This window comes from Python bivittatus, unplaced genomic scaffold (assembly GCF_059951505.1).
Source record: "Python bivittatus isolate LINGU-HERP-01145 unplaced genomic scaffold, Pbiv_v1 ctg000020_np1212, whole genome shotgun sequence".
In the NCBI taxonomy this organism is placed as follows: Eukaryota; Metazoa; Chordata; class Lepidosauria; order Squamata; family Pythonidae; genus Python; species Python bivittatus.
This window is the reverse complement of record NW_028277030.1, coordinates 63,612,090-63,756,268: the sequence shown is the minus strand read 5'-3', so window position 1 is coordinate 63,756,268 and position 144,179 is coordinate 63,612,090. Positions and strand designations below refer to the sequence as shown.

The window sequence follows — 144,179 nt, the reverse complement described above, 5'->3', positions numbered from 1 at the left end:
TAAAAGAGAGATAATTAGTGAGGAACTAAATTCAAAGGCCAGCTGGAGGAAATCTAAGGCTCAGTCATGGGTCCAGACATGTTAAAGAAGTCCAACTCTCTGAGCTATGAGTGAAAATGTCCTAAATGCCTCAAAACTTGCTGATTCTATTCCTTAGTGTTCTTGAATAATGCTGAATGGCTTAATAAGAAATGTTAATTTGTATGTAATCAAGCTTACTGTTTATTTCCTTATCTCTTTGGATATAGGAAGCAGTGTTCTTCTCCTGCACTTTTTCTTCTGACTAAAATACATACTCAACTCCATCCATTTCTCCCAAGGACTTCAAGTCAAATCATTGATCATCCTTTTGTTCTTTTTCAATTGTTTCTAATTCATCAGTTCTTTTATACTGTAGCTGTTGTAACTGTACACAGTATTCTTTGTGATAGGACTTCTAAATATACAGCCATCATCATATTTAAAAAAAACAACACACAAGACAATGTCTTGTGTTTCACTGTCTCATTGGAATGCATGATATAATGCCAGATGAAGCAGAATGTTCACAAAGGCAATTACCGTTATTCCAAAATACAATTTTCATTGTACTGAGCGGGAGTGGAGGGGAAAGCTAACTTCTTTATGAAAATAACATTCTAAATCACAGGATAAATCAGTAAAGCTCTGTGTACACCCTTTACATTTCTTATGTGATATTTGGATTTAAATGAGATGATCTTGCATTAGGACATCCACTAGAATGATTGTTCACAATATAAAAGTCTATGGACCATTTATTTTGTTAATTAAGGGTAATAATCCAAAGTATTTTTTTTATTTTATTTCCTGCATTGAAATATTGAGCAAAGCTGGTTGTGAGATGCTACTACTTAGAGGCTTTTAGATAAGCTGGCATGAAAAGCTTCACACAGGGAAAAAGCATTCTTGTTTTTAATTAGTGGTTACACAAAATCTCTTCTTTGTTTAGCTGCTGGGCCTGATATGAAACTGCTCAAAGACAGAATGTTCAGGTTATTGTTCCTTCATCATATGCTTACACATGGTAGATCTAAGCCTGCCTTGACTTCAGTTCAATGTCACCTTGCATCAATAGTGTAGCAATATATCTGGAAGGGCAAGAGCTTGTCCTGATAGCCTGCCTAGTCCTATTCCAAGAAGCTAACATAATCATGTCCCAACAGGTCTTTCTATTCACACAGCATTACTTGAGATGAAAAGCCTAACTTAATTAGGCTTCATGACAATAAGAATAGAGAGCTGGAAAAAGAGTGGTATAGGTAGTCCCCAATTTAAGAACGAGTTCCATTCCCAAGATCTGCCCTTAAGTCAAATTTGTACATAAGCCGGAACAGTATTATTGTATAATACTTTATCAGTAGTATTGTGTAATGAACTCGATCCATTGTGTATTTAAGTCAAATCATTGTGTATTTAACTTGATTTCTGCTATAATAGGCTCCGTTCTTAACTATGGGTCATCTGTAACCCAGGTGTTCTTAACCCAGGGACTACCTGTATTGCAGTTAGCTCACTGGACTTTGGGAATTTAAAGATCTGAATTTGCATGGCTATGAATGAGCTTGAGTAAATCATTTGAGCTACTGTACCTCACAGGGTTACTATGAGGAGAACGTGAGGTGGTCTGTTGGGTGTTGCTTTCTAACGTGTCTTTGAAATAAAAATTCTGCATGTTTGGATCTTTCCAAATAATGCAGGAAATAGTTTTGTCAGGTAAATTAACTACACTGGCATTTCAGCAGTTAATGCCTTTCTTCTTCTTCTTTAAAAGCCTCTGAGTGATTCTCCATCATCTTTCTCCTTCCTGCATTGCCAATTGCATAGGGTCAATAACCATATTTTGTTTAACACATACACAATTGGAGCTTTCTTTATTCAGTGGGTTGCTGCTTTAGCCTAATTAAGTCTTTGCAACTGGTTGTGAGACTGTCATGTCTGCTTATATTTTTCAGCTACAATCTTCTAATCAATCCAAGGATGTATTCTGAAAGTCCAACACTTTGCTGGTTCAGCTAAGGATAAATAACTTCAAGTCAAATATTCCTATTGCTGGATACATCATTCCCATCCACCAAATTGTTTCCTTCATGGTGCAAAATAGAAAAGGATCAGGTAGTGTCCAACTTACATCTTATTCTGCTGCTATGATGTACATAAAAAGGTTTAAAACCAGAATAACATGGAATTGTCCATGTTAATTACCTACAGTATTGTTTCCAGTGGCTCTGGAAAGCTCTGTGACTTTTGATAGGTATTGATAATGGAATCCTTGCCTGTTCACAACCCACGCCCAAGGCTCTATGGCTAAAGAAGTTTCCTGCTTTTGATTGTTGAATTCCAGGATACATAATCTATGGGCACATGGGGGATGGCTCCTAAGGCCCCTCCAAATGTTGTTGCTGAATTGTACTTTTTAAAGTGACAGAAGGATTAAATTTTTCAATCCATTGGGAATAATCATATTAATTGTACTTAATAAACTAAGGCTAAATGAACTGAATATTAACCTAATTTCATGTTTGTTCTGGTTCTGCATATTTCTAAATCTTGGTTGTCAGAGTATTTTGTTTTACAATACAGTGGTACCTCGGGATACGAACGCCTCTACTAATGAACTTTTCGGGTTATGACCAGCTCCGGCCGCAAAAATTTACCTCAATGTGTGAACTCCGCCTTGGGGTACGGTCATTTTTCTGCCCTGACACGTGGTCCGTGGCCATTTTTCCGCCCCTGACACGTGGTCCGCGGCCGTTCTCCCGCCGCAGCGCCCAGCCGTTCTCCTGCTGCACCACGCCGTGCCCAGCCGTTCTCCCGCTGCACCGCGCCGTGCCCGGCCGTTCTCCCGCTGCGCCGCGCCACATCGCACCGCGCCCGGCCGTTCTCCCGCCACGCCACACCGCGCCGCGCCGTGCCCAGCCGTTCTCCCGCCGCGCCACACCCGGCCGTTCTCGCGCCGCGCCGTACCGTGCCGTGCCTGGCCGTTCTCCCACTGCACCGCGCCCGGCCCTTCCCCGCTGCGCTGCGCCCGGCCGTTTTCCCGATGCGACGCGCCGTACCTGGCCGTTCTCCCACCCCTGACGCGTGGTCCACGGACACCAGAACGGATTAACGGTAATTACATTGAATCTTATGGGAAAATTTGCTTTGGGGTGCGACCAAATTCGGAGGGCGGAACGGATTAACCGGATTTACATTGAACCCTATGGGGAAATTTGCGTCGGGTTACGACCAACTCAGGGTATGCCCAGAGTCACGGAATGGATTAAGTTCGTATCCCGAGGTACCACTGTATTTGTAAACCACTCAAATCAACTAGAACTCTGGGTGGTATCCAAGTGAAAAAGACTTAAGTAACATAACAAAAATGTGTACAGTAATACTATAACAGGGGTTGCCCACAGTCAGTCAATGTCAAAGGCATCCTAGAATAAGGTGGTGTACTTGTGTACGGCAAGGAGGGGTGGGGCTAAAGTTACCTCTGAGAAAAGCATATTCCAAAGCTGCCTGATCCACACCCCATGTATGTGTCTCAGTAGAGACTCCACAGTAGACCCTCCCTAGATGTTTGAACCAGATGGGCAGAATCACTTCTGGCCAGGCAGTTCCTGATAGATCCTGGTACTGTGCCTAGTCATCTCCAAAGGCAGCTCCATGTAGAGTGGGCTGCAGTAATCCAGCTGAGTGCTAGTCAGAGCATGAGTTCAAAGGCAGGTTCAGGTCTCTGTCCAAAAAAGTTGGGCCCTCCTGTTCTAATCTTATAAACAATTAAACTAATATTTTTGCTCCTCCACCATGAATTATCTATATATGTAGGTTTCAAAAGTTTCTTGAACATTAAAGGGAGATAAATAAGTGCACTAAAGTCCAGAACTGTGAAATAAAGCATGGGAGTACCCTCATACTGATAAATCAGTGGTTAAAGGACTTAATGAATATTGTATGTTTCTTGTGATCTTAAGATGGGACTGTAGTCAAGATGCCTTGACTATAGGGATTCATGCCCTTTTCACATTGCCCTACATGTTCTACATGTTCTACATGGGGCTGCCTTCAGAAGCTTCAATTGGTCCAAAGTGCAGTGGATTGTCTGCTAATGGGAGGTAGAGATTTAGCCGTATGACACCTATGTAATGGTCACCACTCTGGCTACTAATCTTTCCAAGTCCAATTCAAAGTGCTGATTGTCATCCTTACAGCACTATATGGCTTGGACCCTGGATACTTACAAGACCATCTCTTTAGGCTGTCCCCTATGTTCATGCAGGAAAGGATTACTGACATTCCTGCTCCACATGAAGTAAAGGCAGTGGGGGCCCAATAATATGCCTTCTTTGTAGCTGCCCCCACACAGTGGAACACTTTGCTTCCCAAGATACAAAGTACCATGAACCTCCTCATCTTTCAAAAAGTGCTTAAAACCTGACTGTTCTGCCAAGTATTTGGTGCCTGATATTGTAGTGTGTAGGCTGCATATTGGATAGTTTTTATACTGTATGCTTCTCATTTCATTGTATGTATTTTGTGTTTCTGTAAACTACCTTTGAAAATGGGCCGTATATAACATTTTGTAATAAATGCATAAATCAGCAAAATGCTTTTTCATGTTGATTGGATACCTGAGACAGTGTTTTAAAGAGGTTGGTTGTTAAAATCTTTATGCTGGAAAAGTAAATTAGCAGAGAAGACACTTTTGCTTATGATATGGGTTTGTCCTGCTATGGTCCCATTTTGATTTAGTATTCATGTATTTGTTAATAAGGATGTGCATGTGATTTTGAATTATATAGCCAACATGTGAAATCTATCATTATCTAAAGAACTATGGATTTACTGAGCTTGGGGTGTAGCAAGAAATATTCTCGTACAAAGAAAAGACTGATATGTGTTCACTCTCCAATTTTGAATTGGCTCAATATTGATGACATAGGAGGAGTGCTCAATACTATTCCATGTAGTCAAGGGTTAATGTTGTATTTAAATCTTGAGCTGTTTGCCCTTATCTCACTTTCTTCTGCTGCAGCTTGTTAAAGAGTTACAATTATTGGATTGGATACTTGGCCTCCTAGAATGTAAAATACTTTCCACTGCACAGGAGGATTATGCTATGGGACACCCGTAAATATACTACTCCCTGTCAGGAAATCTACCAACAGTTTATCTCCCAAACCTTGCCTCTTATCCTACCATCCCAGCAAATTGCATAATCCATTCCATGATTCACTCTAGAGTTTTGACAGAGAGCTAATGTCCTTCTTCTCACCATCAAAATTTCATGGAGCAGAACCAAAAAGAGAGGACTGCTAATTTACCTGAATGTCATGGGAAACTATATATTTAGTCATGGAACCTCAATTCACAAAATGGGAAGAAAGAAAGAAAGAAAGAAAGAAAGAAAGAAAGAAAGAAAGAAAGAAAGAAAGAAAGAAAGAAAGAAAGAAAGAAAGAAAGAAAGAAAGAAAGGAGAGAGAGAGAGAGAGAGAGAGAGAGAAAAGAAGGAGAAGGAGAAGGAGAAGGAGAAGGAGAAGGAGAAGAAGGAGGAGGAGAAGGAGAAGGAGAAGAAGGAGGAGGAGAAGAAGAAGAAATAATAATCATGGGCTGCCTAGTAAGGGTTCTTGTCCCATGTCCTTTTTGTATTCTTTTACATAAGTGCCAGCAGGGTACATTGGAAAAAATCCTAATTATATGAGGCAATATAAGAAAACAAGTACTCCTTGTTCTCTGCAACAGGCCTTCCTCTCATACTATAGCACAGAATATATAAGAACAGTACATAAAATATGACATTGAAATCTATCAAATAGGAGACCAGATAATTATATTTTCTCTCTTTTTCTGCTGGTAATGCAAATATTAAAGATAATGTCTTGGTATTAGCTTTTGCAATATTATAAAGCACACAATAGCATTACACAATGATTTGGATATTTTGCTCTGCAAGTGCATGAGCATGTTTGCATTCACACACCCGCACACACATTCCAGCAATATATTTCATGCCTCATCTGCTGGACAACTCATTACATTAGTGCAACACCAAAATGTTAATGCACGAGGTTAAAATTCCCTACCCCGTTCTTTCAAATCTTCCTCCCCCCTCCCCCACTAAGTTAAACTTTATTGTTTTCATGCATTCTTCAGTTAATCAATGGCAAACCTTGACCCTTATGTTTGCTCACTTCTCATTTATGTGCCATTTGGTGGCAATCTTGAGCTGGAGGGAATGGGAGGAGCTGTAAAACTAAACTGTGCTCCTGGGAGTAGGAGATGAAGTCCCCCTCTGTACAGTCTATATTTACAGGATATAATCTCCATATCTTTTAAATTCAATGGAAATTGCCTTTGACCCACATACAGATGATGCAATTGTTTTCTGAACTTTCAGCAAGTGAGGTCCAAGATTTGCTAAGCTAAAGCAAACAGTTTAAGTAATTGATGGTACTGGAGGAAAAAAACCACAAACAAACTAAATAGCTGAATCCAAGCATAATTTTAATCATTCGCTCCTTGAAAAAAAAATATTATCCATTGTTGAACCAAGAGCCAGTTTAGTACAATGGTTAAGACACCAGGCTAGAAACCAGGAGGACATGCATTCTAGTCCTGCCTTAGGCACAACATCAACTGGATGACTTTGGGCCAGTCACTCGCTCTCAGACATAGGAAGAGGGAGGCAACCTTCCACTTCCAAAAAACCTTGCCAAGAAAACTGCAGGGACTTGTCCAGGTAATTGCCAGGAGCCAAAAACTGACTCAAAGGCACATAATAATAATTGTTGAACCAACACTGAAGCTCTAAGTCAAAGGTTCCCATCCTGGGCACCCTCCAGGTATGCAGACTTCAATTCTTACAATTTTCAGCAATGGCAATTGCTGGCTGGGATATTTGGGAAGTTGACATCCACACATCCGAAGAATTGGGAAAGCTGTTCCAGGAGACTAGTTTTAAGTTTATAAAAGCTTTAATCTCAGGACAACCAGATGATCAAATGTTTAAAAAGAGATTAGTAATTTTGCCCTGTGATTTCCATTTTGTCCTATGGGGCAGAACTTGGAAAACTTAGATCATAACTAAATCCTACTATCAGTGAGTTAACTAACTTTGCTATAGTTAACTCCTATTCCATTATCTCTATTTGCATAACACAGTGAATAAAAAACTAGCCAATCAATTTTTAGTCTAGTCCGTTGTGATAATCTTTATAATGTGTTCAGATTAGGATTCAATCTTAATATTTTGTAATGCCCACAATTGAATTAACTGAGTTAATCATGGATAAGTGCACTGTACAAAAATAAGCTTTACTTTCCATAGAATTTAGAATTGTACTCATTTTATTATTTTTATATAATACATTACACTTTGCCACCATTATTCAAGTTGTCTAAATTCATTCTGCAAGGACAGAAGCAGGTAACCAGATGTTTTATACATATACCCATTTAGTTCAGTAAGACTTTGAGTACAAGATTCTATTACATCAACCCAGTTCAAAGTAGAAGTGTAGCCAGTGAGTTTAGGATTGCAGTTGATGCCTCTTAACTAGCTAGGCCTTTAAAATGGTTTTATCTAACTGTATATCTTGTCAGCAATATTAAAGCTGGGTGGGTAGGTGGGTGAGGGAGTAGAGAGAAAAAATGTCTGTCTAAGCACTCCTATTTTCACTATCCACTACCAAAACGGATATCAAGTGATTTCTCCTTATGTCTTCAATTCTCTGAATAAAGCAGCCAGGATCAAATGTTCTTTTTATTACTGAAAGGGAATTCTTTACAAACAAGTCCCCCCGGTCAGGCTTAACTCCCAAAACCACTGCATTTCTCAAGAGTTTCAATTTAACTTTAGTCAAATTGCATTATTTACAACAGATTCCTGAATTTGTGACATTAAGGTAATGAGAAAAATCAATCCTATTTTTAATCATTTTATTTTTATGTATTTGAAACTCTAGGGGGTCAAAGAACCACAAAGTTTGAGCATCCTTGTCTTATTGGTATAGCTGTGAATCACTATTTCTCATCTTTGTTAAAATAACACAGCTTTTTAAAGACACACTGATATGTCCTATTGATTAACTACTTTGATATTTCTCATTTTGAAGGACTAACATCATAAATTATTGTTGGAACTGATTGTTGCCTAATTTAGATAATACACTAAGGAATGCTGATTATGTCACTTAGCACCAAGCAGAAACACATAAAGCAAAGTATTCACTAAGCTATGGGAAAGGTGGGAAAAATAAGTGCTGAATTTAAACTGCAAAGGATTGTGCTGTCATACGAGCAGTGGGCAAACAACTGCTTCAGATGGTTTCATTCTAGCATGCAATAAAGAAATTAGTTGTGCCATGCTGAGTATTTGGAAAGCTTCTGCTGAGTTCAAGCCAAGGAGCCTGTGTCTGGTGCCATCCTAAGAGAACCTATGATAGGCAATGTAACTCCTTAATAACAGACATGATATATCATCTATGGCAGATTCACTTTCTTGAGTTATGTATTTTTAGTTGTTTCTCTGGGCTTACATCTAGACTCTGATAAATGAACAGTATAAACATAAGGTTGTGCATCAGAACTAAAGCAAACTCCAAAAAGATTTGGGTCAGAGATTTCTGTATCTCCCCCAAAATAATTTTAAAAATATTAAAACAAGTGAAATAATCAAATCTCACAAGGTTTTGCCAGAAACAGACTGAGATCTTGTGCAATTTCACATAAGAATTTGTAAATTTCTGGCCATTTTTTAAAGCAAATAATAATAATTTGGGGTTCCTTTCCATCAATGCCACTGAGGGTATCAGGGGTGCTTTTGTGCCACAGGTAGAATGCTAACAAAATTTCATTTAGGTTTTGAACAAACTGAAGCAGAAGTTTTCCAAAGCAGTGTGCGCGCATGCACACACACGCACACACACACACACACACACAAAGCCATGGGAAAAGCAAGTTCCTTCCAAACATTAAAAAACTTTTCTTCCATAAAATCCCTTGTACCTATCCATCTGAAAAATGTCAGGTTATTTACCTTCAGGAACTTCTGTGATAAATGATATTTTCTAAAATGACAGACATTGGAGTATATGAAAATATGGTAGTTGTACTGCTCAATTTCCCTAGGCCTTACATGGATTTATTCTGCTGCATTTTCTATTGCACTAGTGAAAGTTGTAGCAGATATGTGGTTTTCCTAACCTCTGCTCTACCACTTATTATTACTAAGTATAGGGTTGGAGCTCTCAATCAGCCATCTTCCCTGCAGAATTCGTGTGAAAGATCGTTAAAAACAAACAAACAAAAAAAAAACTCCCATTGCTTCCAATGAAAGAAAAACTCACAGGACCAATTCTCTAAATCAGTCTCTAGATTTCTGATTCTATAGGAAAAAAACATGCTGTGTTTTTCTCCCACCCCAAATAATATAAACAGATTAAAAAAAAAAAAAAGCATTAAGGGTTTGTTCCTTCTGCTGTAAATGCCAAGTATAGAAAGAGAAGAGAGGCAGTTTGGTATAGTGGCTAAGGTGCTGGGCTGGAAACCAGGAGACTGTGAGTTTGCACACAGAGCCTAACTGGGTGACTTTTGGACCAGTTGCTCTCTCAGCCCAACCCACTTCAGAGTTGCTCTTGTGGGGAAAATAGGAGGTGCAAACATTAGGTATACATGCTCCCTTGAGTTGACCAAAAACAAAGGCAGAAAAAGAAAGAAAGAAAGAAAGAAAGAAAGAAAGAAAGAAAGAAAGAAAGAAAGAAAGAAAGAAAGAAAGAAAGAAAGAAAGAAAGAAAGAAAGAAAGAAAAGGTTTCCTCCTGCTTTTAGCCTTGTGTAGATGAAGAAACTTCCTCAGGAATAGCTTGAATGGCTCGCTGCTAGAGCTGTGTGAAGCTCTGAAGGGGTGTTTTCATTTGACAAAAAAATTCAGTCTCCAGGATGATTCCAGGTAGCAAATCAAATCAGGACTTTCCAGATCTCTTCAGAGAGTTTTGAAGATGATTCAGTTGGATGTTTAGTGCTTCAGGCTTTGCAAAGTCTGAAATATTATTACAGATTTTCCTCTATGTATGGAAAAAACTGAGGTGAGGTGAGTGTGAATGATGGGATGTCTACTCATTTACTTAGACATTAGTATCTGGCCAATGATTTTTATTGTCTGCAAATCTGTAAGAGTCTTTGGGGAGGAGTTGTTTCTTACTCTTCTGTTAGAATTTATTTAACCAGGTTTACCTGAAGAGGGATTCAGATTTGTTCTGCTGTGCTTTTTTGATCTGGTTTGCTCTTTCTTGTGTGACCTTCACCCTTCCCCAAATATAGACCCTTTCATCTTCTTTTTATATTCTCAATCTATTTGTCTGCAATATAATAGACCCTCTTATGGACTTTTTAATATTGTGTTTTAAACATTATTTGAAAGTTGTTTTTAAGTCACTTTGATTGAGAACTTCTCTAATGGCTATTTACTGGATAAATTGGAGGCTGCTATGTTCTCCTTTCCTCAACTTAAAAAAAAAAAGTGCAGTAAAGAATCTTTTAAAAAATTTTTGCAGTAAAATCCGTGAAGCTATCTGGCTGAAACTTTGCAAGATTAATTTCCTTTAAAGGGCCTATTATTCCTGTAATTTGAATCCCATTCTGCAAAAAAAGAAAAGAAAATGCTGCAGATGTGTTGATACTTCCCCATTATAGCCAAAAATTCATTGGCATTAACAGTTCTTCCTTCTTCTCCTCATCTTCATAGCCAATGATTGATTCTTTTATTAAATCAAATATCAAATAAAACTGAATCTTGCTGTTTTCATTTCTTAAATTGGAATTGAATCAAATCTTGATTGATTTGCATACCTCTACTAGCTCTACCTACTGAAATTAACTCCGTTACTCAGTGACTGGAATTGAAGGAGCCTTATCCTTTTAAGCAACTAGCAATGCTCTGAAGAAGACTCTAACTGGCCACATCCCTAGAGCCCAGTGAGACTCAGGGACATTGCTTGAGCCTTCTGAGCAATGCCCCTGACAAGGTAGAGGGTTCCTAGGCAAGGGAATTCCCACACAAGGACACTCATCTGGAATTCAACATGCATGCTTTTTGTAGTTATGACTTGCTGCTTATTAGGGATTCTGATAAACACATGCCTTTTGAAGGTCTACGACACTTGATCTATTAGTTGCTGTAATAACAGAGAGGATGATGTAAGTTCCTTCTGGTTCCCCCATGTGGTACCTGAACCAAAGGAGGAAGGCTATTTCCAATCAAAAGATTGGTGAGAGCATACCAGAATAAATAGGACCACTCTGCTAACCATCCCGGTTTGGAGAAGATGGAAGGAGAAACTGTCCTACATATACAATGAAAGGGGCAGAACTGTATTTTTGTTGAATTTTCATTATTTTTATGTGGATGATGATGAATTTAGACATTGTCTAGGCTCTGGGATCTGGCTCTATGCCTAGCAGCAGCACCACTGCCTCTGAAATATATCACCTGTACTTCCACACATTTATTACTGAAAACACACCACCTTTGTTTTCTCAGGAAGCAATTTGCAGTATGAGCCCAAATTGAACAGCCATCAAAAAGAGAATGAAAATGCACTCATAACACTTGTTTCAGAAAAATACAGACAGAAAAGCTCAGTAAATCATATGAGGTAACTAGCACTGCTGGCACAGAGAATATATATTTCTAGAATTTTCAGAAACAGAATGTTATAAAATTAAAGGTATGACACACTTCAACAAATGTGTTATATAATGCCTTTCAAAATTCATTCATTGGAATTAAAGTAATGGAAGAATGGAACTGCAGGGGAATTTCAACATATCACACCAGATCTGATCTAAGAAATAATTCATAGAGGAATGGTGTGATCTAATAGAGGCAGCTTGATTTTAGCCACAGCTTCACCAGAAGCCTCATTTCTCTCTTGATAAAACACTATGGTGATATTGTTGATGCTGTTGTTATAGCTATAATTATTTAAACATAATTATTTTTAAAGACCCCCAAGCTTGACTACAACAATTACAAATAATAAAAAACTTGGACTCCATGCTGGGGCAGACTATAGTGACATAATTAACAATTACTTGTCCTATTCTTTTTGATTCTTTTCAATTGGTAGATCACAAAAATGAGGAAAGTATTTTTGGAAAGGCGATGGCTACTACATCTTTATTTAATATTTGTTTTCCCTGCACATGCCTAGAATAGTTACTCAGAGCATGCCCAGACATGTAACAAACCTCCTCTTTCAAGACGTGTTTTGTGCATGTCTGCAGCCATTGTAAGAATGTGCCTCCATTCAGTTGCAGATCTGTTGTTAAAGGGTCCTTAACTTGACAACACACAGCTTAAAGTTTTTTACCAGATTTTATTTTCCTTCAGGAAACTCAAAATACAGTTTGATCATTAAGTTCATTTTTTCACTGCTTGCTGGAGGGCTGAAGGGGTATATACATGAGTGTGTTTCCAGTGAAACTTTGCAAACTATATGTAAAAAAGCAGGCTCTGCCTTGGAAAGTTCATATTTCCTGCTTTTAAGGAAGTGCGTGTGTTTCCACTTAACCTTTGCATATATGTATGTATGTATGTATGTATGTATTTATATTTACTTAGAAAAAAGCAGGCTATAGCTTAAAAAGTTTTTTTCCTGCATTTAAGATTTTAAAAACTCAACAAAAATAAAACTTTATTAGGGCTTTATTTATTTATTTGAACAGCTGTCAAAATAATATTCACTTCAAAATATAGGCTTTCAGTACCACCAAACCCTAGAGTTATCCAAGGTAAATGAGTATTAGAAGGACCAGGGTCTATTACGAACATATTCGAACATTAAGATTGGCAACAGGGACCTTCCTCGTAATCTCTGTTTTTTTAGATTCAGTATTAGAGATTGGGTACAACATATCTGGAAAGCAACATATTGAAAAAAACCTGTTGTTTGTATTTAACACATAAAAGCAAAACCATATGACTAACAAAAAAGGAGTCATTAAACTGACAACCAGAATCCAAAGGAATCAGTGTGCAAATATGGGGATCCAACTGTGTAGTAGAGCCTGTCAATGGCTTTACTGAATGTTCATGAATGTTTCTGTAACTCGGCTACTAATTATGTTTTATGAGTTTTTTAATATAATTTTTAACATGGTCTTTATATGTTTTTATCTATTTTTATATTGTATTTTGTTTACTGTTGTTGGTTGTATTTTAACCATTGTGAATCACCCAGAGTCATATATTGGAGATGGGCAGCTATACAAATTGAAATATATATAAATAAATACACACAGGTTTTGCCAGTTCTACTTTTTGGCAGCTGACTATAATATCTTATGAATGGTATAATATCATCTGAATGGTCCCCAGGTTTTTTAGATAACTTAGAAAGGCATTCAGTAGAACAGCAGAAGGTAGAAAAACTAAAAGGCCTGCATGTATATCCAACATATTGTGTCCGACATGTTCGATTCCTGCTAAACTTTCTTAACTGCTCAGATTTAAAAGTCTGCTTTGATATTGCCTATGCAGAATACTGGGAAACTCAAGATATGTATATGTGTGTCTGTGTGTGTGTGTATGTAGAGAGTAAATTTTTAAAGGATAGAAATTGAATTTCTAGAATATAATGTGAACTTGAAATAATGTATGGGGAATGTATCTATCAGAAACAGTAATCATGATTGCAATAAAGGCATTTAAAAGGAATCTATTATCTCTCCAGGGGAAAAAATACAGAACGGTATTATATATCAATATGAAATAAGGAAGGACAGTGTTGAAGAAACAGCATCAAATTTGGACTAAGTTCACCTTGCATAACGATGATAATCAAAATACTATTGGGACAAAATATAAAGGGTCTGCTATAGATTCTCTTGGTTTAATCAGTCTTTTTATGTAAGATAATGGGTATCTCAGCAGAAGACATGCTATGGATCAGTCTATCTGGATTTCACTGCACTATCTGATACAAGGCCACATGGGAAATTAATAGTTATGCTGGTGAAGATGGAGATTAATACAGGTATGCAAGATAAGCAAGTGAATAAAGGTAAGAAGATAATACTGGCCTGGAAAGCAAATGTTCATTTTAAGAAGATACTAACTCAGTGATAAAAGACCAACTTAGTATTTCCATCATTTTGTATGCTTTATTTAACATAAGAAACATATTAATAGCATTTGCTGAACCGCAAGATGTGGAACTGCACATCATTAGTGCAACTGAGAATGGTAAAGTGTCTGAAAATGGAACAGAATACAAGTTGCAAGGTTAAGCACTAAAAAGTAAACATTATTAAATGCTTTACTCTGTGTCATTTGGTATGTGTTAAGTTAATGTGGAAAGGACAAAGGCACATTTAGTAAAACCCCAAAACAATAGAAAGTGAAACAAACAATGAAATTACATGAAATATGTAGCAGAAAAAAGATAGGCATTATTAAAAGTGGCAAAGTTAAGACAATGGTATTGTGCCTTAATGTGACTGTGAGAACAAAGACAACTTCCAAGTTGAAAATTAACACAAAGCAACAACAGCATAATAGATCAGGAGTACTTAGTGAATTTTTTCTACAACAATTAATATCTGAAATCTTAATATTTAACCTAAATATATTTTGGTGTCGTGGATGGTGAGATAATTTCAGTAAGAAGCTTAGTTATCAGTGAGGAAGAAGCTAGAGACCTTTGATTTGAAGTAGACTTTTGGGGAGCTAAACAAGAGAGGATGGAGGGCAGGGGGGAGGAATAAAGAAAAAAATAGAAACATTGGCTGCATAATGGAAATGTACAATTTTATTACGAGAGGGTGTTCTTTAATTAACTTGCCTTTTCCTCTTGCTTTTTAAAAAAATTATATTACATTGTAACCTTTCCAGAGTTAGTCACAATAGTCATTCTAGTGCTGTTCTGATAAATACTTGTTCAAAAGTCAATTTTTCATCATTTTGATAGATTTATTCTAGAAGATTTCATATTATTTAGAAAGGATTATGGCAATGGCCTCAAAACATACGATTGAAAAGAGAGGATAAAAAGGGGCACTTTTAAAAAGTGTTTATTACTTTATGCGCATGGATGGAAGTTTAGAAATATTTATAAAATACAGAGAAATACATCCCTAGACATAGAGAAGCCTGTGAGAAGTGTCCTGTAAACTTGCTTACAGTGTTATCAAAATGCTACTTATTGATGAAGAATTCGAATTTTCTACTCTTCCATCTTAAGGGCTGCAGAACAAATTTCAACTGAATTATCTTTCAAATAAAGGTGGTCATTTTTCCTGTGGCCAATAGCAGCCATTTTTAATTTTTTAACTTTAGTTTTTTTGTTATAGAAAGCCTCAAGCCACAGGATGTAAGTCCAAAGTTTTTTGGGCCTTTATTGGAGAATTGGGGGTTTGCAATGCCTTAATCAGAGTGGGCAATGCCTTAATTTAGTGATCAAGAACTATATTTAACATTTGGGGAGGGGCCCATTATATAAACAGTGAGAATTGGATTGTTCAGTTCTTTCAGAGGAACTAGAAGGGACTCTCTTTTTTTATTTGAGATGTCTATTTTAAGATATACATGAGGGTATCCAACTTTCCCCACATCAAAATAGCAGGAAACAGTGCCAATAGCAATTTCAACCAGACGGGGTCAAAAACAAAATGGGAACTTGGGGCTACAGGTTGCCCAGCTTTGCCTTAAACCTTGCAGAGATTTAAAGCACCCAGCTCTCCCCTTAACTGCCCCTTGGTAACTCAGAGGACTTGGAGATTATAGGCATGCACCTTACCCCTTCAAATGGCAAAACATCTCATGGCCAAAGAACCTTGGGCCTAAGGTGCACACTCTGGGGTTTGCAAAAGCGGTTTTTACAATCACCTGCCGCTCCTAAAATAGAAGTCTGTGTTCTCTAAAATAAGTTGCATGACCATCTACTGTTCCATAATAGAACTTGAGGAAATTATCAGTGGCAGTTAAAGGGATATTGAAATTAAACATACATTTTATACATGGTTTTAATAGAGATAAATGCAGACATTCTGAAAGAAGCACAACAAAGATGCCTCTGACAGATACTTGCTTTCTCTTTAAAACATCACATAACTAATTTTTAGCCACATACTGTGATATGCACAACATAATTTTAAATTGAAAATGAAAGCTTTTTTTCTCAGAATCTGGGAAATTGTCACTGAGATAGACTGGAGTTAACGTGAGGCATTCATCAACATTAAATTTGTGAATCTATCAAGATAAAACAGTTTTAAATATTTCAAGACCATGCCATCCAAGTTTGCATTGAAATTTTAATTACCAGGAAAATGGCCAAGGAATTATATCTCTTTCTCCCTACTCATTTGACAACTTCCCCAAGTTCAAAGGAAAAAGCTCATTTAATTGTCTTCTGAAATAGCACTCTTAGAAGAGGAAAATTAGTATTTACTCAGAATAACAAATATCTACATTTCAACAAACTTGTATGCACACTCAGACTAATCTAAATAGCAGAAGTTAACCCCACAGTCATTCCATAATGAAAGAGAAAGAAATTGTATGACATTAAATAATATGGTTTTTCAAAATACAACAAGCATATCATCTACCAGAGATTAGCAACAGTATTCTGCTATTTTTAAAAATCTACAGCAGTTTGTTTGTTTGTTTGTTTATCAAATTTGTTTAGCTACCCATCTCACAGAAAAGTGACTCAGAAAAGGTTATGTAGCTTGCTTTCTTTTAAATTAAAGAAGATAAAGGCTGCTCTTAGGGGTATGCATAAAGAGGGTCAAAAAAGTCAAGTTGGTATCCATGACTGTGTTATTGAAGCCCTGCCCCTCTTTTACAACAGTCACCACCACTATCTTGACTTTTTGACACACACCTCCTTGAAGAGAACTTGAAAACTACAGTAAGTACAAAATGCAGCAGACTGAATGCTAGCTGATGACAGACACTCCAGCAACATTACTTTGTGTCACTTTGTGTGAGATGGGCAGCTATATAGAAATGATAGATATAGAGAACCTATGTTATGGATGCTGCAAAGGTTGGCAATAGGTTTCCAACTCAATTTAATATTACAACCCATAAAACAATCCTATATGGCTTAAGCCCAGGTTACCTATGGAAACAACTATCCTGTTCAAGTATGCTGGAATGAGTGTGAAGCCTCAGATTCCTTCTCTGTGAAAATAGGGTGGTAACACAAGGCAGTCCTTCTTGGTGGTGACCCCATCACTTGGAAATATACCACTCCCAAAACCTGGAAGGCCTCTGTTCTACTAATTGTTCATAAAGCCATTAAAATGTGGCTTTTCTGGTGGACATTTAGGGTGTGAGATCTTATAAATGCACTGCTGGGTTTGGTTTTGATTATGATGATTATGTGCCATCAAATTGGAATTGACTCTTTGCAGCCACATAGATAGAGTTTCTCCATTATGATCTGTCCCTAATCCTTCAGGTCTTCCAACAGTGCATCCATCACTACTGTAATTGTGCCCATCCAACCTTGCTGCTGGTTGTCTTCTTCTTTTCTTTCCTTCTGCCTTTCCCAGCATTAGAGCCTTAGAAGAGAATATATATATAGCTCAGGGTTGAACTGTGGAGTCCTTGGGGTTCTCTGAGCTTGGTTGTTTTCTTGCAAATGTTTTGTTACCCGGCTAGCTAACATCTTCAGTGCTAGAATGGAGTGGGGTTTGCTCTCTCTTTATATACAGGTAGCTTGCCCTGCCAGTGTTGCTGGGGGTATGGGTTTGTTTTTTGGTAGTTCCTTGATTAGGGTATTGTTTACTGCTTGATTCCTATACCTTTGTTATAATAACAAAAGAACAACTAAAGAAGGCACATGGAACTATCAACATCTTCAAAGGAATAAAATTCACCAGAGAGGAAGAAAACAACAACACGCTACCCTTCCTGGATATCCTCATCAGCAGAGGAAACAACAGCAAATTAGAAACTCAAGTCTATCAGAAAACAGCCCACACTAACCAAGTACTCCATTACCAAAGTAACAACCCAACCTCCCACAAAAGGAGCTATGTAAGAGCATTATTCAAATGAGTGCAAATGCACTGCAGCATCCCAGAACAACAGAAAAAGGAAACAGACCACCTATACAATATCTTCCAACAAAATGGATATCCATGCAACTTTATCAAAAAGTGCCTGACCACTCAACCTACTACAACACAAACAACACAAACTATGAAAAGGATCACACTTCCATACATCAGAAACGTCTCAGAAACCACCAACAGACTATTACAACCACATGGCATCTCCGAGGCACAGAAACCAACTAAAGCCCTCCAAAACATCTTAAGCAAACCAAAAGACCCAGTAGGCCAGGAAGAAAAAACAGGAGTCATCTACAACATACAGTGTAAGGACTGTAACAACCACTATGTAGGACAGATAGGCAGAAGGCTCGCAGAGGGCATCCATGAACACCAACTAGCAGTCAGAAGACACAATGAAAACCCCTTAATCTCACAACACATGGACAGACTTAACCATAGTTTCAACTGGGAAACTGTCAGCATCTTAGACCAAGCTAAATCCAAAAATGCGAGGGAATTCCTGGAAGCTTGGTATTCAGACAAGGCAGCCATCAACAGGCACATAGAGATAAACAACATCTACACACTATTCAAAAGAGGCAATAAAAAGGAAACAAAAGACCAGAATATCTCCTCACCAGCAATCATCTTCCAGGTAAGCAGAGATTAAAACCAAGATTATCACCACAAAGACAATCAAGCAGTAAACAATACCCTAATCAAAGAATTACCAGGAGAGAAAACACACACACACACACACACACACACACACACACACTGGCAGGGCAAGCCACTGTGTATAAACAGAGAACAAACCCCACTCCATTCTACCACTGAAGATGTTACCTAGCTGGGTAATGAAATGTTTGCAAGAAAACAACCAAGCTCAGAGAACCCCAAGGACTCCACATTAGAACCTTCTCCAAAGAGGTCTTTGCATAATGTGTGTCCAAAGTAGGATAATTTGAGCCTAATCATTTGTGCCTCAAGTGAGAACTCTGGATTGATTTGTCTGGTGATCCATTTGTTTGTTTTCTTGACTGTCCATGGTATTCTCAGGATTCTTCTCCAACACGAAAGTTCAGAAACATCAGTACTCTTTCTATCCTGCTTCTTCAAAGTCTAATTTTCACTTCCATAGAGTGTCACAGCATGATTCTGATCTTTGTAGATATAAACACATGACTTGTATATAGTTTTCACATGAGGACAATGAAATGTCTGGGATCCCCATTTTCTAAGCACATTCCACAGCTTGACATGATCAACACACACAAATGCCTTACTATAATCAACGCAGTACATACTGACTTCTTTTTTATATGCATCAGCAATAATGGCTCATCTCATCAGCTTTTTCTAAAGTCAGCTTGAACATCTGGCATCTCTTTTAAGGCTCTAATCTGCATTGGATTTTGCTAGTTTGTGAAATTAAGTATATTGTATGATAGTTTCCAAACTCTTTTAAGTGGCTTTTTTTTTTTTTTTTGGTATTGGAATGTAGGTTGAGTCTTCCAATCTGTTGGCTACTGTGTCGTTCTCCACATTTGCTGGCATAGCTTGATTAGTACTTTAGTAGTTTTTTTCTATTGCTTGCCATATATCAGTGGTATTCCATCAGTTCCTATAGCCCTCTGACTTCATGATGACCAGAGTGCTGATCTAACATCATCTTCTAGTACTAGAGGTTCTTGTAAGTAGGGAATATCTTCTAAAGAATCTTGGATGTTGACATATCTACTGTACAATATTTCATTATACACCTTCCATCTTTCTTTGATCTCCTTTGAATCAGTTACTATCTGTCCACTGGCATCCTTTAGCATACCAAATCAAGGTTGGAACTTCCTTTTCAATTCAGAGATCTTTTTAAAGACTTTCCTTGTTTTTCCATGCCTGTTTCTATCTTCAGTGTCTTTATATATGTTGTAATATTGCTTTTTGTCTCTTTGAACAGTTCTCTGAAACTCTTTGTTAAGTTCCTTCCTGAGACTTTTGTCTTTCTTGGTGTTGGCTTTTTTTCTCTTCTTGGCAATTTCCAGAGTTTGTTCTGACATCCAGTTTGGTTTCTTTTGTTTCTTCATCTTCAGCAGTCTCTTTTCACATTTATCCTTAACAACTTCTTTAAGTTCATTCCACAGTTTATCTGGTTTTCTATCAATGAGGTTCAGGACTTCAAAGCAATTTCTGATGTTCTCCTTGAAAATGGTGGGTATATGCTCAAGATCATAGTGTGGAAACTGGTTGGCTTTCTTCTTCTTTAGCTTAGCTTGGAAGTTGAACATGAACAGTGCATGATTTGTTCCAGTCAGTACCTGGCCATCTCTTTGATGCTATAATTGAGCTCCTCCACCTCCTTTTGGCAATAATGTACTCAGTTTGATTTCTATGTACTCAATTTGGTGATGTCCATGTATACAGGTGTTGTTTTAGTTGTTAGAAGGCTTTGTTTGGATGGGCAGGAATCAATAAGTCCTTCTCCTACTTCATTTCAGTTTCCTAAGCCTTACAATCCAACAACATTTACCTCCTTAATATTTCCAACTTTGGCATGCTTGTTAACTGCCAGAGTCATTGGGAGTCAAGCAGTATACACATTTAATAAATAAATAAATAAATTCCAGTCTCCAATCATAAGGGTTGCTTGCAAGTTCTTACAGTTTCAAACTGAACTTGATCATAAAACTCATCAATCTTTTCTTCTGCATAGAGGAACCTGCATAGGTTGGAGCATAAACTTGGATAATTGTCATATTAAAGGGTTGTCTGTGAAGCCTAATTGAAATTGTTGATTTTAGTTTTATTCCTTTTTCTATAGTTCCATTTTCATTTTTCTTCTTTACATTATTGATGGTTTAAATTTTATTATGCTGCTCATTGTTGTTAGATGCCCAGAGTATTGTTTAAATGGATGGGATAGAAATTCTGTAAATAAATAAACAAAAGGCCTCTTTCATACCTGGAGACCACCAGTGTAGTCTCAATGTGCAAGTCAACAGCTGCCTGAAAGTGGAATATGAATTAAGTCCCTCATGCCTATGGAAATAAAAATTGAGGTACTGTATATTTATGAGACACACTAAGAGAAGTGCACAGTGCTATTATGAATAAGGAATATATGGATAAGTTTAGCTTTTGTATAATATGGCTGATAGTTTGGTGTTTTTAAAGCATTTGAAAATAGCTATGGAGTGATTAACAAAAGACCAATAAATACTCAGCAAACCAGCTGGCTATTTCCTTTAGTGCTGCTCAAGAGAATATCTTGTTGATAAAGATGCATGTGAAAAGCTCTGTCTTCCAATTACCTTCTACTCTTCCATGCCTTTTAAATGCTTGTTCATAGCTAATATTTTCCCCAGGTTGTAGCTACTTTGGCACAAATGACTGGTGTGTTGTAACATTTTGATTAGACTTTCAGACATAATATGGAACTGAGACCGCTCTGGTTGCCTCAATGGAGGACCTAAACTGGGAACTAAATGGGGGCAGTATAGCCCTTTTACTTCCCTTGAACTTCTCAGTGGTTTCATAACATTAATCATGGTATCTTTCTGGCCTGCTTGACAGGGCTGGGACTTGGAAGCCTTACAGTGAATCCTTTCTGCAATGTAATGTCCAGAAAGTGCTGCAGAGAACAATAATTCACAATTATGCTGAAAGACATAGAGTACTATCTTGTCCCCTATGTTATTAGTATCCCAGCCACTGGGATATATCATCTGGAGCACTGGGGTGAGGTACCATCAACAAGTGATTACAAAATGTCCTTTGTCATCATACTCTGAGGAAACAATCAATGCTTTTGTTAATTGATTACATTTAGTAACAGGAAAGATGAGGGTGAACAAGCTGAGATAAAATCTCGACCAGCCTTCTGAATCCAAACATCATCTAGTTATGGAGACTTCATTTTCTAGGTTGTTCAGCAATTTTCATTTGAGATAGAGAATCTTGGAAACTGAAATCCATCTCTGAAAGACTGAAAAAGGCTATTCATTTTTTTTCCATAATTTTTATTGAAAGTTTTTATTACAATAGTAAAAACAAATACAAACTAAACTCAGGGAAAGAAAGAAATAGAGAGTAAGAATAAAGAGTACAAAGAAAGAAAAGAAAAAAGAAAAAAAAGAAGATAGAGAAAAGAAATATATGAAGAAGTGACTTCTGATATTCATCACAAGTATAAACAAATTTGATAACTCTTCACCTTCCATAAGGTTACAAAGAAATATTTCTTCTTCCCATAACCCATCTCTTATCTATATGCAAATCCATAAATCATCTTTTCAGTCCTGGTGTCAACAAAACATCTGGAAAGAGTTACCAGAGCTTTATAGAAACATGTCTTATTTTAACCTTGGTCAAATAAACCAAGTTTATATTCCTTCCTTTTACTTCTAACAATTTTGATCTTTAATTCATTCAGATGTTAGTATAGGATTTGGTCTCTCTTCAATTTTTCTTTCTCCCAACCCAAGGGCTTCTTTGAGGCTTTACCAAATCTCTTTTGTAAATACAGTAAAAAGTCATTATCCAGGTCATTCTCTTGGTTTATCATTTGTAATTCCACTTTGATTTTCCAACTTCTTTTGTACATTCAGTAGAAAATCCTTATCAGGGTCATTCTCTTGGCTTGTCATTTGTATTTCCACTTTAGCTGCCTTCTCTAACTTGTAATTTTTTGTAATCCAATATTTCTAGTTCTATGATTCCTGCATCAGGTAAAATTTGTTTCGCATCTGTCATTCCTTCATTAGAATCTTTTGGACATAGTCTATCCATGGAAGCAGACATCATTGTTGATATTGCTGACATTGTAGCTACTAATTTCTAGCCCCATTCTTCAAAAATCTCCTGAAGTATTTCAAATGTTATAGCATTTTGTGTCATTTTGTAAATTCCCATACTAACCGAAAACCAAAAGCAAGTTTATGCTTTTTTTTTTTAATCTTTTCCTCTTCTGCCTGGAATCTTTAGTCCCCTCTAGTGTCCAGTTTCTGAAATCATAAAGTTTCAGATTTCTGTTATGACTTAAGATAGACAAAACAACTTGGTTCCCACAAAAAGCTGCTTATTTTAATTATTTCCAAAATCTTAAAGTAAAAGTATCAATATTTCAAATTTGTTTGGATCCTTAATTTGTTTATAACTTTCTTAGATCAAAATCTTATTTAGCTTTTTGCCATTTACTTCCAATTCTTTAAGTTCTTAACTTATGGTTAATTTTTCTTTTGTCCAAGAAGTAAACTAACCAGGTGGCTTTTCAAACTTGTCATTCCAATGATCTCTATAGCCTTAGAACAGTTAAACAAGCAATTTCCAAAAGTGATTGGAAAGTGAGGTTAGTGCATTCAGTGTCCTTTAAAAGGCTCTGCCGCTGTTCTGAGCATGATGGCTGATTCCTACATCTCCCAACACTCAAACCATGTAAGTTCTGAGTAATTTCCCATCCTCTCCTTGTACAGAGAGGTTCCAAAGAAACAGTCTACTCGCCAGTTCTTTGGTCTTTGCCATGGCCATCGTCTCCACTCTTTCAGAGATGTGTTTAGTATGCCATGCCTCCCCCAGAAGTCTGAAAAAGGCTATTCAGAGGCTATTCATCAGTAGAAAGTTTGACTCAGAGATTGGGGATTTAAGATTTTTGTTTTGGATTACACAAAACTTGACAGATCACATGTTTAGTTGAAACTCTTTGATCTGCATTGTTCCTTGATTTTCAGCGAATGTATGCAAGCAGCTATACCTACCATATACAGTAGCTGTGAGTATAACCTTTCCAGAATCAGTTTGATTTGGCATATTTTATACATGCCTTAGTTATATCATGTTTAGACATTCAACCTACCTTACATAAAATTACTGTAGAGTATCCAGAAGCTTTAATTAAAACAAAATGTGGCAGGTAGACTAACAGGGCTGTAATTCTGTGGTCACTGAATTGTGGCATGTTACTAACTATTTTAATACTGGGGAATGAAAGCCCAGATTTGTATGCCATGTTGCTAGTATTATTCTTCATCAATACTGCATGACAAGAAATTCACCGTGACTCAGTTGTATACAAACACAAAATGATAAAGATTGATGATCATGATCATGATGATCATGATCATGATCATGATGCCTCTCCCATAAACAATATGGTGAGACAAAATTTACAGAAACCTATACCGGATCGGTCATTGCCCATATCAACAAGGAGTACATTAGGTGTTCTATTTTCTGGACATCTCATGACAAATGGGCCACAGGACTCAGGAGTGTTGGCTGAGCAACCAGGGCCAGCAGCTGTATGACTACTGGAATAAAAATTGTTTACCCATCACAAATATACAAAGACTGAAAACAAAGAAATAATGATCTGCTATTACAAATCAATTCTAACAGGAAGAGGATATCTGAAAAGAATGGACCAGTACTGGAAAGAAAAACATCCAGAATCAGAAATAACAGAACAGAGGCTAACAGATTAACACTGATTTATAATATGAAATAAAGTAATGACAGAAGTAGAATTGGAAGAACTGCAAAGGTCTACTCAGGGCAAAGAAACCTAAGTCTTGCCAGAAGTAGCTCAGACTGTAGAGGCAAACCAGGGGGAGTCATCAATAGAAGAAGCCAGCATAGCTATTGAATCATTTTCATTCCCAAACCAGCACCCTCTCCTCTGCCTTCTCCTCAAAAAAAACAAAGCCCTCTAACTAAAACAAGAGAAATTGCAACAGAGAATAACTGAACATCTAGAGCAGCACAAAAACAACAGAATACAGTTGCTTGCATTGACGCTTGTTACAAAGAAACAGCTAGCACAAATATTAAAGATGCTAATACTGTAATATCAAATATAAGCACCAGCTCACTGAAAGAAATATACCAACTAATGTACAGCACAGCTGCAGTTATAATTGAAGACCCTGGATGTCAAATCAACAAACAAGAAAAAAACAGCGCACCACCAAGATCAGATACAAGCAAGATAGAACAGATGAAAGGAAAGAAGGTGAAGAACAAGAAGACCAAGGAATATCGGATCAAGAAATATCACCTAGAAACAAGGAAGTTCAAGGAAGAAAGAAATAATAAAGCAGCAAATAACAGCCACAGCCAAGAAGATCAGCAGATATGAAGCTCGAACTGCACACTATATGCAGAATCTCCAATTTCAGTTGAATCAGAAACATTTCTACCAATCCATCAATGGAGAGACTGCAATGAACCAGTCAACACCTGACAAAGAAGAAACAGTGTAGTTCTGGCCGCAGCTACAGGACAACCCAAAGAAGTACAACAAGAGTGCAACTTGGATAAAGGAAGTGGATAAGAATAAAAAAGGAGCTGAAATGAAAGAACTTGTAATAACAGTGGAAATGGTGGAGAAAAGGAAGATCAAGAATTGGTCAGCACCAGGTGAAGATGAACTGCATGGTTTTTGGTTGAAGCATCTGATTGGTCTGCACCCATTCACTGCCAAGCAGTTTAACAACATACTGCAAGAAGGTGAAATTGAAGATTGGTTAACATTTGGCAAAACCTATCTGATAATGAAAGATCCAACAAAAGAGGCAGCACCAGGCAACCACAGGCCAATTACTTGCCTGGCTTACCAACAACTTTCAAATTGCTAACTGGTGTTGTAGCTGATGCAGTCCAACAGCATCTAGCTGAAAACAAGCTTTCTACCTGAGCAGAAAGGAAACTGCCCACACAGCAGAGGAACAAAAGATCAGCTCCTAATTGTCAAGATGATTTGGGAAAACTGCAAGAGAGGGAATACCAACTTGAATGTAGCTTGGATTGATTACAAGAAGGCATTCGACTCCCTGCCACATGATTAGATAATTAAGTGCCAAGAAATAACAGGAGTCAGTAGAAACATCAGAAGCTTTGTGCAAAGATCAATGGCACAATGGAAAACACAGTTGCTGGTCAATGGTGATAAACTGGGAGAGGTTAATATCAAAAGAGGAATCTTTCAAGGAGACTCACTATCACCACTACTGTTTGTCATTGCATTGATTCCTCTGTCAACAATATTGAACAGGTCAGGCCATGGCTATCAAACATCAAAAACATTTGCCAGGCTATCCTACCTCCTTTACATGGACAATCTGAAGCTGTATGGAAAAACACCATTTGAAATAGAATTGTTCCTCAACACTATCTGAATATACAGCCAAGATATTGCAATAGAGCTTGGACTGGACAAATGTACCACCTTCACCTGCAACAGGGGGAAAATAGTGAAAACTGAAGGAATCAAGATACCCTAGGGAAATAACATCAAGAGTCAGGATGAAGAAGATCACTACAAACACTTCAAGTTGACAACATCAAGCACACTGAAGTCAAGAAGAAGGTTAGTAGTGAATACATCATGAGACTGAAGATCTTAAAGTCCAAATTCAGTGGAGGAAATACCATCAAGGAAATTTACACCTGGGCAATTTCAGTTGTTAGATACACAGCTGGAATAGTGGACTGGACTCAAGCAGAACTAGAAGCCCTGGATAGGAAGACCAGAAAAATAATGACAATGAATCATGCCCTTCATCCATGCAGTGATGTTGACGGACTCTACTTACCAAGGAGCATTGGTGGGCGTGGAATGTTACAAGTACACCAGACAGTTGAAGAAGAAAAAAGGGCATTAGAAGAATATCTGAAGGACAGTGAAGAAGAGGCACTGAAGCTAGTACACCATGAAGGCTTACTGAATACTGAAGAGACCAAACTGGCCTACGAGAAAGACCAAATGAAGAATAGAAAAGAGACATGGCAAGTCAAAGTATTACATGGCCAATACATTAAAAAAAAAAAAACAACTAACAGGCAAAGCAGATAACAAGAAGAGCTAGCAATGGCTAAGAGCAGGAAAGTTGAAGAAAGAGACAGAGGGGCTAATTCTGGCTGCACAAGACCAAGCCTTAAAAACAAATGCATACAAAGCCAGAATCAAGAAGACAGCAACAGACAGCAAATGACACCTCTGCAAAGAAGCTGAAGAAACAGTGGACCAACCACCTAGTTAGCTGCTGCAAGAAGATCACACAGACTGACTACAAACAACAGCATGACAATGTAGCAACAGTGGTGTACTGGAATATCTGCAAGAAATACCATTTGCCTGCAAGCAAGAACTGGTGGGACCACAAAACAGACAAAGTAATAGAAAATCAAGAAGCTAAAGTTCTCTGGAATTTTAGAATTCAAACAGACAAGCACCTGCCACATAACACCCCAGACTTAACAACTGGAGAAAATCACAAAATACAAAGACCTGCAAATAGAAATAGAATAACTGTGAGAAAAGAAAGCAAAGGTAATACCAATAGTAATAGGCACCTTGGATGCAATCCCAAAACATCTGGAGTACCACTTGAACACCATCAGCATTCACAAAATCACCATCAGTCAATTGCAAAAGGCAGCTTTACTTGGAACAGCTTACATCCTGTGACAATACCTTTAACACCATCAAACAACATCTGCCTATCCCAGGTCCTTGAGAAGGACTCAATAGGTGGATAAAAATGCCAAAACCAATCTAAACATCTGGCTGACTGTGTGACCAACAACAACAACAATAATAAATTATTAAACAGTAGAAGAATGGCCATACAAATTCATCTCAGCACCAGTAAAAATTTATAATGTACTCATTTTGGACATAATAAATGACACATCTCAAGTTTAAAACCATTAGTCCTTTTCTGACAGATGTATCAGTATTTTATTTAAAAGGATATCTACCAGAAGACTGATAACCCTGTGTGTCTAAATAGCCCATGTGATGCCTAACTAGATCTTTCCAAAGCACTGGTTAAATATTATACAGCCAGATGCCATTGTGCAAACCATGTGTCCAATCTCTTTTGACCCCAGCCAAAATAGCCCTAGAAAGCAATCCCCAGTGAGAGGATTGTGAGGGGAGATGGGGCATGCCCACAGCAGCCCTAAGTGCCCAATATAACCCTGGCAGATCCCAGCTCTGTCTACATCAGCACCTTCACATGCTGCAAGATTCATGTTGGGAAAAGAGGAAAAACATCACTTTAGCCAAGGAACTATAGCACCATATCCAAAATTTGGATTTCTCTTAACATAAAGTATTTAATTGCTCAGACAGAAATTACTGTAATGCTTAATCTCATTCTATGATTTACACCATACTGACTATTGCATACATTACTTGCATTTTAAAAATGATTTGTGGTTTTTAAATCAATATAAAGGTGGTCCTTGTTTAACAACCATGTTTAGCAACTGTTCAAACTTGTGACAGCACTGAAAAGTGGTAGTTATGACTAGTCCTCAAAGTTTCGGCCATCACAGCACCCCTGAGATCCGGTGATCACAATCTGGGCACTTGGCAACCAGCCTGGATTTCCGACTGTCTCAGTGTCCCGCAGTCACATGATCATGATTTGCAACCTTCTCTGCCAGCTTCCCACAAGTAGATCAGTGCAGAAGCCAGCAGGAAGTTGTGATCACATGAGGTCTTGGCTTAACGACCCACAAGGTCCTCACTTAATGACAGTAACCAGGGACTGCCAGAACTGCTGTTGCTAAGCAGCGCAATCATGTCACATCACACTTTACTACTGCATTGCTTAGTTCAGAAATTCCAATCCCAATTACCGTTGTTAAGTGAGGACTACCTGTAGTATATTCCGTTACTTAAAACTGATCAGTGAAATATTGGAAACTTTAATCTAATTCTATGATGCTTGTAGATTCCTTGTTTATTCACTTTGTGCTTTATTTTAGCTTTTTTTCTCTTTGTGTGTCTGTGTGTTTCTTCTTTCTTTTCCTTTTTCTTGAGAATGTTCAATAAAAATATATATTTAAAAAAATTAAAAACAAAGGAGCTGAAGGTTTCCTCTATGACCGAGATAGAGGTGACATCACAAAGATATGTTCTTTAAAAATGGTTATCAAAGCAACTTCATGCCACTATAAGTAGAACATGATGAGGCTGTGGAAAAAGGACCCAGAATATCACATGTGTATGTAAGCCGGAAAGAGGAGGGTACAGAAAAGAAACAGAGAAAGTTGAGGTGTCAGAGAAAAGTATTTTATTTGCTCAAATTGAAAATAAAGGTAGAAAAGATGTACACCTTTTATCCTGAGTCCCAAGGGTTATTGTTCTGGAACTGGTTATCTAATATCTAAAATACCAAACTGAAAGATTTCATTTAATTCAGAATGGTCAAGAGAATACATATAACAGTGAGTAAATTAATGGCCATGATATATTCTGCCCTGTCTCTCCGTTTGTATTTATTTTTTTATTTGAATTTATTAGCACCTAACTCCAATGGACTCCAATGGATTATGCCACGGGCATCGGTACCAAGGGAAGCAATATTCTTCAAAGTTTTGCTAGTAGCAGGAAAGGGCATAAAGAGTCACTGCTCCATTGCCCAGGCCACTCTCTCTTGACTTTTAGGACTGAGGAGGGAATGGGAGAAGAGGCTGAGAAACATAATGCCCTGGGCTGCCTGCCAGCGCCATTCCTGGGGTTTGGGATGGTGAGGGCCAGCAGCATGCCAGGTATTCCCTTCTTTCCATCCCATTTGCTGTCTGCCAAGCCTGGGGAATCCTATGAAGGACTCCCCACAATCGAACCTTAAGGTGATTGAAGCTAACAAGCAGAGGTCAACCAAGAACCAAAGGTAAGATTATTGAAGCTAGGCTGAATATTTGACAGTGGAAATTAGGATAAATGGAGCTAAGGAACCATGACTCCTTTGCCTCATCAACAGCTTTGCCTTTTCTTTTCCCTAAGAAGTTGCCCTCTCTTATGAACAACCCCAGGTTCTCTTAAAGGAGGTTGGCAAATAGTGATGAGATTAAAAGCTTCAATAAAATTATATTTTAAAAAAAAAGACTAATAGCATCTAAAAACTGGGTACAAATATACAGTAATTGTCTTCATGAAACATGTTTACCATTTTTGCTCAATTTCCATATTCTTTGCTTTGCTATTAAGGCTGCCAGTTTTCTTCAAGGAGGGACAGTTCCTTTGAACTTGACAGGAAATCAAATTCAGACTATTTAAGATTTCTAAGTATTTTGCAGCAGTAAATGTCACCAGGTTTTTGAGCCATCAAGGAAGACACAAATATGCATCTGAAGAAAAAAAAAATGAAAGCCCTTGCTATTGGGTTACTGCCAAGATGAGGGGCATAGCATTTTCCCTTCCTAAATTCTCCTCAATCCGTTTTTGACATCTACTTGTCTATTTATTGTTGTTCTCCCTCAGTGAGACATTAAATTAATAAACATTTACATTCTTTGTGGGAAATAACCAACTTCTATCTACTCGCAGCTGCTAGATTATTAATATTCTGACAATAGCCTTTAGAAACTCTCATTATTATACAAATTAATAATAATAGGCGAGGTAATTAGATTTAGAAAATGAACTTTAAGAGGATAGTTTCACATAAGACTATCCAGAGATGCTGTTAGTGAAGGTCAGGGAACTGGGTCCATGTAAGCAGAAAAAGAAAAAGACTTTTTAATTTACTTCAGATATGTGTTTTCTTCCATATCCCCATCCTCATATCCGCTAGATATTGGCATGAGACTTTTTCCAGCACATTTAGAGAAATGGGGATGGAAAAGAAGAAGAAAAGTGCAGGTATAGAGTTTAGGATTTCAAGGGTTACTTTCAGAGGTTGTTTTTTCCTATTAGTAATTAGTAATTAGCATAGTTGCTTGTCACCATGATGGGGAAATCTTCTTCTGCCAGGAATCATTTTGCCTTACAATGCAGCTTTTCAGAAGCATTATGAGGATGAATGGCCCTCAGCAGCTGAGGATTGGGGAGGGACCACAGGAAAGTAGGAGCAAACATTGTTTAAAAGAAAGAAGAAACTTAAAGAAGCTCCTGACTTTGCTGTTTTCTCCCACAGCTGAAACTGAAAGAGCCCACACATGAATCACCTTGAATGGAAGAACATGGTTGCTACAAGCAAGAAACAGCAGTAAAAAAGGAACAGAAATGAAAGGAACAGCATTAGCACTATGACTTTCTTTCAACCAGTGAAATGTATGATTTCTGTCTCAGTCATCTGAACTTCTCAGATCGGTCTCAAAGATATCCTTCTCTTTGTCTTCTAGGCTAAGAATGCTTACGAGAAAGCGAAGAGGCACTTTATGACCACCCATGCTTTTTTTCCTTCAAATCTTTGCTTCTCCTCAAAGATGTCTTGTCTCTACAATCTTTTTTGCCAAATGACCTGACTCGTTTACAAATGGCAGCAACATTTATCATAATCAGCCTCATGCTTTTGCCTGCTTTCTTTTTCCAGCTTTCGTTCTGCCTCTGCCTTTCAGCCCCTCTGGGATGATTGAGGATAGTGAGGAAAAGGTTTTCCAGACCAAAGTTTGGATCCCAACTCACAAATCTGACACTGACGTTTTTTTGGAAAACAACATGGCAAAGTGGTTTTGGTCTACTATTTTTATATGTCACATTCATATCCTGCCCTTCCTTCTGGAGCTCAAAGCGGCATATTTCCTCCTCCATTTTTTCCTTATAACAGCAACCTGTGAGGTCCATTGGACTAATAGGCAATGGCTGCTTCAAAGTCACCCAGTGAGCATCCATGGCTGAGTGGGGACTCGAATATGGGTCTTCCCAGCCCAAGTCCTATGCAGCACATAAACCGTTATATCACACTGGCTCTCACTTTTAAAAGTGTCCTAAATGTTAAGATCAAAGATTATTGAACCATAGCTTATTTAACCAAGGTTTTGAACAAACAACTGGCTAGGTTCACATAACATACTAAGCCATAAACCATGGTTTACAAATGATAAGAATTGCATTCATACACTAACTCAGAACTCAACAAATCATAATTAGCATATTGTATGTAACAGATTATTGTCAATGTAATATTTTCTGTTATTTTTTTGTCCATTGAACCCAATAGCTCAGTGAAAAGGAGTATGCAGGAGAGCTTAAAATAGTTAAAAACTGGGAATGATATTTTAGGAGATTGAATGACTGACTTAAATGAATAATTCCAAGTTCTGCCATTTCAGTTTGGTATTTGGTCATGAAAATACCACTACAATTCTTCTGGAGCCACAACTATGGAAGCTGGAAACATTAAACAGAAACATCAAATGATTTTCTTAATATCATGTCACTACAGGCAGGCAGTGGCAGATTTCTAGCAACACATTATCCCACCCTCAATAATGGCTATTATTTTTAGCCTTGGTTGCAGATGTCAGCTTGTCTCTGTTGTAGAGTATAATAACTGCATCAAGACTGTAATGGACTGATTTATCACTGTCATGCTTTTTATTATTATTATTCTACTTCAAATGGCTATCATTATTAAGGTACTTTTAGCGATTACATACATATTTATAAGTATACTTTATGTGGTCTCATAAGGAACCACTATTAGGGTCATGGAGTTTTTAGAGACTATTTGGTCTTTGTTAAGTAGTATGGAGTTTCCCATTCCCCATCAATGGTAATTGTTGCCTGTAACTGAGAGCATCCGCTGTGTTTACTGCATTGCTTTCATGTGGATTTGGCATTTTCTTTGGGCCAAAAGCAGATGTTTATCTTGGTGACCGGCAACCTCTATGTTTATTCTAATGTATCATAGCAAAGCAGGCTGCCATGATTCCCTGCGTTTTCTATCAATTCAAGGAATGATATGGGGGGGGAAAATCACTTGCTTTGCTTATTCATACAAACTGCACTTCTACAAATATAATTTAATGATTAAACATGTATTCACTGGGAAAAAGTATCCCTTTCTATTTTTGCAGACTTAAAAAAATGAAGTGATACAAGGATTGGATGCATAAAAATTACATTACAAAATTATAGAAAACAGAGTTGTTCATCTCTCTCCACATTTACTTCACTGATCTCAAGCTATTCAGTGTTATTATTTAGGTCAATATTTCTTAAATTTTTTTTCCCCAAGGATCCTTTTCCACTGTTAAAAATTATGGAGGACCCCAAAAGAGCCTTTGTGTGGGTTATATTTATCAATATTTTCCATATTAAAAATTAAAATTGGCACATTCACAGAATATTTATTTAGAAACTTTTGTATTACAGTGGTGTAATATGGGTAAATGTGAAATGCTCGTAACTGTGCCCCCTCCTCACATCCTCTCTCTCCCATCCCCAAGCTAAAGGAGCCCATCCTACTCAAAATAAACAACAGGGGATGGATTAGGCCCCAACCAGGCTACCACCGCTTCTGAAACCACTCAGCACCTAACCTGAGCAGTGCCTTTCACCCCTCACCCACACTATTAAATCCACTCAATCCTCCCCTTAGCCCACCCCTTAGCCACTAGTCAACTGCACCAGAAACAGGCAATCCACTGCCCTGCCAGGCTCCACCACCAGCCCGCCATACCATTCCACACTATTCCATGCTCCTGATGTTAAGCTATGTCATCTGCAGCCAGATCATCAGTCCACCTCCACTGTTCCTCCATCACTGCCACTGCCACTTCTCAAATTGTTTGATGGGATTTTAATATGTATTATTTTTCAACATAGGCTGGTTTTGTGGACCCCTGAGTTGGCCTTTGGAGAACCCCAGGGGTCCCTGGACCACACTTTAAGAAACACTGATCTAGATAATACTGTCATGTCTGGCTTCCATGCAACTGAGGGAGAGGTGAAAGTAATCTCTATTCAGGGAAAGCTGGTCTTTTACTGAGGACTGGCCAGGAACAATTAAGGAATCTGCTAGCAGTGAACCTTTTACTTCTGTTTCTATGTGATACTCTTGCCTTAGCCTTAGCCCTGCTGCATGCTTACCAAAGTCTTCATCAAACAGTCCTCAAAAAGGACAATGACAAGGTCCTCAGCATCATTGTTACCCCAGGCTGCATACATTCTTTGGACAGCTCAACTACTGTTTGCTTTGACCAATGTATGTCTTCTGATCCAGAACCTTTATAGGAACCACCAAGGAAAATCACCAAGTATACTCCAGAGCAGTGTTTCCCTACATCGGCAACTTTAAGATGTGTGGACTTCAACTCCTAGAATTCCCCAGCCAGTATGCTGAGGTTGGGAAACATTGCTGTAGATTATTGGGAAGGGCCCTTAACAGCTGAGAGCTGAATGGCAGGACACTAGCATGCTCTACTTCTAAGGACTGCACTCCTCAGATTTCCTCTAGGGATTATGTTTCCACTGTCTAATCTAATTATGAAAACAAAACAGGTTGCAATCCACTGGCTTCTGAGACAGAGAAGAATGTTCAGATTTTCTCAAAGTGGAAATTCAACATCAGAATTTTCCTCCTCCTGCTTGTCTTGGAAGCTGGCTCAATGGTTGAGAACTCTCATTTTCAAAAAGGTCCAGTGAATTTTGGATTAAAAATCCAAAGCCTTCTCTGCCCTCTGACCAAAAGTAAACTAGCACTACATTTACTGCATTTACTGGAAGTAGCTTTTATCTTAACTAATTTAACATCAGAAAGCCATCTCAAATTTCCTAAGATATAACACTTGAAGAGTTTTTTTGCCTGATCTTCCTTGGGGTGGAGTCTCAAGTTCAGTCATCTTTCTTTTAGGTAAATACAATACTCTTTCCCACTGCTCCCTGCATTATCATCCTGTTGCAATGAGCACACCAGGATGTTGGATTTATCAGATGTTTTTACATTTTAATCTTTCAAATAACTCAGTGGGATTCCTCCATTCAGAGGTGTATTGTACAGTAAATGATTGCCTAATTTGTTCTGTTATTTGAAATTACAACTGAATGATGCTGAAATTACTTCATTTTTATATAGGCATGCTCAGTGTTCCAAAACTGCTTCTCTCTTTTCATTTTTCCCATTCTTTGTTAAAAGAAATCATTTATTTATTTAAACTTTTCTCCACAATACCCTTCAGAAGTCAAATCTGATTGGTTGTGATGGCATCCTGTTTCTTACTGACAGGAAGAGAATCCATGTGTAATTCAGGAGACAGAAGACAACAAGGGGAAACTGTAACACTGAAGACAATAGAAAATACATAATTTTCAAGAGAAATGTCAACTTCACAACTGCTAGTTTTAACTTGAAAAACCAAAGTAGAAAATCAAGCTCAAAAGGGGTTATGTGCTTCTCCCCTATTTTGTCACCCAATCCTGTGAGGTAGATCACCCAGTGAGTTTCATGTCTTTGTGGGTATCTGAAACCAGATTTCTCAAATGCTAATCCAATATATTTTACTTTAGCAACTTCATTATTCAACTGCTCTGACTATATTGACAGCTATTACTACTGTTAATATTACTGATCAATCTGAAAATTTTCCTAGCACAAGCAGAATTACAGTAGTACCTTAACAGATCATGTTCCTACCTATATATATTATATTTAAGATTCAACCATTCAGACATGTTGTGGTACTTAATTCTGTAATTAATTGTTAATTATGCATATTAATTTGCAAAAGCACTCAAGCATAAAGCTTTGAGGGCCAATGTTTTCACAGAAGGAATGAATACCTCAATTTTACATCCATTGTTATATTTTGCATATTTTGAACTGTCTAAAAACAGGGATTTACTACTGAATGAATAGTCAAGAGAGAACCTCAGCTAGGTAAGAGTTTTATCTAATACAGGTTTTCTACCTTTGCAAGTTAAGGCATTCGATTTTGTGGATCTCAAACCTCCAGAATAGCATAAGATTCTTATAAAGAGGATTGCAGTTGTCTGATACTGGTCAGTAAGTTAAAAAGGACTTTTCATTTATTTGCTTCAACAGACTAACACAAGCTACTTTTTTGAAAATGAAAACTTGGTGCCAGACTTTCAGTAGCCCAAAGCCACCATCAGTGTGTCTGCTTATAATGGACATGTTTGTAACACAAATTGGTCTCCTTTGTTTCTTTTTCAAAAGTATATCCAAAACAATCTAAGGATACCTTACCAGGCGCAGGGGAGACGACTAGCACATGAATCCCCTTTTAGAAATCATATACACTGTTGCTGTAGCTTCACACATGATGGGTATCATTCATATATCCATTTCTAAATCTCACTTCCAATGAGTCCATCCCAGAACTCTCCCACTGAACATAAAAGGGTTATCTGAATTATAACCTGTATAGAGTTCTTGGTGTTCTCTGAGCTTGGTTGTTTGCTTGCTGATGTTTCATTACCCAACTAGACACTGATGTTACCTAGTTGGTAATGAATGTCTGCAACCAAGCAACCAAGCTCAGAGACCACCAAAAACTCCACAGTTCAACCCTGAGCTATAGATATTTTCTTCTATAACCTGTATGTTCAATAATGTAATGTGATATGACAAACTCAAGTTTCCAACTGTGTATATGTCCAAAGTATGTACCCCATGAACATATGGAGCAAAGTCACTGCCATACATTGCAGGTGAAAACACAACTTCTTGGCAAAAAGTCTACATAAAAATTTATATTTGTGTGAGACATCCACAGAAGAGACAGGCTGTCCTGATCACTAACCCTGATGCCATCTTTTGATAATGATGTTCAATATTTATTCTTCTCTTGCACCTCACTGCTTTGGCTAAGCTTCAGCAGCAAATATTTGGCCCTCGTCTGCAACTTCTTATGTATATATATAAATATTGTTGGGGGTTTACTTTATAAATGCATAAGTACTAACTGAATCGCACTTATTCTCCTTATTGTATTTGGTTCTCTGTCCCCAGCTGTATTTAAAAACAGTAAAAGTTAAGTGGGAGTTGTTACTAAATAAAAAAAAAAATTAAACTCAGAATATCTGACTCTTAATATAAAAATAGGAAGCAAATATCACAATATGGTAACCATTCTTTAAATAGCTTTCAGAACAAAATATTTGAAAAACATTTTAGTAAAATTGAGCTTAACTTGAGAATAAGTAAAAGTACAACAATTTGACATCAATTTAGGAGAACAGTTTCTTAGTGAAATTTGTAAGACTACAGTTAGCAAAAGTTTTGCAGCTGTTCCACTCACAACTCTGTTATAATATTAATGAGCATACTAATGGGAAACTTGTTAAATTTCAAATTCTTTTATCTGTTACACATTGTTAATTAGAAAAAAAATATATTAGAGCTGCCATTATTGTGGCTGAATCTTCAGATTAAGGAAATCTTGGGGTCTGAAAGTTAGAAAAAGAAGAGGCAAACTAGGATACAATTTGCATTTTATTTTTAAATAGCAAAGTTATCTATATTTGGCTATTAAATGAATATACTGGGTGGGCAAACTGCAGTCCTAAGGCCGAGTTTCCTGTGGCCTTCAGCCTACTGTGAAAATCTTCTACAGGCAAACAATTTAGACATTTGGAAAGAGTAACCTGTCTTTTTCCTAGCACATCACTGGCCACAGAGATAGGGAAAGGAATTCGAGAATGTGAACAGAATGGGTGAAATCTGGCACCATTCCACAGATCAAAAGAAAGATGGCCTCAATAGCAAAAAGATGGCAGCAGCCAATTTATATCTTGAAGCTGGGATGAGCAATCTGTGGCCCTAGAGCCACATATAGCCTTCAACCTAATTAAACACAGCCCTTGATCCCACTTTAAAAGCCCACATAAGCAATCAGTTCAGTTCTGAATCCTATCTTCCAGGATATCCTGATCCTAGGGAGAGAAAAAAGGGTGAATAAGAAAAAAAGAGAGCGAGAGAGAGAGAAAGGGTAGTTCCACTCACTTTGAATTCAGGCTTCATCCTCACTGTATTTGGCCCCACAGATTGCCCTTAAGGAAATTCAGACTTCTGCACAAGTTTGCCCTCTCATGGTTTATATGTTCCAAACCTTAGATAAATTAGTTCACAGCAGGCCTGGGGAAAAGATGTTTACTTCCTATGTAATTCTGAATCTGCCCTCAAGCATCAGCATTGAACTGTCATGTTCTGTATTGGGTCCTGTGATGCTGATGATTAACATGAAATATTGTCCAAACCATCATTTGCATTGGCTGGTTCTTTCCATAATGGCACATTCTTTTTACATAATGGCTTTTATTTCTGTATGTCATCTAGAAGTGTGCCCATTCAACCACCTGAAGGGATGAAGATTAGACATATAGAATTTCTTTGCTTCTTAAGCTCAGCCAATAAAATGTTGATTAATATTGAATGTCTAATTTAGAGCAATGCACAATACAATTTATGTTTTCCTTATACAGGTGACTTTAATCGTTTTTTTAACATTAGGTGTACTCCGAAAGTATTGTAGGTAGGTGCTTTACAGAGTTTTACTGCAAGCCAATTTATATATTAAAGCAGCCACATGAAGTAAGGATGTACTACATTAATATACTACATTAGTCCTTCCTAAGGCTATTTGCAACCCACTGTGCAGAGAAGTGGAGAATGTAAGATAAAGCAACAGCAAAAAGAGTGAAGATGCTTACTCATTTTCACATGGCCTTTACCTATATATCATTAGCATATGCCTCCAACAAATTACCCCAAGAGAATGAGCCCTGAAACAACACAACAACAAAAAGGATCTCAATCTCTGACATACAAATTTTAAGCAGGAGAGTGAATGCACATACACACACACGTGTGTGTACTATCTTTGGATTACAATCATATATGATTAGAAACCAGGATTTCTTTTAGCTCCTTGCTGGATGAACAAACAATATGAAACAAGCATTTGCTGCTGTATAATATGTAGGGTAGACACTAGGCAGATTGTTTTTCATTCATGGACTAAGGTGAAATGAGATGAAAGCAGACATCCAAATGTTAGAATATATGAGATTATACACTTGAACAAACTAAACATTCATGATGGTGAAGTAATCAATTGGCACTCAACCACCAAAATCCTTTTCCAAAATCCTTTAATAAATACAGCAAGGCAAATCTCATATGGAGTGATGATTCATCTTTGTTCAGGCAACTACTTGAAAAACAGTGGTGTGATGAGCCTGATTTCCCTCTTAGGTCTTGCTGGTTCTTCACATATCCATGCAGACATCCAAACAAAAAGATCTGAAATCACTTCGCTGATAAGAAGCTGAGAGTAGGGGGTAGTTTAGATTCTCATAGGAAAGCTCTCATAGAAGAAAATGGGACTGCGGGTGGCCTAGTACAGTACATGTATCAGATACCACATTGGCATAAAAGGGAGGTTTAAACACCATCAGAAAGGACTCTGGGAAGGAGAAACTTGGAAGAAAAGGTTGGAAATGGAGATAATGGCCGGTAACTAAAATGGCTGAAATGGACTTAAATAGCAACTGATCGTTGAGTCAAGTTACTGGTTTTAGTAAAACCCTGTATGGGTTGGTAAACCTGAGTTGGATTAATTCATGGACAAATGGAAAGTTTGCCAAAAAGAATTGTTAGGGCACTACACTGAAAAGCACACTGAAGAGAAGATGCCATGGGACCTTTCTACTCAATAGAGCTGAAAATGATGGAAGATCAAAAATTTACCTGCTAGAGAAAGGTCAGCTGACAATCTGATAGACGGAGGGATGCCAGCCAATATAACCTTAAGCCATTCCTTAACTCTGGGTAGAAAGTTTTATATTATTTAGCAACATAGAGAGATACATACATTAGGTACACATATTACTTAAATTCATATAATAATTTGCTAAGAGAATCATGCTTATAACAAGCTTGAGCTTGATATAGAATGAAGGGGGAAAATATTTCCTACACTTTTACAACAGAATAGAAAACAATTAGCCAAAGAAGGAAAACTGTCTGATTATTCTGATTAAGTTTGGCTGAACTTCTTTTTGTCTCAAATGAATATTTAAAAAAAAAAACCATGAAAAGCTGCATGGTTTTGCCTCTTTCAAGATTCTTTGAATCCTTAAATGCACTTCACTGTTATACAAGTGAAGCCACTGGCATGAACAGACTCTGGCAGAGCTAGAAGGATTCTAACAAGATACAAAATACCAGAGTTTCAAAGGTTTCATAAAGGTGGGAGTTAAAAGAAATGCATAAACCACACTTCACTCAAATGGTTTGTAATACTGCATTTGAAATAGTCACTGATCTAGTGATTGTGTATCACTGAATTGTGCAATTGGAAGGGATCACAAAATTCATCTAGTCCAATTCTCTGCAATGTGTAAAAAATCCAAACCATCTTTGAAAGATGGCTGTCCAGACTCTTAAAAACTTCCAAAGATGAAGTACCACAACTTATGTACGTAGACTATTCCATTGTTGTACAGGTCTTACCATCAGGGGTTTCCCCCTTATATTTAAGTGAAATAGAGGTAGCTGCTACTTCTACCTATTATTTCTAACCTAGTTTTCCTGGCAATAGAAAATAGCTCTTGACCATATTCCCGAACACTGATATCATATTTCCCCTCAGTCTTTTCTCTAGCATCCTATGAGCTGAACATCCTATGTTCCTTCAACCTATCTTCATAATGCATGTCCTCAATTTCTTGAATCATCTTTGTCATCCTCCTCTGAACCCGTCAATGTCCTTGTGGTGCCCAGAACTGTAGAAAGAACTATACAGTGGTCTTGCCAGTGAAGCATAGAAGGAAATAAGGACTTCACATGCCTTTGATATAATGCGTATTCTAATGCGGCCCAGAATGGTGTAAAATTAAATTGCAGTTGTATTCTACCATCCTCGGTGTTGGTTAGACCTCCAACTTTTGAGTCATCTAAAAATATGACAAGCAGCACTGGCTGCTACTGTCCAACTCAACACAGAAAATACTTCAGTTCTGATTGTCTGAGCACGCTTAGCCAGCCAATTGTAGACCCACTTTACTATAATGTCATGCAAGTCATCAAGAACTTCATCAAAAAACTTTGCTTAAATTAAAATAGATAATATCCACAGCATTTCCCTTGTCCAGTAAAGTAGATACCTTTTCAAAGGAGATTTGTCTCACATGACTTGTTTTTGACATTGCTGACACCATTCTAACATCTTTTCAGACATTAATGTTAGGCTCACTGATGAATAATTGCTGGATCTTCCTCTTTTTCTTGCTTGAAGGGGGAGACTGTATTTGCTCTTCTCCAGTCTTCTGGCACTTCTCCAGTTCTCTAGGACCCCTCAAAGATAATTGGCAGAGGTCCTGATAATTCTTCAGCCTGCTCTTTTCAGGACTCTAGAGTGTATTTCATTGGGGCCTGAGGACTTCAAGGCCACTTTAATATCTTCAATCAACTACTATTAATAAGAGCCAAATAAAAGGAGTAGAATCCTTAACGCTTACCTCAAATCTTTTGAAAGAAAAAATTATCACAAACTCATCAAGAATTTATCTGACATCTTGAAACCGGAAGAGTTAGTCTTTCAAGCATCTGGGTAGTCGAAATATTCCATCACAAGCACTTCATGAGATTTTTTTTTGTTTTTGAAGTTTCAGTATCTGCTTTAATAAATCTTCATTTACCTTTTCTAACTGATTTGGCAGTATGTAGCAGGCTCCAAGAAAATATTCATTCTGTTAGCTTGCCCTTTTATCGTAATTCAGATTATTTCAAAATTTATAGTCATCAGTCCAGGGGATGTACGTACAGATAAGTTTATTCCTGACATACAAGGCTACACCACCTCTTCTCTCATGTTGCCTGTTCCTCTGAAAAAATGTACACCCAGGGCCATCCATAGGGGGTTCAAAATCTGCAAGTGGGTGTAGCATTGCAACTGAAGCCCCACCTCTTTGGTGCATGGGTGTAAAACACACACACACACATAGGTCTTTCATTACCAATCTGTGCCATCTTGCAGATTTTGACACACAAATCCCTGTGTACACCTATTAAGCCCTATGTTTCATGGGTGGGATTCATTCCACTATGTTTCTGTACTCCCTATTGTAACATACTTGCCGTTGTGCCTTATGATATTGTGATGGGATGTACAGTGGGGCAAAAAAGTATTTAGTCAGCCACCAATTGTGCAGGTTCTCCCACTTAAAAAGATGAGAGAGGCCTGTAATTTTCATCATAGGTATACCTCAACTATGAGAGACAAAATGGGGAAAAAAATCCAGAAAATCACATTGTCTGATTTTTAAAGAATTTATTTGCAAATCATGGTGGAAAATAAGTATTTGGTCAATATCCAAAGTTCATCTCAATACTTTGTTATATATCCTTTGTTGGCAATGACAGAGGTCAAACTTTTCTGTAAGTCTTCACAAGGTTTTCACACACTGTTGCTGGTATTTTGGCCCATTCCTCCATGCAGATCTCCTCTAGAGCAGTGATCTTTTGGGGCTGTTGCTGGGCAACACGGACTTTCAACTCCCTCCAAAGGTTTTCCATGGGGTTGAGATCTGGAGACTGGCTAGGCCACTCCAGGACCTTGAAATGCTTCTCACGAAGCCACTCCTCCGTTGCCTGGGCAGTGTGTTTGGGATCATTGTCATGCTGAAAGACCCAGCCACGTTTCATCTTCAATGCCCTTGCAGATGGAAGGAGGTGTTCACTCAAAATCTCACGATACATGGCCCCATTCATTCTTTCCTTTACACGGATCAGTCATCCTGCTCCCTTTGCAGAAAAACAGCCCCAAAGCATGATGTTTCCACCCCCATGCTTCACAGTAGGTATGGTGTTCTTTGGATGCAACTCAGCATTCTCTCTCCTCCAAACACGACGAGTTGAGTTTAGACCAAAACGTTCTACTTTGGTTTCATCTGACCATATGACATTCTCCCAATCCTCTTCTGGATCATCCAAATGCTCTCTAGCAAACTTCAGACGGGCCCGGACATGCACTGGCTTAAGCAGGGGGACATGTCTGGCACTGCAGGATTTGAGTCCCTGGCAGCATAGCGTGTTACTGATAGTAGCCTTTGTTACTTTGGTCCCAGCTCTCTGCAGGTCATTCACTAGGCCCCCCCATGTGGTTCTGGGATTTTTGCTCACCATTCTTGTGATCATTTTGACCCCACAGGGTGAGATCTTGCATGGAGCCCCAGATCGAGGGAGATTATCAGTGGTCTTGTATGTCTTCCATTTTCTAATTATTGCTCCCACAGTTGATTTCTTCACACCAAGCTGCTTGCCTATTGCAGATTCAGTCTTCCCAGCCTGGTACAGGTCTACAATTTTGTTTCTGGTGTCCTTTGACAGCTCTTTGGTCTTGGGCATAGTAGAGTTTGGAGTGTGACTGTTTGAGGTTGTGGACAGGTGTCTTTTATACTGATAACAAGGTCAAACAGGTGCCATTACTACAGGTAACGAGTGGAGGACAGAGGAGCCTCTTAAAGAAGTAGTTACAAGTCTGTGAGAGCCAGACATCTTGCTTGTTTGTAGGTGACCAAATACTTATTTTCCACCATGATTTGCAAATAAATTCTTTAAAAATCAGACAATGTGATTTTCTGGATTTTTTTTCTCATTTTGTCTCTCATAGTTGAGGTATACCTATGATGAAAATTACAGGCCTCTCTCATCTTTTTAAGTGGGAGAACTTGCACAATTGGTGGCTGACTAAATACTTTTTTGCCCCACTGTATCTACAAGGAGATGTAGGATATCAAGGCTATCAGGAAGGAGGGGGTGCATTCCAGCAGGGGAAAGGAGACAAAAGGCAACACAGTCCACAGGGGGAGCATGAGAAGACTAAGAGATTAGTCTTAAGAGATAAGTCAGTCTTAGTCTGACTATAAGGTGTAAGCAAATAAAGGAACTGTACTCAACTGGACTGTTTCACTATTGTTCTCAGGCTGGGCCTGACAGATATCCATCTTATCTTGCCTGTTACCCATACTTCATGCATAAGTATAAAGATATATAATGGATTAGATTTCCTGTGTCCAGTCTCTCCTTTCCTTTATGCCTGCAGTTCCATTATTTCTTTGTTAAATTACCAGATTCCAAAACACTTTTCTTTGCTGCTGTATTTAATTCATTACATGCAAATTGATTCCTCACTAATGGTCTTATGACTCCTGCTCTTGTATTTTGGCATAAAGTACTCCTGATCAAGTCAACTAGCTATTGCTCAAAGATGTACTTTTCCTCAGTGTGATGAATTCCATCTCTGCAAAACAGTCCTTCATCCCTGAAGTTTGCACCACTGACGAAAAATCCAAATTCTTTCACTTATACCAATCTTGCAATCAGTTCATCGAAAAATATAATTTCCTCTTGTAGAATTTTTGCCTTCAACATGAAGTACTGATGAAAACACCATCTAGCTCCGAAGATCCTTCACCCTCCTCCCCAAAGCCAAGAAATTGCTCTTGATTTGCTGGAAGTCTTGTCTTGCAGTTTCATTAGTGTCCACATGGACAGGTCTAAGTTCAGCGGGTGTCATGAGCCGTGTCAGTCTCTGTCACATCTCAGATTTGCCTCCAAGGACACAGCATGCATGTCAAGATGAAAAATCTGGATGACAAATGGGAGCTTCTATACTTCTTAAGAGGCATCACCTACAGTCACTTCTAGAGACCTTTTGTAACTCCCACATGTTTGTAGAAACCTGAGAATAGCTGGAATCAGTTGCCATGGTCCAAGGGAATAATCATTCTCATCCTTTTGGTGAAGCTGTAAGCTTCACACTACAGGTAGACCTCACTTTACTGCCTTGGGCAGCAACTCTTCGAAGTTACAACAGTGCTAAAAAAATAACTTTGCAACTAAGGCACACATTTATGACCTTTCAGCATCTCTCTCTGAGACACGTGTTTGTCATCAGAGTCAGTTACTACACATCCTGTGCCTGACCTGTTTTTTTTCCCCCCTCCCTCACAGAATGGAGAGATTGCTTAAACAAGCCATCTCTTCCTAAGCTGCTTTCTCAGTGCAGGCTACCCCAAAAAGTTCTAGCCACAAGTTAACAAGCTCAGCTCTGTGACCTTAATTAGCTATCTCACAGCTGCTGCCTGTATCTGACAAGACTTTGATCACTTTCACACCTTCGCTTTTGTTTGCCTCCTAAACAGCTCAGCAATTGAGCCACAAGCATACTAGGCAAATAGCTGGCACTAGCACATTCCTTTCAATGTGTATTCCCCACTGTGTGCCTTATTCTCTTGTAATCCCTTCCTCTCCAATGAATGTAAATACAAACATTAATTCCCTTCTTGCTAATTATCCCAGGACCAGGGTGAGCATTCCAAAGAGTAGGGGAATGGGAAAAAAGGGAAGCTGAAGTAAAATTGCAAGCATAGTCACGGCCATGTGATTTTCCACTTAATGACTGTGTCACTTAGCAACCAAATTGCCAGTCCCAATTGTGATTGTTAAACAAGGGCTACCTGTACTTTCCTGTTTCTATTCACCCTACTATTCAAGAAGTGTATGGCGATTACCTTGAAGGAGGAATTCAGCAATGGTTATGAAAGCATCAGCTTAACCTGGATAGAAAGGAGGGGGTAAGGATAAAACTCAAGATTGCCCTGCTTTGATTTTCTTTAAGAGGGGTGAGATAAAATCTCTGTCAGACTTTCCAGATTCTATTATTATACCCTGTAACAATAAAGTATCAGTAGTTCTTGTAGTATCTGTTTCCTGATCTGGTCTACCTCAAAAGGCTGACAAGAAGTATTTATTTTAACTGAATGACATGTAGGAATGATGTCTTGGCCTCCCGTTCGCTGATCTTTGACTGCCAAACTTCCAGCAGCTGACACTTTATCAAGGTGAAGTCTGCTTTATCTTCTGAAAGAAGGACAAACATGGCACATTGATTGCAGGTGACTGCCAGGATCCTATCTCCTATATGCTGTACAGGAAGGGGGAAAAAACAGGTAGATTTGTCAAGTTTCACATGCCATCTATGATAGAATGTCAGACCCTGGGAACAAGGAGGATGGAGCAGGACCATTACAGAAAAGATTCTTTGGTCCAGGAGAAGGGAAAAACATGTTAAACACTCTCAGATTCCTCCTTAATTATGTTGGTTATAAGTTGATCTGCAGAACTGTTTTGGCAGGCTTTCAAGATTCTGTTTACTACCCTACTAGCAATAAAGATCATTCCAAAAATCCAAGTGGTTCTTGTTTCCTGAGTTTGCAAGCTTCAAATAGCTTAATGTCATCAGGCATGTGGGCTGCTGGCTTGAAATGGTCAGAAGTCTAGTTCCTCCAGTGCTTGCAATGACTTCCACTCCCTTCCCCAAATACGCCAGAATCCCCTTGTGAGTATATCATCTTATATATCAGTTGGTCCTCAGATCCTAGTTTTAAAAAAAGACAGAAGTCATGGCATACATACAAACGTGTTAGTGGGTATGTAGAAGAAAAAGACATTTTGCATCTGATGAATGCAGTGTGGTTCCAACCTGTATCATAAATATTTAGTGGCTACTTTTATATTATAGCCAAGGCTATGTGGTTTTCCAGTACAGAATTTAATGTGCACCTTTGAAAAAGCTCTTAGGGTCAACAAATTACAATTTACTATGCCTTGAAAATGCCAAGCATATCCCATATTAATGTAACTGGACAAGAAAGCTTAACCTTGGAAAGGGATTAAGAGCAGTGAAGGAGGCCAGCAGAATTTAGAGATTTCTAAGCTAGATTTCCCTTGTCTGTATTTCAAAAACTACTCAGTAAATAAGAAATGCCACAGATAAGAAAACATGCAGATGCCAAACCATCCAAACCAGAGAGGTTTATTGGGAGATTGGGAAGTTGAAGACTAAATGCTGAAGGAGGGCAGACTGTCTGACTATGTGAGCATAATTCATGAAGGATACTGAAGCCAAGGTGCTGAATAGTAAATCCAATCATTAAAATTGGAGCTAAGTTGTAAAGTTAGTGATTATATTTATATCCTGTCCCTTTTTCTAGAAATTCAAAATGCTACATATGAGGATATCTCCTTATTTTAGCCTCAAAACAAACCTGTAAAAGAGAGAGTAGTGACCTAAAGGCACCAAGTGAACTTGACAATTAAGTGGAATTTGAACCTGGGTCCCCAGTCTAACATTTTAACTACACTGGCTTTTTTGAAAAAAGAAGCTTCAAGTAGCAACTAAGGATTTTTCCCAGCCTTATGGTCTCATCCTTCTGAGCATACTTTAGTAGAATATTTTAGGGGCATGTTTGGACCAGGACACATTACACTGAAGCACAAATTGGTTTACTGACAGTGCTGGAGACAAAGACAGGCCTAAAGAGAAGTGGTGTTATAGTCCTTCTTTATAAACCTATTCAAATTAGAATATACATGTGATTAGACAGAACTAGGCATTTCATTGGATATAACACATCATGTACCTTGTGAAGTCAATGAGGCCATTAGGGTGTAACTACAGGTAGTTCTTGCTTAACAATGGTAATTGGGACCAGAATTTCTGTCGCTAAACAATGCACTCATAAAGCGCGATGTCACACGACCACATCGCTTAGCAACAGCAATCCCCACTGCTATCATTAAGCAAGGATCACGGGTCATTAAGCAAGGATCTCACGTGACTGTGAATTATGACTTCCTGCTGGTTTCCCACAAGCAAAGTCAATGGGGAAGCCAGCAGGAAGTTGCAAGTCCCAGGCGATTCGCAAGTAGGCCAGAGGGTTAGTGAGGCCTATGGAGTGAGGTGGGGGGGAGCTGCAGTGAGTGCAGGCAGGCTGGGGAGGAGCTGCTGCAGAGCCACATGAGCGCATGCAGGCTGGGGAGGGGGTGCTGCAGCACAATTGCGCACTACTAAGGACAAAATCCCTGGGTTCTCATACTCCATAGCAGGTTTTCTTGGGAGAACAAGTTGTGAGAGCAACTTGCAACCCTTCCTGCCAGCTTCCCCATTGCTTGTGGTAAGCTGGCAGGGAAGGTTGCAAATGGTGATCACATGACTGCGGGACGCTGCAACCATCCTAAGTGTAAGTTGGTTGCCAAGCATCAAATCGCAATCACGTGACCACTGGGGTGCTGCAACGGCCGGAACATCAGGGACCAGTCGTAAGTACCACTTGTACAGTGCCACTACAACTCTGAATGGTCATTGAACAAGTGGTTGTTAACTGAGGACTATCTGTATGAGCTAATGGGGCAGGGTTTCAAAGAGAACAGGGTTTTGAAAGAACAAAGAGGCAGTATTTCATGAACATTGTTTCTTTCTAGGGAAATAGTTTCTTCTGCTGCCCCAGAGCTCCACTTGTCCCCAGTATCTTTTCCCAGATTATCAGCATTCCTTGGCCTTCTAAATGTTTTATGGCTAAGCTAAAAGTTTTAGTTTACCTGAGAAGATGTATTTAGGTTAGGGGCTTTTAATTTGGCTTAACTTCTTATACATTTTCTTACACATTCCCTTTGAAACTTGTCAAATAATGTAAAAATGTTTTTGAAATAAGGGCAAAAGTAAAGACGAAAATAGGGTTGAGTACAGAAAAAGCCAAGGTGTTTTGTAGTAATGACTATGTTACAAATCTCTTAATAAATCTGTTTAAAAAAACCCTGACAACAGTAACATAATTACCTCCCTAAAGCAGAGTGAGATAGAAACAAATAATATCATTTTTGAGCTCTTCAGAACTTGATATGGACTATCAGTTTTGTTCTCAAAATGCCAGGCATACTGATCACACAGCAGGAAATATATTGTTTTATTTTATGGTAATGAACATACTTCGATTAATTGTTTAGCTGAAATTGTCTATTAAGATTCCTTCCATGTTTATTTAAAAAACAAAATATTGCCTGTGAATAAATGAAGTCCTTTATGCGATTGGCTTATCTGCACAGAAATAAAACTAGTATCAGCCTGATAGTCAGCAGGCTTGATCCCCATAAAGAGGCAATTATGTAAGTAAATGTCATGTTTGTTCAAAACAAAAAGCTATAGGCACCCTCAAAAAGGGAGAGCAGGATCAGTCTACCTTAAATACTTCTTCACCTTTTCCTCTGAGTTTGGTCTGATTCCATCCCATCAAAACGGTGAAAACATTAACTTCATTTAAGAGTTTTCCATGCTAATCAATAGCAGGCACAATTAGACAACTTTTGATTTGATCCAAATAATTTTTTCATAAGTGCTAAATAAAGCCCAAACTTGTGGCAGATGTATAAACTTACTCCCTTGTATTTTATGAGAGGGAAAAAAAAGCTGAAACCTAAAAAAGCATTTTTTTCCTTCATAGATATTCACATTTGGGACTAAGAAATCAGCTCTGAAAATAAGATTTATCCTCCAGCTTTTGCACGTTTCTATGCAAACCTTCCCAAAAGGGAGTTGCATAGTGATCAATGAACTAAGTGTGAGGTAAGGCCACCCAATAATTGCTTTGGCATAGATTCAATGTTCATTGTACCACACAACCTGCAATTCTAAAAAGGTCATAAATCAGATCAAATATTTTTTTTCCTTGGGACAGTTCAATCATCAAGATAAACTGTAAGCTCATGTTATGTTCTCTCCTCCTCCAGTGCAACCAGAAAAGAGCAGAAGTTTTCAATTTTTTTGAACCAACACATTTTAGTCTTATGTCCAAACATTAAATGCTGGCCAATTATAGTTTTTGAAATATACTACACTATAGAGAAGCTGCTGGTACAATGACAAGTTGCATGGTCATGTTAACTAACCAAAGTAATTTAACATCTTATGCAAACACAAATGTTTGAGAGTTTTGAACAAGCCAAATTTAGCTTTTTCAAATTTAAAAAACAGAAACCCATGTTATATTTGATTATAGCTTGTCTTCAGGCAAAATGATAAGCTATGGTTTATCTAAAAAAAGAAGTGAAATGTTCCCATCTCCTCCTTGTTGCCAAGACCTCTGATATGTATTCTTATACACATACAGCAAACTTCATCAAATAGGAAAGGTTTGCCCATGGTGGACTCCTAGTATAAAGTACCATCACCTTAAGTTTGTTGAAAGCTGAGCACAGCATTTTTCTTAGTCTTCCCCTTTCTCCCCTTTTTTTGGGGGGGGGGGATATTAAATATTTATTTTTCAATTTATTAAATACAAAATAAATTTATTTTTTAAAAATAGAAATTCTAAACTGCAAAATATTCACAACTTCCCAACTGTTGATTGGGAAAATGAAGATCAAACCAAAATATAACTGTTTTATACAGGATTAAAAAAGTGCATAGGAAGGGTAATGAACAAGATGCTATTTCTGTGTAACTAATGTGAACTACAATATAAACAAGATAGCAGAATAGATAGTTTTGCTCACATCCCATATTTATGAAATAGTATATGAAAAAAGAACTGGATACAATACCATTTGTGTTAATATTCCCTTGGAATTTTAACTGATTGCCAGTGTATTCACTATTGGCATAGTTCACACATAACATCAATCTATAATATACTACATTCAATTTTGGGTTAGTGTGATAAGTGATTTCGCTCTTTATATAATAGCGATATGTGCAAATAAGATGGCTGTATTCCTGGAATGGCCTAGAAATTAAATGTTATTTTTTAACAGACATGTCTAGGGTTAAATACAATATTTGCTAGTCCTATTAACTAACCAGACTACAGCTCAGAGTAGATTAAAGGTGGAGAGAAAGCAGATGGGAATCTACTGATAGATATCTGGAAGGATTTCCACACTAGCAATTTATAATGTCACCCAAGCATCTCCATGATAATAAATCACTAATGCAGACAGGCTTTATATCACCATAGTGATGGTGAGGTGATGCTATAAATCACAAGTCAGGAAACAGTCTTAGTAATCTGAAGCAGATCAACAAGGATGTCTCACTCCCAATTGTTTAACATTAGCAAAGACAGAATTACTACTTTCTAAATATCTACACTGAAGAAAGCTTGTAGAATCAAAGTTTCTGTAGAACCATGATCTAGTTACACATCTGCATTTTAAAATGATTGAAAAACTGGTATTTTATTTTTTAAGAATGTTGATGTGCTGGATGATCTAAGTAGAATCTCCCACCATAGTATCATTTATTTGCTTGAAATACATTTATATTTTTTTCAAAATAGAGTTACAATTAAAATCTATTTTTGGCTGTGTTGATAAAAATGATACATTGTGGTCTACCATATAACTTAAGGTAATGTTCTCTTTTCTGTCTAAAAGAACAGAGATTCCAAATGTAATGAAGGAAACACAAAATTAAAGATTTGAAGTTCATATCTTATATAACAGTGTTTTCAGGAATGGCTATACATTTAAAATGGGACAAAAGTAAGGCAGCATAAATTTAAAAAGATAAAATATAAGAGCACAGTAATGGCAACAGTTCTCAAAAATAAATGATTTCTGTTTCAGTTCATTTTTAATAACTTGTGTATGCCAATGTCTGGGTGTATAACATTTGTATCTCCATTTTTACATTTCTGTTTTTGAAAAGAAACTATTTTAGCTTGAAAAAAATACAGATGCTATGCTCTTAAGCCTTAAGTCTAAAATCACTTATACTGTACTGTCATCCAATGTGCAGCTCAAACTCATGCCTTGTAAGTAATGCTTTAAAATGCTTCTTGTTCATTGTTCATTGATTTATCACTGAAGAGACAAGTGTTTAAAATATGTGAAAATGGCTGAAAAGTGCCACAAAAGAAATAGCTATTAAGTCATGTTTGTCTCGAAAAATGTGCTTGTTTAGCTTGTATATTTGGGTTTATCCACATTTTCAGGGTTCTTATAAATATACTGGACTTGTTCAGATGTAACATTACACCACTGTTCAATCATGTTTTATTAAAAAAGCCAGGATCTGGTTTTCAAATGCTAAAGCTCTCATATGTGAAATAATTTGTTTTACATCACGTTGATGTAACCTTCACACTCTCTCATTGCGTTTTCGGTAAGTACAAACCTTTAGCAATAGCCAGGGAGTTGCCACTTTGAATACCAAAGAAATTATTGCCATCTGGGTCCGAAAGTATGAGGTCCCTACCAGTACAAAGCAAAGAAATATAAGTTAACACATAGTCTTTCAAGTGTTGCTGATAAATGCTGGCTCTGTGAAAGCTGAATATTCAGGGACCACAAAATACATAATGGGGATAGTTCATGCATTCAGAATCTTGGTGCTAACCCAAGGTTGATCATTATTAATTATATGTGTATTATACTATAGCACCTTATAAAAGGAAGTAAAGAAATTGAGGTATAAACTATTTTTTCTTCCTTCCATGGAAGCAAGCATCACATCTGTCCCATACCTAGAGAGTAAAATAAGAGGATGTTCAAGAATAATGCCAGAGAAAAGAATTTCTGTGTGCAGTTGTTCAGAAAAAAATGTTTAAGAACATTTCATTTATGGAACAGATTACCTTTATTTTTTCAAGGTCAGTATCTACATGGGCTATCTGCCAAGTAATTGTCAGTCATTTATGTTGAAAAGAACTAGGGTCATTTTAAAGATCAATAGAGAACACAGACATTTTGTGTTTTCTGCTTTTTGTCTGGTGCTATTACAGAATTGTTACTTTGACAAAACACATCAGGAAAGTGTACTATGCTGTCATTTTAACCACTAAAGGAACTTAACAGATGGCAAAAATTATGTGGTTAGCAGTAGATTTCTGCCATTGGTGGGGAAAAAGTTGAATTCTTCTATTGCTATAAAAACAAGTCTGGGCTCTCAATTTGAAATAGCTTAAGACAAAAATGTACACAAAGTCAGGAGGGGTTAGGTGAGAAAACTGCAGAGATGTCAGTTCTGAGTGACTTATTCAAGGTAAATAAATCATAGGCAACTTACTTAGAATTAGTTGTAACTACTTGTGATACAGATTATATTTTTGACTGAGCCCTTCACTCATCCTGGCATTGCCTATTCTAGTTTCCTCTGTTGTTCCTGTTAGAAAAAACTTCAGGAAAAGGTTATAAAAGAAATCACAGCCCTTCCTAAAAAGGTTGCCAATGTAATTTACAAATATGACAAATATCAGAAGGAGTCTGGTAGCACCTTTTCAGACTAACAAAAGTTATTAGAAGGCATAGCTTTTGTAAGCTATAGCTCACTTCATCTGATACACTCTCATCACACCATGAATCTATACCTTTTGATAAAATTTGTCAGTCTGGAAAGGTGCTACAAGACTTCTATTTTTGTGACTACAAAATTGCCTAAGATATATAAAGGTAATTCTAATTTCTGTTGGAAATATGAAAAGCACAAAGGGACATTTTACCGTGCACGGTGGACTTGTGAAAAATCGGGGAAAAAAACTGGATACAAATATATAAGATGATGAAGAGAATCTTAAATTTAATATTCAGTTGAAACCAGATCTTTTTTTTACTAGGACTTATGGACAGCCAACTAGAAAAGATTCATGGACGATTGGTTTTATGTATGGTAACTGCAGCAAGGCTACTATATGCCCAAAGATAGAAAAATACAGAAATACCCACAATAAAGGAGTAGGCTGTAAAGATGGTAGAACCTGAGGAAATGGCTAAACCGACCTGTCTAATTAGTGAAGGAACATCTACCAAGTGCATATTCTGAATTCTAAATATCTTTCTGCCTAGGAAAAAGACTAAACTGCACATGAGGACATTTGCCAAAAGTTTCCACCCATTTCTGAAGAAATTATCTGGAGCTTCCTATACAGAAATTTTACCTGAATGGAGAATATGTAACGCTAGTATTCCCTCTGGAGTATTAAAACATATAGCTTCACAATTTCCATTCATCAACATATATCTACATATTAAATAGGATGCAGGAATAACCAGTGTTTTCTTTAACATCCTGTAATAATGCATTTTGTTTGTTGGTTTTCTGGTCAATTTCACTCCATTCTTACTCCCCCCCCCCAAAAAAAAATAAAGTAAACAGTCTCAGGCTAACATCAGTCCATAGATGCAAAGTATTCCTTGTTTGCTTGTTAATTTTGATCTGAAGCAGTACATCTGTGGAAAAAAAAAGTTCTTCCACATTATAAACATTATTCTGACAGTTATTTCACTCACTGGTTCTTTTTCAGATCCCTGTTAGGCAACCCTCCAAAATCATTGTGTTCATATTGATTTATTCTGTTTTTCTATTTATCATGTCCAGCTTGTTAAAATCAGAGAGAAATGTACTATGCAATCAATGGATCTGGTTGCAATTATTCATGCCCTGGTAACATCTAAACTATACTACTGCAATGCACTCTATGTAGAAGCTGCCTTTTAAAAACATCTCAGAAGCTTCTACTAGTACAAAATGCATCAGTCTGGATCCTTGTAGGAGTCCATTCTGTATAAGCCACACATTATCAGTTTGTCTTTATTCTCAGTAGAAAGAGTTGAAAGTGTCAAGGTTTGAGTTCAGGTTACCCAAAAGGTTATGTATACCCATATGAACCTACTCAGGTGTTAAATTCAGCTAAAGTGACCCTGGAGAGCCACTTTGGTATAGTGGTTAAGGCATCAGACTAGAAAACAGGAGACCTTGAGTTCTAGTTCCGTTTTAGGCACAAAGCCAGCTGGGTGACCTTGGGCCAGTCATTCTCTAGTCTCAGCCCTAGGAAGAAGGCAAACCACTTCCAAAATCTTGCCAAGGTTTCATCAGGAGTCAACACTGACTCAAAGGTACACACATACATTTTCCATTAGGATAAATTATATTACTAGTCACAAGAGGAAACCTTTTCAGTGATGGTCCATTGTTTTTTATTTTATTTATTGATTTCAATGCCTTTTTTGTACTGAACTAACAAACTGGATTTTCTATCATTTCTGGCTGCTTTTCATGGTAATATAATTTTCATGATCTGCATGATATGATGTGGTTCTACTTCAAAATGTGTTTTATGATATTGGATCTGGATGGGGTAGTATAACCTTCCTTGTCCTTTTAAACCTCTCAGCAGCTTTTGATACTATCAACCATGTAAACCATGTATACCCAATGTATCCTACTAGACCATCTGCAGAGATTGGGGAAACTATTTTGCAGAGATCCCATTCTTTTCACTGTGGATAGTTTCCGTCTGTTGTAGTGGGGGAGGTCAACCCAGTGTTAACTAGCTCTGATGTTGGGAGCATATTATATCTATATTACAGGCCCTTACCACCTTACAAGTTAAAGTGCTGGTGTTGCCCTATAAAGCCCTTCATGGCTTGGCACCTGGGTACCTACAGAACTGCCTCCTCTAACTGGATTCGGCCTAGCCTGTTGTTATCATGTAGGAAGGGGCTCCTTGTTATCCCACATTTCTGGGATGTCAGCAGAACCAAATCTAGATGGCACTGCTTCTCGGCAACAGTGCCAACACTATGGAATGGCTCCTCACTGTGATCAGACTGCCTCCCTCCCTAATAATTATTATTAATTATTCCTAATAATTAGAAAATTATTAAAAATGGAGCTTTTTCAAAGAATCTTTCACCTGCAACCACTGTTATTATTTTCTCTCCTACTTTGGTTCTGCTTTTGCGAGCTGGATTACACATTGTTCTAATTCTGTTGTTGTTTTTATTATTATTTTTCCTATAGAATTCAGATCTAGGTGCCTCTTTCTCCAGGACCCCCACTAATTATCTTAAGAAAATTTGGTTTTGAAAGATGGCATCAAAATTCTCAAATAAATGCTCTATTCTTTCTCAATATCTATATATTCCACAGTGCAGCTCATTTATTTTTTCAATCATCTGATGGATTTAAATGTGTTTAACTGTAACAGATTGATAAGGTGCTGGTGTTCCTTTCTAGAAATGGAAACAAAAAGGAAAGGAACATGTAGAAAAACAGAATATTTGAAGATGGAATAGGAAATGTTTAGGACAAACTACAAATGCTGCATCCCATTCTCTTGCCAGAGTTAAAAATAAGCATTTTCATAAAACCTTTATCTTTATAAACTCTCCCCAAAACAGCATCCAGCCTTCAGCCAAATGATAAGACAGCAAAATCTGACAGATTCCTATTCATATGCACCATAAAAAAATGGATTTATTATTCCAGTCAGACAGCAAGAAAAATAATAAATACCATATGGCCACTCACTAATAAAGAGACTGCAAAAGAGAAACGACATAAGAGTACAAAGTATGCAAGTTCCTTTTATACTCAGGGGATACTTCCTCCACAAAGAAACAGAACCCATATAACATAGATGACAAGGGAGATTTAGGATTTAATGAGTACCTTCATTCAAAATAACAGCTTATTCCCTAATTCTATTCCAAATAAATTTTCAAGTGAGGCCCACATTCAAAAATGATTCATCTACAATTATTTATGGTTAACTAAACATTATCACCTATTAATATATATCTTCAGCATCACTAACTTATTGAGGCTAGCAAGATGACCCATCTTTCATTTATTAGACAGAAAAAGGCAGCAACACCACTAATGAAACAAGGATTTGAACAAAATATAGTTAGAATCTAATATTACACTGAAGGAAACAAGATTCACATTGCTATTTAGTTATATGCACGCTGAACAAGCCACTATATTTAAGCCTGAACTAGCTCATAAGATTATGACTAGGGTATACTGCTATTCTGCAGTCTAAATCAAATATAAATAACTATAACCTTTATTTTAATCACCTAACTTCTAGGGCTGCATGTTTTAAAAATAATTTGGAAGAAGTGCTTTGGACCTTGTTCAATTGTGGTATCTCTTTGCCATTCATTAAAGCAACCTGAAAAAAAAAAGATGTAATGCCGCTTTAAGAAATTAAATTATTAAAGTTAATATAACTCTTAAAACAGTGTCTGGTTTAACAGTGGTTAAAACAGGTAAAATTTGAGAAGAAGCCTGAAAAGGAAAAATGCAGCTCTTGCACACTTTCTGAAGAACTTCTTCTGAATCATTTTCAAAGTATCTACTGCCCTAATTAACTTCAGCTCTAATGAATTAATGGTTTATCATTCCAACACAGTCCATAACTTTTCCATGACTGAGTTCACACAATATCCCAAAACCAAACCAAGCAGTACCTAGCACAATGTATGAATTCAGTCAGTACTAGTGATGGGCACACTGCACTGAGTTTGACTGAAACAATTTCAATATCAATGAGAGACTTCCCTAAAATATAATTATTTTTGTCCATAATGTGGATCCCATCACACTACAATGATGTAAATGGGAATACAATATGCCCATATATGCCTTGAAACATCCTATGAAGTTTTCCATTGTGGCCCCATATTCCTTCTTACTTTCTTTCTTTTCAGGAGACAGAAATGACACCAATAAAAGGAAGATTTCTCTGGCATGCCTGCTTGACTAAATTAAAAGTCCTTGAAAACCACCGGTTTTGCAGTGAAGACAAGAAAGAGTACTGGAAGCCCTGCAAAAGACACTGCTTGTTGTCACAGCTGCCACCAAGTAGGTTTTGGAAGCAAGAATGGTGGCAAACACAATGTTGTGGATGTGATGGTACAAAGTCTTGAACTAGGCCAGAACTTCACTGGGGTTTGCTCAGCACATAATGAGTTTAGGTGAGTTCTTACACCAAATGTGTTAAGTCTGCTCCAATTCTGATCTTCAACTGAATTACTGTCACTTCAGTATAGTTTATAACAGAGCTGAAGACTCAGTGGGATTATTTCCACAGCAGTATATTCCCACAAATGATTACTACTCCCATCCTGTCACTAACAAGTGCTTTACATTGTAATAGCTGAGTGCCTAAAAATGTCTGTGATTCAAGTAATTCCCATACATGGTTCCTTTAAGGCAGGACTTGGGATCTATTGCCCTTATGTGGCTGAACTATAATTCCCAACAGACGGAGTCTCACAGCTAGTTCTAAGTTAACAACTGGCAGCAAGTCTTCCAGCTTTTTCTTAATGCCTCCTCTCTACCTCAAAAAAAAAAAAAAATCAGAATAGCCAGACACAACTTTTTATGTAATATTGATTTTTAAAATTTCTTAGTGCAAACCATTCAATATTCTATAAAAATACTATATTCCATAACAATCTGTATATTATTATATGTCATTAAGTCAGTGTCAACTCTTAGTGACCAAAGAGAGAGATTTTCTCCAGGAGGCTCTGTCCCCAACCTGTTCCTTTAGGGCTTACAAAGGAGCACCTATCATCACTATAATTGAGTCCATCCTGCTAATCATCCTCTTCTTCTCTTTCCTTCTGCCTTTCCCAGCATTAGAGTCTTCTCCAGAGAGCAAGGTCTTTGTATAATGTGTCCAAAATAGGATAATTTGAGTCTGGTCATGTGTGCCTTGAGTGACAACACTGGATTGATTACTTCTATGATCCATTTGTTTCTTTTCTTGGGTAGCCATGGTATTCTCAACATCAAAGTTCAAAAGTGTCAATACTTTTTCTGTCTTGCTTCTTCAAAGTTCAACCTTTGTTTCCATAAAGTACTGCAGGGAAAACCATTGCCTGCACAATTTTGATCTTTGTATATATAATCAAGTCATGGCATCTGAATATTTTTTCCAAGGTCTTCATCACTCACCTACCAAGCACAAGTCTGTGGCACATATATTTGACTTTTACTGTTGATAGTCAATCCTAAAAGGCATAAGCTATCCACCACTTTAATATCTTCGTTGTTTCTAAGGTTGGTTCCAGTACTTATTGTCATTAATTTGGTGTACTTATATTTAGCCTTAGTCCCGTTTCTTCACTGTGCTCCTTAACTTTAATTACTACAGCTTGCAGATCATTTGCATTTTCAGCTATCAGAGTAGTGTCATCAACATAACACAGGTTATTGATATTTTTTTCCTCCAGTTTTAAAACCATGCTCATCTTCTAATGCAGCCTCCCTCAATATATATTCAGCATATAGGATGAATAAATAAGGAGAGAATATGCAGTTCCTTTGTCTCATTCCTTTGTCCACTTGAGGCCAGTCTGTTTTGCCATGTTCTATCCTTACTGTGGCTTTCTTATCTGTATATACAGTAGGTTTTCTATGAGGACAATGAGATGTTCTGGAATTCTCATTTTTCTAAACACATTCCACAACTTGACATAGTAAACACAATCAAAGGCTTTTCTATATTCAATGAAGCACATGTTGACTTCTTTTTGTTATTCTTTGGCTTTCTCAATTATCCAGTGTGCATCAGCAATAATGTCTCTTTTTCCTGGACTTTTTCTAAAACCAGCTTGAACATTTGGCATCTCCCTTTATGTCTAGGGCTTTAATCTGAATTAGATGATACTAAGCATTATTTTGCTAGCATATGAAATTAAGGATATTGTATATAGTTTGCACAATCTGTTCGTTCATATTGGTATGTTAATTGACCTCTTCCAATCTGTTGGCCACTGTGCCATTCTCCAGATTTGCTGGCATAGTTTGGTTAGAACCTTTATGGATTCTTCTTCTGTTGCATGCCATATATTCCTGTAGTCCTCTGACTTGGAAATGGTTTCATCTTCTAGTATTAGAGATTCTTGTAGATACGGAATATCTTCAGTATTCAGATATTGTGGATATTAACAACACTAGATAGAATTTCAGTATATTCCTTCCATCTTTGTTTGATCTTCTTTGAATCTGTTACCAACTCTCTATTAGTATCCTTTAGCATATCAAAGCTGGGACTTCCTTCTGAGTTTGGAGATCTTCTGGAAAACTTCTGTGTTTTTCTGTTCCTGTTTCCATCTTCAATCTCTTTACAGATGTCCTGAGTAGTAAACAGTATGATGTTCTGACTGCTGGGAGTACATACTCTTAGCATACATTGCCAGCATTCTTCATTCATCTCTCTCAGAAACACCCCTTCCCTCACCACAATGAGGCAGCATAGTATCAACCTGTATATACTTCTATATTTCTCATTTTCTATTTGTACTGATTTTTGACTATAATTATATATTTTGTTTTCATTGCAATCATGTTCCAAAAGAATTGCTCTACTGGTGTATATTATAACAATTGGGGATGAGTACACTGACAATTTTATCTTTATATTTTTCAATATAAAAAATAACCCTTGGTTCCTGCAATAATTTTGGAAAATAATAACATTGCTTTTTTTTCCAAGTTACTTTAAAAATTCCCACTAATATGTGTTCCAAATGGGAAATATAGTTGAAGGTTTTCTTAGCAGAAGAACTGACTTCAGAAGAACCTAGTTCAGTTTTATGTGAAATAAGCATGTGTGTGTTTTTTTAAGGCAGAATCTATGGATTCAAAGAAATATGTTGTCTTCTCATTTTCATTAATTTGTTCTTCTTTTAAAATGTATTCTATTACAACTCTGTGACCCAAAATAGCCATTTTGCAATGGCTCACACAACATTTTCTCAACTATCCAAACATGTCCTCAGCCTCAAAAATGTTGAAGTTTCCTGACACAAATTATCCAAAGGAATAAAATAATATGTGCTCTTCATCTCTCATATTATATGATATTTTGCCCCTCCATTAAAAAAAAAAAATCCTCTGTACTCCACTTACATTCACACTCAGATAATCATGCATCTGATAATTGGACTCTGGGTATAGATGGAGGAAAAGTGCAATTTAATTTGCACTTCCCAAATGAATGCATGAATCAGGCTACAGTTCTCCTTTAGACGGTATCCATCTAAGAATTTTGCAATATAGTTCTTGACACAAAAACCAATAGATTCTTGACATCCCTTCCTAACTCTGCCTCAAAAAACTTGTATCACTTTAAATTAGTTTTATTCATTTTTCCTAAATTTACCAAGAATTTTTTCTTAGTTTTATTGTTGGAGATTAACATGTCTACTGTTCTCATCAAAGATACTAAACAACTTTGGATTCAGCAAAATCAGAAAAGGAAAAAATATATGAGGCTGGATTTTTGTTCCTTATATTTAATAGTCTTCCCCAGATAAAAAGTAAGCCAACAATGTAAATTGTTTGGGGGGGGGGAAACCAAGGCTAGAAAAGTATGTCTAGAAAGTGGAGTAAAAGTCCTTGATTTCACTTGGAAAGACACAAGTATTCATAATGCTGTAGCCTGATCACAGATATCCCAGCTGCATTAATCAACCAGTGGCAGTCTACCCCCTGAGAACTACCATCTCATGAGTGATTGCACTACCCAAATTTCACAGGGCCACTAGACTGAAAATGGCAGAACTGACTGACCTGAGCATCAAAATAATGTTCTAACTTTCCAAAAGAAAAAGTTAAATGCATACAAATGATAATCTTAGCAGCAATAGCAGGCACACAGTGTAAGTTTTGCAGAAGTACAGTGGGGCAAACAAGTATTTAGTCAGCCACCAATTGTGCAAGTTCTCCCACTTAAAAAGATGAGAGAGGCCTGTAATTTTCATCATAGGTGTACCTCATCTATGAGAGACAAAATGGGGGAAAAAATCCAGAAAATCACATTGTCTGATTTTTAAAGAATTTATTTGCAAATCATGGTGGAAAATAAGTATTTGGTCAATATCAAAAGTTCATCTCAATACTTTGTTATATATCCTTTGTTGGCAATGACAGAGGTCAAACGTTTTCTGTTAGTCTTCACAAGGTTTTCACACACTGTTGCTGGTATTTTGGCCCATTCCTCCATGCAGATCTCCTCTAGAGCAGTGATGTTTTGGGGCTGTCGCTGGGCAACATGGACTTTCAACTCCCTCCAAAGGTTTTCCATGGGGTTGAGATCTGGAGACTGGCTGGGCCACTCCAGGACCTTGAAATGCTTCTTACGAAGCCACTCCTTCATTGCCCGGGTGGTGTGTTTGGGATCATTGTCATGCTGAAAGACCCAGCCACGTTTTATCTTCAATGCCCTTGCTGATGGAAGGAGGTGTTCACTCAAAGTCTCACAATACATGGACCCATTCATTCTTTCCTTTACACGGATCAGTCATCCTGCTCCCTTTGCAGAAAAACAGCCCCAAAGCATGATGTTTCCACCTCCATGCTTCACAGTAGGTGTGGTGTTCTTTGGATGCAACTCAGCATTCTCTCTCCTCCAAACACGACGAGTTGTGTTTAGACCAAAACGTTCTACTTTGGTTTCATCTGACCATATGACATTCTCCCAGTCCTCTTCTGGATCATCCAAATGCTCTCTGGCAAACTTCAGACGGGCCCAGACATGTACTGGCTTAAGCAGGGGGTCACATCTGGCGCTGCAGGATTTGAGTCCCTGGCGGTGTAGTGTGTTACTGATGGTAGCCTTTGTTACTTTGGTCCCAGCTCTCTGCAGGTCATTCACTAGGTCCCCCCGTGTGGTTCTGGGATTTTTGCTCACCGTTCTTGTGATCATTTTGACCCCACAGGGTGAGATCTTGCATGGAGCCCCAGATCAGGGGAGATTATCAGTGGTCTTGTATGTCTTCCATTTTCTAATTATTGCTCCCACAGTTGATTTCTTCACACCAAGCTGCTTGCCTATTGCAGATTCAGTCTTCTCAGCCTGCGGCAGGTATACAATTTTGTTTCTGGTGTCCTTCAACAACTCTTTGGTCTTGGCCATAGTGGAGTTTGGAGTGTGACTGTTTGAGGTTGTGGACAGGTGTCTTTTATACTGATAACAAGGTCAAACAGGTGCCATTACTACAGGTAACAAGTGGAGGAGAGAGGAGCCTCTTAAAGAAGTCGTTACAGGTCTGTGAGAGCCAGACATCTTGCTTGTTTGTAGGTGACCAAATACTTATTTTCCACCATGATTTGCAAATAAATTCTTTAAAAATCAGACAATGTGATTTTCTGGATTTTTCCCCCCATTTTGTCTCTCATAGTTGAGGTATACCTATGATGAAAATTACAGGCCTCTCTCATCTTTTTAAGTGGGAGAACTTGCACAATTGGTAGCTGACTAAATACTTTTTTGCCCCACTGTACGTGGCTCTAGTCTCTACTATCATTCTTGTTGCCCATAAGATACATGAGATAAAAGTGAAAAAAGAGATACAGATAGAGGTGTCTCTCCCTCATGAAAAAACATTTAAGGAAACAGAGATTAATCCTCAGCTTATTCTAGAATATTGTTGGACTCATGTACTTCACTTCCCTAACTTGGAGAATAGAATATTCTAGCCTGTTACGGGGGGAAAAAAAGAGTTACTCATACTTAATCATAGAGGTGGGTTAGGTAGCTTTCATTTTCATACAGCTAAGAAAAAAGTGGCTCGGTCCTAGGTTGTGCTAAGGGATAGTTAGCTGAACTGAAGTTGGCAGGATTTACATGACATACTGTATTAATCCATAAAGCACGGTTTGAAAAAAACACAATAGATGAGGTTAGAAAACAAGTTGAGCCAAACCCCAATAAACCATATTATAGTTTAGTGCATAATGCAAAACCAGACAGTGAGTTATGGTATGCTCAATGCAAATCTGATGAAAGCTTAAATTCAATAAAACATACTCCCAGGAATGCAGTCACAGGGTCTCTGAGATAGAAACTGCAGGAGTGTTAAGACATATGGGACAGCTTTGGTTGAAAACTGTCAGGTACATTGGTGCCAAATCATGAAAACATCAAAAGCATTTCATATTGGGCCCAAATACAGAATGGAAACCAGCACAGTCTGGGTTCTCATACTATACTAAGACATAATGGAGTTTGTTTTAATTTTATTTAATGTATTATATGCAATTACCCATTGCATTTTAATCAAGAAACCATGGTTAAACAACAGTTTAGCACAATGTATACCCTAGGCCACAGCATTTACATAAAGGATTTACATGCTTTCAGAACAGCCTGGTTGCAAAGCTGCAGCACTATGGAGGTAAATGGGTAGAGGAATCTGAACGAGATGGCTGGAATTCATTTCCTCATGCCTATCCCACTATCTATATATCATATATATTTATTCATTTCAAAAAATTACATTCCGTATTTCACAGAAAAATGCCCAGGGTAGTTTACAGCATTTAAACAAAAATAACAATATATAATAAAAACAATAAAGGAAAGAAGCTTCCATCCACCCCATACAGGATTATTCCCAAACCTAACAAGTCACACTAAAAAAATGCTTGAATAACATTTTTTTAAGCATTAATAAATGGCAGAAGAAAAGCAAAGAAAGAGTATAATGGATTTCTTTTAGAAGAGCTTCATAGTTTATATGCAGCCACTGGAAAGGATCTCTCAAGTATACTGGCTCAGCCATAGTCTGGAAGAATCCCTCACAGATCAATCAATATTTATTTATTTATTTACTCACTCAAGAAAAATCAAGAAAAAAGGCAGAAAAAAAAGTAAAAGAAGAAAAGAAGACATTTACAAAGTATAAGATTGAATAAAAGTTTCAAAGTGACATTAATTTAATGCTGCATATTAAAGCATCTTGTATCAATTTAAGACTTTAAAAACCATTATTATTATTAACATCAATTCAATACTTAGTAATTGACTAAAGCAGTCAGTATAATATGAATCATAAGAATAAAGAATTAACAAAACTTTCAATCTTAATCTAAAAATTCTATCCTTATTTAACAAATCAAATTAAAGCAAATATATTAAGACCTTGTGTTAAGAGAAATGTAATATCCACAGAGCTTAATTAAGAAGCCATACTGGAAACTATCTGGAAAGAAAAATAGGCAAAACTTATACATTCAAGGAATTTTATGGCTAAGTGAAAGAGAGAAATGGGGCATAATAGCAAAATAAAAAATTGAAAAACTTGGAAGACATGGATATAAAATTATATAGATACAACTTTTTACAAGGCATAGAAGAACATGAAGAGATCTAGAATTCCTAAGCATGTCGGGCAGTAATTCTTATATCATGTCTGAGGATTGCTTACAATTACCAGAATGCTTATAGAAAAACCCAAAGAAATAATACCAGAAAATACCAAAGGCTTACCAAACCAAACCATGACTATGAATGTTGAATTAAAACAAATTATAACTAGAATATGCTTTTTTTCTTTCTGGTTTAGCGTTTTGTATAAACCCAACCATTGTGATTTGTCAATCATATTTTAATATTTAGTATGTTATATAAATTTAGCAGTTCTGGTTTATTCAATAAACAATTACTAAACAATAAAAGAAACCAGGGTTTACTACAATGTACGAACTCTTAAGTGATTAACCAACAAAGAGTATCTTAGAGAGGACAGTCATGCTGGGCATGCAGAAAAAAGAGGAAGAAGAAAGCAAAGTAAATCAATAAATAATAATAAACCATAAATAGCAATGCTTTTTCTTCCTCTTTTTTCTACATGCCCAGCTCAACTGCATTAGATGGTAAACAAATTCATATTTGTTCCATCAAAACAGGTGAAGTTGAGCTCAACCCAAAGGAGACTGTTCCTTTCTAATCTTAACATGAGAAAGCTGGTGGTAAAAAAATACATTTAAATAGTGATTTACAATGCAAGAAATCATTAGCTAAAGGGAATATGTTCATTATTAATTTGAATAATTATATTAAGAGTTGATAGTGCTTTTTTATTGTATTTTAGTAAAATACTAGCTACAAAGCAATACATCAGAAATCTCATCTCTCTTTAAAATGGGAAAAAAGGTAGGGTTATTATTTATTATTTTATTATTTATTATTTATTATTTATTCATAATATTATTTATTGTTTTTGTTATTGTTATTTATTATGATTTATGTTTATTATTATTTATTGATTTACTTTGTTTTCTTCTTCACATGCTATCTTGATCATGAAGTTGAAAAATAGCAGCATGAAGTCACAAATGTTCTGAAGTTACTGTACCATAAATGTGGTTTAGTGTCAAAGACTTCACAGGTTACTGTTAAACCATTTTACAGCAGTTCCTTTCATTTGTGTGTTCATTATACTACCACAGTGTAATTTACTGCTTGGCAATGGGCTTGGGCATAGAGCCCCAGACAATAAATGCATAGCTTTACATAACTTTTTACAGAAAAAATGTATTTTTGTAATTTTGGTAAAATGTTGATTCAACACTCAGTGTAAGCTTTTAATTTTTATAAAATGGTTTCATTTAATTTCTTTTCATATTGTGGAATGACAATCTTTTTCAGTCAGCAAGTTGCAATATATCATATAATGCTTACTACTAGTTCCCTGTATTCTCAAAGTTTTTTCCCCCATCCTAAGAAACTTCCCTTTCCCCCAAGTAATTTAGAGATGTTTGGGGTGAACACTATATCATGCCCAGCCTTACCTAAATTACCACCATTCTTGCCTAATATCAGTAAAAAACACCATCCAAAGATCTCCTATTCTATGTGGTCCCCTGAGATTAAACTAGTTTGTGTTTTATCTATCAAACACAGCAGAGAATCACAATAAATGTACATAGACTTCTATATGGTTAAATTAAGGTGACCAGTCTCTTATACCAGGATCTCCTTGACGAAAACCTTTAGTCAATGCAAAATGGTGCAGCTCATCTTCAGTGCTTCAATGAGATACTGATTTCAAGTATATTTCCAAACTGAATTTATGATGTTAGTAACTATCAATACCTTATTAATAGCATTAATATTAGGGCTATAAACTTGGGGTGCAAAACCACAGATAATCAGTAGATGGCAGCAAAGACTTAGTTTTTTCCCCCCTCTTTACTGTCCTCTAATGGTATCCTGGATTTTTATAATCCAGATCTGATAGGTCTCATTTACACACCACTAAAACTGCAAGGACTTGTCCAAGCAGTCACTGCAGAGTCGGTAACGACTGAGCGCAGATAAAAAATAATAATAATAATAATAGTGTTGTCAGGGCAGTTTATAAAACTGAGAGCCAGTTTGGTGTAGTGGTGAAGGCACCAGGCTAGAAACCAGGAGACTGGGAGTTCTAGTCCCACCTAGGCACAAAGCCAGCTGGGTGACCTTGGGCCAGTCACTTTCTCTCAGCCCAAGGAAGGAGGCAATGGCAAACAACTTCTGAAAAACCTTGCCAAGAAAACTGCAGAGACTTGTCCAGGCAGTCTCCGAGAATTGGACATGACTTAACAGATTAAAAATAATAATAATAATAATAATAATAATAATAATAATAATAATAATAAGTGTTGTCAGGACAGTTTATAAAACACAAAACATTCAAAATGCAATGCAATGCAATGCAAAAAAAAAGGAAACAAATTGTAGGATAAACATTTCAATAGCAGAGCAAAAGAACACTGAGAAATGTTCATTGAAAGGATGAACTAGAATTAAAATTCACCAAATTAAACAGTTCACAGTTTAAAAGCCTAGAGAAAGCCCATTCACCAGTAATCATTTGTCACTTGTGTTTCCAGCTAATTAGGGTAAAAATGGAATGGAAGTTTCCTAGAAAATACTGTAAAGGGCAAAATTGATGTCCCTGAACGTTTTAATCCCTTAAGTAACAGAACATTTTTGTCTTTGCTCCTATTTCCTGGTTCACCAAATTCAAAAACTAGTAAGATTTTTAATTTAAAAATCAGCATCCTTATCCTCCTGCTTACCAATTTTGCCTTCAACTTCCCCTCCCACCATTGCCTTTAACCCAGGAAAAATGCCTGACCATGGAACACATTAAGGAGCACCTGCTCTGAACATCTGTTAATTTGCTCGTATAGATGTACTCTATAGCACTGCCTCATTTTCCACTATTGCTGCAAGGGCAAGTTTAGTAATACATACTGTAGATCTGCCCAAGCAGCAAGAGTTCTTGAGCTCAGAAGGTAAATATTCTAGTCCGGTCACAATTTATTTTTTAACTATGAAGCTATATAGCTCTTTCTACATTCTATCAGAAGCCTTTAAAACTCTTGAAATATTCACCAAATCAGAAGTGTTTTGAGTAGCTGCATTATAACTTTGGAAATCTTTTTCTGAAAACTCACTTAAGCTATTAAGGTCCTGAGAAGTGGAGTACTTCCTATTTTAGCAAATGAAAATAATTTATAGTGCAAAGGAAGATAATGAAGAATTAGCATATCGTTACCTGCCCCAAATCTTTGAACTAGGTCAGCTTGAAAATAAACAAACAGAGGTTTAAACTGCAGGAATTATATTAATGAAGAGATTTGGACAATTCAACTTGTCAGTGATGTAGTACAGATAGTGAAAAAAGAAATTTACATGAACCTGTCTATTGCTAGTATGCAATGAAACCCCAATAGATTTCTCTTGCAGGAATGAAGCAGTCCATAGAAAGAAAGAAAAATGCCCATACCTGTTCTACTGTATCCTATCACCACTAGAAGGGATGCAAAAGGGCTAGGTAATATTTTTGCTGATCTGGCTACATCAGGACAGTACACTGATCAAGAAGCATGTTGGAGATCAGGCAGAAATCACTTTAAAACTTAAATTAGCATAATTTAAATTAGCATAAACCATTCAAGCTGTCAGTATGGTATATACAGTCCACTTTCCCTTAAGCTTCAGGCCAGATATTATACTATATCATGCCCCCACATACAGGGTTTTATATGATTTCCATCACCACCTCTTGGACCACCATGTAAAATAGGAAAATCCCCTTCTCCAAGCCACCTAAAGTGGGAAAGTCTCTGGGTTCAATTTCTGGTAGAGGGTTTGAACCTTGTAGAATAACACCTGGCTACCCACATCTGAAGAGTCCCTATAAAAGACAAAAATTGGTCACACAGTACATTCTGTGGTCAATGTAACTGAAATAAACCATAAAAGAATCTCACCCTTATCTTCCAATCTTCCTTTTGCCCTACTTTTTGGCACCCTCTATAAATGAACTCACAACAACCTGATTGATTTGCAAGCTGTTCCCAGTGCATTGTAAACCCATTTTACCTTTGCTGTGTGGTTACTAACAGCAGATCACAAATACTTCCAGAAGCTCATTGAGGTAAGCATGGAGCACAATGAGCAGTCAGTCTTTCCAATGAAAAAAGAAAGCACAGGACAAATACCAATAGCAGTGAATATGTGTAGCTCAGGGTTGAACTGTGGAGTCCTTGGGGTTCCAAGCTGAGAGAACCCCAAGGACTCCACAGGACAAATACCTACAAACATATTTTCTACTAATGCAAGAGCATGGAAAACCAAAAAAAAAAGCTGGGTTTCTCAAGTCTATAGAGCAGCTGGAGGTTTTTAGTTTTTGCTGCTTGAAAAGTACCACGCCATCATGCAGGTACTGCTGTATGATTGATAGGAGCATGTTCTTAAGCAGACATGAGTTTAATTCTTCTGTAGTAGACCTCAATGTATGGCAATGAAAGTCAGTCCAAGGCTGCAAATTAGATGCAGAATAAAAATACAACTTGCAGATCTGGATAAGACTGAAAGCTTGCATAGTACAATGCTTATTCCATGTAAGTCAGATGAAATACAGTATAGGAAAATGGAGAAAGGGAAAGTTTGAGGTTTGCTAGATTTATATTGTGTCTTTCTTCCAAGAGTTCAAGGCACTATGTGGGAATCTCTCTTCATTTTATCCTAACAATTTGGTTGGATAAATTGGACTGAAAAAGAGTGATTGGTTCAAAGACACCAGTGAATTTCCATAGCAGAGAGTGGACTTGTACCTTGTTTTCCCACTCCTAATCCAGTCCTTTAACCACTAACCCCTTATAAGCAGGGCTCCCCAAAGTGGTCAGTATCAACCCCCAAGGATTGATGGGACTATCCAAGGGGTTGATGTTGTTGTTGTTTTTATTATTTATAGTGCTATTAGTTATGGTAATATTTATTAAATTATTTTCATATAATAAATGTTTGGGGGTCAATGAACAATCTGAAACTTCATGAAGGGGTTGATGAGCTGGAGTCTGAGGAACCCTGCCTTAGAGTAAGATAAAAAATCCCAGTTTTATAAAGTAGTTCTAATGTGCCTTATTGAGAATACATCCCACTCAGTATAAGGAAATGCAGATTCTATGCATTTTTACGCAGAGGCAAAGAAAATAACCCAGTATTTCATTTCCTGCCATACTTCCTCAGTGTGTTTACAGCTTGTTTAGCATTACTGCCTTAACTTTTTCTAAGTGTCACAGTGTTGCTAAAATAAAGATATTAACTTCGTGTCCCTCTCACCCCCACGCATAAGGCAGATATGCTTAAAAACTCGACCCTAAATATTAAGTGGCACTCCCCTGAGTTTTGCGCGGTTAAACAAGCGGCACTTGCATATTAATGTCCTTACAAGGAGCACCTACCAAATTCGTCTGAATTAACAAGAGGGAGGGAGCTAACAACCCGGGGTTACGGGGGCTGCCTCTCGCACGATGAACAACTATCCTCGACGGGAACCACGAAGACCGTTGCGCCGCCCTCCCGTCGCGCCTTCAGATCCGGCAGAGGCGCCCGGAGCCTCCGTTATTTCTAACGGAACGTCCCCACGCCCTCGTCCCGCCCACCTCGCCTTCTAGCCCCGCCCCCTCGCCTTCCCGTAACGCTTACCTCCTCCGCCTACTCTGTGATTGGCCCGGCTTGCTCCTTCCCCGCGAAAGGGGGCCTCCCCTTCTTTCCCCTTAGTCTCTCGACTGCTGCGCTGGTCTCAGTTCCGCACTCCGTGACCGGGCAAGCGATTGTTCTGGTTAGAGCGGGTCAGCGGGTGCCTCCGCGGGAGCAAAGGTGCCCGTTCCTATGGTCGGGCAGGGCGCCTCTAGGGACCGCAGCCGCTCCAGTACTGCCTCCCCCTCCGCTCGTCGGGTACCTGACAGCCAGCAGCGGAGGCGCCAGCATGGCCAGTCCTAGCGAGAGCAACAGCAGGCGCCCCAGGAGCTGACAGAGTCTGCTACCCATCGCCCGCTCGCCGTCGGCCGATTAACCACGGGTCGCCATCGCCTGTCCGCATTCAGCCGAGGGCTCCAGCCGAGGGGGAGCCGTGGTTTTGCGAAGAAGAGGCGGCGGCCGTGGCGGCGGCAGGGTCTCGAGAAAACTTCCTGTCGCTGGGGAGGACGACGAAGTTGCCCCCGGCGGCGGCCCGAGACGAGAGGCGCGGGCTAGTCCCGCTGCTCGCCCGCTCTGAGTGTGGCGGCGGCGGCGGCGGCTGCCGCAGGGGAGCCTTGCGAGCGGGCCGCCCCGCGGTTGTCCCGCGGCCGTCGTCATCCTCCACCCGGAACTTACCACGGGGGCTGTCATGCCAGCCGTCAGCCTGCTGCCGCTCTTCGGCAGCCCCGCGGGCCCGGGCGCCTTGGGTGGCTCCTTAGGCGGGGGGCCCTTGGGTGGCCCCGGGGGCAGAAAGGGGCCCGGCCCCAGCGGTGCGTTCCGCCTGACGGAAAAGTTCGTGCTGCTGCTCGTGTTCAGCGCCTTCATCACGCTTTGCTTCGGGGCCATCTTCTTCCTGCCGGACTCCCCCAAGCTGCTCAGCGGCGTCTTCTTCCACTCGACCACCCTCCAACAGCCGCCGCCGGTTCCGCCCGCGCAGGGCGATCCGCACGTCCCGCTGCCGGCGGGCGCGGGCAGTAGCAGCAGTTACGGGGCCGGCGCGGCGGAGGAAGCGGCGGAGAACTTGGCCAAGATCCGCGAGGATCACGAGCGCGCTTTGCGAGAGGCGAAAGAGACTCTGCAGAAGCTGCCCGACGAGATCCGCAGGGACATCCACCAGGAGAAGGTGAAGCTTCTCCTGCAGGACAAGTTGGGCCGGAGAGAGGCGGGGGCCCCCGGATTGCCCGACTTGCCTTTCCGCAAACCTATCGGGGCCATAGGAGCGGAACCGAGCGATCCCGCCGTCCAGAAGAAAAGAGAAAAGATCAAAGAGGTAACTACTGCAGGCACTCGAATATACAGCCCTTATGACTTATTTTCTCACGATCTCTCGAACAGCCGGTCATTTTTGTCTTTCTCCAAGTGTAGTTGGTTGGTTTATTGGCACTCTTACTAATACCCTTTCTTGATATCCGTGACCTTCATGACCTGCTTACCCCGCATGTTGTTTCCAAGTGATTTCGCAGCTATTGTGCTTGGGTGCGGTCCTGTGATGGGGACGTCTTTTGACGTGAGCAGAAACTTCTAATGGGGAATAGAGAGGACACGTGTCACTCTTGTAAAACCGACAACGTGGGCAGTCTTTTGAGAAAGCAAATTGTATCAGCCCTTATTTCTGAAGACCTTTTTCCAAAGCTGAAAGATGGCAACAGATTATAGTGATTTACTTTTAATCTCTACAATTTGGAAGCCACAGCTAGAGAAGGTGTAATAACGAGAATGGTATCAAAGCCAGAAGGAGGAAAGGAAACAAAATGTCTTGTGTTTTTGCTTTGATTATGGTATCAGACACAATTAGTGCCTGAAAATATGGGGGGCGGCGACAATACAATACAGTACAGTATGCTAAGCCAAAAGATACTTCTGTAATCAATTGTCACTCAAGATTTCAGTCCACAATAGTAAAATTTAATGGGTAATATGGGGAAAAAATACTAAAAAACATAACAGCTTTATAAACTAACTACATTTGCATACAAGTCTCTGAACCAAATTTGTTTAATATTTCAAGACAAAATTAAAGAACTTAAACATTAACTACATATTTTAAATTAACAGACTCATCCATAAGATATTAACTGGTGGATATTATTAACTGATATAAATATTGTTAAAAGTACTCTTTTTACAATTTTCTGGTATTATCCATTTTCTGGTATTATCCATTTTCTAATGCTATAAAGTATAGAGTATTGTTTGGGTCATACCTTGACATTCTTGAAAATCTTTCCCATGAACAGTATTTTCCTATTTGAAGTAAAGGAGGGGTGATACTGTTTGCTACTGTGAGTGAATTAGTATGCTGAGGAAACAATGGAAGAATGGTCTTTTAAACTGTTTATTGAGCATTATTCTGTATGGGTAACACAATCATGTCTGTTCAGTGAGATGGTACTAAAACTTTTAAAACTATAAAGAGTTTAAAAGTAGCCTTTATATGGAATATAACACCTGCACATAAAGCAAGTTATATAGGAAAGAATATGAAATGAACAGTAGGTGTATAAAGGTAAGAGTGATGAATAGAAGTTCTTTACTATGTCAGCTAGCCCAGTAAAGACAGTTTTATGGAAGATAAGCTAACTAGCTGCACTTGCAATAAGATCTGTGTAGCACAGTGTATTAACCAATATATTCCATCAAATGTTTGTCAGCTGTTAAAGTAGAAGAATTGGATGAAACTCTGGGAAGTTATATCTAGTATTAGAACAAATTGCTATGCAGAGTCTATAAAGCTGTGTCACTTGTAGAGATTCAGGGTATAGTGTGTTTGATCTCTGATTTATAAGATACCTGTTTCCTGAACTTTGGAGTAATAAATCTAATAAAAATGTTCTAAGGGTTGTATGTAACAGTAGTGATGGATTACATGCATGCCTGCTCATATTTTCAGGTTTTTCATTCAGGAAATTCAAGCTAGTTAATCTCTATAGCTGGTTACCCTTATGAGATTAAAACACTTATTAAATGAGAAAAGTTTCAAATAAAAACTGCTACTGCTATCAGTAACTGGCATAAAGAACCTAAAGAAAATCTGTACAGACCCCGGGAGGAATAAAAACATTTTAGATCAAATTAGAATATTGTGTTGCCACTTGAGGTGGTTCTTATGATCCTCTAACTGTGCATTGGAATAGATGAACATAAATACAGAGCTTGATCCATGTGATGTCATCTACTGCAGAACATTTTGCTTGTTCAACAAGTTCAAGATTTTGTCATGAAGCCTTTTGTTTTCTTGATACACTTTGTTTCCTTTGTAAGCATTCCTTCCGTTGGCAAAATGCAAATTGTATTCAAATAGTTGTCTAGCTTGGATTCTCTTTAAGCGTGATCTCATGCAAAATCCCGAATAAGTGAAGATAAAGATACCTTCAAGTCAACCTCAACTTTTGATAACTACATCCCTGCAGTTTTCTTGACTTTTGTGACAGTTTTAGGGAAGTAATTTGCACTGCTTTTGGGGGGCAGGTGTGTGGGGGGGGGTTTATACTCCAGAGCTGACAACAGTCCTAGAAGTCCCAGGTAGCCCCCTGGACTCTAAAAGTCTGTAAAATTTTCAGACCAGGGGGAAAAATACTTTCAAGCATCCTTTACCAATCTAAAATCACTTTGTTACAATATGATTGCTACCTGTGTAACAGTGAAAACTTGTTTTAATGGACTAATTGGGAAGAGGGTTTGTCCATTATTCCCCACAAGTCTGGTAAATTGAAAAGCACGTAATTACAGCAACCCAGATAACATCATTTCCTATTTATTTCTGCATGATAATGTCATTTGTGTAATGACATCATCACACCTTATGTCAAGCGCATAATGTCACTGCACAAAATGATGTAAACTGCTGCAGAATTTAATCCATTGCATTGATGTCTGGAAAGTTGAGATTTCAGTGATTTTGTCTTGCCAGTTTATCCTGTGTGTAGTTGATCTGTAGATTTAGTAGTATGGTTGGATAAGTGATTTTGCCAGAGCTGGATTATAAAGCATTCAGGTTATGAAAGGTCATCCTCACTTGTTTTTATATCTGATACTATATAAAGTTTTTCTCCCTGTGTAAACTGCTACTTTATTTGCATAAAGTTCTGGGATCTGTGTAGTATTCTGCAGACAAAAATATCTTATATTAAAATCTAGAACCAGGTATTTAGCTTTAGGACATTATGCATCTAAAGGGAGGACATTCTGTCAATAACCTTTCACCTTTTCATCACTGCAGTTTTTTTACAATTCAGTGGTAAAAGCAACTTTTTGCTAGATCTTCAATATATTTCACTGGTACTGCTTCCTACTGGTTTGGTTTTGTTTAATTTTTGGTAATTCCTCTTTGAAATGCATAGTACAAGCACTTTACAATCTTGAGTCTAATCATAATAAAATTATACCTACAGCCTTATTCTGCTCATGCAAACTTTGAAATCCTCACTGTGTTCAACAAAGCTTTTTATAAAGTATGCACTGAATGTAATTGAAGCAGAATATTTTAGAATACACTTCTTGAAGCATAGATAAATGGTGCTAGCGGGGACAACAAAATGTTCTTGAACATATATCCAAGAACATAATATGTGTTTTTGATGTGTAATCTTATCAAGATTGTTAACTTATTAAAGCTGAGAATGTTTTATCATAAAAGTAAAATAAAACTTAAACTTGCTTTCTAAAGGTTATAGTTTTGGCTACAGTTTTAAAAGATTGCTAATGCTATACATTTAATAGGGCTGTGCAGAACAACAAGGGACACTTAAGTCATGGCAAGACTGCAAGTGGAAGTGCTGCTCTTCAAAGTTTTGGGCAGATGTCTCTGCTTGAAAATTCAGTGCAGCCTTATGAGAGCCTTCCAGCCCAGGTTTTCTGTATATGTATAAATTTATCAAATAAATAACTCTGTGTGGGCACGCACCATAGATGTTGCTTCTGGGACTGCCAGTTACCCCCTGAAGTGAAGTGGCTCACTTCACCACCAATCCCCCCAATGATTTGTAGCATTTAGAATCTTTAAAAAGAAGCTAATTTAATCTTGACAAAATAATAGCAAAAGGAATTTGAAATCTAGTAACATAGTATTTTTAATTTCAAAACAGGATGTTCTATCATCAGACCAAAATGAATTCTACACGTTTTGACCTGATTTGATATTGTCATGTGATAAGTTAATTATATTTCCATTTGGCTAAGTCATCCCCAAAAACTCATTAAGAATAATGTAGAACACTTGACCCTACCTTTTAACTGTGTGAATCTCTAGAAATACAGTTGCCAGGAAAAATATAGTAGCATGGCATGAGATACTTCATCACTCTAGTGGTTCTTTGTTCTACCCAGTTATATATAATCATATACATAACTGGGTAGAACAAAGGACCACTAGAGTGATTGGTGTTTATTTTTGCATATGCATAGGTAGGATTAACTTTTCATTTCTTTCCTAATTAGCTATCCCTCACTTATCCTAGAAACATCTTGTATAGTGGCCTAGAATTATAGTACAGGGTTGCTGTTGTTGTTGCTTGTGCCTTCAGGTCATTGTTGACTCTTGGCCAGTGCCTGGACTAGTCCCTGCAGTTTTCTTGGCAAGATTTTTGGAAGTGGTTTGCCCTTGCCTTCTTCCTAGGGCTGAGAGAAAGTGACTGGCCCAAGGTCCCCCAGCTGGCTTCATGCCTGAGGCAGGACTAGAACTCAGGGTCTTCTGGTTTCTACCTTGGTGCCTTAATTGACTGGCTCTCATAATAGAGTTTAGGATGATGCTTTTTTAAGAGTTAGATAAAATAACTTCTAAACAACTTCTGTATTGAATCAAGCAGCCCTAAACCACCTAATTACTAGAAATAAAATATCACAAGATAATTGACTATGGCATAATATTTCATTGACTAAACTTCATCTGCAGACATGTAAGTATTTTCTAACATGTTTCTTTAGTTCTAACATGGCTAACTACTGAATAATTATTAAAATACAGCTTTCCCAGAACTGCTGTATAAAAAGAAGAGTTAGGCTTGCTTACATGGTTCTTGTTCTCCACCCATCTGCAGCTTTGAGAAATGCAGTACATGTATAAGTTTACAAGATTAAAAGTAAAATTTCAGCATTGTTATCACATAGCTAACATATCATAAACACATTTATAATGGTAATTCATCTATGAAATTTATATATTATGTATAATATTCAGACTCAAATTGCTAAAATAACTGTAATTTTCAAGTCTTGCTTAACTATAAAAGTTTACAGGAAAGGTTAAAGCTATAATAGAATATTTCAAAGTCAAATTCATGATATATTTCTTTAACAAAACACAAGAATCTTAGTTTTCGTTCAAAAATGAAAACTTTAGTTCATTGCTACATTATATGTTTTTAATTTTTTCCCCCCAAATATAAAGAGTTTTAATGTTCTCTCTGACTATATCCTGCTGTCAATGTAATTTGAGGAGAAACTCCCTTTCACCTCCTTCCTTTTCTTGACAGTGCAACAGCTGATGGCCCCAAGTCAGCAACAACCCACAGTTTGTGCATATTTGTTTCCACAAAAATATTCATATCTAAATCATCACTGAGTTGGTATTGACTTTGGAGTCCTATCAGCTATACCTGTACATAGTCATCATCCTATTCTTTTCTGAGATAAGCAAGACAATATAGAGCACAGAAAAAGAATAAAAGTAGAAGGTAGCACTATTCATTATACTTATCTGCACTGCATTTCCAGATTTTGCTCATTGCTACCTGTCATTTTTCAGACTATTGCTACACACCTTTCCAGATGAACTGTATAAACTAATCTGCCTGTAATTCTTGTATCTATTCTTTTTACCTTTACCTTTCTGTAAGGGAACAATAATGGCATTGTCAGGAGAGATGCTGTCTTCACAAACAGGTTTAACGTCCTATAGGCACTCCATAAGCAAACCACATTTGTATTTTAACATTTCTCCTACCCTCTACACCTGCAACTTTTATTACATTCATAACTTCATCAATTTTTTCCTTGGACATTATCATTTACAGAATGTGTTTCAATTCCACTCTTCAACATATCATTATTCCTATGCAGGTCTCTAAAATATACCTCCAGTATACCTCACTTCAGTTTCACCTCAAATAATTTAGCCATTTTTGTTTTAATTCTCTTCACTCTGCCCTCTTAACCCACTTCCAAAATACTTTTTTTTATTTCCATCAAATTCTGCATTTTTGCCTCTTAATTTTAAGCATTTCTTACTCTTTTTGACTATGTTCTCTATAACTATATTTTTCTGTATATCTTTCTCTCACCCTCAATTACTGAAGCATTTACATTTTTTTCTAATCCTTAGCCTGTATATTCTTCTTTCACTCTTGTTTCTTTTAGTTTTGTTTTACTCTATGCCCACAGCCTTCCCAATTATCTTAAATACGTTGTATGTATGTAAAGATTTTTTTTTCATTTTATTAATGCATGTCCTTTACCATACACTTCTTATATATCCCCGGTCTCATTCTTTATATGCCATGATCATCAACAGATGATCCTATGAATATTAACCTCCACTACCCATCATTACTCTGGTCAGCCAAGGCTTTGACATATTTCTTCTCTTGGCTCTTCCACACAGGAGGAAAGCCAAGAAAACTAAATAGCATCAAATAACACCATGCAGGATGCTGTGTTGTTGTTCGGCAGCCACAAACTCTGGTTTGTTCCTCCATAAATAACTCTGAACACTATGATTGGTTCTCAGCTTTGGTCCTAACTTGTTAAGAGAAGCAAATCAGAGTACAGTAGTGACAAACAAACCATGGGCAGAGCCATCTGGGTTAATTATTCATAACCCACTGGGAAGCAGAGTCAAGTGGGAGTGATTGAGTAGTATATAACAGCATGCTTTTTATTCCTGGGTAATCCAGAATCCTGTTCAACTGTTGTGTGGAAACATTCCCATAATCACTCCCTTATTAATAAACATGAAATAGTGTTATATGGTTGTATGTGCTTGCATGTATATGGCAAATGCATAATTTTTTAACCCAAAATGTTTTCTGCTATGGTACCAGTTTTGAATTTCTTTCTTTGAAGAATTAGGTTAATTGTATTCCTCTACAGAGTAAATGCTAAGAACATTTATTTCAGCACACTCCTAATGTGGATTAAAGTTTATCTTCTTGCTTCTTGCTTCATGCTGAATTGTTTTCCTTGCTCTCAAGTATATTGAATAAAATTAAGAATTTGAATAAGATTTTATTAACATTCTTGTAAATCAGTTTGAGTTTATGCTCTACTATAAATGTGTAAATGAAGTTTATTATACATGTGTTAAATTAAACAAAAATGCACACCAGGAGAGATGACAAACTTGGCAATATCTTCAAGCCTTCCATTTCATATAAAATGTGTTGTTGAGATATTTTTTGTGTGCCCAGACTCAGAAATCCTAACTACGCATGTATAATTGGGCCTTCTATTTTGATGGTACATACACTGCTATCTGCTATAGGAATGGGGCAAGAAGGAAATATGTGAGCCGAAGCACTCCTTCTGCCCTATACAACACTCATTCTACCGGTTATAAGATAAAAGGTCTTTCAGCAGATTCTTGCTGTGTGCATTCAAAAAGAAGTTAATCCTTTTATTGCTGTATTGATTAGGACAGGACCTGGGCCACAAATGAACAGAGCGTTATAAAAAGTTGGATTGTTACTAGATGGGATTCTTTGTAGTTGCCAGGAAAACATCAGATATGGATAGCCAGACAAAAAAAGTATTTCTATATTCATTTCCTTAAACTATTTGCTTTTGTGTTATTAACAGATGTTGTTTAATTACATTAGCTTTATATCTTTGGATCACTGAGGGTAATAGTGTTAGAAAGTCATTTGATCCATTTTTCTAATGGCACATATCTAATATACACATATCTAATATACACGCATGCACACAATTTGAGTACAAAGCCTGTACTTTACAAAAATAACAGATTGTAAATAAACTAATACCTGTCTCCATTGACCTTTATGCAACAGTGGCCACAGTATGTCTGTGCTGACATCATACTGTACAGTAGGTTTCCTGAGAATTTTCTGAAGTTTCAGCGAGTTCAATGGATTGGCTTCCCATTTCATCCTCCTTTGCAACTTCCACCAGATGCAATAGCAGGAGCCTGCTGGGATTAGTTTTTTGTCAGTACTGGTAGAATGGTCCTGCTTCCTTTCTTATCATCATCTACCCTGCAATGCCTGAAATTAATCCCTGAGGCCAGAGGAGATCCAGGAAAAAGAAATAGAGGACTTCGCTTCTGGTTGTCTTTAAGAAATAGGAAAATATTTTTGGCAGAAGCTGCATTACACTTTAATTTCTTTGGTCTGCGTATGCTTAAGTCTTCTATCAGTCTGCTCAGAGTCTCCTGATTAGAGCAGCACATCAAGTGAGCAAGTAAATAATAAGCAAGGTCAACAATATTATACAGTATAAGTTTGTGTGAGGACACTTTGTTGCTTCCAAATCACTTGTAATAACTTTTCCTGAAAAATTCTTAGAGGTCAGTAAAACTCTATGGAAAAACCTGATGGAATTGTAACAGACAAGTGCCACCTTATGATCTGGATTTTTTTTTCTTTTTAGTTTAGCCAATTTACCAGCTGCTGTATATTGTAAATTGATCGGCTCTACATTCTACATTCTGTATCCTGCAATACTGCATATTTACAATTTTAAGATTTTAAAGTTGAAAAGTGTTTTTATATTTCTCTTTTTTTTTCTAGCAAAGTTTGATCTTTCTTGATCTCTTGGGAGATAGGGGGTGGGAGAAAGGCTGATACCTCTAGTCTCACTTCTCAATGCTATATGATAAAGAGGCAGTGCTATAGCAACTATTTCATTATTTCCTTCTTGACTTCCAGCTTATCAGAAAGGCAGTAATTAGCAGACACTAGGGAGGTGTCCCCTTGGAAAAGGTGATAACAGGACTGGCAAACTCCCTGTAAGAGGGAGGCAAGGCCAGGGTATGAAGAACCAGGAGATTTCTGAGAGAGTTGGTTTGCAGTCTCTTATTTTCATGTTATTTTTAAAGAAAAACTACTTCAGACATGTTTGATTTGGATCCCAGGAGGATGCAATTAATAACTTAAACAATGTTACTTGTTAGGGCAACTAACAAAACAGAACTCAGAGAAGTTGGAAAAAGTGGAGTAAACACACACACACACACAAATATTTCATAGTTCTAGCATCTGGCAAAGCGGTAAAGGCAGACATCTGCAACATATTTAAGTGTTCTGGGGATTACTGCCTGGACTAAAAATGAGCAGTGATAATATGCCTGCAGCTTGTTTAATGTTGGCAAATTTCCTCCTTGCTTTTTTTCCTAATCTCCATTTAGCTGTGGTTTATTCTTCATTGTGAAAAGACAAAAGCTGTGTTTGTGATACTAGAGCCAAGATGAAATGTCCTTGCCCTTAACTTTACAGCTAGTCCACCCATTGTGAAAAGGAGCCTGCCTTTTTTGTAGCAGTTATTCAAAAGGCCATAGACATTTTTGCAGAATGTTGTGCATCTACCTGCTCACACAAATGTCTCTTCCTCTCACAGAGCTTTCAGGTGGCAGTAACAATATGTGGCGCATGCCTTCACATGTAGGGTTGACTGTTGCTACTGTAGCATCATTATTTAGTAACTGTCTCCCTTGAAGAAGGGATATGTGTTAATGCCATTAAGGACAAGTAAAGATAGTTCAGAGATAAGGGCAATGCCTTGTATTTTGAGTAGAAAGCATTCTGCTCACCTCTGAATTTGTTTCTACTGTATGCTGTCATCATACAGCCACAACTGATTTGATATGATAATTTGGTGACTTATTAATGATGCTATAGTATGTTTGTATTACAGAGGGTCTTCAGATTCGGGTTAATCCTTTTTTTTTTAATAACAGAAATATTTATTCACAAATATTTAGTGTAGGCTAATTGTGTTGCCTCAAGTGTCTTTTTTTTTTTTTTTTGCTTTACTGTTTCTAACTTAATTTGAGTTTAATTCTTATGACTTTAACAATGATTAATTCCAATGATAGCATACACATTCATCATTTACTGTATTTTCTTGGTATAGTGCATTTAATATCACTTTGTACAGCCCTTAATAGCCCACATGGCATTATTTAGCAGACTTTGATTGTTCTAAAATAGCTGAGCAGAGTTAGTACTTACTTGGGAGACTATCAGGGAAACCTAGGGTGGTAAGATAGACTGGGAAGGCAAAAAGCATCCCAGAAACAACAACATATCTGCAGAGTCACCAGGAGTACTTGAGAAACTTGACTTTCCTTTATTCCATAATCATTAATGAAAGGAAGAATAATATACCTTTTCTAAAACGTTTGTGTATTCTACGGAACACATTCTTATTGAAATAGAAGTTAAAGGTAGAATTCAGCAATATATTGCTTTTTCTTCAGCAGAACAAAATTAAGGCAACTCTTCCTCCCCAGTGCAGTCTTTATGTACCTTCAAATCCTGTTCCAAAAAAAGCTCCAACCTCTTTGATAGGGTTTTAATAGTTCATTGAGTAGGGATTGTAAAGGGAGAAAACATCCCATTACAGATAGTCTTCGTTTAGCAACTGCCTTATTTAGCAACCACTTTATTTAGCAACCATTCACAGTTATGACAGTGATGAAAAAGTAACTTTATGACCAATCCTCTCATTTACAACCTTTGCAGATCTGTAAGGTTTTATGAAGTAAAATCATAAGCCCAGTCGCATTTCACTTAGTAACCACTTCATTTAATGACCAAGTTTCCGGTCCCAATTGTGGTCACTAAGCGAGGACTAAGATGCAGTTAGATGGAATCCAACATTGACCCAGTGCTGGAGTCCATCTTAAGTGCTCTATCATTATTTCTTCTCCTATTATAACATACTGAACTGTCACAAGATTGGGTCTGATATCATGACCAAAGCTTCAACCTCTTGTAGCCTCATATCCTTCACATATGTTGATTATTCTTCCTTCTCACACTTAAGACACATTTTTAATTACATATAAACTACCAGTTTGCCCCACCCTGTTCTATCTCTGGTTTGAGAAAAACTGTAGCTGGTGCCCTCCCAATTGGGGAAAGTTGCCATAATGTGTTACCTCATATGGTATTGTGAGATATGGCTGGTGGGAATTGCACTATGTGGTGTAAGGAATGTGAGAGCTCAAGAGTTCTGCAAGATTTACTCAGGTTCCAAACACAGAATGTTAGAAACAGAAATTATTGTCTAAAAGCTAGGAATAGTGGAGACATGGTTCTTGTCAGTTTGAAATAAATGCTACATCAGCTCTTCTTGCTGCTAAAGTGCTCTTGAGTGGCAAGCAAGGAATGGTCATAAATTTGCAGTTTAACTATTGAGAAGACATTGTACTTGGTACTTACTGAGATAATTGCAGTGGCTTGTTTGACCTGTAAGACTCTTTTCTGTTCATTAGAACAGGTAGTAAAATAACTTTTTTGGTTCTCTCAAAAACGACTTGATGGCACATAATCAGTCAATTAACTAAAATTGCAAATAATGTTATACGTAAAACTTTAGTGAAAGGCAGATTAATTCAACAGTCTAAAGAAATGCACAGTGAATAACCAACTATAAAAACAGTATAAGAGAAATAATATTTTGGTTCTTATTTTCTGAACAGTTAGTTAAGGTTGAATCAATTTGCATTTTTAAATCATCTGGAAAAATGAAGATTATCTTATCATTCACAATTTTAAATGGACCACCTCCTCAAAGATCATGGTTGCAAGGGGTGTGACCAGAGAGCTTCAGATTGTCTTTGGGGGGCTGAGTGTTACTTCTTCTGATTAAGTAGGGATTGTAGGGGGATATAAGGCTAGGTTCTAGGAAGTGAACCCACTGAGCAAGTAAACAGGGAGAGTAAACATGAATTGCCGTTCAACTTCAGCAGGCAAGTTTAAGCAGAATCATACAATTGTAGAATTTAAAGGGACCAGAAGGATCGTCTTAGTCCAACCTTCTGCAGTTTGGAGGAAAGCCAGTTAAAGTATCCATGAGAAATGGCTGGCCAGCCTCTTTTAAAATACCCCAGAATTGGAAAATCCACAATCTTCTTAGGTAGACTGTCCTACTGTGGTACAATTCTTTAATTGTCCAGACATTTTGCCTTATATTTAAACTACATTTAGATAGTTGCCACTTATACTCAGTATTTCTGGTTCTAGTTGCTGTGGACAGTTGACAACATAAGAGCCTGAGATGGAAACAGGACAAGATAAAAGCCTGCTAGTCTTGATTGCTTAAGAAATAAAGAAAAAAGTGAATGAACAGACCCTGTGGTCACACCTGCAATGTAGGGTGTTTGGGTTTCTGCCTGAGAACATCCTGGCATATATAAACAACATTTACAAGATTGTAGCATTCATTCCATAAAAAAAATCAGGGGATTGGGGCAGCAAGTGACCATACATCGTCTGAGAGAAGATGAAGATTTATTAGATCAAAGAAGGGAGGGTATAGCAAGAAACCAACAGCAAAAAGAACTCTCCATTAGGAAAACAATAATGCAAAAAAGGAAGCCCAGTGGAGAAGAGCAATGTATGCAAAATACTTAGAAGATATTCTGCCCTGTAAGAACCCAGAAACAGAAGGAAATACTGTAGGTCCTGAGCCTTCAGGGAAAGAAGGAAAAAGACACCGCAGAATAGGAGACAGGTTAATGAATCCATAAAGGCCAGATGGGAAGCAACTGTGCCTTCCAAGAAGAAAAGGAAAATAGTTGTGGTAGTTGGTGACTCACTAGCATGAGGAACCAAAACAAATGTGTGCCAAATGAACCCAGTGGCTTAATATATTCTCTGGTAGGAGGAAGGATCATAGAGCCAGTTTGGTATAGTGGTTAAGGCATCAGGCTAGAAACCAGGAGTCCAAATTCTGGTCCTACCTTAGGCACAAAGCCAGTTGGGTGACCTTGGGCCAGTCACTCCCTCTCAGCCCTTAGAAGGAGGCAAGGGCAAACCATTTCTGAAAATCTTGCCAAGAAAACTGCAGGGACTTGTTTAGGCAGTCACCAGGAGTCAACACTGACTCGAAGGCACCAAAAAAAAAAAAAGGACCAAGGATCAGGGATGTGATTGAACAACTCCCAAGACTTGCCAAAACCACTGATGATTTTTCCAATGTGCAGCATTTGAAAAAAATGTTTCACTTTTGTGCATGGGAGCATGAACAAAGCGCCTCTTATTAGATTGCTAAAGCAGCCATGTCTTTTCAGAAGTGAATATGCTCTGAAAGCTGTTCCCAGGTGGTTTGTCTTCACTTCATAAAGAGAGGAGAAGGAAGATCCAGGATCCATAGTCCAATCAGCCTGTCATCAGTACAAAAGAAAGTGATTCCTCTTTCTGGTGAAATGACTCTCTTGATCAAAGAGGATGCTAGAAGTTCTGATTTGTTTGTTTTTTCCCCACTAAGGTAATTGTTAGCATTTTAAAGAAAGAACAAACAGAGAAGCAGAGGTACAGGTGAAACTCGAAAAATTAGAATATCGTGCAAATGTTCATTTATGTCAGGCAACTCAAAAGGTGAAACCAATATATGAGATAGACGCATTACATGCAAAGCGAGATATGTCAAGCCTTACTTTGGTATAATTGTGATGATTATGGCGTACAGCTTATGAAAACCCCAAATTCACAATCTCAGAAAATTAGAATATTACATGACATCAATAACACAAGGATTGGAAATAGAACAATATCGGACCTCTGCAAAGTATAAGCATGCATATGTACTCAGTACTTGGTTTGGGCCCCTTTTGCAGCAATGACTGCCACAATGCGGCATGGCATGGATGCTATCAGCCTGTGGCACTGCTGAGGTGTTATGGAAGACCAGGATGCTTCAACAGCGGCCTTCAGCTCCACTGCATTGTTCGGTCTCATGTCCCTCATCTTTCTCTTGGCAATGCCCCATAGATTCTCTATGGGGTTCAGGTCAGGTGAGTTTGCTGGCCAATCAAGCACAGTAATCCCATGGTCATTGAACCAGGTTTTGGTACTTTTGGCAGTGTGGGCAGGTGCCAAGTCCTGCTGGAAAATGAAGTCAGCATCCCCATAAAGCTCGTCTGCGGAAGGAAGCATGAAGTGCTCCAAAATCTCCTGGTAGACGGCTGCGTTGACCCTGGACTTAATGAAGCACAGTGGACCAACACCAGCAGATGACATGGCTCCCCAAATCAACACAGACTGTGGAAACTTCACATTGGACTTCAAGCATCGTGCATTGTGTGCCCCTCCATTCTTCCTCCAGACTCTGGGTCCTTGGTTCCCAAATGAGATGCAAAAATTGCTCTCATCAGAAAAGAGGACTTTGGACCACTGGGCAACAGACCAGTTCTTTTTTCTGTAGCCCAGGTAAGACGCTTCTGACGTTGTTTGTTGTTCAGGAGCGGCTTGACAAGAGGAATACGACATTTGAAGCCCATGTCCAGGATCCGCCTGTGTGTGGTAGCTCTTGATGCACTAACTCCAACCTCAGTCCACTCCTTGTGAAAGTCCCCAACACTTTTGAATGGCCTTTTCCTAACAATCCTCTCCAGGCTGCGGTCATCCCTGCTGTTTGTGCACCTTTTTCTTCCACACTGTTCCCTTCCACATAACCTTCTATTGATGTGCTTTGATACAGCACTTTGGGAACATCCAACTTCTTTTGCAATTACCTTTTGGGGCTTTCCCTCCTTATGGAGGGTGTCACTGATGTTTTTCTGCACAACTGTCAGGTCAGCAGTCTTTCCCATGCTTGTGATTCCTACTGAACCAGCCTGAGAGACCATTTAAAGGCTCAGGAACCCTTTGCAGGTGTTATGGATTCATTAGCTGATTAGAGTGGGACACTTTGAGCCTAGAATATTGAACCTTTTCACACTATTCTAATTTTCTGAGATTGTGAATTTGGGGTTTTCATAAGCGCTACGCCATAATCATCACAATTATACCAAAGTAAGGCTTGACATATCTCGCTTTGCATGTAATGCATCTATCTCATATATTGGTTTCACCTTTTGAGTTGCCTTACTGACATAAATGAACAGTTGCACGATATTCTAATTTTTCAAGTTGCACCTGTAGATTCTGGTAGAAACAATGATTAAAGTATATAAAGAGATCTTGAATAAAATATAAAAATAACCATTACTTGGAAAAATATAGTGTAGCATGCAAATTTTGATAAGATCTACACATATGAACGAATGTGTAATCCTAAAAGACAAGAGAGTGAACTGACAACTGAGAGAGCCAGTGGTTAAAAATACCAGGCTAGAAAATAAAACACTGTGAGTTCTAGTGCTGCTTTAGGCATAAAGCCAACTGGGTGACTTTGGGCCAGTCATTCTCTCAACCCTAGGAAGAAGACAATGGCAAACCACTTCTGAAAATGTTTATTCATTTATTTATTGTTGCCAAGAGAACTGCACAGACCTACTCATGTAGTCACCAGGAGTCAAGACTGACTTGAAGGTGAGACAGAGATAAGAGATAGAGATGACAAGTAAAGGTCAGAAGAGGATTGGAAAGAATGACATGTCAAAGTTGACAGCCATATTCAGCTAGGATATGCTTAGGATGGAGTTTTTAACCATAAAAACATCTGAGCTTCGATCAGTGGGACCTGAACCATTAGGCTTGTGTACTGCAAATTATAAGGGGAAAAGGAAAACAAAACATCAAAAAATCTAAATCTCAAGAACTTTAAAGTTAGACATAAGTAAAATCCCAAAGAACAAAACGCTTCCATTGTAATGGCCTTGCTGGACTTGTCTTCTGATGAGGAGGAGCAGGAAGAAGTAGAACCAGGGGCATCTAGGGTTAACATAGTCTTGGAGGGGATGATTCTCTCTGGCTGAGGCAGATCCAGCAAGACCCCAGGACTCCCCGCCTTCATTGACCCACAGCCTCTCAGACTCTGAAGATCACTCTCTTGCTGAACTGCCCAAGTTCATTGCCCAAGCAGAGGCATGCTTTAACAATACAATAGCAGAGTATTGAGCTCTGCAAGTCAGATAGACCGGCCAAAAAGTAAGCCAGCAGGAGAGTATACTCTAAGGTATAATGCATCGCTGCTCAGCTTGGCTTATTTATTAGCCTGAGAGAAAACACTGAGAACAACTTTTCAAGTTTCAGCTCTGTAGTGTTTATTTTGCTGGGTCATGCTTTGGACTCTGGGACTCTCTTGGACCTAAGTGTCTCTTGTCCTTTCCATTTGTTACTTTTTTATCGGACTCCTGATCTCTACCTGGGACAAGCCTTTGACTACGTTTAGAGTATCCATCTTTAGTTATAGGTAAAAAGGGCTCTTTTCTTTTAAAAGTTCTGCCTGAACTTGCATATCATTGGACTGTAGCTGACATCCAACTTGCTATCTTGTTGGCTGGCAGCCAGCAGTGCTGGCACAGAAACCCTCTTTAACATGACAATTAAGTGATTATATTGATTGATTATGTGCTATCAAGTTGGTATTGATTCTTAATGACCACACAGATAGATTTCTTTCCAGGATGATCTGTCCTCAACCTGGTCCTTCATGTCTTCCAATGGTGCACACATTGCTACTGTAGTGAGTCCATCCACCTTGCTCCTGGTTGTCTTCCTCTTCTTCCTTCCACCATTTTCAGCATTATAGAATATTTCAGAGAGCTAGGCCTTCATGTAATGTGTCCAAAGTATGATCATTTGAGTCTGGTCATTTGTGCCTCGAGTGAGTATTTTGGTTTGATTTGTTCAGTGATCCATTCATTTGTTTTTTTAGCTAAAGGGGATATATAGCTAGTTCAAATTTGTACTAAAAAATACTCATCCAATGTTTCTTATCAAATTGAACGGAGTATCAAGTGGGGGCCACAAGGTTCAGTTCTGGATCCTGCATTCTTTAATATTAAAAAAAAAATTGGATGAGGAGGTGGAGAAAATGCTTATCAAGTTTGTAGATGACATAAACTTGGGTAGAATAACAAATTCTGTAGAAGACAGAGATAACATTCAAAATGATGTTGATGGGTTAAAGAAATGGGCTGAAGGTAACTGTAAAGGAGTACAGACATAACCTTGAATAAAGCAGGGTGACTATATAAACATTAGCTTAGTCTTAAAAGAGAGGAGGAGGTGAGAAAGAAGATCAAGATTGCCCTACCTTGATTCTCTTTGTTATAAGAGGGGGAAAGAGAAACTCTGTTAGGCTTTTATTTTCTTTATTATATCCTGCAACACTAGTTCCAGTAGTCCTTGTGAAGTTTGGCCTGGCCTGGCTACTTTGAAGGACTGATAGTAACAAAATGAAATTAATACAGGCAAATATAGAGTTCTTCACTTAGGAAACATAAATGTACAAGTACAGGATGGACAATAGCTAGTGTGACATGAAAAAGATCCTGAAATTATAGTTGTTTACAAACTAAATATGAGTCAGTTGTGCAAAGTGGCTGTTAAAAAGGCAAATGCAATTCTAAGTTGCATGAACAGAAGTATAGTTCCCAAGTCACAGGATGTAAGAGTTCCAGCATATTCTGCACTCTTCAGACCCGACCTCGGTTATGGTGTCCAGTTTTGGACTCTGCACTGTAAAAAGGATTCAGTGAAACTTAAACCAGGAAGACCAGAAATTGGGTCTGTCTACTGTTGAGAAAAGAAAACTGAAGGCCCATATGCTGATGCTGTTCAAATATGTGAATGGGTATCATACTAAAGATTGTTCTTTATCATCCCAGACTACAAGACAGAGAAAATGTATTCTAGTTACATGAATGAAGTTTCTGCCTCAACATTTAAAAAACAAAACCTAATTGTAAGAGCCATTTGATCCTGGGACCCATTATCCACAGAGGAGGTTAGCTATCTTTCATTGAGTATATTTGAGTAGAGGCTAGGCAGCTATCTGATCTAGAGAATCAGATATTAGGACTGGTTTAATTTGAAGTTCTGTACTTAGCGGGAGAGTTAAGTTTAATAACCTAGCTAAATTTTTCTGATTCTGTCCTTCTGGATAAGCAGTTCTTTAGTCAATCACTTCACATAGATGTTTCATTCAAATACAATTCTTAAATGAGACTATGTTGAGTATTCTTGAAACCCAGCCACAGCATAATATTTCTGACTAGCAGAGCTCTTACTGGAATATTTTATCTGAATCCAAACTGTCACTGTAGAATGACTTAATAGAGTGCATATATTACCAGTTTTAAATATAATATGCATGCCATTTACCATCCAAGCTCAAGTAGAAGCAGGAAATGATGTGTATGAATTGAATATTGCCAAACTTTCTCTCAAACACAGAATGTTAATAATCTTTGAAGAATCCGTAGGTATGGAAGATTAGATTTGACTTATGGAAATAACTTTATCTAGCATCCTTTTGAGATAGCATCATTTTGTTCTACCTTTTTTTGGAACTATTTTGGTGCTCCATTAAAGTTGCTTTCTGCTAAGTTGGAGGAAGCCATCAATTAAATAAGTTTGGATAAGAGTGTCAGTGTGTTTTGGAGAGTAGTACCTGGTCACTTAGTTGATACATTTCTCAGATTGTTTTCTTAGTTCAGTCTTTCTCAGCTTGCTGCCTTCTAGCATGTAAGTTTAACTTACAAAATTCCCAGCACAATAGGAGGACACCCAAGTGAGAAAGTTTGCCTAAAATTTCAGAATTTAGCTTGGCTGGGACAAACTCTGTACTACTGAGCTGCTTTAGCTTTATGTATCAGCTGAAGTCTGCTGTCCTAACTGATATATAATGCTTTTTCAAACAAGCACACCTTTAAAGTACAACCTGTGTGCATCTGTGCTGTGAGGTACATGCAGGAAAACAACATGTAGTCTAGAAATGGGAAGATAATACCTGAAATGAGGACACAATTCTACTGAGACAGCTTAGGTTTTAGGATTAAGGCCATCCCAGTTTTTCCCGAATGCTGGGAGGCTGTTGCCTCCTATCCCATCAGAGCTCCTTTCCCTGCTAAGGAGAAAAAAAGATTAACCTTGGGAGAATGGGAACTGATAACTGAGGACTCTCTTCAACAAAAGAGATCTTCGCAGTGGACAAGTGATACATGTGCATCTGTTCCTGCAGTGGATCGTGATGAGGTTCTAAAATGTCATATTCTTTTATGGAAAAGAGTGCTCTTTTGCATTGAGGAAACATGTGCATCTACTCTCTGGTTTGTGAGAGGAAAGGAGAGTGGTGGCATATTTAAATGTGAACATTCATATCCATTACAGGTAGTCTCCAGTTTAAGAATGAGTTCCATTCCCCAGATTGTTCTTAACTCGAATTTGTATGTAAGCTGGAACACTATTATTGTATAATACTGTATAAGTACTATTGTGTAATGAACTCGAACTATTGTGTATTTAACTCAGATCATTGTGCATTTAACTCAAATTTTGCTACAATGGGCTCGGTTTTTAATTATGGGTCAACTGTAACCCAGGGGTTCTTAACCCAGGGACTACCTATATTCAACACCATTCAAAGGCAATAGTATAAATTCTAACCTGTACGTGAAAAATAAATACTTAGAGAATGCAGTAGGAAGGTTATGAGAGGAAGTTGCAAGCATTCTGGTATTTGTATCTGGCCTGTGCATTGCAAATCACATCTGTCTTGTGAAGGAAGTACTGTTTGCTGTAGAACAGGCATTAATTTAATCAATGTGAATAGATTATATTTTGTTCTTATGGCAGGAAAAGTTTTGGAATAGTAAAGAAAATTAGATATACTTTTCCTGTCTTATGGTCCAGGAACAGTTAGTGGTCTGCTAGGGTAGTGCAGATTGCAGATTGCAAAATCTTTTAAGCATTCCTTCCAAAATCTTGAGATTTGGGCATCTCAGAAGATTTCAGACATTTAAATTATTCTTTAAAAAATATTTTTCATTTAATTTCAGTGTCTGGTGAGGGTGTACTTCTTTGTGCCAACAGATGCTACCTTGCTGGTTCCTAATTTACATAATAGTACTTAAAAGTTTGTGACAATGATGTAGAAACTTATATAAAAGACTGGGAACTACTGATTCATTAAATGATATAAAATGTGTACTTCCATTTATAGTAGGATGCCATCCAAGTCTCTGCCTGGGTTGTGAATTCAATCCAGACTTTAAATAGCAATGAATTTATTGGGGATATCCCATTAACTTTCCTTTCACATTGCTAAATCATTTCAGTTAATTCTTTACTGAAGATTTACTTTATGTAACTGTATGCTGTAGGTGAATAAAATATCAAAATGTTATTGTTGTTTACTAGTTTTAGCTCACAGTCTTTAACAGAAATTCTTAATTGGAGTTTCTTAGTCTGTTAGCTGAACTTTTTAATGAGAACTTATGATTCTGTATTACATATTTCTAATTAAGAATTGGGACTAGAATAGAATTAAAGTAGGTTCCCTATATAACTGTAACTAAAACAGCAAACAGCAATCTGATGTTGTTGTTAATAATGTTTAATATTAAAGTATATCTGTAATATGATATGAGTTTAATTAACCATTGAATGAGCTCATTGATCTTTGGTGTACAATATATTTCCTGCTAGTTTTCTTGCCGCATCCAAATTATAATCCTGCTTTCATTTCCCACCAGATGATGAAACATGCCTGGGATAATTATAAACATTATGCCTGGGGATTAAATGAACTGAAACCCATATCGAAACAAGGACACTCAAGCAATTTATTTGGTAAGTAATATGTGCTTTCTGCTTAATGACATCAGCTGATTTACTATTCTGAAGTTACAGATTATATTAGAAGCAGTGTTTTTAACTAGCTGCTGTGACATGATTGATTACTAAAATTAATCAAATCTGCATTTCCTTATCACAGTTTTATTCTCTGGTTATATCATGCCTACCGTTAAGAAAATTAGCAGCCCTTGCACACAGGGTGAAAGGCAGTGATACTTTATATTCCAAAATTGGGAGAATTGTAAAGATGTCTCTCTTTAACTTGCTACATCCTTCCTCTTACGTATTTTGCTACATGTTTTTATACATTTCTTATACATAAGAAATCAATAAGATAATGCAAGCAAAGGAAATGATACAAACCATGACGTCCTGATAAGCTTTAGTGGTCAAGAGTTGAGCTATTAACAGCATTCAGGGACAGGGCTAGATATAGTACAATGATTCACAGTGTTTATTAAGATATAGGCACTTTACAAAAGTGTAAAACAGAAGAATGTTATAGAATGCACATTCGTGATCAGGTAAATATCAGTCTTAATTGAGCTCCATCTGAGAGACTTAATCACTTCAGTGGTGGGGGAAATTATATGTTCAGGTCATACACATGTTGAAAGACTATTTGCCAGAAGATGTTACCATATACCAGGCATTTGAACAAAATCTATTTAGAGGTGCACAAAAGGTCCAAATGGTAGTGGATGATGAGCTTTCCTAGTTTCTGTTGGGCATCCTGGGTTACAGGCTAGGCAAACTGGGCAGCTTCTACAATACTGCTTCATTGCAGTAGTAATTCCTGGAGCAAACCACAATTTTTCATCAAAAATTTCATTCTTCCTCTGCTCATGTGCCCAATTCCATGGGCTAAATGAGCAAAATATGGAAGTAGGACCCTAGGGGCCACTGAGTATCCATCAGCATTCCATTCAGAGGAAGTCCATTGACCTGAGGGTATTAGTAAGCATCCACAAGAGCTCCAAATATGCTTTTTTGATTCAGAGACAGCATTTTGAAGAGACATCCAGTATCTGGGATGGCCTTTGCTAGGTTTGGAAAGCATTTAGGTGAGTACAAAACAATTCAGTTCGTGATCTGCTGCTTGTTTGGCAGAGACATCTGCCAGTGCATTTCCAATAGTATTAGCATCAGAAATATTCTGGTAAGGCAGAGAGAGTAGGCGAGAAGAGCAAGGCCTCCAGGAGACTTTTTACCAAGGAGGCATGCTTAATAGGTGAACCTGAGGTAGTTAGAAACTGTCTCAGTTTCCATAAAGCTCAAATCATGCATAACTCCAAAGACATATCAAGAATCTACGTAGATATTAGCAGATTGCCTTTTAGCTAATTTACAGGCACATGTCAGCACAACTAGCTACTTGAGTCTGGCATTTAAGCAAGAGGGAAGAAATAGCATGTGGTACAGCAACAAAAGCTGATGACCCAAGGCAAGGATCTACAGAGTGAAGAGCAGCAGCTACTGTGCACAAGTGTGTAGGAGAAGCAGGAGTGGTGGGGCTTAACCCATTTTGCTGTAATATGCCCATGGTCTGTTTTGTTCCCTGTGCTTTGGTGTTGACAGATTGAGCAAAGGCCCAGAGTTCATGGCAGAAGAAGGTGAAAGGCTTAGAGCAATCAGGAATTCCTACAGCGAGAACAAAAACATGAACAAATTTTAAAGCCAGAAAAGAGGATTTTGGAGCTTTAGAGCAATGAAAGGGAGTAGCAAAAGTTTTCGGAAGATTTGGTTAACTCTGCTAAGTTCAAAATCCACTGGTAGCAGTAGTCCATGCCCTCCAAAATGTACATCCCTGCTACAGAAATAGGCAAGGGCAAGTTTAAGATGGGATCAATGCGAGAAGCAGAAAGAGAGCCTGCCTTGGGAATTACCATGACCTAGGTAATGGACAGAGGTTTTTCAGGGCTGCAGCTTGGCCTTAAAGACCTTGCATCCTTTCTCAGCTGTAACACACTGTGCCAATCTGACAAGCTTCAAGAGGAAAGAAGGCCACCAGGAGATCATCAACATACTGAATTAGAGCAGAAGGGGCAGGACAAAATCAGATAGATCATCATCTAAAGTTTGAGAGAAGCAAGCTGGAGATCCAGAGTACACTTAAGGTACTATGTGTACTGGTAAGTCATATAGGTGAAAGCAAAAAGAAACTGATTGTCAGGATAAATAGGAACAGAAAAGAAAGGACTACAGAGATCAGTGACTGAAAAGTTAGGAGCATAGGGAAGAATGCTGGCCAGAATAGTATTAGGGTTCAGAACCACAGGAAACTATTGGGGAGGAGCACAAGTCTATTTATCATTCTTAGACCTAGTGCCATTTCTTACTCTCCCACCATTTTTGAATGGGGAGGACTGAAGTGTTGCTTCTAGTGATTACAGTTATACCCTGCTTCAGGAATACATCAGTTACTGGTTTAATTCCTTCGTCAGCTTCTGGGTTTAAGGGATATTACATTTTCCTGGTCAATGGCTTTTTGGAGTCAATTTGAATTTAAATTTTAATAGGCCTAATTATTTTTAATAACTGGTTTACATCTGTCCATGTTGGCTTGTAGCATTGGAAGGCTATGGTCAGCTCTTTGAATTTATTTGATTGCTCCTGAATTGAGGGAGCATTCCTAGTGAGAGCGATGAAACCAGCAGGACTCGGGGGGTTACAATACCCTGGATCTTGGGAGCAATCTCATGGGCATTGCAAAGCCAATTACTGTGCCAATTTTGCCTGAGACCACATATGATACCTGCCATAGCAGGGACAGTGTTTTTTCCAGTTTTCTGGTAACTTGCACTTTCAGCTGGTGCTTCAGCTGTAGAAGCTGTAGACTTGGAGAAGTTCAGGGTTGTAAGGTGGGGGTTCCTAAAAAGTTCCACTTCCTTACTTGTCTTTTTGGGGAAGTTGAGGATAAAAGGAACAAATCTTTAATATACCTTCTAGTCCCAGGTTCTGCCCAGTTTCTGGTTAGAGTCCTTTAGGCTTGCTATTTCAGAATCCTGGCAGCACCTATCAGCTTATCTGTCCCATTCCTTGAATGCTAGCCACTCCCTTTTCTTTTTACTCATGAGTAATATTCACAAGTGAGCTATTCTGTCTATGTTTCATGTTTTACCTCATAGAAACTGCAACCCCGGGTTACAGGGGCCCCAAGAGACTTTATTCTATTTCTTTAGATATTTGCAAACAGACAACCCATAATGCATACACATGAAGTATGTGGCAGTTCCTTTCTCTGGGGTGCCTGTTTGCTTCCCATTTTAAAATCCTAGGCTAGGCACACAGGCAGAAAGTTGGGAAAGCAGAGATGACCAGGAGGCACCCTTGCATTCTAAGATACCAAAAAAAAATAAATAAATGTTGGTTTACTTAGGTGTGGCTGCACCTCAAAGTTTGGACACTGAGAGATAAACAGGCAGACAAGCATACTGTATATGCCTGCACAAACACAAATTCCAAAATTCTCTTGATTACATTTTTCTCAGACTCAGATATTGAGATTACCTTGAGCTCTAAACCCAAGCCTCTGGAATTTTTCCTGATCTGCTTCCTTACCTGACCAAAATTGCTAGCAATCCTTGGCTTCTCATAAGCCATTTCCTTTAATGAAGTGGCCACAAAGGAGTGGGATTTCAACAGGGCCAGTAAGCCTTTTTGTTGCCTGTACAGCAGGCAAATCTCAGAGGGATCTCTAGATCCATTAAGAAATTTGTAGCACTTATAGACAAAGCAAAAGACCTTGATGCTTTATTTTAATTTTGGAATTGGGAAGAGCATCTTTCTCTTCAACTTGCTACATCCTCCACCCCCTCTTAGAGTATTTTGGTACAAGTTTATGTATTTCTTGCACATTTAGTACAAGTTTGATGAAAATGTTAATACAGTCTGATAAACACTATGATTATTGCACATCAAGAGGATTTCTATGTGAGCTGTAGTTGGGCTCACTGGCTCATTTAGACAGAATACTAAGCAAGATGTTTAACTGTGGCGTAGTTCATTCATAATGCGAACCCATAATTATTAGGTCTCACAGATGACATTATAAGTCAGTATTATGTAAGAATCAGGCTGTCAAATTCTTATTAGCTTTATAATAAATTTACATATGCTATTATAATTTCTAAAATGTATAATAGTTCTAAAATTAGAATTAATAAATATATGCTTTATGTTTGTAAGATTTCTTAGTGAATGATGGTTTCAGGTAGAAATTTTGTTTATTTGAGGTAAATTTTTAAATTAGAAAACATCATAGACAACAACAAAATAGGATGCTTGTATTGTAGATTTTAAAAAAAACTGCAGTCATTTATCTTTTGTTCTTAATGGAATCCTAACTTTTGGGTCACTTCATTTGTTTCTTCATCCAGTAAGAAAAAGGAACTTAGTATTTTATGTTGCCCATTTTTGGAAATAGCTACTTTTCTCCAAGAGCAAATTCAAGTTTGGTCGTTCAGCCTAACATTTCACAGGACTTTTGGGAAGAACATAGGCAGCAGGAAAACATTCACTTTATTAGCTGTGAGCGTAGGACGACACTGGTGATAATTGCATTATCTTCTAAAGTATATCTTCACATAGCTGCTCTTTTTAGTGGAAGCCCTTGTTTCAGTCCACTAATTCCAGACTTCATTTCATTTCCATAATTTGCAAGCATTGCCTGGAATATAATATCTCATTTTTAATTGTTTTCGGTCTTCAATCCATCCAACTTCTTTCTTGTCTGGTAATTTAAAAATCTGTCTATGTTGTTCCTCTTTCAGTCACATCACAAACTATAACACTGAAGCTGACTTGTTTCAAGTAATTGTAGATAAAACAAATTGTGTTTTAAGTTTGAAAATAACATTCAGAATGGTAAATCACAAATTAAAGCTGCAGTTCAGTTATATAACAGATGCAATATTGTTAAGGGAAAAGAATGTCCCTAAGTTAGAGTCATAAATTTTTATGTTTCGGTTTTTATTTTATCTTTAACAATAGCCACTGAATTTAAATAATTTCTTGTACAACTACACTATGGAATTGACATTTATACATTATTCCAGAAAAGCCTCCATATCAAAGAATTGCTATATAAAAAAATCTCACTCTTACTTTCTACTTAAGGGTCAATTGTGTATATTTGCATGTAATATGACAAAAGATGAGAATCTGAATCTTTGCAAACTTAGTGTTTGAAATATGTATTGTCTAATACTTCATAGTTCTCCTAATACCAAAATACAATATATGCCATTAACCTTTGCCCTTGCCAGAATTATTAAATACCATAATTACTGTAAATTAATTTTGGTGGCTGAGTGTTTCGATTAGCAACTCAGAATTGCTACTTTTCCTCTCTTTAGAACTACAGTTTGAAATGTCAGGGTTGGAAATTAAATGTCAGCCTTTTTTTTTTTTTTTTTGTGGGGCCTTCCATAAATTGACCTTCATACATGTTATTCACTTCTGGCAACAGAAAGAGCAAACTAAACAAATAAGGCCCAATACAACAATGAAAGCATATGCTACACCATATTCTTGCTAACTTATCCTTGTGTAATTGGAGGAATATATTTGCCTGAGTCTACCTACAGAGTGAAGTAGTACCAGATCACTCATTGTGCCTAGTAAATGTTAGATCATTTGCTATTATTTACTGTTAATTTTCAGATCTCTTTTGCTTTCCAGTTTTATGGAGGGATTCTGCTCACAACAGCTGGGAAAAAATGTTAGCATGTTGACAAAATAAAGACTAAGCATTTTCAAATTTGCCAGTTTTTAAGTTTATAAAGAAACATTTTTAGAGCAAAATTGCAACAGTCCCATTGGAGAAGTGCCAGAATTAATCACAGAATCGTAGCATAGGAAAGAGCCATTTAAGTATTGAGACCAAGCTCAGTTCAGAAATCCAGATTAAGGCATCTCTGACAGATGTCTCTCCAGCCTTTGCTGGAACACATCCAGTGACAGGGAGATCACTGCCTATCTAGATAGCTGTTTTGCTTTCAAACCACCATCTACTCTTACTATTAAGGTGTGTCTCTATCATCCCAGAGTATGGGCCACAGAACAATGGTCTCAAGTTAGCAAGAATGGAAATTCCAGTTGAATGTTACAGAAAACAACTGATTGAACAAACTGACCTGCACTGATAGCTAATTCTTTTTTCTTTATCCAGCAAACACTGCCAAAATATCAGCTGGGCAATAAACTTTGCTGTGCAGTGAACTTTGCTACAGCAATTAACAAGTAGATAATCAGACTGAAGTTGATTACCTATTCTTGGTTCTTTACTTGTGTAAAAATTAAAAAGATAGCTGAGTTAGTAAAATGAATGTAAACCTAAAGTTTACATAATGCTAGATCAAAAATTAAGCATAAAACTGCTTCATATGTTATCTCTTTATCATCAGGACACCCCACCTTCCAAGCTGACCAATCATTAAATACAATGCAAATAATTGTCTTTGAACAAGTATCAGTATATTTCACTAAAAAGACAACTCCTCAGCCATTTTCCCAAGCACCAGCTAGGTTAAGCAGTTGGTTTTTCATGGAAAGCAGGCACTCTCCTGTGGAGCATTCTGACAAGAAAGGTGTGGAAACACAGCATGCTAACTTAGTCATGAAGTCTAGCAGCAACCATGCTTAGATAACCCAGGGAGAAGACACTTAGGTATGGACTTACTTGGGGAAAGCCTAGCCAGAAACTCCAAGGGCCTCCTCCAGGAAACACTTTTTAGTAGCCTCCCCTAGATATCTCTGCTTGCACATCTTGCAGGGAAAGCAGAAACTCTCTTTGAAATAAGTATAACAAAGAATAAGGGGGTGTCAAAGGAAAGGAAAGCATATAACATCTATGACACTGCACCCCCCAACTGTGCTCTAATATAGATAAGATCATTATTCTTTTATTGGTGTGGAATTAACTTAGAATTTAGAAGTGGAACAAAATCTGAGTGTGCAGTGCTCATTTTCAGGGTCCCACTACCCATGCCTTAAGATGAGTGTGTTGAGATTTGAGAAGAGGAGATTGAAAGTGGTCACAAAGTATTAAGTTGTAACATGTCCTCTGTCATCATGGAAGTGCAAGATGCAGAACATTGGATTTAAGTTACAGAAAATACAGTGGAAAATAATGTTCTTATTTCCTTTTTAATTCCTAGAAATAGAGGAAACTACTTTATACCAGTATTCCAAGCAGCTCAGTCTACTTTATTTGGCTTCAGCTCTCCAAAATAATTGCTTCCAAATGTAATTATTTTATCCATGAAACTGCCAAGCTCCTGATATTTATTTTGCTAAATATTGTCATATGCAACCAGTATAGGGTATCTAACTGCTAAATATAATAAAATCACATGTAATAATTCTATTATGAGATTCCATAATACATTTTGGAAGTATTCTAAAGTACTTGTATATCGAACCTGAATGAGCCACAAACAAAAGATGAAAGATATGTCAATTATTCCAGTTATTCTTGCTCTTTGTAGGATTGTGCTAAATTGCATTTGATTGAAATCAATGGCTCCCATAGCTGATAGTGCAGAAAAGTTGTTAGCTTTTCCTTGTGTTCTCAAGAATTGCTTGACTTTTCTTTATTCTTACTTGGAGAAGGTGATAACCCATTCTGTTGGAGATGTTTTAGTTTGGGTTCCTCTACATAGTTCTGCTACCATACCACTATTCTCTGTGTGTCACTAAAAAGGCTCCGTTCTAGGCCCACTGAGCATGCTCACTTCCCATTGGGTTTCAGGACTTGGATGAAACATCTCTTAATATGGTTTAAATATCTTACTCAAACAAATAGAGCTTTTTAGAATTTCTTTAATTGAAATGTTTGTAAATATTTCTTGACAATTTAATATCCTTTGCATTCAAGAGCTTAAGGCAGTGTATGTAACCCTTCCTCATATTTTTAGTAGTTACCTATATTATTTAGATTTTAATAGCATAAATCTTATGTATGTTTATTTAATAGTAAGTCTCACAGAATGCAGTGGAATTCATTACCTAGTAAATATGATCTGGATCCAGCCTAAGAAGAAGGAATGAAAATACTTAAAATGAAGACATTAAATATTAATATGCTCATATATCATGCCAGCTGTTGGCATAAATATGTGCTTCCTAGCAATAGGTGCCTGGAAAAAAAATAGATTTTATTGATATTGGTTCCTTTCTGGTTATTCAATTTATCTTGTGTAATGTTCAATCATTATAATGAACAATTAGCTAGTATAATTAAATTTCTATTTTCAGGACTGTGAATTTCTAATAACTGAAAACCATTCAATGTAAAAAGTACATTACTGCACTGAATTTTTTGCACGTGAGATTGGTCCACATAAGCTTTCTCTTGTCATTTTACTATTAGAAGCTCTATAATTCTTTACCCACATCTGGCAGTATAATATAAGAAATGTCTTTCATGGATAAGCACTTCTGGTTTTTCCATATGTTTAGAATCTTCCCTAATAATGACTGCTTGCTTTCTTGCTCTGCTCTTGCTAATCTCTCTCTACTGTGCCTATTCCAAGCTATGTCTCTTCCCTCTGTCCTTTCAGATTTAATTCCAGCACATCCACAAACATGCAAGTTCTCTGTTTCCAGAATACTATGGTTGTGTGTGTGTGTGTGTGTTTTGTGGGGGGGTCGGCTATATAGGCAGTTCAACAGACATTGTGAGCTAGGAGTAATGAAAGATTGTCACTTACACAACATCTGTTTAAACAGCTGAAGTCAGGGCTCAATGATACATGGTTTCTGCTCAGCATGACACAGTTAAAGGTTAGACAACATTAGGTTCTTCACAGACTATCACTGCTTTTAGAAATGATTAAGGAACGGTCAGCAAATTGAATTGTTTACTGGAGCCATAAACTGAAGTTTGTATTTATAACCTCTAAACTATTTAAAATCCAATGACATTTCCTTCTGGGACCTTAAATAGTTCCTAAGATTTATTGGTAAATCAAATAATGTTATTGTATTTGAGCCATGTTCATTTTAAATAGAATTTTGTCAGGCAGCAAATATGTTTCTTCCAGGATTTTTTTTTTACTTTGTTTGAACTATGATGTAAGATGCTTTTGAAGAGCAGAAATAGTCAGAATCTACCTTTTCAACATATCTTGTTTAAAAAGCATTGCATATTTGTGAATAAAATAAATAGCTACATGATGATACTTTTCCCAGTTTCCACTCCAGAATTGTAACAAACTGTTTTACTGAGTATAGGAAAACAAACTTGATGTGAAGCAGCTCTGGGTTTATACCCAGAATAAATGGGTAGATTAGTAAAATGCATATGGATTAATCAGTAGAAGTTACCTCCTTGTAAGTATGTACAAGATTTAAACAGAACATGAGAATAAAAACAAATTTACAGAATTTACAGAATAACCTACATTTGTTTCTACATGAGAAGGTATTGCTGCAAGATATTTGCATAATTTTTATCATTGTTGGATAATACTGCCACAGAAACAATGCTCACTATTTCTAGACATTTTAATGTGCCTCCATTGTCACAAAGGTATTTTAAGTACACTTTATCAACCACTGAATTTTTTATTGTCAACCACTGAGAGACATTGATAGTTTAATAAACAAATGGTATAATAGAATCTGTAATTCAAAATTAAGTAGAACTTTTCTTCCTGGGACTGATGGATAAACAGTTAGAAAAGAGTCATGGAACACTGTTTTTATATATCAGATTATTGTATACACAAAGATGGAAAGATTTGGCAATACCTACAATGGAGGAATGGTTGGTGAAGATGACAGAACTTGCTGAAATGGCTAAATTGATTCGTTTGATTAGACAAAAGACAATATCTACATTTATTGGTGACTGGAAACCCCTTATGGACGTTTTGCATAAAAAAGAAAAAAATGAACTTATGATTTATGGTTTTGATGATTAGACAGGATAGATTATAGAAAGAAGAGAGTCATGATGTAACTTTAGAGAGAGAGGTTAAAATATAATTGTAACTGTTGTGAAGAAGATCAGAAGCCATTATATCTTTCTTTATAACTTTATATCTTTTTTTCTTCTATTTTTCTACTTTTTTTTCTTTCTGTACTTTTAGCTTTTTCTTTTTTTTTCTCTCCTTTTTTTCTTTCTATTTTAGTTGGTATTAGTTCTTATTGTTGTTAAAACTATCAATAAAAATTGTATATGTATATGTATATAAAACTAAGGGTCTAGAAATTTAAGCATGAAAGTTGCTATAACTTCTCTCTTCACAAATATTTGTAATGGCGAATAAAGGAACTCTATCAATAACGTTGCTGGCTCTTTTCAGGTAATATTCAAGGAGCAACTATCGTTGATGCCTTAGATACACTGTACATCATGGAAATGAAAGAAGAATTCAAAGAAGCCAAAGAGTGGGTGGAGAAAAATCTTGATTTCAATGTGGTGAGTATTAGCCTGTACTCTTGCTTCTGTACACATAGTTTGTTGATGTGACTGAAAGAATGTTCAGGTTTCTGCATTTTTTATCATTCTTCTCAGGAGGAATAGGCAAGTTCTGAGTTTTCCCTTATACTGTTTGTCAAGGGAAAACCTCGTCAAACATGAGAGACATACACACCAAAACACTGACCACTTCAAGATTATAAAAGTTTTATTAATTTTTAGACCAATAACATAACATACTTACATACATTCCCACTGCAATGAGGACCAGCACGGACAAGCGGTCAAATAGACAGCTTGAGGCCGAGTGGCTCCAACCCCCTCTTGGCAATCCTTTTTATTCCTTAAAACCACAAACCACAAAACATGACTCCCAGGATTTGCAACCGTTTTTCGTGCTAATTTTACACTTCCCTGTTCTTTCTCTTGCCACATTCCTTCCATCAGCATTTTACTTGTCCCATCTGTTTTCCTGCTTCCTGTTCAATATTACTGATAATAAGCACATGACTGAAAACTTCAGTCCACATAGTAATTTTATTTATTGCTCTGTAAGCTAGTTTTATTATAGCATTAACGTATTATTGCTCTAAAAGCTAGTTTCATTAATATGTTTCAATTAGTCAAAAGCCTTAAGTTTTATAAGTCATATTCTCCTCACATGTTCTAATTTCCATCTGAGGCAGATCAGTCCATTTTAATTGAGTTGTCTAGTTAAAGATTTAAGGATAGGCTTCTGTTCTGACTATGTGAACATTTACCTATTTAGAATGTCAAATCCTTTCTACTGTTGTTGCAATACAGTATATAGATAGGTGACTGGATCATTTTTTAAAAGAAAAGTTACAAACTGTCTTTAATTAATTAATATCAGTTTATACAGATTTAATTAATATCAGTTTATACAGATACTATTCTAGAAACAGTTTGTGAATGGAAAAGCAGAATATTGAAAGTACTGTGTTGACATGAGACCAGACGGCAGTTATCAATTCAAAATCTCTAATCTTGCATATGTTTTAAAGAGTCATTATTGCCCACACTTTCAGAATACAGTGGTACCTCAGTTCACGAACTTAATTGGTTCTGCGACTCTGGTCGCGAACCGAATTGGTCGTGAACTGAATCAAATTTTCCCATAAGGTTCAATGTAAATACGGTTAATCCGTTCTAACCCCTCCGAATTTGGTCGCCAACCGATTTTTGATCACGTCCCGAATCAAATTTCCCCATAAGGTTCAATGTAATTACTGTTAATCCGTTCTTAAACACCATATGTTTTTTTTTTTTTAAACCGCAAAAATATGACCCAAAGTACAGTACGAAGAGAGAGAAAGCTAACCTTGCTCGACGCAACTTCTGGCATGGAGGACAGGAAGGCGGGTGGGGAGGCGGTTACTGCTTGGAGGGAGTACCCCTCCCTACAGGAAGCCGCAACCATGTGTCACGGGAGGGAAAATGGCCGTGGATCCTGTTCGTCACCCGATCCGGCATTCATGAACGGAGGCAAAATTTTGCGAACGGAACTGTTCGTGAACCGAATTGTTCGTGAACAGAAGCGTTCATGAACCGAGGTACCACTGTACTTAAAATAGCAGAAAATCCTTCTCCCAGAAGTATTGACTTACTTCATTTATCTCCTACATGATTTTTTATGAAAAGATAAGCTTTTTCCAAGATATTTTTGTCATTATAATTATAGACATAGAATTTATAATTGCCTGTTGTAAAATAATCTTTATGTGCTTAACAGTGCAATCCAATTGAGTTCAATAGGGTTTATTCACAGAAGGTATATGTAAGCTTATAGCCATAACATAGTTTGTATTTGTTTATCTTTTTATTCATTCATTCATCACATTTCCAGGCTTCAGAACTCCAAAAATGACTCTGGGCAGCTTCACCATAAAAAGCAGATAAGAAAAAAAATCATATTAAGAAAACAGTAGACACCCAGAGAGAGCAAATTCAAAAAGCACTCACTTCATCCCCCACCTTAAAGAAACCCAACTACACACTAATCCAGTGCCTGGGAGAAGAACAAGGTTTTTAAAGCTTGTTTTAAGGCAGCTGGGTTGGGGTCATTCACATCTCCATACCATAGCAGATGCAGTGGGATACACAACCCCAGCTGTATTGATATGGCTTCCTCCCAAAAGAAAATTTTTGAAGTAAACAAGAATTAGCCAATTCAGACTTATAAATTAAAAGAAAGAATAAGAGTAATAAGAGAGAAAGGAGTAAGTCTCACAATGAACTTTTTATAAAATTTTGGTTCAGTTTAATTTTGCTCCATTACTGCAGTATATGTAGTGGCAGGTAAATTTACTTGAAGTCTAGAAAGAATACAAAACATTAAGGCTATGCAACCCCCATGATTATTTGAATCTATAGTCCTTGTATAGACTCAGTTACAATGGTGATGAGTGCACCATTAAACGACCTGAAAGACCAGGTTAAGGACAGATTGTCATGGAGAAAATCTATCTATGTGGTGGCTAAGAGTCGACAATGACTTGATGGCACATTATTAATCAATAGTCCTTGTATGTAAAGCCAATATGAAGTGTTTCATTTGAGCCCAGGTTTCACTTGAACCAAAATGGAGCCAGGTTGCTGGCACATAACATCAAAAAAGCAACAGAGGAGCTTTTAAACTGATGCCTAGGAGCAGGCTGACAAGCATTCAGTTTGGAAAGTTTTCAGGAAATGTTATAAAGTTTTAAATAGATCTAGGTTGTGCTATAGCCAACCTGGTCAAAATGTGGAAGGTGATCTTTAGATGTTAAAAGAAATCAGGGAAGCATGGAAAGGAGACTCACGTAGACTTGGTACATTTATACACCATGTAGACTTGGTACATTAACACTTTGCTCATAACAAAGAAACCAAAATTTTTGATACCATAAATAGTTGGCTTTAAAAGAGCTAGACTTAGAACCAACTAAAAACCGAGAACCAACCAAAACTTAAAAGAGCTAGACTTAGAACCAACTGAACTAGAACAAATCCTAGACTGATTTATTTAGCTAGTTTATATACAGTATCATCAAAATCTATATGGACTCCTTGTTATCTATAGCAATAAAACAATAACACTATATAACACCAAATCTACTATTGCAACAATAGCATAACTCAGATGGTGCCTGCTGATCATCTGCTCCCGCCCTCTGGAAAAGCTCATCTAATTTCCTTAAGGCCATTAGGATAGGTACTAACCTGGCCTCAGGGGAAAGCTATTCCATAATATAGGTCCAGTCATTAGTGGCCATGGTTTTGTGCAAAATGTAACTGTTATAGAACCACGGTTAGCATAATACCCTTGACGTTTATGCAGTGGGAAACAGCCAGAAATGTCCAATGTAGTCACATTTGTCTGAGAAGGAAAAATTTCTAAAAGAAATGAGGGGACTGGTAGCAGAGAGACTGAAAGTTAAGATAGCTAGGTCTCTGTATAGTGTCTGGAGGCTGCTTAATTGATACTCATCTAGAATTTCTTACACTGGGGAATAAAGGGGCAGCCCAATCTAGGAATAGGGCATCATGACTTTCTAGTAATGTCCAGGAAGCTGTAAACATTAAAAAGGCTTTTTTTAGGAAATAGAAAACCTGGCTTAAAGAGGAGGAGAAAAAAGGAGCACAAACACTGGCAAAAAAAGTATAAGGTGATAATTAGCAGGGAAAGAAAAAAATGATTACTAATGATGATTAGAGAATATGACAAAACAACATGAAGAGGAACAATAAGAACATATTTAAATATTCAAAGTGGAAAACCAGCCTGTGAAGCAATTGGGCCTTTAGATGACAAAGGAGTGAAAGGAATCCTGAAGGAGTTTCTAGAGACTGAAGAATAATAAAGTAATGTCTTGCATTTCTCTTTACTGCAGAAGATACCAGACAGATATACAGTATGAACCTCAGGGAGTGAATTGGAACAGCTAAAGCAAACTCTGGTAACAAGATAAGATATTCTATGACATATTGAGAGATTACACTGTCAAAAATTATCAGGTCCTGATGGCATCTACTTGAGAGTTCTCAAAGCAACTCAAATGTAGAAATGCTGACCTCCTAGTAATCAGGCTAAGTACCAAAGTATTGGAAGGCCTTTGAAAAGTTCCCCATTAATGATGCTTGAGTAAACTTAGCAGTCCTGGAAGAAGAGGAATTTTATGAATTCCTATTCAGTTAAAAAACAGAAAACAAAACCTGGAATAAATGGGAAATTTTCTCAGTAAGAACTGGAAGCCCTCAAGAGTCTGTTAGGACCAATGTTTTTTGACTTTACAAAAGATCTTGATTTAGGATTAAGCAGGGAGCTGGTCAAATAATAATCTGTTCAGGATGGTAAAAACTAATAATGAAAAATTCCATATAATCTTTTAAAACTGGGTGAATGGTAATCCAAATAGCAGACGCAAGTAAGTGTGAAGTAATACATTAGGACAAAACCCTCTAACTTCACTTATACACTAATGGAGTCTTCCTATGGACTTGTCTGATGAATCAGACTCTGCACTGAAGAAGCAAGTTCTAATCCTGCAATTTAGTCACCAGCAGACTCTCAGATATCTGTAGATGAGGTTCAGAAAGAATAGAAACTGTTGTATGAAGAGCCTGCAGTTCTGGAGCAGTCAGATAATGAAGAGAAGGAGGATCACCTGACCTAGAGCTTAAGTAGGGAAAGATCCAGTCTTTACAGAGAAAGATCAAGTCAGTAGAACCAAGTCATTCAACGAGGCTCCTCAAAAAGGCATGACTCAGGAAAATAGACATGACTAAATCAGAGCTATTAAAAAGAGCTTTGATTTCTGTTGCTAAACAGCTTTCCAGTCTCAGACCTATCCTGAATATGTGCTGCTTCTGATTCACTGGCTGACCTCTGGACTGGTACAAGACTACACTCAGCTCTAATTCTTGGATCTTGGATTTGTCTGCATGGAACTTTGGCTTCTGAAGTCAGCTTGTTTGTTTTCCTGGGCTCTCGCATTCCTGCACCACAATAAGGTGCATAGCTGCTATAAAGTACTCTAATCTATTGTAAATCTGACCTCCTGCACTTGTAATTACTGGTACAGGACAGGTCTGAGCTATCTGTAACTTACCATGGAAAACATATTGGAGATATAGTAAATAGTTCACTGGATATGTCAACTCATTGTATATGGCAGCTGTGGGGAAAAAAATGTCATGCTAGGGATCATTAAGAAAGAGATCAAAAATAAAACTGTTAACAATGTAATTTTTTTTAATCTGTTCAATCATGTCCAATTCTTGGAGACTGCCTGGACAAATCCCTGCAGTTTTCTTGGCAAGGTTTTTCAGAAGTCATTTGCCATTGCTTCCTTCCTAGGGCTGAGAGAAAGTGACTGGCCCAAGGTCACTCACCTGGCTTTGTGCCTAGATGGTCTCCCAGTTTCTAGCCTGATGCTTTAACTACTACACCAAACTGGCTCTCACTGTAATACCCTTATAAATTTATGTTGGGTGTCTATATGTGAAATACTCTGTATAGTCTGGTTGCCACAGTTGGAAAAAAGGCAACAGAAATAATCAGGGACTCAAACATCTTCTGTATGAGAAAAACCAAGAATGTCTGGGAGTCTTTAGCTTGAATAAAAAGACAACTGAGGAGAGACGGGGCCATCTAATGAAGTTGATTGGAAGAAGATTGAGAGCTGGAAGGGAAAAAAAGTTACTCCTTCATACAGCACATAACAAACCTGTGGAATTCATTACATGAATGTTGGTGATGGCCACTAATTTAGATGGCCTTAAAAGGGGGTTGGATAAATTCATGGAGAATAAGTCTAGCCAGGGCTATTATTCTTTAAGATACAGTGTTAATTCTCAGCAGCATACCTCCAATTACCAGTTGCTGGGACAATGATAGGAGGTGAGTGTGTCTGCTGCTTGGGAACATCCCAGAGGCATCTTATTGGCCAATGTGAGAAATAAAATGCTGGAATAAAATGAACCTTGGCCTGATTAAGAGCTGCTCTCATGTGCAGGTCAGAAATAATCAAGGATACAATCTTCAGGCAGTGAGACAACAGTTAAGACCCTCCAAGCTGTGATAAATGCTTTTTCATTTTAAACAAAACAAGATGTGACACTGACGTAATATAACTTTCTGTGAGCAATTCATTAAATAATTGTTTGGAATAGCTTCCCAGAAATATAAGTCAGGATTTACTTGAGAAGCAGAAGTTGGCAACTATGAGAACAGTTTTCATTAAACATGCATAGTGATAATTGTTTCCAAAATCTGATATGGGTAAAACAGCATAATTTTCAATTAAGTCCGCATTGTTTTTTTTTTAATTGCTGTTGGCAGCTCTGTGTCTGGTGTTGCACAGTATATTTATTATTTTGATTTATATTCTAAGTTTTCAACCTAGGGCATTCACAATGCCTAACAACAACAACAAAAACAGTTAATACAGCAGCCAGTATAGTCATTAACCTGAAAACAATCATTTAGCTCAAAAGAGCATGGGGGATAAAAGAACCATAAGGGACTCCACAGCTCAACTACCATGAGGAATCAGCCATCTAAATAGGAGTGGAACAACTCTAATACAGTGCCCCCAACTCCAACAGCCTATCCAGAAAGATACCTTAGTTGATGGAATCAAAAGCTTCTGAGAGGTCCAGGAGAAGTAGCAGGGTTGTACTTCCCCTGGTTTGATTTGGTCTGGTTTTTTTATGGCACAGATGATCCCACAGGGCAACCAAAACAATTTCTGTTCCATAACCAGGCGTGAAAACACATTGAAAAGAATCTATAAAATCAGTCTCATCCAAGAGAGCCTGGAGCTGATAACTACCACTTGCTCAAACACCCTGTCAAAGAAGAGAATATTGGCCACTGGCTATAGTTGTTTCATCCTCTGGGTCCAGATCTGGTTTCTTCAGAAATGGACTGATAATTGTCTCTTTTGAAGAGGCTGGAACTACTCCCTCTCTCACTTAGGCATTTACAGTTTCTTGGATCTAGCCAAAACAGCCCCTCCCTATTGGATTTAATAATCCAAGAAAGGCAAGGGTTGAGCACATAGTGTTAGTCTGAACACTTCAGGCTCAACAATAGAAACTCATCCAATAAAACAGAACAGGGTGGTGCCCTCGACATTCCCTTTCTGGAGTTGCATTAACTGCAGAGACTGTATGCTGTAATCAAGAATAGGGAGCTGGCAGTGAACATAATTCTTTTACTACAATTAATATTAAAACTCTATGATCCTAGTGTTTTATGTCATAGTTTTTATGTTTATCTTGCCTATTATACGAATGTATTCATCAGATCCTGCACTTTTGAACATGCTACTTAGCTAGAACCTTCCCAAACTTGTTAGTCTGAAGAGAGAGAATATATTCAGTATATATTGGACTGTGGAGTCCTTGGGATTCTCTGAGCTTGGTTCTTTTCTTGCAAACGTTTCATTACCCGGCTAGGTAACATCTTCAGTGCTAAAATGGGATGAGGTTTGCTCTCTATTTATCTGCTGTGGCCTGCTTTGCCAGTGCTGGTAGGGGTGGGGGTTCTGTTTTGCTCTTCTGGCAGTTCATTGATTAGTGTATGTTGACTACTTGATTGTATGCCTGATGGTGACCTTTGCTTATCTGGGTGATGATTGCTGGAGATGATTGCTGGTGCTTGAATGCTGGTGAGGTGATCTTCTGGTCTTTTGTCTCTTTTGAATAGTGTGTAGATGCTGTTTATCTCTATGTCTCTGTTAATTGCTGCCTTGTCTGAATACCGAGCGTCCAAGAATTCTCTTGCATATTTGGATTTGGCTTGGTCTAAAATGCTGAGAGTTTCCCAGTTAAAACTGTGGTTGAGTCTGTCCATGTGTTGTGCAATTAAGGAATTTTCATCCTGTCTTCTGACTGCTAGTTGCTGCTCATGGATGCGTTCTGCTAATCTTCTGCCTGTTTGTCCTACGTAGTGTTTGATGCAGTCTTTACACTGTATGTTGTAGATGACTCCTGTTTTTTCTTCTTGGGCAACTGGGTCTTTTGGTTTACTTAGGATGTTTTGGAGTGATAGCACTCCTACACATACAGCCTAAAATATGGATCCGGTATGTAGACGACACATTTGTTATAATAAAAAAGAAACAACTAGAGAAGACACATGAAACCATTAACAACATCTTCAAAGGAATAAAATTCACCAGAGAAGAAGAAAACAACAACACTCTACCCTTCCTGGATATCCTCATTAGCAGAGGAAACAACAGGAAATTAGAAACCCAAGTTTATCGGAAGACAATCCACACCAATCTAGTACTCCACTACCAAAGCAACAACCCGACCTCCCACAAGAGGAGCTATGTAAGAACATTATTCAAGTGAGCACAAACGCATTGCAGCAACCCAGAACAGCATGTGTGAAACAAGCACCACAAATCTCTCTGGGTTAGTCAGAAGTTTTATTGGAAGCGTTTGCAAAATAAGTAAATTGTAAATAAGTTTTTATTTACATTGTCCCACACTTCCTCTCCATCTGCCACTATTTGATAACCATAACACTTAACACTACTTCCTTCTCTCTCACACAACTGCACTCTTAGCATGCTCAAGCTACTATTTCTTTGTCAATAATAACATTTTATCCATCTCTCACAAGCAGAAAAAGGGAAAAGACCGCCTATACAACATCTTCCAACAAAATGAATACCCACATAATTTTATCAAAAAGTGCCTGACCACTCAACCTACTACAACACAACCCACACAAGCCATGAAAAGGATCACATTGCCGTACATCAGAAACGTCTCAGAAACCGCCAACAGATTGTTACAACCATATGGCATCTCTAGCACACAAACCAACAAAATCACTCCAAAACATCCTAAGTTCATTAGATTCCTGATTCCTAAATGAATCTAAATTCATTAGATTCCTAATTTTTTTACACTACTAACCTAACCATATACCCTTCTGATACAGATTGGCTTTCTGGTTGTAAGATGAATCTCTTTTATCCACATGCTTTCCCAGGGTGATCTTAGTGTGCCATAATGAGTTTGATGATAACTGTACCATTAAAGATAAAGTTTTCAAATCAGCACTGGATGTTGTCTTTGTTCTATGTGTCTCAGCAAACCATATAATACATTGTGCCAGAGTTTTGATTTGTACAATTATTATTAGCTTCAGGAAATCTGTTAAAAGGTTTATTTGGAGGTAAAATTTAAAATGGTAGAATCTTCAGATGGTTTGGCAATTCATTTCAGTACTCATTTAACCTATGATAAAGGGTAGGATAATTTCCAATTATCTGTCAGAGGAGGAGGAATTGATAATCTATCTTGCAAAAAGTTTGGGTGCTTCTGGAAGCCAATAATATAGGGCAAATTTACACTTTATATTAAACATGACTTTTAAAAAATGTCTTAATGTTTCTCTTTTGTAAGGAAAATAAGTATGAGGATAGGAGTATGAGAATAGGAGCAAAGGGCACAGCCACCAGTTTCCCACTGATAATCTTATAGCTGATAGATAGTAGGTGGAAGAATTCATTGAGAAACAGATGCATAACTGTGCAAAAATATGTTCTGAATGTCTTGGATATGAGGGTTGCCAGAAGTAGAAGAAAAATTCTGTATCTCATTTGCAGCAGTGGATTGTCATTGTATTTTGTTTGTCAGGATTGAAGGAGAGCTGACAAGAGGGGAAAGGTGAAAAATTTCAAGCAATATAGCCCAACTTTTTAGAGTTATTCTGGTTATAATATAATTCGCAGACTTACTTGCTTTCTCTCCTTCTTACCAGTTTTGAAGTTACACTAATTCTTTGCCATATGCATTTTTTGGAGATGGGAGGGGTGGTTAAGTGGTAAAATAAAAGTTTTTAAATCAAGACTCCACATAGCCTCTTTTCCCATAAGCATGCTTTGTCTTAAAAAAAAAAAAAAAGTATTACAAATCATGAATATTTTACCAAATATAGCACATTGCAATTTAGAAGAATGATGAAGCTAGTAGACTAATCACCCAAACCTTTAGGATATAAGGTGGGTCAGTATAGTCTTTGGGTCAGACTCAGATGCACATACCTATAAGAAACTGAAGGTAAAGTGGGGGAGAAGTGAGAGTATGATTCTGGTGCAGGAAATTATACACCCACATAATTGTAAATCTCAAATTATTTGATTGAATTCCCTTAGATGAGATATTCTCTTAATCTCATTTCCATAGACTAATATTCCATAAACAAGTTTGCAACAGTCTTTAGAGTAATGAAACATAACCTCCTCAGTATTATGCAAAATACAGATAATTTCCAATTATCTGTCAGAGGAGGAGGAATTGACAATCTATCTTGCAAAAAGTTTGGGTGCTTCTGGAAGCCAATAATATAGGGCTAATTTATACTTTATAATAGAAGTATTAAGAACAATAAGATGGTGTTGTTACATTTCTTGTGTTCAAACTGATTTATAACTTAGAATATATTGATATTTCCAGAATGCAGAAATCTCAGTTTTTGAAGTAAACATCCGTTTTGTTGGAGGGCTACTTTCAGCGTACTATCTTTCTGGAGAAGAGGTAAGGATATATATATATATATATATATATATACTATATATATATATGGTATTTATGCATGCATGCATGCATGCATGCATGCCTTTGAGTCAGTATTGACTCCTGGCAACTTCCTGGACAAGTTCCTGCAGTTTTCTTGGCAAGATTTCAGAAGTGGTTTGCCATTGCTTCCTTCCTATGTCTGAGAGAGAGGGACTGGCCCAAGGTCACCCAGCTGGCTTTGTGCCTGAGGCAGGACTAAAACTCATGGTCTCCCAGTTCTAGCCTGGGGCCTTAAGCCACTACACCAAGCTGGCTCTTGCTACTGAATTAAAAATTGAATTACAGGATAAAGTCCAGTTCTGTGAGAGTGAATAGAAATCATCCTTTAATATATTCCTTTGGCAGTTGTAATTCTGTTTGTATTAATATTGCTACTCAAAAGTTTAGTGAATTAGGTTTGCTTGTTTCTTAAGGTTGCCTATATCTCTAAATTGAAAAAGTAGGTTACTATTCATGTATACTTTTCTAAATCATTTTGACACGTGCTTGAAAAGATTGAAATTCATCACTTATTTTGTCATCATAATATAGCCATAGAGAATTAACATTAAATATTGGATCCAGTGCTAAAAACCCAGCACAATCTCTTGCTCATTTTGAACATTTCAAATAAGATTCTGGCATAGCCATTTCAGTTAGATACAAGCAGTTATTGGCAACACACTAACTTTATATATAGGGATTTTAAAATTTTGGTTGAACTGACAGAACTATTGAAATGTTACACTGTTGCCTATAGGTTGGTGCTTGAACTCCTTAGGTTTTCTGAATATTTGAACAGGCTTTCATAGAATTGCTGTTAAATTCATGCCATAGAGAGATTGGTGGCCCAGTGTTACATTAGTGAGTTGAAACACAGATCTGTAGGATTGCATATGACCTTTTTTTTAATAGTCAGATTCATCTTCTTTATCATCTGTTCATGTCCTATCTCACAAAAATTAAGCACAGACCTTGTGTCATTCAGTTTTGGCCCCCAAGTTGTGTTAAATCTGTAGATAGCCCATGAGAACTAATAAGAGGATCATTCCCTTTTTGGGGAGTACCCCCAAATTCTTAACTTTGCTTAAATGCTGTCTTTCCTGTACAACGGCTGCTAATGTAGCATTATAAGTTATAAAACAGGCATGCTTCTTTATTAACTTTAATAAAACAGTAAAATATGGGATATTAATTTTAAAAATCAATAATTGTCAGCCATGTATAGGGGATCCATAACATAATATTTTTAAAGTGTAACCAAACCTTACTCTTGCTATATGTTTATAATAATAAGAGTGAGATGATCCAAAATTAGTATACATTTGAATATATATTAGTCTCAAAAATTTGGCACTGCATTTCTTGAATTCTTCCAAATTCACTGCTTAATTTTAGACCATTTTAATTCTCCAATGAGGGAAATGAGGCTTGGTCACTCCCTACATATGTTATATTAATCCCTTGTGTTTTCAAAATTATTATTTTACCTCAAAGAAGATAAGAAATCTACTGCTGAAACTGGGTCGGTACCTACACCAGTAAAGGCTGTTGCCGCACTTGTTTCTGCTACAGCAGACCTTAAATTGTTACCCCCTCAGGCAGTTGCTACAATGGAAGTTTTTACAGCAGTAGTGCATTTTTTATGTAGTCAGGTAACTTCATAAATATAAATGTAGCAGTTTAAGATTTATCATCCATGGCAAGGGTTTCAATTTCAGACTTATTTATGGAGTATTATTTACAGATTAAACATTTATTTTAATCCATTCAGTAACAAAAGCACTGGGTGGAGTACACAATAACTGAAAATACTAAAACCATCAAACAATAAAAACAGTACAGTACATTAATGGCAGGGAGGAAGATGACATCTTACACATGAAAAACAGTCATGCCGGCATGTTTTATCTCAGCAGTAACTTAGATTAAACTAAAGCACCAGCTTCAGTAAGTAGCTCCTGCATTTTATGAAAAGGTCAAGCTAATTAGCCTTGCTGGGATGCCCAGTGGTATGTGATACCTGGGACTACCTCACTTGAATTAAATATATGAACTATACATCAATTTACCATAGTGTTTTTCAACCTTGGCAACTTTAAGATGTATGGACTTCAACTCCCAGAATTCCCCAGCCAGCATGCTGGCTAGGGAATTCTGGGAGTTGAAGTCCATACATCTTAAAGTTGCCAAGGTTGAAAAACACTGATTTACAGCATTCTATATAATGTTTTTAAATAAAAAGTTAAAAGGAGCAAAACTTTCTCATAGTATTCATAGACTTTAGGAGCACCCAGTCTGTCCAAAAAGTATTTCCTTAAATGTAAAGTCTGAACAGAGGAGCTTGAAGAAGGAAATTCTATTGTCCTAGTTAAAATATATTCCTAATGCAGGACATAGGGCTCTGTATGCAATGGCCTGCAAGCCCCCATGAGACATGAGTATCACATGCTTTCTCCTCTTCTCTCCCTTCTTACAGTGTGGAGAGGGATTTAAGCCAGGACTCAGTGTTTCAGGTCATACATCATGTTCTGCCAATGTGCTTGATTCATCTTTGACTTAGGGTGTGGTTTATAGTTTGCACACTATATGAACCTATCCACTGTTGATTATTTAAAAAGCCATTACTAAAACAAAAGCAAACTGTATATTGAACAAAGCCATTGTCTCTCCTTGATAGAAAAAATTACTTTAGCAACCTATTCCAGATAAGAATAGAAAACTGATACTTCAAATAATGTATTATAAATCTACTGCAGTTTGTTATTTAAACAGTACAGATCAAAATATTGTGTCTCATCATGAATAGCTTAGCTTACCAACTTGACGAAACCAAACAGAATATTTTTATTTTATTCAATTAAACTTGTTTCTTCTGTTTTGTTAGAGTAATACTATTTTTCTCTGTGTCATGAGTTGGCCTTTTGTTAATTAACAGGCAACTCTAGTTCATAACAATTGGAAGCAGCTTCTCTTTGGGAAAAAAAATAGGGAAACATTTTGAAAAAAAAAGTATAATTAATACTGTGTTTTGTATTAACAAAATTTAATCTAGCCCCTTTGCCTCCTTAAATGCTGAGTATATTTAATACTGTTTACAGTTCTCATTTTCTTGCCAAATATTTCTAAAGAGTTTTAGAAGAATGTTCTGAATTTTATTTGAAATTTCAGATTAAAATATAGAAATGTTGTTTTCATTTTCTCCTGTATCACATAACTCTTGTTTATTCCCATTTTTAGATATTTCGAAAAAAAGCAGTAGAACTAGGAGAGAAGTTGCTTCCAGCTTTTAATACCCCCACAGGAATTCCTTGGGCATTGTTAAATATCAAAAGGTAAAAGTGGACTATTGGACCTACATATTGAATAGGTTAATCTTGCAGACCAACTTTCCTGTATTTCCTTGCTGATTAAGTTCCTTGGTTCCCTGAATTGCCATCAGGTAGTCTTTTCTCCTATGTTTTTGTTGCAAGTTGCAGACATAGCTAATTCAAATTACCTTTTTGCTTGTGTGGACATAATAATGTAGTTTTTTTCAGCATCTGTTGTGAATATTTACTAAGAAGTAGCACAAGTGGCCAGGTCACAGAATTCTTGGTTCATTGTTAATCTGTCTCACTGAAATTTTCTGGTTGAGTTACTCTGTTGTGTCAGTAACCAAGTGGTAAACTAGCTCAGTCTTTCTCATCCTGGTTGGACCTGTTTGAAGTTATAGTCCAACACTTCTGCAAGACAGCAGGCAGGGGAAAACTTATTTATCTAACAGCAATTTCATACAATAACAGTATCAGCAAAAGCATCAACAGTTATTTTAAAATGCCTCTTAGAGTTTCTTTATACATAGATAAGAATTATTTATCTTCTGGTGCAGGTCTTACGCTTAATCCTTTGTAATAGTAAAGTACTCGTTCTCCAGTGTTGATCCTTTATGTAGCCAAAATGACATCAGCTGAATGTAAGGACAGAAAACCCCTAAAACAGGAGTAAGGAGGTTAAAGCAACACAAAGGTAGAGCAACGTTCAGTGAATGTGGAAGGCTGACCGATTGCTCAGGCTGAGAAAAGGAGGATGGCATGAGGTATTCTGGAAAAGGCTGTAATTGGCAGAACAGAAACACTCCACATTGCAACGCTTAACTATTCCTGCATGTATTCAGTCTGCTCTCAACTTAGAAAGGATGTTCAGATTTTTTTTTTTTTGGTGGGGAGGGGGCATTAGAGAGGATCTACATTAAATGACAGGGTAGAGATCCTTAAAATTGGAGTTATGTTGTAAGGGATTGGCATCCAGGGACCTCATGTAGTCTTTGGAGAGCCTTTATTTGCTACTGTAACTTGATGATGCAATTACTTGCACCTCTAAGACAAGGATTCTTAACTGTCCTGCAGCAAGCAGGATAGTTTAAAAATCTAAGTTCCATGTGTGCTGCTTTGCAGGTGGCAACTGTCAGTTTATTTGCTTCCTGGATAAGCATAATAAACATCAATTTCAGTATTGTAGAAGTATCAGTTTCTGTCATAGCTGCTTATCACCTGAACAAAAATGAGATTTCAGTTTAAAAACGCATCTGCTTGGAATGCTATTTGTAGCACACTAGTAGGAGCTACAGAAGTATTTTAGTTGGTATGTCTTTATACTTAAGTACAATATAAGCTGTCAGTAATAAAAATCACAACATAATATAAAATAGATCAATTTTATAAATATTATCTAACCTCACACTACCATAATTTAAACCAGTATTGGTACTGAAATTGCAAAGCATGGGTCTTCCAACTTCATAAGCATCCTGAAAAAAGAAGTGTTTTAAAGGCTTTTTTAAACCTCTGAAGATTGGACTGCAAATGTAGTTCAAGAGGGTGTTGCTACCAAAAAGTAGGACATATATAGAAGGCTGTAAAATGTGACATGACTTTTCTGATACACGGGAAATCTAACCAACCCTGACTGCATGACTGGGCCATGTATACAGGAACATTACAGTCAAATCATCAAATAACGGTATTCCTGTAAGCATACTCTGGAAGTTTAACACTTAATAAAGAGTCCAAAGTTTGCTGTTCAAAGTATCTGCTACAGTACTGCCAACTTAGTAATTTCCTGTATTACCAGTTTTTCTAGAGTGATATGATAAAAAGCAATTTGTCTATTGAGGGAGCTCTTTACAGGGACAGGAATGAAGCTGGCTGGCTGTAGCATTTCTTTCCATTAATAAAGTCTAAGAAGCAGAGTTTGCAACTCAGGGGGCTACAGAAAAGGATATGGGAGTTAAAAATGTTGATGGGTTTGGGATTCCACATCACTGCTCCAAACTGTGTATTTACTTCTTGAAGGCTTGCAACCCTAATTTCCTTCATACCTTCATTTCTTAAAATGCTTGTCACTTGGAATTACAATTAATAGTATGCAATCAATTGTTTTAAGAAGTAGTTTATTGTATTACTTTACTGATGCATGATCTCCCTAGATAATGTATTTTTAGTACATAGACAGGGATGAATTTGAAAAATCAATCATTTTTATATCTGAGATTATAGGGCCTTTATAGCCAATGTTAGTCCACGTAACTAGCTCAGTGTGAACTAATTTAACCTGAGGTAACAGGGAAAGAGGAGAAAAATGTTGGAGCAAGACATACATTTATATAAGGAGGGTATGATTTGCTACTCTTCCATTCATGCAGGGGGAGCCCAGAAAATGGCATCGAGGTAGCATCTGCTGTTAAGAACTTTCACAATTTGTTTAACTAGCTCTTCTGCTTTTATTCCATTCCATTCCATTCTGTTTTTATTTCATTTTCTTTTTATTCTTGTTCTGCTGGAGAGCTGTATTTTTATTATTTTTACTGGACACCTGTATTTTTACCATTTCTGCCATGGGGAAAAGGAAGAAGATTCACATTCTGCTTCTCAGACTTCACTCAAGCCTACCAAACAGCTCAAAGTTGACAGTTATTTAAAAAGCAAGTAACTACTTGCCGTAAGTAACCAAACCCCCTCTACTTTTCCTGATAGCCTCTCTAATAGATATGACCCCCTGGAATGGGATCTACAAGCGGAGAGAGAGAGCTTCCAACTTTTAAATCTTTCTGCTTCTATCCCTGAGGAAGCTTCTCCCTCACAGATTGCAGCCATCTGTCCAGCTGCTGCAAGGCTTTTACAACAAGGGGGTGAAGATTTAAAAAACAAAAATGTTACTGACTTTATAACCAGACAACGTCTACTGATGGCACAAACAGTATTGTCAATTTTTAAGCTTCTAACCTCAGTTAACAACAAAGTGGACACTCTTTTAGAGTCTCTTATGAAACTGAAACACAGTCATCCAAATACTACTGCTGATTCCGTCAAAACAAGCTCATCCAGAGACAACTGTATCTCAAAAGCAGATAATAGTGGTGGAAAGATGGATCCTATTTTGGAACCTAAAAGGAGAGTGAGGAACAAACTAAGAGATCTAATATTCACATACTCTCTTCTATTGGTAAGAGATCTAAGCCTACATCCAGAGGAGCACCCAGGTACCGCTCTCTCAGGAAGTACTGGACAAAAGGCGATTAAATCATAACTGTTACTTACAGCCAAATCAGATCACTCTACAAGTCCAAAATAACAGAGGAAATAGAGGAAAATGGGGATCCAGAACTGCAGCCATTCTCTCTCTTAGTCAGCTTCTACAGTGTAAAAGGCAGTTGTTGAATGGCTTCCATCCAGGAGAGACTCTAAACTAATCCTTCTAACATTTAAACATCATACTATCACCAGCATGTTGTTCAAAATGAAGCCTTTTTTGAGCAAGTTTGAGATCTTCCCACTATATGTGTTTCACACAGAGGGAGTTAGCTCATTAATAACTCATCTTAGCAATAAGAGTGCTGTTACCTTAAAGTTTAATTATAGCAACATAAAAGTAGGTAACTCCAAGGGCATTCTATCATCACTATCCTTGAGAAGAGACAGCCTGACCAAACAGTCTGTACCTCTCACAGCAAGTCAGTTTTTTGAAGAACCCTTAGAGACAAACTTGATTAACTCTTTCAGTACCTTGCCAGATACTGAACAAGTGGATATTATAAAAAGGCTAGACAATCTGAGGGAATTATTAGCAATAACACGTAAAGCTGCTAAACCTCTAATGGAGTTGGTCATCCCAACTGCCCCAAAAAATAGTACCTATCTTGAGAAACCATCTGCTGGTTCACCTCCTATTTTACCATGGTATATAGACACAGAAAAGAACAACAAAGAGTCCTCGGCAGTAGTTTCTACCATACTCCCCCTGCTTCCTGATGCACCACACAAAAAAATCTAAGAAATGGAAACAAAATTGAGGCCAATAGCAAGAGGAAGCAAGATGCAGCCCAAATCTTTGTGAGTTACCAACAGAGGTTGGCCATGAAGTAGGACTGAGTTACAAGGAGGACACCCTTAGTTCAACACTTCTAAAAATAAACACAAGCCCCAAATCATCTGCTAGGGCTACATCTCACAAAGCAGTCCAAAATGGGTTAAGGAGAGAACTTGAGGCAGGAAAATCATCATCGCCTAGGGATAACCCATCCCTTTTGGACGTTGACACCATTCTGAGTTGCCAACCTACAAAAGTAGCCCACCCAAATCGCTGCTCATCTCAAAACCTGTCGGAGCTCATACAACAGCAAGGCAGCAATGAAGGTAGACAAATGTCAAACCACTACATTTTTTTCAACACCGAAGGAATATTGGATAACATCACTCCCACTGAATGATTGAAAGACTTGTGTTTTTTAACCCAAAATTCCAATACTTTTCCAATCACCCCCACTAATATTAAGCAGAAGGGTTCTATCCAGTTACTGACTTGGAATATCTCTGGCTGGAAGAAACTGATAGCCTCAAAAAAAGCTTCCTACAGGAATAAGATATGGTCAGAACTGGAAATTTCAACGAAAGGGACAAACTCAATTTTCTTCTGGAATACTGTATCTGGCTTATTGAAGGAATGTAAATTCCGATTCGACATTCCGATTCCAGCTTCAGTTTAGGAGGATTTTTATGCCTCCCACATAAGCAAATCATTGATCCTTTAGCCTTTGAAAACCTTCCCCCCTGACCTCCAGTGTCAGTATCAGAAATCAAATTTATTATTCAATCTCTGAAATCTAATAAGGCCCCTGGAGAAGATTTTCTACCCCTGGAACTCTTCAGGACACCTATTGATTGGTGGGCCCCATTGTTAGCAGGGCTGTTCTCCCATATAAACATTGGGTGCATGTACCAATTTTTAAAGAACTTCTTTTATTCTCTTAAACTTTGATAACAGCTTTCTAAGTCAAAATATTTGTCGTAAAAACAAACAAGATTGGAAAAAAACGTATTTATAGATTCTGCACTAAGAATCACCTGGGAAAACAAATTGTACAATACAAGCCTTTTGAAAAGATTGGGAACCGTTAATATGACACAAATATATTCAGGGTTGAATAATTCTGCATTCATATTAATAATAGTAATTCATTTTACAATAAAGATCATACACATGGGGTAGAATGATGGAAGTCTTCATAATGTAAGTTTGCAAGGAAATACATTGTTGTATATAATTTTTCTAGTTGCTTATCTCTTTGTTAACCTTATCTATTTCCACTCACCATGAGGAGTGGGAAGGAAACTAAGGCTGCAGTCCAGTTTTCATTACAAGGGAGTCTTGCTCACTATCTCCCTGAGGTAAAAATATTTTAACAGAATTAACTATTTAATATATTTTCAGGTCAATCTCTGCAGCTTCCAGGATTAGAACATTACTTTACAAAGGGGATGGGGGAGGCAAGTATACAGACTGTGTTGTGACCTTTGGCCTGTAAAATATCCACAACCTGCAAAGAACATAGTCAATATTGTAGGAATAGCTTTGATATATTTGTTCTTTCAGTTATGTATTTGTTTACTGTATGGAACGGTTCAGTAAACCTATTTGTTCAAGCAGGGGTTGCAACTTGTAAGCAGAAGCTCCTACAGTTGGAGCTTCTGTAGCACGTTATTACTTGTTTCAGTACTGCGACTTTTTTCATTTATTGCGATGAAGAAAGCAAATAAAGCCATGATAGATGACCTCTTAGTAATTTTTGATTGAATCATTTGACGTTCCAGAACAGACAGCTTTATGAAGCATGGATAAATACAGTATAGGAACTTTTAAAAACCTTCTGTTTGTCAGTGTCTTCAGTTGGATGTAATCACTTAAAACAGTTTGAAATTTAATGAGCTTCATGCTTCAGTTGATGATCTATAACACTTATTTCCTAATTTTGTAACATAGAACTGAACTTAAGCCTTTAAACTTTGCAAGCTTAAATATCTGAAGAATTTTAATGAGTATCCTCTGGGCAAGAAGGAAGTGCAAATTTCAGTTTCTATTCCTTTGGAATTTTCATCTGTCAATAATTGATTTTCTAGTCTCTATTTCAAACTACTAATAAAAATTAGCTTAATAATTTTGTGTTATCAATTGTCAGCATAACGTTCTGATAATTTTTCTTTGGTTTCACTAGAAGGTGTATTTGTGTATGTCCATAATTCAATAAAAATGTATATAACGTGCCATCCCATGCATGTTTTATACAGAAAATCCAATTTATTCAAGAAATGGGTGTAAGATTGCAGTTTAAATCTATCGTTATTTCATTCTTAATCCCAGAAGCATCATGCACAAAAAATGATAACTGTACTAAATATACTGAGAATATTTGAAGATTATTACAAAAGAAAAAGAAACATCTTATCCAGGTTCATTTTGCACAAAATAAAGTCAAAGCTCCTTATTTCATCTGATTGTGAAATAAACAAAAAAATAATCAAAATTTAAAAGAAATAAAAGATCTCTGAAAAGTAACACACTGATATCAAGAAACCCACAGTGGCTTTTGGTTCTGAAAATTCATATCGTTAATTACATAAAATTAGATTAGCATAACATTAGAGTCAAATTATTTTCAGTAGATTCATAGAAAAAGCATTTATTTATGGTGTATATTATATGGAAAATAAATATTTTTTAATGTTCCCAGTAATGTTGCAAAACATTTCTTATGTACCATGTGCATCATCATAACTTACAATTCTGAAGAAAGGCTTCATGTCCATGTTAGGAGAAATATGAGCTTTTTCACATTTTGTCTTCAAACAACTTTATAGAATGGAAACACCAGTTTTGTGCCAATAATAACTATGCCAGTAATTCACTAATAGGGAAATTGAGCCATTACCTTAACCATCTTGGGTTGATCCAGCAATAAGTTCCAAGCTAAAGATGGGAGAAATGCTGCACAGATTTTTGTCACTTTTTATCAAATTTTATCAGCTGATTTGAGATGGAATATATACACTTTGTCAAAAGCATCATTGGCCTTAGTTAGCATTTACAAATGAAAAAAAGATAGCATCTGACTAGATGAGAAAAGGAGCATATTGTTTATACTAATACATATAAAAAATATTACCAATAAATCCTGCCTATCTCTCAGTTTGCTGTAACAATATGGATGGATGAGGTTTATAAACACTGACAGCCAACATTTGACTGGTAAATAAGAACATTTCAAAGCTGAATTGAAATCAAATAATTTGTCATTTTTCTCTGAAATTAATACCTACTTTTTAGACAGAAATTTTGAAATTCACATACTTAATATCCAGAAGAATTTAATTGATATCTGTAATGCTATTAAGTTCTCAGAATGTTGTACTAAATGTGCATGAAAATACCCAATTTCTCCCAGTGTCTATTTCAAAATATATGATTAACTAGGTAAATTGTATCGTCAGGATTGTTTCCTGACTGAAATTCTATCTATCTATCTATCTATCTATCTATCTATCTATCTATCTATCTATCTATCTAATATTTATTATCATAGTCCAAAAAGAAAAAAATAAATAAAAACAAAATATCAGAGATAAAAAAGGCTATAGCAGGAGCTAAGTATATCTGTATCATGTTACAACCCAACAGTTTCTGACCACCATTGCAATGGCACAGAATTTAGTTAACTTTACAGAGACTAGTCCACGCAGTCACCAGGAGTCAACGCTGTCCAGGAGTCAACACTGACTCAAAGACACCAAAAAAAACAACAACAACCAGACTTTGCATTATAAGCACTTTGGAGAGGGGATACCACTGTATGAGTCCCCTCCTGTAGGGTGAGGGCACAAATATATAATAAAAGTATTTGAGAATAATGAAAGGTGGATACATGAGCTCATTATAGGAGAGGCATGAGAGACGTTTCTCTCTTTGCACATTAAGGTCAAAAATGCTCTCCTTGACCTCACTCCAGGTTTTGTCTAAGTCCAAATGTAGATAGATATTGAAGGGAGAACCCACAATGGACAGATAGGATGTTATTTCCTTCTTCCACAGAGAATTGTATCAGTCTATCAGAACAAGACGGACTAGGGACTCAGCCTCATAGTCTATTATTGTTGGATTTTTGTTTTTGTTTTGTTTGAGCAGTACTTTAACTGGCAAAGTCTCAGACAGGCCTCAACAGAGACACATCCAAGCTCTAACCAGAGTAATATATTTGTAACAAAGCAAGAAACTCAGAGCAGAGATCTCACAAATGTGGGTTGAATTCCTTCTAGATCTCTTTATACACCAAGCACTGTATACCATACAGCAAAAGACTTTGTACTTTAACTCTGAAAAGTTAAATTGCTGCAGGCAGATAATTGTTTCCCTTACATTATATTAGAAGCTTTTTGTGCATGGAGCATAAGTTTTGAGGATTCAAGTTTCCAAGACATAGAAGACTGAAAATAGATGCCTAGGTATTTAAAAGTCTTCAATATCTGCTCAGTTTGGATGTTGTTGATTGTCCAAATATGAGGGAGGTTAGTACACTGCTTAGTAAATGCAACCACTTTAGTTTTACCATAGTTAATTTCCAATATTTCAGACTGACAATATAATACTAGTGCATGGAAGCCCCATTTGGGATACAGAAAGAATAGCAGCACTTTTAGCATATAATACTGTGGAAACTGGGTTATGACTTAGGGATGGAGGATGGAATTTGGCTCTAGTGAGGGCTTGTATGATGTCATTAATATAGAAATTACATAATTTCTGTTTTACTACCTTGGAGATTGGAATAGATGTAGTCAGTGCTCTGCCGTTCATGCACCTGACCTGCTTTGGGGTATTTCCATGCAGCAGCAGTATTAGTTGGAGAAGACATTGATCAATAGAGGAGGCTGCCTATTTTTGCCATAATCTCTTGTGAGAAATTGAATCAAATGCTGTCTTCAGGTCTATAAAGGCAGCATAGAGGGCACCTCTTGGTAGACTGGCATATTTTGGAGACAGATGATACAAGGTGGTATGTTGACTTGGTATTGAAAAGCCTGGTCTAAAATTGGTTCCTCCATGGCTAAGGTTCCTTCATCAGTCAGTCAGTCAACTGGCTTGTAATGGGGATGTTTTACATGTAATTTATTAATTATGCATAGGAGGGTGGTTAGACATAATCAGTTGTGTTGGTCTTACTGCCTTTTTTATAGATTAGAAGTAGTATAGAATTTCTCCATTTTTTGGGAATCTGCACTGAATTTTCAATGTAAGTAAACAGGGGCAGTAGGGAACAAGGCAGAGGCTTTCCATCAGGTCCCTCCTGGGGACTTTGCCACTTTTCAGTCAAGCAATTAAGCTTAATATTTCCAGCTTTGAAACCAGGCACCAGTCATGTAAAGAGTTAGAAAGTCTTGGGTATGTCTGAATCCCTGATTGTTGTTTGGAACAGAGTGCAAAAGTGGGCATCCCAAGTCTCCCATGATACTAAGTGGTCTATTCCTGATCCAGGTCTTGTTGCCACACTGAAGGCAAGGCTTATGACTGGAAGCATTAGTAGCTTTTGGTTCTGAAAACAGACCATGAACATGTGCTATGGAGTTGAAGATCAAGTATATGAACTGGGACTTCTTTCCCAAATCACTGCTTCTGAAACATAATTCATAATTGCAGAGTCACTCAAATAAAAGCTTTTTCTAAACCTCCTTTCCGAAAATTCTGAGTCAACTATTTTTTTTTCGTACAGATTGGCTATATTTTCCCAGAATCAATGTGTTCAGTTAATGAAATGTCTAAAATCAGCAGTTTGCTCTATAGCTCAGGTATATTTGACTCTTCCAGAATAAAACACAAAGCAAGTCACATCAAGAAAGTTTTTAAAAGTCAACATATAAGAATTTTTTTTACATAAAATAATATGAATTAGAATGCAAAATGTGTTACTTTCTTAAGTAATGAAGAAGGAGGCTTTCAGTAACCTACATAATTAATACTGTTTGGTTTGGGTGGTATTTCCTGTGCAACTCCCTATAGTTTTAGTATAGAGTTCCTATGCAGCTTTGGGCTGTCTCATTCATGGCTTTTTGGCTGGTGGATTCATAAGACTACCCATTTCAGAAGTTGCTCGCTAATTATAGAACTCCTTAGTAAGAGAAGAGGATTGGCTCCTTCCTTACACTTCTTTGGACTGACAATGTTTCTGTACAATGTCTTGGCACACTCTAATTTTAACTGTGTTCTCAACTTTCTTTTATTGTATGGTTTTTGAATCTGTGTTTCTTAGCTCTATAATGTTTAATTGATATGTCTGTTCTGGTTGGCAGAAGTGCAGTTCATACATTTAATCAATAGCCTGGGCACCTTTCTTCCATTAATCAGACATTAAATTTCTTAAATAAACACTTATCTTTCAAAAATCAGTTATGGACACCTCAGAAGTATGTGGTCTTGAAGCAAAAAACAAATATCCCTGGCTCCATACTTTGCTAAATTTGTCTACTTCCCACCCACTCTAGCTAAGTTCAAATATTGCGGTCAGAAAAGTGCCTAAGGTCTGGCTACCTATAATAATAATAATAAAAAAAAAACAGGAAGATGGAGAAAGAAAGAAATTTCAGATATTGAGATGTGATTATGTAGAGATATGTTCAAAAGAAAATCCATTCAAGTACCTTCACAGCCTGTAGTCTTTTCAACATCAATATGTGAATGTGTGACTGTTTTCCAAGTTAGAAAAGTTCTTGCTAACAAAATTCTTCTTTTTACTCTATTTTTATATAGGCACTTCATTCATAAGAGTATTCGTAGTCACAAAAAATGATGTAGCCATGTAGCTCCCCTAAGAGCATTGAAGAAACTATATTCTTAAGTAATGATCTTCTCTGGCTAATTAACTAACAGTACTGATAGGGAAATAAAAGCAAGGGGTGTATGCTTAGAAGATAATACTAAAATGTTCAAATGAGAAATTGCCTGGTATATCTTGCGCTTCTGGGCTCCTGGCAGATATCTTGCTTCGACAAATAGTGAAACACAGATGTTGGACTCCAGGTTCCATCAACCTCATTTGCGTCAAGGATGAGTTCTAATCCAGAAGAAATGTTTCACACTACATTCAGTTAAACTGATCTATTTCTCAACCTCATTTCATTTACCTTACCTTTTTTTTCTTTTTCTTTTTTAGTGGCATTGGTCGAAACTGGCCCTGGGCTTCAGGTGGAAGCAGCATTTTGGCAGAATTTGGAACACTCCATTTGGAATTCATACACTTAAGCTACTTATCTGGAAATCCACTGTTTGCTGAAAAGGTTAGATTAGTATTTTAACAGGCCCATCAAATGCTGACCAAATATCTGGAATTTCTACATTTTTTATTTAATTGTGGATTCTCTGAACATATTAGTTTCAAAGCACAAAAGGCTTTCTGGAATTCTTGTCATTTTCAGTGAGGTTGTATATATGGATGAAAGAAAGAATTTTCTTGAAATTACTTCTGTTGACCTTTTACTACCAACAAATGAAATGTTGAGAAAGTATTCATGTAACACTAAAACAAGATTTAGCATTAAAATGAAATCTCAGGGCCACATGTTCCTTCTACCCATGCAGCTGAAAGAATAACTCTTTGCCTTTCCCTGGAGATCTTGTTATTCAAGCAAGAGACTGGTTTAAGCCAAATGTTGGTTAGCTAGACAAAAAGTTTAGTATAATCATTTTACTTCTTTTTAAAATTGATGTTTTATTTACTTGCTTTTATGTTTCAAGTATGATTTTATATTTTATTTTTAACTGTCCTCAGTCTTATGTCATAGTAGAAGTAGATAAATAATACTATTAAATTAAATTTTAAAAACGGAAAGTTTGGGGGGTTTTGTCTTCAGTTGGTTGGTTTGAGCATAGACAAGCCAACGTTTACTGAGAATGAAACTAAACTTGAGAACTTAAAAGTTCTCCTATTAGCTACATGGGAGGAAAGCACAGGAGAAAGACAAAGAGTCCAACCAAGGATTCTCTTGGGCTCATTCCACATTTATGCATTAGATCTTTATATTCACAAGCAGCATCTTGCCTGTACTTCCATAATGTTTATTATGGATAATAGTCTATTCCAGTCACTGAGCCAGAGAAAATATTTTCTAACTTTTGTGTGTGCGTTTAGATGATCAAAAGCTGTTGTTGCTTTAAATATGCTTTGTTTATAATCATAGATTAAGAGATTACTTGCTCAAACTAAGCTATTTATTAGTGCAGTTCAGTATTGATCTTGTTTTTACATTTCCAGCCCTGGTGAATAAGTTTCCTTTAAAAAATATACCTAATAAAAAACCATTGCATGTGTGATTTGAGCAGTTCCACTCCTATAGAACATGTATCAGGAAGGAAGTAAAGTTGTTAATTAGTGCCTTAAAGGAATACTTACTTTAAAGTTAGAATAATATTACTGTACAACCAATATTTAAAAAATGAATGTATGTGTATTGTATAAATATATAACATAGATATATTTATACATATATTAAAAACCTCTCTTTTTTATTTTGAAATAGGTTATGAACATTCGAAAAGTATTAAATAGGTTGGATAAACCAGAAGGACTTTATCCTAATTATCTAAATCCTAACAGTGGTCAATGGGGTCAGCGTAAGTACTTCAGTTTAATGTGCACAAAAGAAAAATGTGTTTTCTAAGTCAGCTGAATTGTGTTGCCAGTTCTGGGTATTTCTCCTTGAATGATTTCCCCCAATCTTAGCATTTTGTTTTTCTGAACATTGGAAGGTATTTATTTATTTAATTTACATGATTTTGTGTGTAGTAGAATCTTGAGTTGTGAATTTTCTTGTTGCTAATTGTGGTGGAAAACTTACCCAATAAAGCCAACAACTGGAGAGGATTCCAAACTATTGCTTATTTTATTAAGCTAGCAGTTTGCAGTGAGTCATTGGTCTGTTACACCCTGAAGATCCAAGAACAAAGGCTACAGTATTACATCAGTTTTATATAAAATATTGATCAACAACAGCTTGGGCATGCATATACATAAGTAAAAGACCTCAGTCGGGAAAGAATTACTTTGTAACTGATAAGGATACCAAGTAATGGAAAGGGAGAGACAGGTACTATATTCTTCACAGTGTGAAATTACAAATACCTTTTCTGAAAGGCAACATAATCACTTTGATATACAAGTTGTGCCAAGGCTCTAACTTTTATTGTAACAGGTTGTACTGTACTTTATTGCAGGAACAGAGAGATAAGGAAACACAACAGTGTGCTTTCTTTGGAGGCATGAGCTTTATAACCAGTTTGTCAGTAACAAGCACAGATTGGCACAGTAATAAAAAATCCCACTCTTAAAAAATGTTACATAAGAGATACAACAAAGGGGATATACTATAGAATTAGTATGATAATACTATATTAGTATATATTAGTAGAGCAAATATAATATTTTGTTATCGATTCACATAATTAATTAAACTCAAGTTCTTATTGAAACTCTCCACACTAATAAATAAAACCTTTCTAAAGAAAAGTTTTCCCTTTTATTTGTTTTATTTATTTATCCAATTTATATGGCCATCCACCTCAACAAGTGACTCTGGATGTTAAAATAAGTTAAAATAAAATAAAAACAATTATAAACATTACAAAAGTTAAAATACATAGTGACCGAGCAACATCAGCCCAAGTCACGCGCATGACCAAGAAGCAGGTCCCTGCACTCACTCAGGGCCCCAGGCCCAGGCACAAAACCAGGCCTTCGGGGCCCTATGAAAGGCCAGCAGAGTCAGGGCCATCCTGATCTCCAGAGGGAGAGTGTTCCACAACTGGGCACTACGGCAGAAAAGGCACGTCTTCTTTGGCCGTTCTCTGGCCGACAGAACCTGAAGCACGCCCATCCTGCCTGACCAGATCGGACGGGTAGAAACAACTGGGGAGAGACCATCCCTCAAGTAACCCAGTCCTAAGCCATGAAGGGCTTTAAAGGTGACGACCAGCACCTTGCATTGCAGCTGGAAGCCCACTGGCAACCAGTGCAGCTCACAGAGTAGTGGTGTTACACCCGCCAAATAACTGGTGCCACTTACTACCCATGCTGCCACATTCTGCACCAAAACGTTTTGATAGAACTTTTTGAGCATTTTTAATAAAATATCTCCAAAACATTATCACTGCAACTTAAGAATATTGAACTGAGAGAGAACAGCATATTTCATGAGGCAAAATAACATTTAAGAACATGTTGTTAAACCAGCAAGCTGCATCTTTGAGAGTCTCCTCTGGCTTTATTCCCCACCTCCCCACCCCCGGGCTTTTATCTAGCCTTTTTTACTTTAGAAGCAAATTGAAAGTGATTTGCAGCATCATGGGTCAATTAGATTTGTCTCTAGCAATAATGGATATAATAACAGAACTTATTATTGATGAGTCTCTGCTTGTGCTATTTAATTTGCAAATGTCAGGATTTTCAGAGGTAATTTATTTAGGAAACTGTAAAGGTCATTTATATGCTGCTATTCAGAGATCAACCTTCCACTCAAAAATTCACATTTATTTATTTATTTAATTAATTATTTAATTATTTAATTAAAGGAAAGCCTCTATGTATGTATGTATGTATGTATCCATATGTATATTTGAATTAATGTACTGTTCTTTACAGTGGAGCTCTTCATACTTCTATCTTATATAATGTTTCTTTGGTAAGGGATAGCGAAGTAGCATTTTTAAAAACCAAATGCCAAGTCACAGGCTGATAGGCAAAGAAGCATTCTTTAAAGATGAAACCTTTAATAAGGGAAAAAAAAGATTCTGTGAATATATGGTTTCTTAACCTTTTTTTTAGAGGGCAACCTACTGTACCTGTCTACATTTTTTAATAGCCATAATTTAAGGACTCTTAATAGACGTTTTTCCTTCTCCTCTCCACCCCAAATGACATTTGCAAAAAAATCCAAAATCCATTTTTGAATTATACCATTTTTAGGATTCACTCAAGTAGCACAAAAGCACCCATTTGATCTCTCCAGAATTCTTAACAAGTCATAGTGTTACAAAAAGCAGGGAATGCAGGAAAGGGAGAAATCTCCCAATTAAGCCAGAAGCTTCAACGATCCACAAAATAGAAAATGAATGGTTCCAAATGAAATGGGCTTGTTGGAGATTAGGTGTTGTTCATTTCTAGATAGCAGGGAATTGGGCCACATACTTAAACTCTTGTTATGCCTACAGAGCATCATCTTGTGAAATAGTATAATCTAATGGGATAGATATATCAAAGAAGATATAGTTAGAATAAAGCACCATGCTGAAAGAGGGTTAATGTGGCTTTGCTATATTATTTTGCTATTTATTTATTTAGTTATTAAATTTATCCCCGACCATTTCTCCCTAATGGGGGACTCTGGGCAGCTCACAACTCATTGCTCTTGCACTTTTTTCCTCAGATCACGTCTCCGTTGGAGGACTTGGAGATAGCTTTTATGAGTATTTGCTTAAAGCATGGCTGATGTCTGATAAGACAGATGAAGAAGCCAAGCAAATGTATTATAATGCTGTTCAGGTAAACATTATACATAACTTGGGGCATAGTTATACATAATTGTGACAGCAAATGTTATGGTAGGGTTGTTTTTTTTAATTGTTTTGACAGTATACAGGTGAAACTTGAAAAATTAGAATATCGCGCAAATGTTCGTTTATGTCAGTAAGGCAACTCAAAAGGTGAAACCAATATATGAGATAGACACATTACATGCAAAGCGAGATATGTCAAGCCTTACTTCAGTATAATTGTGATGATTATGGCGTACAGCTTATGAAAACCCCAAATTCACAATCTCAGAAAATTAGAATAGTGTGAAAAGGTTCAATATTCTAGGCTCAAAGTGTCCCACTCTAATCAGCTAATGAATCCATAACACCTGCAAAGGGTTCCTCAGCCTTTAAATGGTCTCTCAGGCTGGTTCAGTAGGAATCACAATCATGGGAAAGACTGCTGACCTGACAGTTGTGCAGAAAACCATCAGTGACACCCTCCATAAGGAGGGAAAGCCCCAAAAGGTAATTGCAAAAGAAGTTGGATGTTCCCAAAGTGCTGTATCAAAGCACATCAAGAGAAGATGATGTGGAAGGGAAATGTGTGGAAGGTGCATAAGCAGCAGGGATGACCGCAGCCTGGAGAGGATTGTCAGGAAAAGGCCATTCAAAAGTGTTGGAGGCTTTCACAAGGAGTGGACTGAGGTTGGAGTTAGTGCATCAAGAGCTACCACACACAGGCGGATCCTGGACATGGGCTTCAAATGTCATATTCCTCTTGTCAAGCCGCTCCTGAACAACAAACAACGTCAGAAGCGTCTTAACTGGGCTACAGAAAAAAGGAACTGGTCTGTTGCCCAGTGGTCCAAAGTCCTCTTTTCTGATGAGAGCAACTTTTGCATCTCATTTGGGAACCAAGGACCCAGAGTCTGGAGGAAGAATGGAGAGGCACACAATGCACGATGCTTGAAGTCCAGTGTGAAGCTTCCACAGTCTGTGTTGATTTGGGGAGCCACGTCATCTGCTGGTGTTGGTCCACTGTGCTTCAGTAAGTCCAGGGTCAACGCAACCGTCTACCAGGAGATTTTGGAGCACTTCATGCTTCCTTCCGCAGACGAGCTTTATGGGGATGCTGACTTCATTTTCCAGCAGGACTTGGCACCTGCCCACACTGCCAAAAGTACCAAAACCTGGTTCAATGACCATGGGATTACTGTGCTTGATTGGCCAGCAAACTCGCCTGACCTGAACCCCATAGAGAATCTATGGGGCATTGCCAAGAGAAAGATGAGGGACATGAGACCGAACAATGCAGCGGAGCTGAAGGCCGCTGTTGAAGCATCCTGGTCTTCCATAACACCTCAGCAGTGCCACAGGCTGATAGCATCCATGCCATGCCACATTGTGGCAGTCACTGCTGCAAAAGGGGCCCAAACCAAGTACTGAGTACATATGCATACTTATACTTTGCAGAGTTCCGATATTGTTCTATTTCCAATCCTTGTGTTATTGATGTCATGTAATATTCTAATTTTCTGAGATTGTGAATTTGGGGTTTTCATAAGCTGTACGCCATAATCATCACAATTATACCAAAGTAAGGCTTGACATATCTCGCTGTGCATGTAATGCGTCTATCTCATATATTGGTTTCACCTTTTGAGTTGCCTTACTGACATAACTGAACATTTGCACAATATTCTAATTTTTCGAGTTTCACCTGTATGTTCCTTTTATAAATATTTTTAAGTAGCTTCATCTAAAGGTTTAGTATACCTATCTGTCAGGGTTATAGGGAAGCAACCTTTTAAATAACAACCACATTAAAACAAGTTTATTTTTTCAGTGAAGACTGTGGGTTGTTGGAGATGTTTTGTTTGTTTTCTGATTATGCAAAAGAAAAAGGTGTGTTCTGAAATACTGCACTAGGTTTAGTTCATATCTTTAAAAAAATCAGTTTAATAAGTTGGGTTGTTGCCTCTTAAGCAATTGAATCAAATCAGTTAAAGCCAGTCTCCAAAGGAATACTGCATTGACAAAGCACTTCTAGCTGATCCACCCTTACTGTGGCAGCTGCTCCATTATATGTAGCACTTTTGATGTGTCTCATGCTTTAGAAACGGGGAAGGGAAGGTGTGAGAAGAGAGTTTCTTCACCACCAGTGACCAAATCAGAATTTGACTAGAAGAGAACCCATAGAACATAGTAAATGACTCAGTGAAAATGAGTTAGGATTTGTTTTTGTCCCAATGTGCCAATAGTTTACATTTACCCTACATTTCCTTCTATTAGCCATTTGATTTGGAAATACTTTTGTTACAAGATTTGATTTTTCCACCCTTAACTTTACCAAGCTGGGCATTCTCACTCATCATTCTGAACTCCAAATCATGTTTGAACAGTTCCTTAGAAGCCTCCATTTCAGCAAAGCCCCATTTATTCCAACTTTTTGCTTTCTTTTATCTAAAACTGAAGGATCTGTAGAGGATCTGTTTTCCTATCCCATGTCTAAATTTACTTAGAAGCCTTTGCTTAAGGGCTTCGTCATACATTTTGGAGATGGGTGGGTAGGGTTGGCTTTGAAAGTCCAAATTTACATGACTGGGTTCACATATCACAGTATGCCATGATTAACTAAGTTTCTTGAATGAACTATAATTGGCTGAATTCACACACTAAGACAATTCACACTAAGACAAAGCCAAGCAAGCCACATTATGGCTTAGTATAATCTGTGACTTAGCTATTGCCTACAAAAGCTTTCCTAAGTACTTGTTAATACATGCAAAGTTCATTCAAAGGTTTTTGAGATAGAGGTTCCCTTTGCCCAAGCTGTATTAATTCTTCTTCAACAACATTTGCACTTCTATATTCATTAATCAATTTGGCTAGAGTAGAGATAACCTGAGTGTTGTTATAAAAATGGGCATTTCCCCAACTTGTTTTTAATGGTGTTGTGTTGAGTGCTTTCAAGTGTGTGAAAAATATTTAGATATCTATATTATTGTAATTATTTATTGTAAATTAATAACAGTTATTTTTTTAACAATTCTAGTCCATAGAAACCCATCTAATCAGGAAATCCAGCAATGGTTTAATGTACATTGCTGAGTGGAAAGGTGGCCTGCTTGAACACAAAATGGGTCATCTTACTTGTTTTGCTGGAGGAATGTTTGTTCTGGGTGCAGATGGAGCACCAGCTGATAAAACTGGACATCACATTGAACTTGGGGCTGAAATTGCCCGCACATGTCATGAATCTTATGATCGTACAGGTAATTTTAAACTGTTGAGTATTGCTGTTCTGCCTTTAAAATGTTGCTTATTCCAGTACTTGAATTCAGGGCAACCTATTTGGCTTTTTCCCTTCAGATTGATATAAATTATATATAAGACATTTTTATTACATGTAGTTCCTACCTTTACATATTATAGAGTTAGAAGAGTGCTTAGAAAGTTTTCCAACTTTCAGAAATGTGTTTTATGCTTGTAGGGGAAGTGGTTGTGTTGCCTATAACAGAGATGGGGAATATATGGCCCTGCAGATTTGCTGAACTACAGCTCACAGTAACCCCAGCTAGAATGACCAATGTTGAGAGAGCTTTAATTGGACAACATCTGGAGAGCCAAATTCTCCTCATCACTTGCCTGTGACAGTGTTCTTCTTCTTTGGCATCAATAGTCTGATGTGAAAATTAGTATTAAAAATTCTCCATTATACCATCTAAAAATATTTTGTTAATATATTCAGAAGCAGGGTAATACTGTGTGGCGGGGAAAGGGAGTGATTTTCTTCAAAGGCTAATCCTATGCATTGAGGCTTAAGGGGAGACATTCCACAGAGCAATAAGATATCTGGAATCTTGGTAGGTCAGAGTAGCCAGAGTAGGAGGTAGAGGAATGTTTTTTGCCTTTCCCATTCTGATTGATTGTTTTTCTTTTTAAATTCTCCTTTCCATGGGAGTTAATGGGCAAGAAAATAGATATTTGGCTAAAAATATCCAATTAGTGGGGCTATCACTAGATGTCTGGCAATTAGGTATCTGTCCACAGAACTTTACAAAGGTGAACCTGAATCCTTTATTGTATATATATTGTTACAGAGCTTTTCTCCACCAATCATGCAACATACCAATATCATCCTAATCTTCTCCAACCAGATTTTTAAATAATGGTAGCAAACTTTGTAATACTGTCAACATATTGATTGTGTACAGTAGTTTCACAAATATAAGGGAAAGGTTATCAAGCTCTCACTCATTCTGAAATGCAAAAAAGTGTGTAATGTGAAACCTAGGTTTGCTACTGTTGAAATAAATTCTATAGTAGATGCCAGGCAATTTCACAAGCACCAATAAAATAAACACATCTCCAAGATTGTGCATGAACATGCAAAACTTCATGACAATAGGCATTCAGGTAGATTTCCACTCTATAGATTTAAACATTTTGGTTTGTTTAATTTGGGGTCCACAAATGCCATCTTGGGATTTTATGAATTCCATATTACCAGCTTCTGCTCTACAGATGTGATATAGTTTCTTTAAAAAAAAAATTAAATTAATGCAGTGTATTCCCCAGAAATTTTGTCGTATTTTTACATCTGAGTTTAATTTTCCTAATTGTGGTTTAATTTGAATAGTTGTGTTAATTTGTGTAAAACTTAAATTGGTTCAACAAGAAAGATGTGTTTTAAACACAATAAAACAGTGTTTAGCAACATTTCATGGTTTTAGACACCATTACACAATTTTGCATAGTGGCCCAGGTAACTTTCCAAAAAATATTTTAGTAAGATAAGGCCCTACTTATTAGAAAAAGTATTTCAGGATTGCTCCAACCATTGTTTTTCTTATACAGATAGTCTTCACATAATGACTGTTCATTTAACAGTCCAAAGTTACGACAGCCTCAGAAAAAGTGCTTTATGACCATCGCAAACCATCACACATACACCCAGGCCACATGATCACAATTTGAGTGCTTGGCAACCAGCTCACATTTACGACCAGTTGCAGCATCCTGAAGTCTCATGAATCATAATTTGTGACCTTTTTTGCTGATTTCTGGCAAAAAATGTCCATTGGGGAAGCTGGATTCACTTAACAACCACGTGATTCGCTCAATGAACACAGTGATTTGCTTTACAGCAGTCATAAAAATGGTCATATAATCAGGTCCAGTCATGTGACTCCCTTAATGACCACCCACTTAACGACCAATTTTCCAGTCCCTATTGTGGTCATTAAGCGAGGACTACCTGTATTTGGACATTTCTCAGCTATTGATGCCCACAGCACATATAATTGGAATTTTTACAGCAAGGGTGGGCAACCTTACTGCCCCTGGAGTTTGTTCTGATCACCATTCATAAAAAATTGTTCTGTCATACAAGTTCCTACCATGTTGAGGCAGGAAACCCATTAAAGCTACTGTATAATGTAAAACTTAACAGAGTTTTCCCCTTCAAACTAAGTAGAACAGCTCTACCTGCTTTTCATCATTGTTCTGTCTGCTGTGGCTTTTCAGATTCCAAAATTATTTAGTGGCTAACAAGAGGTTACCAATCCCCTTGTACAGCAGGACAATCCTATATTTTGGAGTTCAGAATTATACGATGCAATAAGGTAATTCACATATATTAAGACCATTGTTCTTTACTAAAACTTGAATACTTTAATATTGTGTCTAGGCATGAAATTGGGGCCAGAAGCTTTTAGATTTGATGGTGGAGTTGAGGCGATTGCTACCAGACAGAATGAAAAATACTATATCTTACGACCTGAAGTTATAGAAACCTATATGTATATGTGGCGATTCACTCATGACCCCAAGTACCGTCAGTGGGGTTGGGAAGCTGTAGAGGTAACACATTTAAATTATTTCTTTGAAGTATCATATAATTTATATATTTGTCATTTTAAAGAATCATTTGAGTTTAGTGCTCAATATATAAAAAACAATACATTGTTTAAATGGATCAGAAATATAATTGTATTTGCCCAATAATTCCTTAAAATGTAGGCTCCGTTTTGTCTCATGCAGATAAAAGACATTTGAGAGATTTCAACCATTTCCAACTCTTTTTATATCTATTCTTTAGGAAAAAGAAAGAAAATGGTACACTTAATTTATTATACTTAAAGCATAATTGGCCATAGTTGTTAATATTTTCATTTTTTTAATCAATTTGTCTGTTTTTATCTTTGCAATCCAATAAATTCAAAGGAACAAGATAGGAAAAAAAATCTAATGCATGTTTTTTGATGATAAGACAACTCTGAGTATGAACAGAATCCTTCATATCTAACAGAACTAAAATGTCAAATGGATGTCATCCTTCTTCTATAATCAGAAACCTTTTTCATCTTGTAATGTAACCAGATTTAAAGCTTCTCAGTTCCCCAAGAGGGATTAAGGTCACTTTCTTGATCAGCATTATTGTGGGGCTTGCAGCTCTAATTTCTTTTTCCAGTCGTTACAGTGGAGTCTGCTAGGAAAAAGCTGATCTTTTGTAGTAAAATCCAAGGAGGCTACATCCCTTATTCTTGCCCTATTTGGCATGTTGGCCAAGAAATGGTATGCTCCTGTCAAAGCCTGGCTATCTCAATTTGCTCATCCCAATCCCAGTTAGGGGTGTTCTCATTATTATTTCAATTATTTATATTTGTATTTTCACTGAGATTAATTTCTGCTGAAATGAGCACTTGGTCAGTCATGCATCAAAATTGCAGTAAAATTAACAACTTAAAAGGACAAAACAGATATGAAAACAAATGTTTACCATGATGTCCAAATAATGCAATATAAAAATATACATAAATTAATATCTGTAGTGCAAAATGTACTTGATGGAAACAATAGGGGTAAACTCCATACCATAGTCCCTGTTTCTTCATACTCCCTATTTATTCATACAAATCAGGCTCTGAATTAGAAAAAGACAGTTCCTATGTTTCAATAAAAATACTGTAATGGGAGTTATAGTAAGATTCTTACATTAATGTGACTCCAGATTTCAGTACGACTTGATTGAGATTTTTTATATTGAATATGCTACTGTTCTGATAATTGCTTTAAATTTAGAATTGTGAAGCAGTATTATAGCACAAATTACCTTGCAATGTTTTGCACTGAAATGCATGAAAGATGCTTATAAAATGCCATCAAATATTCTTCTTTTTGAAATTCAGGCACTGGAAAAATATTGCAGAGTAGATGGTGGCTATTCTGGTCTTAGGGATGTTTACAGCAACCGTAAAAGCCATGATGATGTGCAACAGAGTTTCTTCCTTTCAGAAACACTCAAGTAAGCAATTGAACATGAAATGAAAATGAAAGAGCTGTGAATTAATAATCTTTGAGTCGGAGCAGTAAGTAGCTGAAACTAAGTCTGTGTGAAGCAAACACAGATTTGCTTTAATAAAATAATGTGGGTTGAGGAGGCAACCTGATTTGCTTCAAAGAAGCAAAGAGGTCAGCTGAATCTCCTTGGTGAAACATGTAGGATCATCTTGAATCCCTTTGCAACCAGTGCTGTGGGAGAAGGCTTCTCCCAGCCTTCTTTCCTACCACTAGCTGAACTGCTTCTGGGTTGGGTGGCTTTGGATTGCCTGTGATGTTTGCTGAAGCTACCCAGCCTGGAAGGCCTTCGATATTTGAACTGAAGCGCCCATTTAGAGCTTTGCATAGCAGTATCTGAAACTATCTCCAGGCATAAAGGAGACCGTTGAAGAGTTGGAGATGGGGATTGGGGAAGCAGGAGAAATAGACCATTGAATCCTTGACCAAGAGAAACAAGCAGGACAGCAGGTTATTCCTGTGGTCCTGGAAGCAAGAAAGTTTCTTAAGCGGTATCATCTCTGTCTCGTCTGAGCAGATGTCAAATGTTGGTCTAGTAGAGAAGAAATGAGATGTGCCCTGTCAGCCATGAATGTTTTAGTTACTTTGAACAAGCTTCTCTTTTTTGAATCTCAGTCCTGTCCCTGAAACAAGGGAAAAATGGGAAGTTACTGAGTTACTGGGCAGATCCAATGTGCTATATAAGAATGATTTGTGGAGTGTGGCAGAGGACAAGTAACCAGATTGTTTTAAGTGGAAGGGCTGATTTTTTTTAAAAAAGTATAGGACAATGGTAATAATTATTGTTGAAATACAGTTGCCTGTCTCTTTTTCCAGTGGAAGTCTGGACACTTCTCAGTGAAATACTAAGCAAATTCTTAATATAATAAATTTTCAATATAAATAAAATGATTATGTTACAACTACTATGTATTTCTAGTTTTATAGTGTATTAATAATGCATTTTTGTTGTTCTTTGCTAGGTATTTATACTTATTATTCTCTGAAGATGATATTCTTCCATTTGAACATTGGGTCTTTAATACGGAGGCGCACCCTTTCCCAGTTATTAAAAGAGGAAAAGAGAAAAAAGAAAGCAAATAAAACTATTTTGAATTTTGTTTGGGCACATTATATGGCTGTTAATGTCCTAGCTGTCATTTTTGAGTTTTAAACCAGGTTTTGTTTCTTGTTTTGTTTGTTTCTTATTTTGTTTGTTTGTTTTTTGCAGTCTGCTATCAACCTGGCAATCTTTATCAAGGGACCCAATGTGATTAATTTTAATTATTAATATTTATGTTTTCCCAGAAAGTAACATGTCATCTCTAGATTTTGTTGACCACAATGTGCATTTGATCAAACAGAATACAGAATTCAGCATGTTACTTACTTTTTACTTTATGTTTAGACTGCAAAATTGTTTTCTCCTCTGTGAGGAGATGTCTGCTTTAAGCTGTAATACTTTGCTGTGTTGCAAAAAGCCATAAAGAATTAAGTATGAAGAGCTTTTTTCTTTTTTACATCTGTTCCAGTGGGATTTGTCTGATCAGTGGAGACAAATCTAGCTGTGACAGCCTCTTCTTATGCGGGTCTATCATTAATTGGTAATTGGAATACTTAGAAAGATGTAATATTCATATAAACCAGATATAGTTTTATCTGTATATACCATTACATTGAACTGTGGCTTGTCTTGGAAGCCTGGATTATGAAATCTTTTTCACATATAATTTTAGAACATATTTGCATATCAAGCCTAACCATAGATAACCTTGGTGCCCATCTTTTTTTTTTTTCTTTTGGTCTCTGAATTTGTTTCATAAGCAACCATGAAATTGAGTTGACTTCGAGACATAGCTTTACAGATCCCCTTTGAGACTACATAGTTCTCAAAGTCTGTCTTGGTGAACATGGAGGTTCAGCAGTATTTTCACCAGAAGGAAAAATCTGTTTCCTGTAAAACCTTAGTTGTTATGCAGGATGAATTAATCTAATTTGTGTTTTGAAATGTATCCTATTTAGAGACTGGTTAGTCTGGTTCTATAAGTCTGTTATTGCTATTTCCAACATTCCATTAGCATTATCTTCCACTTAATGAATATTGGGCACAATGATGTGGAAAGAGGAGGATAATATACCTCAAAGGTACCATGTTTTAGAAGTTCACATTGTGGCTCTAATTCTCTTTTGAAAGAATTGACCACAGTACTTTAATGCTTTGCTGCAGGGGGTGGGGGGACCTAAACTGTTCCCTTGTTTATCAAAGTGATAATGTTGACTGATTTTTTTGAGTTTCATTATGAAATGGTTCTTTTTCCTGTTTACATTTGGGATGCTTCTGTAAATAGAATAGTTTTAATTAGTGACATTAAACATGACGAGTTGGGGTGAATTTTATATGATTTGTCATGTTTAGCAGCCTTCATGTAAAAAAGCAGAATTTTGTGGTAAAGAAAGCTGGGGAGGGATGTACAACAGAAGGGAACTTGTTATGGTAGCCTTGCTTCTTTAGGTAGCTTTTAAAACTGAATGTTGGCTATCTTCTAGTCTTAAAAGATTCATTGCAGTCCTAAAAGTTGTATTTACCATACAGTGACACATCATCCTACACGGACACTCAAATAGATTAACACTGTTACTGCAAACATATTTATGCTATCAAATTTAACTATAAAAGTTTTGAGCCAAGTTAAGATGACTACTTGCAAAATTGCATAAACTTACTCCCTGATCCACAGACAACCTGATGATACCTAATGTGTGTCAGTATCTGCACTGATGTGAGGCTTTGTAAAACTTGCTACACCTCAGTATAACGGTTTTCTCTGCATTATGGCTTAGTGCAACTCTACTTGTGAACCTCTTGGATGATCATATTGTGCTGGGTTCTAGGTTTGGCCATAACAGTATCTTATCTGTGATCCAGCAATCTGAATAGGAGAACCACAAGCAATAATTCCCCTTCTTGCCCCCACCCTCCCAATTTTACCTGAATCCTTTTCTGTGTCTCTCTGTGCCAGTTTGCAAATTGAGCTTCACACACCCTCCAAATCTTAAAAACTATTCTGAGAATCAAACATGGCAGCTGAAGAATCAGTGAGAAAAGTTATTAGAGGAATGAGGACTGACATTCATGCATATTTGGAACAGGACTGTTACAGCTAGCAAATTATTTTTATACTAAGGTATTTCTGGGTACAAATCATGTCATTTCTTGATTACGTGGAATACTACTAACATGCATATAATTCTGAATATCAGTCAAATTGAAAAATGCTTTTCATTTGTTGAGCTCTTGTGTTTTGTGTTTGCTTCTTTACACACTGAAGTACCTTTACATTAAGTTTTCCAAATGCTGATTTACAAAAAAGCAAATACTTTTTCTAATGTGGAACATTGGGGCAAATTAATTTCTGCTTTATTTCTAGATTTTAATGCTTATAAGTGTGACCTGGAAAAGAACATGTAAGAATTATATCATAAATAACCCATTTTTACATAGGCACAGTTGCTTTTCTTGCCATAATATCTGGAATAAACAATGAGGTTTCTTTTGGGTTACAGTAAGTATTACATTACAGATATAACATAAAATTAATTACCAAATAAAATTAACCTCTTTTATTAGCAAAGAAAGATAGCTTTTGTAGCTGCTCAGCATGTTAACTAATAAGACATATCTGCAGTGTATAATTACATAGAGTGAGCAAAATCAACATATGTACTGCTGTACAGGGTTTTTTTTATTATTATTCAGACTGATACAAATCTTCTGGTATTGACTGACCAAGATATTTTTAAAATCAATGCACTTTCTGAAAGCAAGCAGGGCAGCAATCATTTGTGTAGCTAATAATGTGCAATATTATTGGTTCAGAGCCATTTTTTTAAATTTATGTAGCGGTTTTAATGTAAAAACACAGTTTATTTCCATTTCTTAATCCTTATTGTTCCAACTGAAGTGCCATTTTTACTTTCTTTGGGAGCCACCATTGACGGTAAAAGTCTGTTATGGCCTCTAACCTTGAAATCTTTTTCACAAAACATACCGTAAGCTATTATTCCACCTTATGATGCTGCTACTGCCATGACTTGCCTTGCGACATCCGACAGATGATCATTAAATTCTTAGTCCTGTTCAAGGCCCTTTGAAGAACACTTTTTGTTAAACATTTTAATTTCCTAAAAACAAACGAATAAAACTAAAAGCTGATTACATGGTATGACTCTCCAAATACTTCATGTTTGTTTTGTCAGTAGTTCTCCAAGACTCCACTGTCTTGTAGGACCATTAGTAGTCCTTTATTGTACTAATCCACTGTTTCTCTATCTTCCACATACATCCTTAACATATCATGAATAATTTCCTCAATGGTATGTTTATATGAAGGTATTTGGAATAGCTAATAAATTGTCCCCATTTTTAAGGCTACAGTCCAAGGGTGGGGTTTTGGGGGGCGGGTTTGTTTTGGTTAATAACTAAGTGTTCCAAGACTGTACATCATTGTACTTAAATATCCTTCACAGAAATACTCTATTAGGCATCCAGCAGTCCAGTTCCAATACTCACCAGCTTGCTACCAAAAATGCGCCAATTAAAAAAAAAAAAAATACAAGGGAATTATTTCACTTAACTGTTTCTAATCATTATGTTTAGTTTGTGAAGCAGGTATTGCCTCATACATGGTTCTTGCCACATCCCCCTCTTTTTTTTTTTTTTACTGCCAGTCCTCCAGTGTGTACTGCATCGAGGTGCCATTTGGGGTAAATTGGACTCTGACCTGCTCACATGTAACCTTAAGGTTTCCATATTGTGTGAACCTAGCCATTGTGGTTTATTCAATAAATCATGGGCCAGTGAACCATGGCTTAATTTAATGTCTGTGAAGTCATTAATGTTTTCCTGTGACCATCGTTGTCTGCTTCTATAAATCAAATGAAAAATGAACATATAAAAACAGTGGGAATTATACCCCACCCCCTTTTCCATCCTTTAGAGGCAATTAATTGTGCATAATCTTAAAAACATTGACTCAA

At 37.2% G+C, this 144,179-nt stretch overlaps 1 protein-coding gene across 1 annotated transcript; it reads left to right on the top strand.

Moving 5' to 3' along the window:
* Window positions 1–70,251: 70,251 nt before the first annotated feature.
* Window positions 70,252–143,758, top strand: MAN1A1 (mannosidase alpha class 1A member 1). Its single transcript, XM_007428300.4, has 12 exons — window positions 70,252–71,484; window positions 91,816–91,912; window positions 102,232–102,347; window positions 112,833–112,913; window positions 116,175–116,269; window positions 127,447–127,570; window positions 128,810–128,903; window positions 131,711–131,826; window positions 134,857–135,076; window positions 137,494–137,666; window positions 138,995–139,110; window positions 140,126–143,758. The coding sequence occupies exons 1-12, from the start codon at window positions 70,864–70,866 to the stop codon at window positions 140,244–140,246; spliced, it is 1,974 nt and encodes a 657-aa protein (XP_007428362.2). The 5' UTR covers window positions 70,252–70,863; the 3' UTR covers window positions 140,247–143,758.
* Window positions 143,759–144,179: the final 421 nt, after the last annotated feature.

Bases quoted from the DNA above. Each gene is read 5' to 3' on its own strand.
- MAN1A1 (XM_007428300.4), top strand. From the start codon at position 70,864: ATGCCAGCCGTCAGCCTGCTGCCGCTCTTCGGCAGCCCCGCGGGCCCG. The intron at 127,571-128,809 runs GTTAGATTAGTA...ATTTTGAAATAG, and splicing joins ATCCACTGTTTGCTGAAAAG to GTTATGAACATTCGAAAAGT. The intron at 135,077-137,493 runs GTAATTTTAAAC...TATTGTGTCTAG, and splicing joins TGAATCTTATGATCGTACAG to GCATGAAATTGGGGCCAGAA.